This window comes from Coregonus lavaretus (genome assembly GCF_964263955.1).
Source record: "Coregonus lavaretus genome assembly, chromosome: 13".
NCBI classification, from domain to species: Eukaryota; Metazoa; Chordata; class Actinopteri; order Salmoniformes; family Salmonidae; genus Coregonus; species Coregonus lavaretus.
Window position 1 is genome coordinate 48,321,428 of NC_140000.1, and position 126,572 is coordinate 48,447,999.

The 126,572-nt window shown below is 44.6% G+C and overlaps 1 protein-coding gene across 1 annotated transcript; it reads left to right on the forward strand.

The window, feature by feature from the left end:
* The first annotated feature begins 54,308 nt into the window (after nucleotides 1-54,308).
* On the forward strand, nucleotides 54,309-120,502 carry LOC311139673 (muscarinic acetylcholine receptor M2-like). Its single transcript, XM_084174594.1, has 2 exons — nucleotides 54,309-54,364; nucleotides 118,723-120,502. Exon 2 carries the CDS (start codon nucleotides 118,787-118,789, stop codon nucleotides 120,302-120,304), a length of 1,518 nt encoding a protein of 505 aa, XP_084030720.1. The 5' UTR covers nucleotides 54,309-54,364; nucleotides 118,723-118,786; the 3' UTR covers nucleotides 120,305-120,502.
* The last annotated feature ends 6,070 nt before the right edge of the window (nucleotides 120,503-126,572 follow it).

Genomic DNA, 126,572 nt, shown 5'->3' on the forward strand with positions numbered 1-126,572 from the left:
GTTACCACAGAGATCATACATCCACATAGATAGCATCAGAGTTCTCCTCGGGGGACAAGTTTAAAATAGATACCAAACATGGCTGCAATATATAATTCTATCACACATTCCAGTAGTCAGTCCGCTGGATACGGTGTGAGAGAGAGAGGCATTTTGGCCCCTTGAAGGACTGACTGGTTTTTGAGCATTGTCTTGGGCCATTTGCAATGTGGACCCAGAGGTGACATTAGGGCCTACACTAGAAGGTCAGAGCTGAAACAAGGCTCAAAAGCCTTATTTTTTTCATTCAATGCTTTAAAGCCTTTTCCAATTAATTTGGATACCATCCTTTAACTTTTGATAGATACAATTACCTGAAGGTAAAACTTATGGTATCATACCATCAAACTATCATACCAAAAAAGCATCATTTCTAGACAGGCACTGAGAAAAGACACACTGAGTGGTAAGGCCCCCATCAGTCCCCTGTCCGCTTGACTCGCTAATAAGGCTTGCTCTTGTATGTCCTGTATCGCATTGACTCTATTGCCTCTTGACAACGCATTATTCAAGTTTCTCATCTTTCTTCATCTGTGGTCATTGTAATGCAATTAGAACTTGTGCACAATCCTGTCTGAGAAATGTCACACTGTATTCATAAATATTCCTCTCTCCACAAACACTCCAACGCTTCATAACTCAGGGAACTCACATACAGGGAATAATTTCCCAAAACCATTTAGGATGCACATACCCTGTTATTATTTTCAAGTCATGTCATTGCCTGTTGACGGGACACACTCAGTCGTATGGGAACTGGTCCGTACAGATAACGGAAAATAAATAGTGCATTTCGAGAATGAAGACACTCAAATGGAGAACCAACAATGCATGTTGTGTTTCTATCTAACTTTTCATGTACAGATGGACTACGTGGGATTTTGGAGTACTTCGAACAGTTCAAAGAACAGCGGGCAGGTTTTCCTATTTGTTACTTGTGAAGGGTATTATTGAAACTCCGGCAGAGATAGATAAAGAGGACAGTCGGGGAAACACATTATCAGTATTTATAATAGAAAGTACATTCCCTGCTCGGAGATGAACACACAGATGCATCCATAATTGATCTGGGGAGTAAGCGAGGGGTCCTGTGTAGTCTGAGACGGGCCCTTCTATTCACCACCTCTTGTAATGTGATGATGGATGCTCTGCTGGAGCCAGAGATAACACAAAAGCACCCAAGAGAGGAAAGATGCACAGAGACAGTCTGGGAGAGGAAGAGCAGCTAGACACTGCTTAGAAGCAGAAACAGTGATAAGGAAATAGCTTCATATCTCGGAAAACCCCAAACAATAAGAGGCTTGCAGAGGGAGAGCAGGCCTCACAGCTCTGGTAAGCCGTCCTTCACAGAGTGGGGTGGGCTCGCCATTGTATCAGCAGGGATGGGGTTCCATCAAGGACCCAAAGCTAGAGTTCCACAAATGGAAGGCTTCATGCAAGAGCTCCCCATATGAAGGCCTCAATGATGTTAGATTGATGTTAGATTGACGGTCTGCATCACAGGAGGTTGGTGGCACCTTAATTGGGGAGAACGGGCTCATAGTAATGGCTGGAGCGGAATTAGTGGAATGGTATCAAATACATCAAACACATGGTTTCCATGTGTTTGATTCCATTCCATCTGCTCCGTTCCAGCCATTATTATGAGCCGTCCTCCCCTCAGCAGCCTCCACTGGTCTGCATGTGTGTCATATCTCACACCAGGCCAGCACAAAAGGCTGACTGCAAACAAACAAAACACTCCAAGCCCATCCATGGGATTTCCATAAAAATCCACCTGACAAAGACATCATATAGCTTCCAGTCCCAGCACAGTTCAGAGATCACAGCAGACCATTGATACCACAGCCAGATATTGCACATACCTGTTTGTTCCCAACAGAAAGCTCTACAGATGGTAGAAGGATTTACACACAATCCCTAGTGGGATTTAGGGGAAGGATCAGACTCCAGAAACACAGGGAGCACTGACCTTATCAGTTTGTGCAAAGTCTTAGTGTGTCTGGCAGGTAAACTGCCACCACAAAACGTCTAACACTTTTTGCTCTAACTCCTTGTTAAGACCTGCGTTTCTCTGACATGAATTATTCATCACAGATAGTATTTGGAATCAGAAAAGGGAAAACCAAAATATCTATACAAGTAAAACCATGAGGGAAAAAAGACAGTAGGACCCGTATCTGTTGAAATGCCCAAAGCCGTTTTCTGAGAGAAAGACAGAGGGTGTCTTAAAACAACGCCCTTGGTTTGTGTCCTCTCCTCGAAATGCCCTTTAACCTCTGTGTCTCTTTATAGCTGGCGCGTATATCCACAATTTAAAGAAATTGATTCCTACTCAGAGCGCCTGGGGCTGGGCAGAACAAAAAGCTGGTGTATTACTGCTTAGCAGAAATGAGACATGCAAGCCAGAGAGAAGACCAGAGCCCAGCTGTTCTGTCTGTCACTGCTCTTTAGCCGTTCCAATTAGAAGCCATTCATCAGATAATGCATTCCCCGGACGCACAGCTTTCCAGTAACCTGATCACTCAGGCCCAATCTCTACAGGATGTCACAGCATCCAAAGGTTGGCATGTGGATGTATGATCTCTGTGGTAACTTGTACCTGTACAGGGTAAACTGTAAACTACTTAATGTAAAGGGGTTTTATTGTCTTTAGGAATTCAGTCCCTGTGACTGTGGCTTCATCCCTTGGGGGGCACCGCTAATTGAAATGTCATTATAGCTCCGCACTTACATGGGAAAGGGCACTGTTAAAGGAGCTGGATCATGTATGCAACCAATGTACTGTATAAGACATACTGGAGTGTACCAGTCAAGATGAAGTGAGGACTTGAAATGCAGATGCTGAGGGAATGTGAGGGGCTAGTTGACTTAATATTACCGGAATCTAATTTGGCAGTCCTTGACTCCATTCAAAATGTTAACACGGGCCTGATATGAAACACCGATTTTTATGATCAGTTAGACAAATGAATAGTGCTCAGGGATCGTTCCCTGTGGCATGCTGTTGTTAAAGGGCCCATAAGAGGACAACTTTACAAACAAGCTGCTTCTCCACTTTAGTGGTCATTGCTGTAAAATGTGAATGGCCCTGAAAAGAAGCAAGGCAGAAATAATGACTTTGTGAGTATGAGGATGTGTAAAAAATAAAAGAAACATTCTAATCACAGCTAGGGAAGCAGATGGACCTTGAAGAAATGTAATCCTAACCATGCTAACCACACTTTTGCCTTAAGAGCGACTTAACCGACTTCTCTGGTTAAAAACAGCTAATGTGGCATCAATATGTCAGAAACATTTATTATAGTGTCAAAATTGTCTACAAAGTGTAAATAGGATAATTTTGGTTATAAATTCAGTATATTTTGTGATATTTGTGTAACTGAGGATGCCACAACTTGCATGAGGGTTGGGTATTCATTTCAATCCTGCCCACACAGGGCCACTGCGGCTTCATTCACACAGGCAGCCCAATTCTGATATGTTTTCTACTAATTGGTCTTTTGACCAAACACATACAATCTTTTCACATCAGATCTTTTTCAGAGTTGATCTGATTGGTCAAAAGACCAATTCGTGAAAAAATATCAGAATTGGGCTGCCTGTTTAAGCGCAGCCTGCCTGGCAGTCTAATCACAGTTGCCAATAATCAAATAATCCTGTGCACGCTATCCAATTGCTCACCAGAATCAACCTACCCATTTATTTACAGACAGCCGACTTAACCATTAGCACACTGCGCCTCTAACTTGTTTAGACAACAAACAAGAAGATGTCGTAGCAAATGTTATGTTGAAAGAACAAGAGTTGTTTCTTATAAATGGCTTGTGTTTATTCCATCTCAAACATCCTCACATTTGTGAACTAACATTAGCGTCACAAACACAGCTGTCATCAAAGATAGGCTACTACTCTAGAAACAAGGAAATTCAAAACACTTTGAGTGTGGGATTCATTCACATTCACATTCACGTTGTCATGCTGCTTCGTGTGGTTGGTACGGTGGCTTTTTGGGATATCACACCCACATCAAACCACAACCCCAAAACACCTCTCGCTAAAGGCTTCTTGTATTTCTTAATGAGCAAGCTAAAAAAGCAAGGCCAAATTAGGGAGTTCAGCCCCTCTTTAAGATCATTTCAGTCTCTTAACAGCCAACACAGGATTAATTAATCTAATGTCTGCTGAAGCTATCTAATGCTAAGGGGACTACTATTGGCTTTGCTTTGGTAGAGTGTCATGATAATAACCTTTTTATGAGTGTCGTTGTGATGAAGTGGTGATTGCACCTGTAGCTACTCCATTGAGTTGGTGCTGGAGAGCATTACCCTGTGAAGAGGCTGACCCTGTCATTTAACCCCAGCCACTGCACAACACTCTGTTTGCTTACCTCACATCTCTGTCCCCTTTCTTTTCCATATTCAACATCAATGGTGACTGATAGTTGTCGCCCATTATCTTTGAACGAGATTAATACAATTGGCAGCGTGGCCCGCTTTCATGACGGTAAATCAGAGATGTGAACTGCCGCCAATTTCATTAGGGGCTGAGATGCTTCCTCTCAGTTTTTCCATAATTTTCTTTAGCACTCGTCGTTTGCTTGTCATCATCGCTTTTGACATTTCTCCTGCTTTATATTCATTTGTCTGCACTAAATAGGAACATCTCTCAATGTTCTGCTTCAATTCCAGAGGTGTCTGATTGTATTATGTCATTTGGCATTTCTTTCCCACAAGGCTCTCTTAATACATCCGTGGTCGTTGTTATACACGGTAGCCAGTGGCGCTGATAGACTGTATAATGACATGTACATCCTATATACAATACAAATGAGTGTTTTATTCCAGTGATTAATCTGCTCACTGTTTCATACTCTGGGTAATTACAGAGGTTTATATTGACCTATAGCCAGAAGATGTAATTCTGGTATATTAGGATCCAGCCTTATAAACGTCCAGTTCAGTGGCTGGTCTTCCGGATGGCTGTATGGCTAGCCTTATAAACGTCCAGTTCAGTGGCTGGTCTTCCGGATGGCTGTATGGCTATGCCCGGATTTAATTACTTTTCATGAGAGGGCCATAACAATAACAAATAGCAAGAAAGATAAAAATCTCACCTTTCTGGTAAAAAATAGTTATTTATTGCTGAGATGTACTCACGTTTGAAGACACAAGCTCAAGTAGACAGTACAAACATGATGAAAATATGAAATATCACATCTGATTAACTTCCTATTCTTGAAAAATAGGGCCTGATTTTTGTTGTTGTTGATCATCTACATACATTTACAATCAACTTTACAAATGGCATCATATAAGATTTCAGCTGCCTTATTACTGTAATAATTCATCATATAACTAGTGGGTAGGGAAAATGTGCCTTCTTTTTGGGGCACAGCTTTCATTCATTCGTCTCCCTCCCCTTGTGAAACCCACCGAGAGTTGGCTAGCGACTCTACAAATTCGTTACGATCTCAGCTTTCATCTCCTATAAATGTTATACATCTGTGATGAAGACAAAGTTGTTTTGTTTCACATATACAAATATTGTTTATTTTAAATCAAATTCGATATTTAACCATTTGTGTTTGTCATAGAACAATAAGACTAGTTCCCATCGATGCGGGAGACTCTCAGCTTCCCAATGCTATGCAGCATATGAAGCCACACCTGTGATGTACCCTTCCACCACAGATTGACGGACAGTCGGACCAGTTAATGAAAGTTTAGGCGGAACTTCCCAGCCTCCAATGGCTGTGGATATGTAACCCTATACTTTAGAGTCTTCAGAGGTGAACTCAATTGAAGCTGGGAAGCGAGGCTATCAGCCAAAACTGTCACAGAGCGAATTGGCATTTAGGCTAAGTCCTCAAGGCCTGTTACCTCCTAGGTGGCCCTTCTTAAATGTGTTCAATTAGCTACCAAATAAGACCTGAGGAAAAACTGCTACCTTTCTATAAGTATTATAGTCAAAGTTTATTGAATAGAGGAAGGCACTGAGGAACATAAAGAAACTGCATTAAATATGCACTATATGTACATGGTGGCATACGAGGAGACACCAGCTGAAAACCAGATCAACTGATTGATATGCAGTGAGAACAATATCACTATTTGAAGGCCTAGTTATACAGAAGCAACAATATTGCTATTTATGGCCCTAGCATGTAATAATATTTTCTGATAGTCTGACAGCTGCTGAATTACATGACCCTAGCGCTATTTTTTTGTCATCACAAATTCTAATCATAGGTATTAGGAATCCTGTCAAAGACTATGCCAACTTTACTTCCTGGTGCGAGAGTGACAGAGACAAATAATATATGCTTAAATGATTGAGCTAACCTGGAAGCCTGCCATCCATCTAAATGTAGCCTGTGGGACACCAAGGTTTAGGGTAGCTCTGCTTTGAGCTGATGGAGGTGACTTGTAGTAAGGAATTTCCCTGTATTCATTCAGGCTGCTTGTATACGTCTAGGCCTACAACACTGGAGCCAGGGCAGGCCTCTCAGTCAACCTCCACTCCAATTCACAGTTAAACACAACACAATTATGTCTCCAGCTAATATTCATCAGGACATCTGAGCAGCGCTCCCGTGTTGCCCCCATTGAGTCGGCACTTGTATAATTTCATTGCTCAGCCTGAGTCCCAGACCTATCGAGCGGACCTGGGTGTTCCTGCCGGAGAGATTACAAGTAATCCTGGGGCAGCATTTTCACAGATCAATGTGAGGCGCTTCAGATTCTCATACATAATTTGCCACTGAAATGATCAAGTGAAGTGATCCGAGACATTATCTGGGCTTTTAAAGTCCCGTCGAATGAAATTTGAGATCGATCCCCTGTATAGGACACACACAAGTAGGTGTGGGCGGGTGCGCGCACACACACACACACACACACACACACACACACACACACACACACACGCATAGAGTTGTGTACACACCCTAACATAGTTTACTTCATGAGGACATAATGGAGTATGAAGTGTTAAATTGCCATCAAATATCAACAGGGAAAGATTAGGCCGATAGGTCAAACATTAAAAAGGACATTACCACATGACTCTTACATTAGACGGTCCATTACAACAATGATATTGCATGTATTCCACATACTGTACTGTGCGATAAGCGTAAACAACCAATGCCATCGTTTCCCTCTAAAGCAATCAATAATATTATTGTCTTGCCTTGTGCTCCTTTGTTTTCATTATTCTCAAGTAATAAGACAAGCATATTCTTTGACACAAACATATTATTTGAGACAAGCATATTCTTTGAGACAAGCATATTATTTGAGACCAGCATATTCTTTGAGACAAGCATTTTCTCCCCTGCACGGCACCAAGAGTACACACCATTAATTAACAACTCAAACCATATGCTTTGATCGTGCGGTTGCCGCCTGGGCTCGTGTGTTACTGTGGTAGCGGCTGTCACAATGGAACAATGTGCATGGGTGCCTTTCCATCAACCCAGACCTCAAACCACACAAGGCATGGGGAACAGTGGTGTAGTGGTCCCTGGAGAAGTGGGTATACTCTCAGTATTCACCTTTTTTTTTTTTAAGTAGTCCAGAAAAAAGCCCTGTTTTAGAAACAGTGACATGTAAGACTATGATTTAGTTTACCCAAAAATATGTAATTTCTACTTGCACACTATTATAAAATGATCATGACTTGATTAGGAGCAGTTTGTAGTTACTACTGGTCACAAGAGCAGCCTGGATGAATGTAAAATGTATTTATCATGAGGCAAACAGGAAATGGTGTTTCGATTATTTTTTGCACATTTATTTAAATAAAATACTTCAAATCTGAAGGTGACAATGCATCCTTGTTCATATTGCTATATGCTTTGTTTTGAACATGTTCATTTACCGGTAAATCATTCAACAAAATATGTTACAACAATATTTAGTTAACAATTAACAAAAATATATGCATTAACAACACATCAACAGTGATATACTCTCTCAACCCAGCACTGGGTTTCTGACCTTTGCTCATACTACAGTATATTCCAGACAAATTTGCTTTCTGCAGGAGCTTTCACACTGCACTGTCTAGAACGCACCGAAGAGGCAGCACGATGGCTCTTCAACCAGGTCCTTGTATATTTTCTAGGATCAAACTTGGAAGTTGGTGGGCCGTTGATATTAATCATCATCAAGTTTGATATGTTTGAGATCAGAAGGACAGCCCTCTTGTCTGAGCTTATATTGTTCATAAGGCTAAAATTCCTCTCACACTCTGCTGTACCGACAGGGAATGTTTTCATACAGTTCATAAGTGGTTTTAGGTCCTTGGGCTCACTACTGGGCTCTTCCAGTAGGTCCCGCATCCCATTCAGTGCTTGGTCTGTGCACAAGTTAAATCGCTTGCACAGTCGCTTAACTTGTTCTTCACCATGGCGGATGCTGGGCTTTGATGGCCACTTACTCTGATCAAGGATGCTGAGGTCCATGATGGTCTCATCTTCAAAAGACAAGCGTTTCTCCAGATTGTTCACAAGGCTTTGTAAGAACTGGCCTGGATTGATAGACTTCAGCTTTGCATTTGTTTTCAGGGCTATAGACCGATACTCCCCAGTCTGTTTTGCTTCTAAAGCCTCACTATATTTCTCACCTGGACTCTCTTTGAATGACTGGATCACTCTGATTGAGCGTTTCAGCAGATGCTCTGCTCTGAGGAGCGTTATAGAACGAGACTGAAGCTCCTGTGACAGGAGACTTAGTTCATGGAGAGTGTCGTACATGAGGCCAAGGTCACAAATGAATTCTGGACTTTGAACACGGTCTAACAAACCTCTGTACATCTGCCTCTCTTTGGTGGACCTCATCTCATCACTGCAAGCATTTTTAAAGTGCTGCACAAGAGCTCCCAGGGATGTCCAAACAGCACGAACAGTCCGAAAGCTACTGGCCACCCAGCGTACATCCAAGATTCTGCCAATGCGAAGAAGTTGTGAGCCTACTTCAGCTGCTGCATTAACAAGTTCACGTTCATTTTTGTTTGACACACTATACAGAGAGTATAGCTTCTGGATAAAAGTTTTAAAGTGATTGACAGAGTTTACCTCATCAACTGCATCTGACACAGCAAGTTCAAGTCTATGGTTCATGCAGTGCCATACAAAAAGCTTTGGGAATCTCAAAGTCAGTCTGGTTGCTACTCCTGACTTCTTTCCTAGCATGACACTGGCTCCATCAGATACAAATGTTACCCAGTTTTCATGAAGCCACTCTTCTGTAAAGCCAGCATTAGTTAAACAGGTGAGTAACGCCTGTAATATGCCATCTGCTCTCTGATTTTCCAGTTCAACAAGTTCCAGGAATATGAACTCAGGGCTTTCTTCTTGAATTGATGCTTTAATAGAAACTGTCATGACAGCTTTGTGACTTAAAGAAGATGCCTCGTCAATTAGGACAGCTAACTTACTGGATGATGCTATAATGCTACTGATGATTTTGCTCTGCATCTCACTAGCAACATGTTGTATTATTTGTGTTGCACTGTAACGTGAATGAAGTATTGAGCCCATTTTTACACCATTCAGTTCCTGCAGCTCAATGAGGCTCTCATGGTCAGAAAAGGGTCGGTTCTTTTTGGCCAGATGGTAGGCTGTTCGAAACACAGCTTCAGTTTCCTTCATGTAGGACTCAGTCATAGTCTCCACTGTATTCTCAATGGCAGCTTCTTTCTGTTGCTCTGCCACCTTCACAGCCTGAGTGTGGGCCTTGGACAACGCATGTTTCCTCACCTTATTTCTCAAGATTGACAAACTTGTTGTTCTACTTCCCTGGCCAGACACTTGAATTTCAAAGTTCATCCATTCTCTTGAGAGCGATACACCTTGCTCCTTGTCGATCCCAATGGAGTTCACACTGCTACAGACCAGACATCCTGCGAAGCATAAACAAACAATGTAACTACTCCTGTATCCACAGCTGTACGTGTGCATGGTCCTTTACACACACACACACACACACACACACACACACACAAAGTTATCTGTGCCCACTGTTTCAGAAGTTACCCAAACTAGCAATCTACCTAAACTTACCCAATTTTTTGTTTTTGGATCCCAACCAGGGGTTCTTGGATTTGAAGTCTTCTGTTTGTTTAGCACTCCACAGGTCTGGCCAGTCATTATTGATGTCTACAGACAACAACAAAACTAATTATGCATCTCCCTGTCTCTCTCTCTCTCACACACTTACACACACACACACACACACACACACACACTACTGTGATCACAATAGTCATCAGCAAGACATGGGTCCCCCTCTTTACATTAACAATCTGCATAACCAAGTGGAAATATTTTCAGCAAGTGAAGCTGAAGCATACAGGAGATTAGTGAGTGAAATACTTGGGAGAGTTTATTTAACAAAAAAACAACAAATTTAACACAAAATGTACAAAATGTTATATAACAGTAGCATTGTAAAAAACAAACATGGATACAGACAAAATAAATAGAAGGGCAATAAAATAAATAACATCACACAGAAATTCAAAATGAGGCTTAATCTGTCAAAATCACCTTTTGTTACAGTGTGAGGCTTCACTTTTCAATAAACTGGAGATGCAATTTACTGCCTGTGTGTTCTGACCTGGTGGTGGTAGACTGGATCCTTCTCTATGCTCACACTGACTTGCCTGGCTAGCTCCCGGTTGAGAGCTGCCAGGGCTGCTGGTTTTAGGGGTGGGGTCTGCCTGGGCCTGATCTGGGCCTGATTTGTGCCTCTTTACAAAAAAGTCTGCAATATCTCCCTTCCTTTTCATGGTTACCTGTCCCTATACAAAATAAGACAGCCTGATTAGACCTCAATATTGTTTTAGGCTGAATCTTAAACTATTTGTCCCCATTCTTGTGTTTTAACTTACTTAAAAATCAACTACCAGCTTAGCTACTATGCAATTAAACTAGATCATATAGGTTAGTTAGGGCTAAGTAACTTGGCTAATGTTATAATTTAGGGCTTAGTAACTTGGCTAACGTTATAATTTAGACCTTTACAATAATAAACAAGCTTCATAAACATTGAGATAATCAGTTTCATCAGTCTGGTATGAAATTCTTATGAACTGGGTTGATTAAACACTTACTGAAAACCAACAATGCCCCGGTTTCCCCACATTATCCCAATCTACGTAGCTAGCTTCATAACGTTAGCCGACTCGCACTAACTATTGGCGGCAACATCTCTTCTCCTCTAAATGTGCAGTCACTGGCAATTTGCCAGTAGTTTAAAATAATGATTCATTTGGAAACCACCTTAAAACTTACCTCAGAATGATGTCTTCCATCAACTGGGGTGGCACACCGCCGCTTGTGTCCTTTCTTCATCCGTTGTTTGGTCTGCTGCCGTTATCGTAGTCAAGTGGCACCGGCACCTGAGTTTTTTTTTTTTTTTTTTTCACTGGCACCTGAGGTATTAGCGATATTTTCCTCGGCATGACCCGCCCTACTCTGCCTCTGATTGGCTCATCAGTCCTCATGCCTAAAGTTAACCAATCTAATCAGTGAAAGCAGCGAGTACCAGCCAATTAGAGGCAGAGGAGGGTGGGTCATGGCTTCACTATCCCCGAGGAAGAAAATAGGCAATCTGACTCACAGATATTACTGAATGATGCGCATCAGGGGGGATTTAGAAGTGGGTATACGCAATGCTGACTGAAAAATAAGTAGGTATACGCCGTATACCAGCGTATACCCTGGACTACACCTCTGATGGGGAAGGACCCCCTCCTACTACAGTATCTTCAATCAGCTTGTTGATGTGGTCAATACAGTGGAGAGTCACGCATTATAAAGGTAGAACGAGGTCAGCGCTTCCCTGAACTCTGTGAGAATAAAGTGGTGCTTAAAAGTCTTAATTGACTACAGTGCTCTGTGTCTACCCACAAGCCCTTGCTTCTGAAACCGCTGCAGGAAGCCGGTTAGGTTGAGCGCGGCAGGGCCACGGGGGACCCAGTCACAGCTGAATGGTATGCACACGTACAGTATGTTCCCTCCGTTCTTTATTGTCCTTCACGGAGAGTTGCCGTGGCACAATAAAGTGAGACTGCATTAATATGCTATTTATTATCCGTCCTCCGACAGGCATCAGAGGAGGGAGAGACACAAACCTGATATTACCATATCGTAATCCAACCGAATGGGCTTAGAGTAATTTAATAATGTATTAAATCGTGTGTACGCTGGGTTGACTTGGACGCTTGTAAAAAATCCCTGTAACACTTTGGAAAAATGTCAATGCATTCAATGCGGGCAGATTGGTGACCCATAAGGTGAAATAGGTGAAATAGTTTAATTATTTTATGAACTGCAGTCAAGCGCTGTAGAGACAAGATTTCAGTAACTCCTCCTAGATGTTTATTATACATTAAATCAATAAGAGCAAATATTTGCCATTTCCTGACTGTGTGACGTGCCTTGTGTTGTCACTTAACCTTTTTGTGGTCACTTCCTCTTGCATAAGAAATACAGTGCCGGCAATCGAAGAATGTGTTGTATTAAAAGTGAGGACCAAAGGATTTTTTATCAGTCCGGGAACATGCTGTCGCTTTCCCATTTTATTCAGCCAAAGCAGCACTATTGATGTGAAACCAGTAACTCTGGGCTGTAATTACTCTGTGCATTCTTATCGCCGGACACTAGGAGGGAGGAAAGGAAGAACGAGGAAAAAAAGGCTTTGGCTGAGGAACTTTTCATCTGTCAATCAGGTGGACTGATGCTTCCGGAACACTGTAGTAAACACATGCTTTACTTCTATTAGATTTTTTTTTACAAGATTAGCTTAAAGAAAAACATATCTCTCTGTTTCTTTTTTCTTTCATGAGTTACAGACAGTTGCTATGCATCATCTCTTGTTAAGTTGCTTCTCTTTTTTGTTTGTTTAAAAATTATCTTCATTCCATATTTAATAGTCTACGTATATATTATTATTATTATCATTATATATTATTGTATACCACCCAGCCACCATCAGAAACAACGTTGGCGGGTTTTGACTAGATGGGATACAGCTTTTGTCATACAGAACTTATGCAGCAGGTTAGGAGAATTAGCATAGTAGGTTAGTAGAATAAGGTTAAGGTTAGGAAAAGGGTTAGGGTTAGGTCAAATGCAGAAAAAGTCAACTTTTGAAGTTAATTTGACAAAAGCTGTATTCCTTCTAGCCATGACCACGTTGATGGGGGCAGACTGGTAGTGGTATTCCAAATTAGTCATCATAGCCCAGCTGTTCTGTAGCTGCATCAAGAGCTACTGTAGTAGTCTACTGTATCTCGTTGATCCCTCTGTCCATTCAATCCCCAAACAAGTATAAAGGCTACCGTTCTGTAGCGCAGGTCAAATACAGATCAGAGTGCAGAGCCAGGAGCCTTGTGCTGTCATGGTGCCTGCTGGTCCCCCTTCCTCTGCGGAAGCACAGTTCCCGCTCAGCCCAGTCAAAACTGTTCGCTGCTCTGGCACCCCAATGGTGGAACAAGCTCCCTCACGATGCCAGGACAGCGGAGTCACTCACCACCTTCCGGAGACACTTGAAACCCCACCTCTTTAAGGAATACCTGGGATAGGATAAAAGTAATCCTTCTACCCTCCCCCTACCCCACCCCCCAAAAAATACAAAAATAAAAATAAAAATAAAAAAGAGATCTATTGTAAAGTGGTTGTCCCACTGGCTATCATAAGGTGAATGCACCAATTTGTAAGTTGCTCTGGATAAGAGCGTCTGCTAAATGACGAAAATGTAAATGTAATGCTAATGGCTCACTGTTGATCATACAGAGATGGGAGAATTAGAGGGAGCATACTTAAGTTCACACAGGACATCAGATAAGACAGGAGAACTTCACCAGATAGGACAGACTGACCCTAGCCCCCCGGCACATAGACTATTTAATCAGAAAAGTTATCCTGCAACAGGGTGATCAAATTATGATCCTGCATCTGTAGCCATTTACTCGTTCTGCATTTACATCTACAGACCGTCTTGTATGAGGGCAGAGGGGGATATGGAGAGTGAGTAGACAGAGAGGGAGTTCAGATAAGACCTGAGGTTGACTCATCATTTTCTTCACATTCTTATTTTAAGCTTCCTGTTGTCTCTCGAGTTACAGATAGACCTGGTGCGAGCCAAACCAAGTATCACCCAGCCATTACCTAAGCATACCACAGAAAGAGATCCATAAGAAATGAAGTCTCCAGACTAACTGGGTTAATCAAGTAATTGCTCAGAGACTTAAGGTAGGAGAATTGATCAATTCACAGTTTTTCACCTGATAAGATGTTTATCTTATCAGAGAAGAGCAGACTGGATATTATCTGCTGTAGCTACAACAACTACGCAAAGTCAACGTGAGTGCCGAAAATACATTAGTTGACTTCAAATATCCAATATTTGCATTCATGCAGCGGCTTGTGAGACTGCAAAAAGCATGATTAGAGCCCACTTCAAGTGCTGCAAAGAACTCTGTGTTCTGTTCAGAGGCCAGAGGGGTATACTACAAAGCAGGATAGCGGAGTTAGCAAGCTAAATTTGGTCAATTCTGAGTTCAACTCGGGATAACCGTTGACACGAAGGTGGCTCAAGTTTTAGCCAGGTACAGTCAATTTCTATGGCAACAAATCCTAAACTCTAACCTGCTTCAGGGAAGGCTAACGCCGCTTCATCCTGAATGAAGAGTCTGAGGTGCAAGTTGACCAATGAAATCATATTCACTCCCTCTCACAAAGACTGAGTCATCATCTCGTTCATTTGATTAAATATTTGATTATTCAAATGTTCTATGTGTTAAAATATCAAATTAAAATACCTATCACACTACACACATTTAGTAATGACGGGATACATTTGCAACTTCACGCGCTGTAACTTTCGTTCGACCTAAAACAATGATTTTATCGATAGGAGTGGAAAAAAAGGGGATCTCTTTCATTGATAAAGCACACCAAAGCACACCAAATACGGCGTTAACGATACGTCTAATAAAAAATAGGCTTCTAGTAGCATATATCCCACCATAGCTTGAATTGCAGGATTATTTCTCTTTCATTTATTTAAGCAAAAATGAAAACGTGGCACTGACTTGCCCATGGATAGCTGTTTCAACAGTGTCTCAATGAAGAGTTCAGCTTTCGACTCGTTGGGCAATCCACGTGTGAAATGCACGTTCGGTTACAATCCTGGCTTGAGTTGGCAGCAGGTGCTGGATCAATATCCACCTTCGTAACATGGATGAAGCCTGAGTTAGAACTGAGACTGGCTAGCTTTAGAAAATCCTGAATAGATCTAGCTAGCGTCGTAGTATACCCCTCCGGAAAGCTCTGAAGTAATACTGAGAGGGTATTTTCCCATAGCAAGCCCATTGACCAACTTGCTCATGACCTTTTAATAACACCCTGACACTCAAGTGGGAGTACTGAGGGCTAACTGAAGTGATGTTATTTAAGAGGCTGAATTAAAATGGAAGGCAGCATAATTCAACACACTGTGGCTGCTGCCGTGAAATACTTTTTTTATTTTACCTTTATTTAACTAGGCAAGTCAGTTAAGAACAAATTCTTATTTACAATGACTGCCTACACCGGCCAAACCCGGACGACACTGGGCCAATTGTGTGCCGCTCTATGGGACTCCCAATCACAGCCGGTTGTAATACAGGAGCCCAATGAGTCCAATAGAGAGGGTAAAATATGGAGGTGGGAGGCGCGGCGCAATGAGACATTTCTTCTAACACAAACAGGGACACACACAATACACACACACAAAATTGCACATCACAGAGTCAGGGTGGGCCATTATTTCTAGGGAGAAATTAAATAGTGTAGACTAAACAACAAAGGTGAATATGGAAATCCATCCATATGATTTATGACAATCCCACCTTCTCACGTCCCATTTTTCATCTTCTTTCTCCATTTTTCTCTACATCCTTTTACAGCATGATGTATACAGTAGGTTTTTCATAGGAGTCAACAAACAGTGGTCTAAGGTGAATTCTGGGTCTGCAGTATACCACAAAAATACCAATATCTCTTGCACAAACTGGTTGATATTCAGCATTGCATAGGGCAGAAATAGTGACCTAAACTGAAGTGCTTCCAGTATCCAACAATTCACTGCCAAACACAATTTGTCAGACTCAAATTGTAGTTCAAATTGTAGACAATAAATATTTTGTCAATGCAGTTGACTTAGATGACAAAACATGTCACTTATGCAGTTAGTGACACGGTCAGTGAATTCAGGAGAGAAACATGGAAACTGGCTTATTTCCTTTGAACCTGTAGGTGAGAAATAGATGTATCAGATTGAGCAGACAGTCCAGTGGTCTACTACTCAGCTACATTATTTACACCTTTCAGAATTGACTAACGTACAATGCTAAACCCGGCCAGGATTCACACTGAGTAATATTGATCCAACAGCTCAACATCCCACAACATTCATTAAAAAACAGTTTCAGATCCTCTCTCTTACCCTTTTCAAAAGACACTTGAATTGCACCTTCTTCTCACCAAGCATTAATGTCACGGTTTCGGCCGAGGCTGCTCCTCCTCCTGGTTCGGGCAGGCTTCGGCGGTCGTCGTCCCCGGAGTACTAGCTGCCACCGATCTATGTTTCATGTTCGTTTGGTTTTGTCTTGATGTTGTACACCTGTGTCTTGTTAGTACTCGTTAGTGTCCTATTTAGTTCTCGTTGTGTGTGTTTGTCTTTGTGTGTGATTGCTCTTCTGTTTTGTGTTGGAGCTACGTACTTCCCTCCAGTGTTTTGGAGAGGTTTTTCGCACATGTTAGTGCCGCCTGTGTGCGCCGTTATTTCGCCTTCGGGCTTATTGTGCTTATTTTCTACGTGAATATTGCACTAAAGTCTTTTGGACTGAGCTCCTGCGTCCTGCGCTTGATTCATGCACCACACCCACCTTCAGCACCCCTTGACAGAATCACACACCACAATGGAATCAGCAGGATCTGCAGTTACGCCTGAGTCGCTCGAGGAGCATGTTCGCGGCCAAGATGACCAGATACGACAACTGGGGACCGCTCTACAGGACGTCATCAACACCCTGCACCGATGGGAGGCCAGCGGGGTACCCACACCTCCACCTACCCTGCCAACCCCATCGGCCGGTCCACCAGTCCCAGGTCCGGAACCCAGGGGGATTCGGCTCTCGCTCCCGAGGGCGTATGACGGATCAGCTGCCGGGTGTCAGGGGTTCCTCCTGCAGGTGGAGCTCTACCTGGCCACTGTACACCCGGTGCCCTCGGGACACGAGAGCGTTTCCGCCCTCATCTCCTGTCTCATGGGCAAGGCGTTGGAGTGGGCTAACGCAGAGTGGAGGAAGATGGACGCCAACACCATCTCCTACGCCGAGTTCTTCCGCCGCTTCAAGGCCGTGTTCGACCATCCACCTGAGGGCAAAGCGGCGGGGGAGCGTCTAGTCCACCTAAGACAGGGGAGGAGGAGCGCACAGGCGTTTGCTCTAGAGTTCCGGACTCTAGCGGCGGACGCAGGGTGGAATGAACGGGCCCTCATCGACCATTTTCGATGTAGCCTACGGGAGGACGTTCAACGTGAGTTGGCCTGCAGGGATACCCATCTCACCTTCGACCAGTTGGTCGATATGTCCATCCGTCTGGACACCCTGCTGGCCACCCGTGGACGTCCCGAGGGGGGTCCGTCCATTCCGCCCTCCGGCACCTCCGAGCCGAGCCCTATGGAGCTCGGGGGTGCCGGCGCTAGAGAAAGGAGGAGGAGGAGCCCGAGGGGGCCTGTCTCCTGCACCAAGTGCGGTCGTGGAGGGCCACTGCGGCCAGGTGCTGGGGAGGGTTCTCCGGGGGAGAATACAACAGGCCACGCACTGGGGGGGCCTCCCAGGTGAGTAGACGTCCCACTTACCCAGAGCTTTCTGTTGCGCACTTTTGTATACCTGTGTGTTTTCCACAGGTTGCACCTCATTCCCAGCATAAGGCGCTAGTAGATTCAGGCGCAGCTGGGAATTTTGTTGATCGGAAGTTTTGTTTAGATTTAGGGATCCCTCTCCTACCTGTTGACAAACCTTTTCCCGTTCATGCCTTAGATAGCCGCCCGTTGGGGTCGGGGTTGATTAGGGAGATCACAGCACCACTTAGGATGTGTGCGCAGGGGGGTCATGAAGAGACTATACAGCTGTATCTGATCGACTCTCCTGCGTACCCAGTGGTGCTGGGAATTCCCTGGTTAAGCACCCCATAACCCTGCTATTTCGTGGCAACAGAGGGCTCTCGATGGGTGGTCTGCTCAGTGCGAGGGGCGATGTCTGGGTGTTTCCGTGGGGGCGACTTCGGTGGAAAGTCCAAACCAAGTGCCCGCACTGCACATTCCGCCTGAATATGGGGATTTAGCTCTCGTGTTTAGTAAAACTAGGGCGACGCAGTTGCCTCCTCATAGACAGGGGGATTGTGCGATTGATCTCCAGGCAGGAGCAGCGCTCCCACGGAGCCACGTGTATCCTTTGTCTCAAGAGGAGAGAAAAGCTATGGAGACTTATATAGCCGAATCTTTGAGACAGGGATACATTCGGCCCTCCATTTCTCCCGCCTCCTCGAGTTTCTTTTTTGTGAAGAAGAAAGATGGAGGGTTACGCCCGTGCATTGATTACCGTGGTCTCAATCAGATTACTGTGAAATACAGTTATCCACTCCCTCTGATTGCGACCATGACAGAGTCATTGCACGGAGCGCGGTTTTTCACAAAATTGGATCTCAGGAGCGCGTATAACTTGGTGCGCATTAGGGAGGGCGACGAATGGAAGACAGCGTTTAGTACCACGTCAGGTCATTTCGAATATCTCGTCATGCCATATGGGTTGATGAATGCTCCATCAGTCTTCCAATCCTTCGTAGATGACATTTTCCGGGATATGCAGGGACAAGGGGTGGTCGTGTACATTGATGACATTCTGGTGTACTCGTCTACCCGAGCCGAGCATATAACCCTGGTGCGTCGTGTATTGAGGAGGCTGTTGGAGCACGACCTATATGTCAAGGCAGAGAAATGTCTGTTTTTCCAGGAGTCGGTCTCCTTTTTGGGTTATCGGTTGTCCGCGTCAGGGGTGAGAATGGAGGTGGATCGTGTGTCCGCTGTGCGTAATTGGCAAACTCCAACCACTGTAAAAGAGGTGCAGCAGTTCTTGGGCTTTGCGAATTACTACCGGAGGTTTATCCGGGGTTTTGGACAGGTGGCAGCTCCCATCACGTCCCTTCTGAAAGGTGGTCCGGTGCGCCTGCAGTGGTCAGCTGATGCGGACAGGGCCTTTAGGAGACTGAAGGACCTGTTTACGTCGGCTCCGGTGCTGGCGCATCCGGATCCCGCATTACCCTTTCAGGTTGAGGTAGACGCGTCTGAGGCTGGTATAGGGGCCGTTCTCTCTCAACGGTCCGGCACGCCACCTAAACTCCGCCCCTGTGCTTTTTACTCAAAAAAGCTCAGCCCGGCGGAGCGGTACTATGACGTTGGGGACAGGGAGCTGTTAGCTGTACTTCAAGCCCTTAAGGTGTGGAGGCATTGGCTTGAGGGGGCTCAACACCCTTTCCTCATTTTGACTGACCATCGGAACCTGGAGTACAACCGGGCAGCGAGGAGACTGAACCCTCGCCAGGCTCGATGGAGTATGTTTCTCACCAGGTTCGTATTTAAAATCACGTACATCCCTGGGTCCCAGAATGGTAAGGCAGATGCGCTGTCCCGGCGGTATGACACGGAGGAGAGGTCCGTTGAGCCTACTCCCATACTACCGGAGTCTTGCCTTGTGGCACCGGTGGTGTGGGAGGTCGATGCCGAAATCGAGCGAGCGTTGCGTACCGACCCCAGCCCTCCACAGTGTCCTGAGGGTCGGAAGTACATTCCGCTCGAGATTCGGGATCGACTCATTTACTGGGCTCACACGTCACCCTCCTCTGGACATCCGGGTATTGGCCGGACAGTGCATTGCCTTAGCACTAAATACTGGTGGCCCACTTTGGCTAGGGATGTGAGGGTTTATGTCTCCTCCTGCTCGGTGTGCGCCCAGTGTAAGGCGCCCCGACATCTGCCCAGGGGTAAGTTACAACCCCTGCCCGTTCCACAACGACCATGGTCCCACCTCTCGGTGGATTTTGTGACAGACCTTCCCCTCTCTCAGGGGAATACCACCATCCTGGTCGTTGTGGACCGGTTCTCTAACGCCTGTCGTCTTCTCCCTATGTCGGGTCTTCCTACTGCCCTACAGACCGCTGAGGCCCTATTTACCCACGTCTTCCGGCATTACGGGGTACCCGAGGATATAGTGTCTGATCGAGGCCCCCAGTTTACCTCCCGTGTTTGGAGATCGTTCATGGAGCGGTTGGGGGTCTCGGTTAGCCTTACCTCAGGGTACCACCCGGAGAGTAACGGGCAGGTAGAACGTGTCAACCAGGATGTGGGTAGGTTTCTGAGGTCGTATTGCCAGGGCCGGCCGGAGGAGTGGGCACGGTACATTCCCTGGGCCGAGATGGCCCAGAACTCTCTCCGCCACTCCTCTACCAACCTAACCCCCTTCCAATGTGTGTTAGGTTACCAGCCGGTTCTGGCACCTTGGCAGCAGAGCCAGATCGAGGCCCCTGCGGTGGATGATTGGATGAGGCGCTCGGAAGAGACGTGGAACGCTGCCCACGTCCACCTGCAGCGGGCCGTCCTTCGTCACAAGGCGAGCGCCGATCTCCACCGCAGTGAGGGGCCGGTGTACGCACCCGGAGATCGAGTCTGGCTCTCTACCAGAAACCTACCCCTCCGCCTGCCCTGCCGGAAGCTGGGTCGGCGGTTTGTGGGGCCCTTTAAAGTCCTGAGAAGATTGAACGAGGTGTGTTATAGGTTATATCTACCTGTTGAGTATAAGAATATTAACCCCCGTTCCATGTGTCTCTTCTCAGGCCGGTGGTAGCTGGTCCACTCCAGGACAATGAGATAGGGGAGACTCCTCCGCCCCCGCTGGACATCGAGGGGGCTCCGGCGTACACCGTTCGGTCCATCTTGGACTCAAGACGCCAGATGGGGGGTGTCCAGTATCTCGTGGAGTGGGAGGGGTACGGCCCGGAGGAGCGGTGCTGGGTGCCGCGGAGGGACATCCTAGACCCATCTCTCCTGTCGGAGTTCCACCGGGACCATCCCGCGCGCCCTGCTCCGCGCCTGGTCGTCCCCGAGGCCGGGGTCGGCGTCAAGGGGGGGGTACTGTCACGGTTTCGGCCGAGGCTGCTCCTCCTCCTTGTTCGGGCAGGCTTCGGCGGTCGCCGTCCCCGGAGTACTAGCTGCCACCGATCTATATTTCATGTTCGTTTGGTTTTGTCTTGATGTTGTACACCTGTGTCTTGTTAGTCCTCGTTAGTGTCCTATTTAGTTCTCGTTGTGTGTGTTTGTCTTTGTGTGTGATTGCTCTTCTGTTTTGTGTTGGAGCTACGTACTTCCCTCCAGTGTTTTGGAGAGGTTTTTCGCACATGTTAGTGCCGCCTGTGTGCGCCGTTATTTCGCCTTCGGGCTTATTGTGCTTATTTTCTACGTGAATATTGCACTAAAGTCTTTTGGACTGAGCTCCTGCGTCCTGCGCTTGATTCATGCACCACACCCAACTTCAGCACCCCTTGACAGAATCACACACCACAATGGAATCAGCAGGATCTGCAGTTACGCCTGAGTCGCTCGAGGAGCATGTTCGCGGCCAAGATGACCAGATACGACAACTGGGGACCGCTCTACAGGACGTCATCAACACCCTGCACCGATGGGAGGCCAGCGGGGTACCCACACCTCCACCTACCCTGCCAACCCCATCGGCCGGTCCACCAGTCCCAGGTCCGGAACCCAGGGGGATTCGGCTCTCGCTCCCGAGGGCGTATGACGGAACAGCTGCCGGGTGTCAGGGGTTCCTCCTGCAGGTGGAGCTCTACCTGGCCACTGTACACCCGGTGCCCTCGGGACACGAGAGCGTTTCCGCCCTCATCTCCTGTCTCACGGGCAAGGCGTTGGAGTGGGCCAACGCCGAATGGAGGAGAATAGACCCCGCGACGATCACCTATGCGGAGTTCTCCCGTCGCTTCAGGGCTGTATTCGACCATCCACCTGAGGGCAAAGCGGCGGGGGAGCGTCTAGTCCACCTAAGACAGGGGAGGAGGAGCGCACAGGCGTTTGCTCTAGAGTTCCGGACTCTAGCGGCGGACGCAGGGTGGAATGAACGGGCCCTCATCGACCATTTTCGATGTAGCCTACGGGAGGACGTTCAACGTGAGTTGGCCTGCAGGGATACCCATCTCACCTTCGACCAGTTGGTCGATATGTCCATCCGTCTTGACACCCTGCTGGCCACCCGTGGACGTCCCGAGGGGGGTCCGTCCATTCCGCCCTCCGGCACCTCCGAGCCGAGCCCTATGGAGCTCGGGGGTGCCGGCGCTAGAGAAAGGAGGAGGAGGAGCCCGAGGGGGCCTGTCTCCTGCACCAAGTGCGGTCGTGGAGGGCACACTGCGGCCAGGTGCTGGGGAGGGTTCTCCGGGGGAGAAGACAACAGGCCACGCACTGGGGGGGCCTCCCAGGTGAGTAGACGTCCCACTTACCCAGAGCTTTCTGTTGCGCACTTTTGTATACCTGTGTGTTTTCCACAGGTTGCACCTCATTCCCAGCATAAGGCGCTAGTAGATTCAGGCGCAGCTGGGAATTTTGTTGATCGGAAGTTTTGTTTAGATTTAGGGATCCCTCTCCTACCTGTTGACAAACCTTTTCCCGTTCATGCCTTAGATAGCCGCCCGTTGGGGTCGGGGTTGATTAGGGAGATCACAGCACCACTTAGGATGTGTGCGCAGGGGGGTCATGAAGAGACTATACAGCTGTATCTGATCGACTCTCCTGCGTACCCAGTGGTGCTGGGAATTCCCTGGTTAAGCACCCATAACCCTGCTATTTCGTGGCAACAGAGGGCTCTCGATGGGTGGTCTGCTCAGTGCGAGGGGCGATGTCTGGGTGTTTCCGTGGGGGCGACTTCGGTGGAAAGTCCAAACCAAGTGCCCGCACTGCACATTCCGCCTGAATATGGGGATTTAGCTCTCGTGTTTAGTAAAACTAGGGCGACGCAGTTGCCTCCTCATAGACAGGGGGATTGTGCGATTGATCTCCAGGCAGGAGCAGCGCTCCCACGGAGCCACGTGTATCCTTTGTCTCAAGAGGAGAGAAAAGCTATGGAGACTTATATAGCCGAATCTTTGAGACAGGGATACATTCGGCCCTCCATTTCTCCCGCCTCCTCAAGTTTATTTTTTGTGAAGAAGAAAGATGGAGGGTTACGCCCGTGCATTGATTACCGTGGTCTCAATCAGATTACTGTGAAATACAGTTATCCACTCCCTCTGATTGCGACCATGACAGAGTCATTGCATGAAGCGCGGTTTTTCACAAAATTGGATCTCAGGAGCGCGTATAACTTGTTGCGCATTAGGGAGGGCGACGAATGGAAGACAGCGTTTAGTACCACGTCAGGTCATTTCGAATATCTCGTCATGCCATATGGGTTGATGAATGCTCCATCAGTCTTCCAATCCTTCGTAGATGACATTTTCCGGGATATGCAGGGACAAGGGGTGGTCGTGTACATTGATGACATTCTGGTGTACTCGTCTACCCGAGCCGAGCATATAACCCTGGTGCGTCGTGTATTGAGGAGGCTGTTGGAGCACGACCTATATGTCAAGGCAGAGAAATGTCTGTTTTTCCAGGAGTCGGTCTCCTTTTTGGGTTATCGGTTGTCCGCGTCAGGGGTGAGAATGGAGGTGGATCGTGTGTCCGCTGTGCGTAATTGGCAAACTCCAACCACTGTAAAAGAGGTGCAGCAGTTCTTGGGCTTTGCGAATTACTACCGGAGGTTTATCCGGGGTTTTGGACAGGTGGCAGCTCCCATCACGTCCCTTCTGAAAGGGGGTCCGGTGCGCTTGCAGTGGTCAGCTGATGCGGACAGGGCCTTTAGGAGACTGAAGGACCTGTTTACGTCGGCTCCGGTGCTGGCGCATCCGGATCCCGCATTACCCTTTCAGGTTGAGGTAGACGCGTCTGAGGCTGGTATAGGGGCCGTTCTCTCTCAACGGTCCGGCACGCCACCTAAACTCCGCCCCTGTGCTTTTTACTCAAAAAAGCTCAGCCCGGCGGAGCGGTACTATGACGTTGGGGACAGGGAGCCGTTAGCTGTAGTTCAAGCCCTTAAGGTGTGGAGGCATTGGCTTGAGGGGGCTCAACACCCTTTCCTCGGTTTGTGGGTCCCTTTAAAGTCCTGAGAAGATTGAACGAGGTGTGTTATAGTTACATCTACCTGTTGAGTATAAGAATATTAACCCCTCGTTCCATGTGTCTATTCTCAGGCCGGTGGTAGCTGGTCCACTCCAGGACAATGAGATAGGGGAGACTCCTCCGCCCCCGCTGGACATCGAGGGGGCTCCGGCGTACACCGTTCGGTCCATCTTGGACTCAAGACGCCGGATGGGGGGTGTCCAGTATCTCGTGGAGTGGGGGGGGGTACTGTCACGGTTTCGGCCGAGGCTGCTCCTCCTCCTGGTTCGGGCAGGCTTCGGCGGTCGCCGTCCCCGGAGTACTAGCTGCCACCGATCTATGTTTCATGTTCGTATGGTTTTGTCTTGATGTTGTACACCTGTGTCTTGTTAGTCCTCGTTAGTGTCCTATTTAGTTCTCGTTGTGTGTGTTTGTCTTTGTGTGTGATTGCTCTTCTGTTTTGTGTTGGAGCTACGTACTTCCCTCCAGTGTTTTGGAGAGGTTTTTCGCACATGTTAGTGCGCCGTTTGTTTGACGCCTGTGTGCGCCGTTATTTCGCCTTCGGGCTTATTGTGCTTATTTTCTATGTGAATATTGCACTAAAGTCTTTTGGACTGAGCTCCTGCGTCCTGCGCTTGATTCATGCACCACACCCACCTTCAGCACCCCTTGACAATTAAATTGATCGACTCATCATAGTTGTTCAACTACTCAAAGAATCTCACTTTTTATTAATTTTTTTTTACTTTAGTTTATTTAGACAATATTTTCTTGACTCTATTTCTTGAATTGCATTGTTGGTTAAGGGCTTGTAAGTAAGCATTTCATGGTAAGGTCTACACCTGTTGTGTTCGGCACATGTGACAAATAACATTTGATTTGATTTGATTTCTATAAAAAACGTTTCCTGGAGTAGGTGGGTTTATTCAAGGCTCTGTCTTGTTTTCTGCTCAGGGCCCGAGAGCAAGCACAAGCCCAGTATAACGTTTACGGCCATCTTAAACATTGATGTTAGGGGTCTCCTCATTTCGGTGACTGTCACTACACAAGGACATTGCAAGGCACTGTTGCTGTTTGCGTTAGTGCAGAGTGATTGTTTTCCCCCATCACTTCACTACTCCTTTCTCTGTATTGTTGTTTCACACATCTACAAGTTATTCTCAAAGTCCCACAGTGAGGTTATACCACTGTCCCAATCTGAAGGGATCCCCTTATCTCTCGAACACTCTGTCTGAATGTCCTGAGTGCTGTCCAAACCAGTGGGGTAGAGAGGATTCCTAAAGATGTTGGACGGGGGGGAACGGTGGTGCAGAGCAGCGTTGAGGCTCCATCTGATCCTGAAGGAGGTGAGTCTCTCCCTGGTCACTGCAGGACTCCCTCCAGACAGCCCAGAGATCCACCCAACTGGCTGCCACTCTGGGAGTGGCGCAGGAGAAGATGGCTGCCGTTTCACAGCCCTCTAACCAATTGTACTATTATGTGTATTTTTTCACGTTATTTGCAATTTATTCTGTACATAATGTTTCTGCCATCGTCTCTTATAACCAAAAAGAGCTTCTGGATATCAGGACAGCGATTACTCACCTCGTATTGGACGAAGATTTTTTCTTCAACGAGTCGGACGCGAAGGATATCCTACAGACACCCGACAAGGCCCAAATCCCTGTCATTCGCAGGAGAAAGAGACAGAGATATCATGGACGTAGGTCGGGGTGCCTCGTAAGGATCCGACGGCGAGCGAGTATACTGCCTCTTCCATCAATCCTATTAGCCAATCTTCAATCATTGGAAAATAAATTAGATGACCTAAGAGTACGGTTATCCTACCAACTGGACATTAAAAACGGTAATATCTTATGTTTCACCGAGTCGTGGCTGAACGACGACATGGACAACATACAGCTAGCGGGCTATACGCTACATCGGCAGGATAGAAAGGCTGACTCCGGTAAGACAAGGGGTGGCGGTCTGTGTATATTTGTAAACAACAGCTGGTGCACAAAATCAAATACTAAGGAAGTCTCAAGGTTTTGCTCACCTGAGGTAGAGTATCTTATGATAAGCTGTAGACCACACTATTTACCAAGAGCGCTCCTAGTGGCTGGGGACTTACAGGGAAACTCAAATCCATTCTACCTAATTTCTACCAGCATGTTAAATGTGCAACCAAAGGAGAAAAAAAAACTCTAGACCACCTTTACTCCACACACAGAGATGCATACAAAGCTCTCCCTCGCCCTCCATTTGGCAAATCTGACCATAAATCTATACTCCTGATTCCTGCTTATAAGCAAAAACTAAAGCAGGAAGCACCAGTGACTCGGTTAATAAAAAAGTGGTCAGATGACGCAGATGCTAAGCTACAGGACTGTTTTGCTAGCACAGACTGGAACATGTTCCGGGATTTTTCAGATAGCATTGAGGAGTACAGCACATCAGTCCCTGGCTTCATCAATAAGTGCATCGATGACGTCGTCCCCACAGTGACCGTACGTACATACCCCAACCAGAAGCCATGGATTACAGGCAACATCCGCACTGAGCTAAAGGGTAGCTTCCGCTTTCAAGGAGCGGGACTCTAAACTGGACGCTTATAAGATATCCCGCTATGCCCTCCGACGAACCATCAAACACGCAAAGAGTCAATACAGGACTAAGATTGAATCGTACTACACCGGCTCTGATGCTCGTCGGATGTGGCAGGGCTTGAAAACTATTACAGACTACAAAGGGAAGCACAGCCGCGAGCTGCCCAGTGACACAAGCCTACCAGACGAGCTAAACCACTTCTATGCTCGCTTCGAAGCAAGCAACACTGAAGCATGCATGAGAGCACCAGCTGTTCCGGATGACTATGTGATCACGCTCTACGTAGCCGATGTGAGTAAGACTTTTAAGCAGGTCAACATTCACAAGGCCGCAGGGCCAGACGGATTACCAGGACGTGTACTCCGAGCATGTGCTGACCAACTGGCAAGTGTCTTCACCGACATTTTCAACATGTCCCTGACTGAGTCTGTAATACCAACATGTTTCAAGCAGACCACCATAGTCCTCGTGCCCAAGGACACTAAGATAATCTGCCTAAATGACTAACGACCCGTAGCACTGACGTCTGTAGCAATGAAGTGCTTTGAAAGGCTGGTCATGGCTCACATCAACACCATTATCTCAGAAACACTAGACCCACTCCAATTTGCATACCAACCCAACAGATCCACAGATGATGCAATCTCTATTGCACTCCACACTGCCCTTTCCCACCTGGACAAGAGGAACACCTATGTGAGAATGCTATTCATTGACTACAGCTCAGTGTTCAACACCATAGTGCCCTCAAAGCTCATCACTAAGCTAAGGATCCTGGGACTAAACACCTCCCTCTGCAACTGGATCCTGGACTTCCTGACGGGCCGCCCCCAGGTGGTAAGGGTAGGTAACAACACATCTGTCACGCTGATCCTCAACACGGGGGCCCGTCAGGGGTGCGTGCTCAGTCCCCTCCTGTACTCCCTGTTCACCCATGACTGCATGGCCAGGCACGACTCCAACACCATCATTAAGTTTGCCGACGACACAACAGTGGTAGGCCTGATCACCGACAACGATGAGACAGCCTATAGGGAGGAGGTCAGAGATCTGGCCGTGTGGTGCCAGGATAACAACCTCTCCCTCAACGTGACAAAGACAAAGGAGATGATTGTGGACTACAGGAAAAAAAAGAGGACTGAGCACGCCCCCATTCTCATCGACGGGGCTGTAGTGGAACAGGTTGAGAGCTTCAAGTTCCTTGGTGTCCACATCACCAGCGAACTATCATTGTCCAAACACACCAAGACAGTCGTGAAGAGGGCACGACAAAGCCCATTCCCCTTCAGGAGACTGAAAAGATTTGGCATGGGTCCTCAGATCCTCAAAAAGTTATATAGCTGCACCATCGAGAGCGTCCTGACTGGTTGCATCACCGCCTGGTATGGCAACTGCTCGGCCTCCGACCGCAAGCACTACAGAGGGTAATGCGTACGGCCCAGTACATCACTGGGGCCAAGCTTCCTGCCATTCAGGACCTCTATACCAGGCGGTGTCAGAGGAAGGCCCTCAAAATTGTTAAAGACTCCAGCCACCCTAGTCATAGACTGTTCTCTCTGCTACCGCACGGCAAGCGGTACCAGAGCGCCAGGTCTAGGTCCAAAAGGCTTCTCAACAGCTTCTACTCCCAAGCCATAAGACTCCTGAACAGCTAATCATGGCTACGCGGACTATTTGCACTGCCCCCACCCCATATTTTTACGCTGCTGCTACTCTGTTAATTATTTATGCATAGTCACTTTAACTCTACCCACATGTACATATTACCTCAACTACCTCAACTAGCCGGTGCCCCCGCACATTGACTCTGCACCGGTACCCCCCTGTACATAGCCTCCCTACTGTTATTTTAATTTTTTTATTACAAAATAAATGCATTGTTGGTTAAGGGCTGTAAGTAAACATTTCACGGTAATGTCTACACCTGTTGTATTCGGTGCATGTGGCAAATAACATTTGATTTGATTTGAACAGAGGGGTCCTGGGAGCTACTCACCATGCCCACTGCCCATCCCAGTACCCAGACTCAGGGACTTTGAGGATTTTAATGGAGAGAGAGAGAGAGAGAGAGAGAGAGAGAGAGAGAGAGAGAGAGAGAGAGAGAGAGAGAGAGAGAGAGAGAGAGAGTTTGAAGGAGAGCGAGAGAAGAAGTGTGAAGGGGAGAGAGTGGAAATGTGAGGGAGAGAGAGGAAGTGTGAAGGGGAGCGAGAGAGAAGAAGTGTGAAGGGGAGCGAGAGAGAAGAAGTGTGAAGGGGAGCGAGAGAGAAGAAGTGTGAAGGGGAGAGAGAGAAGAAGTGTGAAGGGAGGAGAGAGAAGAAGAAGGAGAGAGGGAGAAGAAGTGAAGGAGAGAGAGAAGAAGTGTGAAGGGGAGAGAGAGAGAAGAAATGAAGGAGAGAGGGAGAAGAAGTGAAGGAGAGAGAGAGAAGAAGTGAAGGAGAGAGAGAAGAAATGAAGGAGAGAGGGAGAAGAAGTGAAGGAGAGAGAGAGAAGAAGTGAAGGAGAGAGAGAGAAGAAGTGTGAAGGGGAGAGAGAGAGAAGTGAAGGAGAGAGGGAGAAGAAGTGAAGGAGAGGGAGAGAAGAAGTGTGAAGGGGGAAGAGAGAGAGAGAGAGAGAGAGAGAGAGAGAGAGAGAGAGAGAGAGAGAGAGAGAGAGAGAGAGAGAGAGAGAGGGGGGGGGGGAGTTTGAAGGAGAGCGAGAGAAGAAGTGTGAAGGGGAGAGAGTGGAAATGTGAGGGAGAGAGAGGAAGTGTGAAGGGGAGCGAGAGAGAAGAAGTGTGAAGGGGAGCAAGAGAGAAGAAGTGTGAAGGGGAGCAAGAGAGAAGAAGTGTGAAGGGGAGAGAGAGAAGAAGTGTGAAGGGGAGAGAGAGAAGAAGAAGGAGAGAGGGAGAAGAAGTGAAGGAGAGAGAGAGAAGAAGTGAAGGAGAGAGAGAGAAGAAGTGAAGGAGAGAGAGAGAAGAAGTGTGAAGGGGAGAGAGAGAGAAGTGAAGGAGAGAGGGAGAAGAAGTGAAGGAGAGGGAGAGAAGAAGTGTGAAGGGGGGAGAGAGAGAGAGAGAGAGAGAGAGAGAGAGAGAGAGAGAGAGAGAGAGAGAGAGAGAGAGAGAGAGGGGGAGTTTGAAGGAGAGCGAGAGAAGAAGTGTGAAGGGGAGAGAGTGGAAATGTGAGGGAGAGAGAGGAAGTGTGAAGGGGAGCGAGAGAGAAGAAGTGTGAAGGGGAGCAAGAGAGAAGAAGTGTGAAGGGGAGCAAGAGAGAAGAAGTGTGAAGGGGAGCAAGAGAGAAGAAGTGTGAAGGGGAGAGAGAGAAGAAGTGTGAAGGGGAGAGAGAGAAGAAGAAGGAGAGAGGGAGAAGAAGTGAAGGAGAGAGAGAGAAGAAGTGAAGGAGAGAGAGAGAAGAAGTGAAGGAGAGAGAGAGAAGAAGTGTGAAGGGGTGAGAGAAGAAATGAAGGAGAGAGGGAGAAGAAGTGAAGGAGAGAGAGAGAAGAAGTGAAGGAGAGAGAGAAGAAGTGTGAAGGGGAGAGAGAGAGAGAAGTGAAGGAGAGAGGGAGAAGAAGTGAAGGAGAGAGAGAGAAGAAGTGAAGGAGAGAGAGAGAAGAAGTGAAGGAGAGAGAGAGAAGAAGTGAAGGAGAGAGAGAGAAGAAGTGTGAAGGGGAGAGAGAGAGAAGAAGTGAAGGAGAGAGGGAGGGAAAGAGGATGAAACGGGAGAGAGGATATTGGTGAGGAAGGTTAAGCAGGAAGACTAGAAAGAGCAGTGAAGAAACGGAATCTGGAAATGGGAACTTACATAACTCAAAAGTACATAAATCAGCAGGTCTAATGTCTGTCTGGTGTACTGAAAGCCTGCATGACGTAATAAAAGCCTGCATTGTTTGTCATGTGTCTGGCTATGTCTATGTCTATGTGTGCATTTGTGCAATATACACATCTAGCAGCAACTACAGCACGTTTGTCACTTACAACAACATTAAGATGTCATCAGTGTCTTGAAGGATATTGTATGTTCCAAGAATGTATGCTGTATGATAGGTAATGATGGAATTTGTCAGCCTGTTGCAGAATGGTGGAAGGCATTACCATACTTATGAGGTTCATGTGAGATGTCACCAGAAAATGGTTTGCTAAAATGAGGTGCAGTCTCATTACTTTCTGCTGCACAAACATATGCTACTTTATACCCAAATGTGGCTGTTCTCTGGCTTTGATTTGGAGAAAACAGACCAGGCACAGATCTAACTGCTCCTAACTGCCAAATCAGATACAGTCCAGACCACAGGAGGTTGGTTGCACCTTAATTGGGGAAGACGGGCTCGTGGTAATGGCTGGAGCAGAATAGGTGGAATGGTATCAAATACATCAAACACATGGCCTGATGCCATTCCATTCGCTCCATTCCAGCCATTATTATGAGCCGTCCTCCCCTCAGCAACCTCCGCTTGTCCAGACAGGTAAATACTACTCGGAGCAGCTCAGAGGAGCAGCGCTGATGCCCCAGCCACACCAAATTCTCGCTAAATAACTGCAATTAGCCACAGCATTCAGGGCCAAGACACTCAGGGGTTTCATATAAAGCAAGATAAATATGTGAGGTTTCTCATTAGATCTCCATTCCTCCTCACCCTTGAGATAGCCTGGCCTAGGGCTTATCAGGACTGCCACTACCGTACAGCTAGGAAACTCCTCTGTTCTCCAAGAAGAGGAGAATGGACTGCTAACCTCCATGACCGTTAAACCAAGGGGGTAATCAACGGATACGAACCCCGGAGCTAAAAACATGCCCATAAATAGAAAATGGCGAGCTCGACCAACTCCCTGATTGCCAATTAATTGTGATGCATAATTTCCCTTTAGATTGGCTCGATGATGCTTAATGTTACCACCACTCACATTTACAGTGTAATTAGTGCACTATGAAAGGGCCTGCCATCTCTCTTCCCCTCTCCAGTGGTTTCTTATGGCCCTCATCACGCCAAGTGATTTAGACTCATGTCCAAGCACCATCTCTTTTACACCTCCACTGTCCATATTGCTAAACTTTAACAATGGCCGTAAAAATTCAACACTCTTCCCTGTACACGAGCGGTGACGCATATCATAAAAGGAAATCCGTTTTTTTTCATTGGTGTTGATGTGGTTGTGACAGAAAAAGCATATTACAACAATGATTTTGTTTTTGCTTAAATTATAATGGAACAATGACAAACCACATCATAAATGGAACACATTACGGAATAATTTGTTCTTTCTAAATTGAGAACTGATCTGTATTGAGTTAGTAAGTATAGATTACAGCAATCCATGTTGTTTGTGATGGGAAGCCTCTTCCAGTTCTGACAGAGAGAGAGGCTGGTTTTGTATTTCAAGCCAGAGAAAGGCTGACAACAATTGGTTTCTCAGGAGATGGTTCTATAACGAGGCTATATACAAGGAATACTGGTACCGAGTCAATGTGCATGGGTACAAGGTAGTTGAGGTAATTGAGGTAATATGTACACTACCAGTCAAAAGTTTGGACACACCTATTCATTCAAGGGTTTTTATTTTACTTATTTATTTAAGTTAAAAATGTTTACATTGTGGAATAATAGTGAAGAAATCAAAACTATGAAATAACACATACGGAATCATGTAGTAACCAAAAAAGTGATAAACAAATCAAAATATATGTTATATTTGAGATTCTTCAAATAGCCACCCTTTGCCTTGATGACAGCTTTGCACACTCTTGGCATTCTCTCAACCAGCTTCATGAGGTAGTCACCTGAAACGCATTTCAATTAACAGGTGTGCCTTGCTAAAAGTTAATTTGTGGAATTTCTTTCCTTCTTAATGTGTTTGAGCCAATCAGTTGTGTTGTGACAAGGTAGGGGGGTATACAGAAGATAGCCCTATTTGGTAAAAGACCAAGTCCATATTATGGCAAGAACAACTCAAATAAGCAAAGAGAAACTAAAGTCCATCATTACTTTAAGACATGAAGGTCAATCAATAAGGAACATTTCAAGAACTTTGAAAGTCTCTTCAAGTGCAGTCACAAAAACCATCAAGCGCTATGATGAAACTGGCTCTCATGAGGACCGCCACAGAAATGGAAGACCCAGAGTTACCTCTGCTGCAGAGGATAAGTTCATTAGAGTTACCAGCCTCAGAAATTGCAGCCCAAATAAAGTCACAGACACATCTCAACATCAACTGTTCAGAGGGGACTGTGTGAATCAGGCCTTCATGGTCGAATTGCTGCAAATAAACCACTACTAAAGGACACCAATAAGAAGACGAGACCTGCTTGGTCCAAGAAACACGAGCAATGGACATTAGACCGGTGGAAATATGTCCTTTGGTCTGGAGTCCAAATTGGAGATTTTTGGTTCCAACCGCCGTCTTTGTGAGACGCGGTGTGGGTGAACGGATGATCTCCGCATGTGTAGTTCCCACCGTAAACCATGGAGGAGGAGGTGTGATGGTGCTTTGCTGGTGACACTGTCTGTGATTTATTTAGAATTCAAGGCACACTTAACCAGCATGGCTACCACAGCATTCTGCAGCGATACGCCATCCCATCTGGTTTGACTTAGTGGGACTATCAATTGTTTTTCAATAGGACAATGACCCAACACACCTCCAGGCTGTGTAAGGGCTATTTTACCAAGAAGGACAGTGATGGAATGCTGCATCAGATGACCTGGCCTCCACAATCCCCCGACCTCAACCCAATTGAGATGGTTTGGGATGAGTCGGATGGCAGTGAATGAAAAGCAGCCAACAGGTGCTCAGCATATGTGGGAACTCCTTCAAGACTCCTTCAAGCATTCCAGGTGAAGCTGGTTAAGAGAATGCCAAGAGTGTGCAAAGCGGACATCAAATATAACATATATCTTGATTTGTTTAACACTTTTTTGGATACTACATGATTCCGTATGTGTTATTTCATAGTTTTGATGTCTTCACTATTATTCTACAATGTAAAAAATAGTAAAAATATAGAAAAACCCTTGAATGAATAGGTGTGTCCAAACTTTTGACTGGTACTGTACATGTAGGTAGGGGTAAAAGTGACTATGCAATCAGGATAGATAATCAACAGAGTAGCTGCAGTGTATGTGAAGAGTGTGACAGTGTGTCTCTTTGTGTGACGTCAATATGCATATGTGTGTGTGTGTTTTGTGTGTGTGAGCGTATATAGTGTATGAGTGTTTGTGTGCGTTGGATTGTCAGTGTAATATGTGTGAGCGTGTGGGTAGAGTCTAGTGTGTGCATAGAGCCAGTGCAAGAATGTCAGTGCAAAAGAAGGGGGTCAATGCAAATAGTCTGGGTAGTCATAAAAAAAAAATACACATACACCGGATAGGTGATTAACTGTTCAGCAGTCTTATGGAGTAGGGGTAGAAGCTGTTCAGGAGCCTTTTGGTCCCAGACTTGGCGCTCCGTTACCGCTTGCCGACTTGGGTGGCTGGAGTCTTTTTTTAGGGCCTTCCTCTGACACTGCCTGGTATAGAGGTCCTGGAGGGCAGGGAGCTCGGCGCCAGTGATGTACTGGGCCGTACGCACTACCCTTTGTAGCCCCTTGCGGTCGGATGCCAAGCAGATGCCATAACAATTGGGGATGCAGCCAGTCAAGATGCTCTCAATGGTGCAGCTTTAGAATATTTTGAGGATCTGAGGGCCCATGCCAAATCTTTTCAGCCTCCTGAGGGTGAACGGGCGTTGTCGTGCCCTCTTCACGACTGTGTTGCTGTGTTTGCTCAGTGTGGATGTTGCCTATAATCAATGGCTTCTCGTTGGGATATGTACGATGTCTTCGTCAATGGACTTATTAATGAAGCCGGTGACTGATGTGTTAAATTCTTCAATGCCATTGGATGAATCCCGAAAAATATTCCAGTCTGTGCTAGAGAAACAGTCCTGTAGCTTAGCATCCGCTTCATCAGACCACTTCCGTATTGAGCGCGTTACTGGTACTTCCTGTTTGAGTTTTTGCTTGTAAAAAATTAGGCAAAAATGATTTCAGTTTTCCTGCATTAAAATCACCGGCCACTAGAAGCGCCGGCTCTGGATGAGCATTTCCTTGAGAAAAAAAAAGAGCTGGCCCCGGGCCCCTTCTGGATCCGCCCTTGTCCCACAAACACTGCTCTAGCTCAGCCCCCGTTTATCACACAATGATTGGTGCCAACGGATGCAGAATGAATAGACAAATCCAATGGTACAACCCAGAAGTCTGTAGCTCAACCACACAATGTTTAAAAGTGGTAGACGTCCTAAATCATGCTGGCATGACGGTGGGACTCATTGGGTGAAATAAAGTTTATTATAAAACTTTTTAATAAGGATATACTGTCTTTGGAGTGCATGACATACAGATAGGGTTTTGTATCAATGGACACAGTTTATTTCAAAGATTTTTATTCAAGTCAGCGTGACATTACGATCCTCACAGCTATGCAACTATGCCGCAGAGTGTTTTTAAACTCCTGCTCTAACTAGTAATTAGGGCAGTGTCCTTGTCATGGTTAAGTACACCACAAAAATATATTCTAGAAAAAGGCTCTCTCACCTCCTGAATTATTCACAGATTCTGGGCTTGTAGTAGTTTCTGGCCATCTCCGCAGTCTGCAGTGAAATGGCAGAGCCTTTGGTTGCGGTTGATTTTAAAAGTCAAAGTAAAGAGGACAGGGAGTTTTTACTTTTAAATATCCCCCCGTCTGCATGCACGGAAACACTTTTCATTGTGCACACAAGATGTTATACCACTGCAGCGAATGTTTTTTATTGTTCAGATAATAGGTTAGTCTAAGACACGTAAGCTGCGGCAGATACATCACTAAGCTCGGAGGGGAGCAAAGGCCAAATTGGCCAGTATGTGCAGTTTATCTCGGCAACTGGTGTATTTACCTCTGAGAGTTTCCAGATCATACACATAAGGTGTATTTACCAGACTCAGACTAAATGACCTCAACAATAACACCACGATACAGACTTAAACTCCTCTTCTGTACAGTGCCTTGCAAAATAATTCATCCCCCTTGGCGCTTTTCCTATTTTGTTGCATTACAACCTGTAATTTAAATTGATTTTTATTTGGATTTCATGTAATGGACATACAAAAAATAGTCCAAATTGGTGAAGTGAAATGAAAAAAAATAACTTGTTCCAAAAAATGCCACAAAATAAATAAGGGAAAAGGGGTGCGTGCATATGTATTCACCCCCTTTGCTATGAAGCCTCTAAATAAGATCTAGTGCAACTAATTACCTTCCGAAGTCACATAATTAGTTAAATAAAGTCCACCTGTATGCAATCTAAGTGTCACATGATCTGTCACATGATCTCAGTATATATACACCTGTTCTGAAAGGCCCCAGAGTCTGCAACACCACTAAGCAAGGGGCACCACCAAGCTAGTGGCACCATGAAGACCAAGGAGCTCTCCAAACAGGTCAGGGACAAAGTTGTGGAGAAGTACAGATCAGGGTTGGGTTATAAAAAAAATATCAGAAACTTTGAACATCCCACGGAGCACCATTAAATCCATAATTAAAAAATTGAAAGAATATGGCACCACAACAAACCTGCCAAGAGGGCCACCCACCAAAACTCACGGACCAGGCAAAGAGGGCATTAATCAGACAGGCAACAAAGAGAGCAAAGATAACCCTGAAGGAGCTGCAAAACTCCACAGCGGAGATTGGAGTATCTGTCCATAGGACCACTTTAAGCCGTACACTCCACAGAGCTGGGCTTTACGGAAGAGTGGCCAGAAAAAAGCCATTGCTTAAAGAAAAAAATAAGCAAACACATTTGGTGCTCGCAAAAAGGCATGTGGGAGACTCCCCAAACATATGGAAGAAGGTACTCTGGTCAGATGAGACTAAAATTGTGCTTTTTGGCCATCAAGGAAAACGCTATGTCTGGCGCAAACCCAACACCTCTCATCACCCCGAGAACACCATTCCCACAGTGAAGCATGGTGGTGGCAAGCATCATGCTGTGGGGATGTTTTTCATCGGCAGGGACTGGGAAACTGGTCAGAATTCAAGGAATGATGGATGGTGCTAAATACAGGGAAATTCTTGAGGGAAACCTGTTTCAGTCTTCCAAAGATTTGAGACTGGGACGGAGGTTCACCTTCCAGCAGGACAATGACCCTAAGCATACTGCTAAAGCAACACTTGAGTGGTTTAAGGGGAAACATTTAAATGTCTTGGAATGGCCTAGTCAAAGCCCAGACCTCAATCCAATTGAGAATCTGTGGTATGACTTAAAGATTGCTGTACACCAGCGAAACCCATCCAACTTGAAGGAGCTGGAGCAGTTTTGCCTTGAAGAATGGGCAAAAATCCCAGTGGCTAGATGTGCCAAGCTTATAGAGACATACCCCAAGAGACTTGCAGCTGTAATTTCTGCAAAAGGTGGCTCTACAAAGTATTGACTTTTGGGGGGTGAATAGTTATGCACGCTCAAGTTCTGTTTTTTGTCTTATTTCTTGTTTGTTTCACAATAAAACATATTTTTCATCTTCAAAGTGGTAGGCATGTTGTGTAAATCAAATGATACAAACCCCCCAAAAATGCATTTTAATTCCAGGTTGTAAGGCAACAAAATAGGAAAAATGCCAAGGGGGGTGAATACTTTCGCAAGCCACTGTACCGTAAGATGAAAGCTGCAGAAAATATGATAAGAATATTTATAGAACAGGGATCATCAACTAGATTCAGCCGCGGGACAATTTTTTCCTTGAGCGGATGGTCGGGTGGCCAGTAAAGGCAGGGTCGGCATGTAGCCTAGCGGTTTAGAGTGTTTTGCCAGTAATCAAAAGGTCACTGGTTCGAATCCCCATGCCAGCATTTGACCCTGCTGGTCATCTATGAACGTTTGAACATCTTGGAGAAAAATCTGGCCTTAATGGCCATGTACTGTTATAATCGCCACCCGGCACAGCCAGAAGGGGACTGGCCACCCCTCCGAGCCTGGTTCAGATCTAGGTTTCTTCCTAGATTTCTGCCTTTCTGGGGAGTTTTTCCCAGCCCCGTGCTTCTACATCTGCATTGCTTGCTGTTTGGGGTTTTAGGCTTGGTTTTCTGTATAGCACGTTGTGACATCTGCTGATGTAGAAAGGGCTTTATAAATACATTTGATTGATTGATAGATGTGCCCTTGAGCAAGGGCCCTAATTGCTCATGTAATTCGCTCTGGATAAGAGCATTGACTATAATGTAAACATAATTACAAATAGTTTGTTGACTGCAAGAAGCCCAAACAGATATAATGTTTGACTAAAACATCATCATTTCAAACATTGCTTACATTTGTATACCTTTGAAAAAAAGGTTGACGATATCTGCTACTCACACAGAACTACCCTACGCCCTGACCTCTTCCTCCCCTCTCTCTCCAGATGACATCCTGCGACTAGTGAGGTCTGACCGCCCGACAACCTGCCTGCTCGACCCCATCCCCTCCTCCCTTCTCCAGACCATCTCTGGAGACCTTCTCCCATTCCTCACTTCCCTCATCAACTAATCCCTGACCACTGGCTGCGTCCCCTCTGACTTCAAAATGGCCCGAGTTGCTCCATCACTCGACTCATCTGACGTCAAAAACTATAGACCTGAATCCCTTCTTTCTTTTCTTTCCAAAACACTTGAGCGTGCTGTCTCTGATCAACTTTCTCGTTATCTTTCTCAGAACGATCTTCTTGACCCTAACCAGTCAGGCTTCAAGATGGGTTACTCAACCGAGACTGCTCTTCTCTGTGTCACAGAGGCTCTCCACACTGCCAAAGCTGACTCTCTCTCCTCTGTTCTCATCCTCCTAGATCAATCCGCTGCCTTTGACAACGTGAACCATCAGATCCTCCTCTCCACCCTCTTAGGGCTGGGCGTCTCAGGCTATGCACACTCTTGGATTGCATCCTACCTGGCAGGCCGCTCCTACCAGGTGACGTGGAGAACATCTGTGTCTGCACCACATGCTCTCACTACTGACGTCCCCAGGGCTCAGTTCTAGTTCCTCTCCTCTTCTCTATATACACCAAGTCACTCGGCTCCGTCATATCCTGACATGGTCTCTCCTATGTGTATGACACTGAACTACACCCAGGTGGCGACACGCGTCTCTGCGTACCTGGCAATTATCTCAACTTGGATGTCGGCCCACCACCTCAAGCTCAACCTCGATAAGACGGAACTGCTCTTCCTTCCAGGGAAGGCCTGCCCGCTCAAAGACCTCTCCATCACGGTTGACAACTCCACAGTGTCGCCCTCCCAGAGTGCAAAGAACCTTGGCGTGACCCTGGACAACACCCTGTTGTTCTCTGCAAACGTCAAAGCAGTGACCCGCTCCTGCAGATTCGTGCTCTACAACATCCGTAGAGTACGACCCTACCTCACACAGCAAGCGACGCAGGTCCTAATCCAGAAACCTGTCCTCTCCTGTCTGGACTACTGCAACTCGCTGTTGGCTGGGCTCCCCGCTTGTGCCATCATACCCCTGCAACTTATCCAGAATGCAAAGCCTGCATGGTTTTCAACCTTCCCAAGTTCTCTCATGTCACCCCACTCCTCCGCACACTCCACTGGCTTCAAGTTGAAGCTTGCATCCACTACAAGACCATGGTGCTTACCTACGGAACAGCAAGAGGAACTGCCCCTCCCTACCTTCATGCTATGCTCAAACCCTACACCCCAAACTGAGCACTCCATTCTGCCACCTCAGGTCTCTTGGCCCCCACCTCTACAGTCCAAGCTCTTCTCTGTCCTGGCACCCCAACTGTGGAACTAGCTTCCCCTGAAGCTAGGATAGTAATGAAGGTATGTAATGTGGAGTCCCTGCCCATCTTCCGAAAACATCTGAAACCCTACCTTTTCAAACAGTATTTTAAATAATCCTCCTCCTCACCTCGACCAGCACTTGCACAAAAAGTTAATCCAATATGTATCACTGAGGCGAGGCAGTCATTTAGTCTGCCAATAAGAATGCGGTGGTTGACAGAGTCGAAATCCATGGCCAGGTCGATGAAGACGGCTGCGCAGTACTGTCTTTTATCGATCGCGGTTATAATATCGTTTAGGACCTAGAGCGTGGCTGAGGTGCACCCATGATCAGCTCGGAAACCAGATTGCATAGCGGAGAAGATACGGTGGGATTCGAAATGGTCGGTGATCTGTTTGTTAACTTGGCTTTCAAATACTTTCGAAAGGCAGGGCAGGATGGATATAGGTCTGTAACAGTTTGGATCTAGAGTGTCACCCCCTTTGAAGAGGGGGATGACTGCAGCAGCTTTCCAAACTCTGGGGATCTCAGACGTTACGAAAGAGAGGTTAAAAAGGCTAGTAATAGGGGTTGCGACAATTTTGGTGGCTAATCTTAGAAAGAAAGGGTCCAGATTGTCTAGCCCAGCTGATGTGTAGGGGTCCAGATTTTTCAGAACATCAGCTGTCTGATGGGGGGGGGGGGGGGGGGGGGGTGGCATGGGCAAGTTGCAGCAGAGGGTGCAGAGCTGGTGGCCGGGGTAGTGGTAGCCAGGTGGAAAGCATGGCCAGCCGTAGCAAAATGCTTCAATTTCTCGATTATTGTAGATTTATCGGTGGTGACAGTGTTTCCTAGCCTCAGTGTAGTGGGCAGCTGGGAGGAGGTGCTCTTATTCTCCATGGACTTTACAGTGTCCCAAAACTTTTTGGAGTTAGTGCTACAGGATGCAAATTTCTGTTTGAAAAAGCTAGCCTTTGCTTTCCTAACTGATTGTGTATATTGGTTCCTGAATTCCCTGAAAAGTTGCATATCGCGGGGGCTGTTTGATGCTAATGCAGTACGCCACAGGATGTTTTTGGAGAATCAGGGGCTATATCTGTTCTTAGTTCTGGATTTTTTGAATGGGGCATGCTTATTTAAGATTGAGAGGAAAGCACTTTTAAATAACAACCAGCCATCCTGTACTGACGGAATGTGGTCAATATCCATCCAGGATACCCAGGCCAGGTCAATTAGAAAGGCCTGCTTGCTAAAGTGTTTTAGGGAGCATTTGACAGTGATGGGCGTGGTCTTTTGACCACGGACCCATTACGGACGCAGGCAATAAGGCAGTGATCACTGAGATCCTGGTTGAAGACAGCGGAGGTTTATTTAGAGGGTAAATTTGTCAGGATGATATCTATGAGGGTGCCCATGTTTACAGATTTAGGGTTGTACCTGGTAGGTTCATTGATAATTTGTGTGAGATTGAGGGCATCTAGTTTAGATTGTAGGTTGGCCAGCATATCCCAGTTTAGGTCACCAAGCAGTACCGACTCTAAGGATAGATGGGGGTCAATCAGTTCACATATGGTGTCTGTAGCAAGCAGCAACAGTGAGAGACTTATTTCTGGAAAGGTGGATTTTTAGAAGTAGAAGCTATAACTGTTTGGGCACAGACCTGGATAGTATGATAGAGCTCTGCAGTCTATCTCTACAGTAGATTGCAACCCCACCCCCTTTGGCAGTTCTATCGAGATGGAAAATGTTGTAGTTGGGGATGGACATTTCTGAATTTTTGGTGGCCTTCCTAAGCCAGGATTCAGACACTGCTAGAACATCAGGGTTGGCGGAGTGTGCTAACGCAGTGAATAACTCAAACTTAGGGAGGAGGCTTCAGATGTTAACGTGCAAGAAACAGAGGCTTTTACGGTTACAGAAGTCAACAAATGATAGCGCCTGGGGAGTAGGAGTGATACTGGGGGCTACAGGGCCTGGGTTAACCTTTTACATCACCAGAGGAACAGAGGAGGAGTAGAATAAGGATACGGCTAAAGGCTTTAAGAACTGGTCTTCTAGTGCGTTGGGTACAGAGAAAAAAAAGGGGCAGATTTCCGGGCGTTGTAGAATAGATTCAGGGCATTATGTACAGACAAGGATATGGAAGGATATGAGTACAGTGGAGGTAAACCTAAGCGTTGGGTAACGATGAAAGAGATAGAATCACTGGAGGCACCGATTGAGTCGGTCTCCGTGTGTATGGGGGGTGGGACAAAGGAGCTATCTAAGGCAGGTTGAGCTGGGCTGGGGATATACAGTGAAATATTACAATAAGAAATAACCGAAACAGCAATAAGCAAGGCATATTGACATGGGAGAGAGGCATAAAGCAATCACGGGTGTTATTCGAGAGAGCTAAGACAACAGCTGGTAATGGCGACAAAGTTTGGGCTGAGGCTAAACATAAACAGGATGCGGTACCGTAAAAAGGAACAGTCCAGCAGGCATCAGCTGTATAGCTGAGTTATTTAAATTTTTTACATTTTAGTCATTTAGCAGACGCTCTTATCCAGAGCGACTTACAGTTAGTGCATACATTATTTTATCGAACCCACAACCCTGGCGTTGCAAACGCCATGCTCTACCAACTGAGCTACATCCCCTGCCGGCCATTCCCTCCCCAACCCTGGACGACGCTGGGCCAATTGTGCGCGCCACCCCATGGGTCTCCCGGACGCGGCCGGCAATGACAGAGCCTGGATTCGAACCAGGATCTCTAGTGGCACAGCTAGCACTGCGATGCAGTGCCTTAGACCACTGCGCCACTCGGGAGTATATCATAAGGTCCGGTGAACAGCAATAGGAGAGTTCGGAGGTAGTTCAGGGGCTGCTACAGCACTGGCGAGCAAGAGGCCACGGCTTGCGTGTGCTAGCGGGCCGGGACTACCAGATGAGTCTTCGTGGTCGACATCGTAATGGGAAGCCTGTTGAAACCACATCAGACGATTTTGGCGGCAGACCAGTCGTGTTGGATCGGCGGGGCTCCGTGTCAACACTAGGAGGTCCCGTCCAGTTGACAGAGAGGTAGATAGCCGGGAAATGGGCCTGGCTCGAGGCTAGCTCAAGGCTAACTGGTGCTTGCTAAGGGGCAATGGTAATTAGCCAACAACAACAGCCATTCGGTTGCAGCTAGCTAGTTGCGATGATCCGGCGCTAGGGTCCAGTGATTCCGGCAGAAAATCCGATATGCTCTGGGTTGATAGCACGCGGTGCAGACTGGCCGACAAATTGTCCAGGCTAGAGCTAGAGCTGGCTGCTGGGTAGTGCAGGCCACGGACAATGGTTTAGACCGCTAACGGTGGCTAATAGCAAGTAGCTAGCTAGCTGGCTACAACAGCCATTCGGTTGCAGCTAACTAGTTGCGATGATGCGGCGCTAGGGTTCAATCATTCCGGCAGAAAATCCGATATGCTCTGGGTCGATAGCACGCTGTGCAGACTGGCCGACAAATTGTCCAGGCTAGAACTAGTGCTGGCTGGTGGGTAGTGCAGGCCACGGACAATGGTGAAGACGCTAACGGTGGCTAATAGCAAGTAGCTACCTAGCTGGCTACCACAGCCATTCGGTTGCAACAAGACTAGTTTCAGCTTAAGGTTCTTGATAAAAGTTATAAAGAAATAATAGAATCCTTTCCACGTTGGGTGAGGCGGGTTGCAGGAAAGTATATTTAGTTAAAGAATTAAAAGTAAAATTGAGAAATATATACAAAATAGACAAAAAACTAATAAACTGGCTATTTACACAAGGACACTACAGAAAAACACGACCACACTGCTACGCCACTCTCGTCGCCAAGGTCCCTGGTGGATTGAGAGCAGCCCAATTTGTCATTGACTTGTCAGGCTTGAATAAGACAGACTGCTCCATGCCCATTTATCTGTTATAACACCATACCCTGAGGATTCTGGGTCAGGGGCTCACTGAGGAGATATGTACTTTACAACGTATTGTTGATGTGAGAGGTTCATGTGAAAATATATGATAGTGCCAAAATATCATGTGTACTCCCTAGGATGCAATTCCCAACAGTGGGGTAGTGCTCTTCACCCCTGCTCCCGATGGGCCACAGGGTGTGTAGGGTTTTGTCCCGGCCTACCACTATAACACCTGCTTCCGGATGATCCGTTGACAAGTAGTAATAGGTATTTTAGCACTAGGCTGGGTCAAATGGCTGCATAAACTGCAGCCCTCCAGGATATTTATTGATGCTGGAGCAATGAAAAGGGAAAACATATGTTACTATCCTTCCCCAAATGAATACGAGACTGTCACTCTGACTGAACAGTCCAAGGGCATGGTGTCCAGCGGCCCAAAGAGTTCTACCTGACATCCACATTACAATGCTGTTAAGCAATTGAACTGATATGTATTGCCTCTCATCTCCTTGAGAGAGCATTGCTTTGGGGTCTCCTGTAAGTGCAACTCCCTCCACTCTCTCTGGGGGCATTTATTGACAGCTACAGATACAGGTTCTTAATTTGATCACTCTTTTGTTGCTGAGAGCTTTCCTGCACCACAATGCAGATGAGCTTCCTGATTAACATAAATTAGCTAACACACCATTATATTAACAGTAATGCACTTTTCACGTAGCCTACTTTTGGCCAGCTAATAGCCTAACAGCCGATCAAGCAACATTATAGACTAAAAGTTACAATCATGTTGCTGCGGGATTATTTTGCTATGACAACTTAGGTCAAATTAAGATCCTACACCTGTACACCTGTACCCCCTGATAGCCCCAGGATTAATGAGTGTCCAGTAATCTCCAACACACTGTGTCAACCAGGGGAGCACTTGAACATGAGCGTTTGAAGAGGGCCATAATTATATCCTGATGTCAATCATGACACGGCTGCAGACAGGGCTGTAGGGTTCCATTGGGACTCCCCACTGTACTCCAGCTCCCCAAGGCTCCAGAAGCATTACTGGGTTATTGCACTGGACTGGATTGATAGAAGAAAGTTTTCACTCTCATGTTCCTCTGTATTTCGTAAAACACCTTGCTTGAGAACGTATGGCTCTGAATACATACATATTCGAAGAACAGCCCATTAATTAATCTTTTGGTTCACGTGCGTGTCTTTAACACGTCTTAATTCGATGAAAGACAGTCCATTAACACAAGACACTTTCTCTCCATCTGCCCCCTAATTGAGGCCAACCTTTCAGCTGTCCCTAAAGAGCCACTTCAATATGCTGCTCTTGATCGTCCTCTTCTTTGTAAATCTGTGCACCTGTTTGTGGAGACACTCTTTAAACACGCGTGTAAGACACTTTGTGTGGAGGGAGCATGCATCTGACTGTGTGTGTGTGTGTGTGTCACTTTTCTCTGTGTGTGAACTTGTGTGTGTGCACGCGCATGTGTCTGCGTATGTGTGTGTGTAACCGTGTGTGTGTACGTGTGTGTTGCATTAGTAAGGCATGTGTTTGCAGTATGCATCAGACTGTGGCCCTATGTTTCCTGGTTCTTGTCAGACTCCATTAATAACACTAATAACATTAATGGCTCCTGAGTGGCGCAGTGGTCTAAGGCACTGCATCGCAGTGCTAACTGTGCTACTAGAGATCCTGGTTCGAATCCAGGCTCTGTCGCAGCCGGCCGCGACCAGGAGACTCATGGGCGGCGCACAATTGGCCCAGCGTCGTCCAGGGTAGGGGAGGGAATGGCCGGCAGGGATGTAGCTCAGTTGATAGAGCATGGGTTGCGGGTTCAATTCCCACGGGGGGCCAGTATAAAAAAAGATGTATTCACTAACTGTAAGTCGCTCTGGATAAGAGCGTCTGCTAAATGACTAAAATGTAAAAAAAAAAAAAAAAATGTAACACATCTCCCATTAACAAGAGCTTTCACACCAGCTTTTCTCTTGTCTTCCTAATTCACAGTGTTGGGAGATGCTTAATGCTGACAGTTGCAATTATGATGAACATATAAATTGTCACTTCACATCTACAGAAAACAACTGTTTTATCTGGTTCATGTTTCTTTTCCTCACAGACCCCCTCTACTTTATGTAAAGTATATTATATGCAGGCATTCCATCCACTTACCGCTAGCCAATTTAACAACCGCTACTTTGCTACACAGTAAGACAGCGTTCTTATTTAATGCAGGCGTATATTTTGCGAAAGCCAAAACACCATTACAGTCAACTGTCTTAATTGAGAGCTACAGTTAGAACTTATTCTATGCATACAGTGTCTACTAACCCCTTTCCCAATTTGGCAACTAACAATAGTTTAACAATAATGGCTTAAAATCTGAAAATGGCTTTTCTTGGAGTAATGGCTTTGTCAAGTTGAGGAGAAAGGAGAGACCAAAAGAGACGGGTTTTGGGGCAGGTGGGTCTGCACACACAGCAGGACTCAGAGAGACTTCCCCAGTAGATGTCAGTATAACAATCCTAGCCCAAATGTTTCAACTCCACTGTTTGCTTAGGAATGAACCCAGAATAACCCATGCAAAGCCTTGTGAAAGGAAGTCGATGGGAATAATATTAGCATGAACAATATCATGTGGGGAACAAACAGACAAACACACAGAGCTTGTGAACGATAACATCTCAGTTATACAAGATCTAATTGTAGAAAATAATTATTTTCAGACTTTGCTTAGATCATTGTCTCATAATAAAAAGATCCCATCAGCTTGAATTGGAACAACTATTTTGTTGCATTACAACCTGTAATTTAAATGGATTTTTATGTGGATTTCATGTAATAGACATACACAAAATAGTCCAAATTGGTGAAGTGAAAAGAAAAATAATGTTTAATAAAATTCAAAAAAATAAATGACGGAAAATTGGTGCGTGCATACAGTGAGGGAAAAAAGTATTTGATCCCCTGCTGATTTTGTATGTTTGCCCACTGACAAAGAAATGATAATTCTATAATTTTAATGGTAGGTTTATTTGAACAGTGAGAGACAGAATAACAATAAATAAATCCAGAAAAACACATGTCATAAATGTTATAAATTGATTTGCATTTTAATGAGGGAAATAAGTATTTGACCCCCTCTCAATCAGAAAGATTTCTGTCTCCCAGGTGTCTTTTATACAGATAATGAGCTGAGATTAGGAGCACACTCTTAAAGGGAGTGCTCCTAATCTCAGCTTGTTACCTATATAAAAGACACCTGTCCACAGAAGCAATCAATCAATCAGATTGCAAACTCTCCACCATGGCCAAGACCAAAGAGCTCTCCAAGGATGTAAGGGACAAGATTGTAGACCTACACATGGCTGGAATGGGCTACAAGACCATCGCCAAGCAGCTTGGTGAGAAGGTGACAACAGTTGGTGCGATTATTCGCAAATGGAAGAAACACAAAAGACCTCTCAATCTCCCTTGGCCTGGGGCTCCATGCAACATCTCACCTCGTGGAGTTGCAATGATCATGAGAACGGTGAGGAATCAGCACAGAACTACACGGGAGGATCTTGTCAATGATCTCAAGGCAGCTGGGACCATAGTCACCAAGAAAACAATTGGTAACACACTACGCCGTGAAGGACTGAATTCCTGCAGCGCCCGCAAGGTCCCCCTGCTCAAGAAAGCACATATACAGGCCTGTCTGAAGTTTGCCAATGAACATCTGAATGATTCAGAGGAGAACTGGGTGAAAGTGTTGTGGTCAGATGAGACCAAAATCGAGCTCTTTGGCATCAACTCAACTCGCCGTGTTTGGAGGAGGAGGAATGCTGCCTATGACCCCAAGAACACCATCCCCACCGTCAAACTTGGAGGTGGAAACATTATGCTTTGGGGGTGTTTTTCTGCTAAGGGGACAGGACAACTTCACCGCATCAAAGGGACGATGGACGGCGCCATGTACCGTCAAATATTGGGTGAGAACCTCCTTCCCTCAGCCAGGGCATTGAAAATGGGTCGTGGATGGGTATTCCAGCATGACAATGACCCAAAACACACGGCCAAGGCAACAAAGGAGTGGCTCAAGAAGAAGCACATTAAGGTCCTGGAGTGACCTAGCCAGTCTCCAGACCTTAATCCCATAAAAAATCTGTGGAGGGAGCTGAAGGTTCGAGTTGCCAAACGTCAGCCTCGAAACCTTAATGACTTGGAGAATATCTGCAAAGAGGAGTGGGACAAAATCTCTCCTGAGATGTGTTTACTACACTGAGGGGATATGTACTTTACAACGTATTGTTGATGTGAGAGGTTCATGTAAAAATATATGATAGTGCCATAATATCACATTGCCAAAAAGGGTTTTGCCAGCAAGTACTAAGTCATGTTTTGCAGAGGGGTCAAATACATATTTCCCTCATTAAAATGAAAATCAATTTATAACATTTTTGACATGCGTTTTTCTGGATTTTTTAGTTGTTATTCTGTCTCTCACTGTTCAAATAAACCTATCATTAAAATTATAGACTGATCATGTCTTTGTCAATGGGCAAACGTACAAAATCAGCAGGGGATCAAATACTTTTTTCCCCTCACTGTATATATTCACCCCCTTTGCTATGAAGCCCCGAAATAAGATCTGGTGCAACCAATTACCTTCAGAAGTCACATAATTAGTTAAATAAAGTCCACCTGTGTGCAATCTAAGTGTCACATGATCTGTCACATGATCTCAGTTTATATACACCTGTTCTGAAAGTCCCCAGAGTCTGCAACACCACTAAGCAAGGGGCACCAGCAAGCAAGCGGCACCATTAAGACCAAGGAGCTCTCCAAACAGATTAGGGACAAAGTTGTGCAGATCAGGGTTGGGTTCTAAAAAAATATCCAAACCTTTGAACATCCCACAGAGCACCATTAAATCCATTATTAAAAAATTGAAAGAATATGGCACCACAACAAACCTGCCAAGAGAGGGCCGCCCACCAAAACTCACGGACCAGGCAAGGAGGGCATTAATCAGAGAGGCAACAAAGAGACCAAAGATAATCCTGAAGGAGCTGCAAAGCTCCACAGCAGATATTGGAGTATCTGTCCATAGGACCACTTTCAGTCTTTCAGAGATTTGAGACTGGGATGGAGGTTCACCTTCCAGCAGGACAATGACCCTAAGCATACTGCTAAAGCAACACTCAAGTGGTTTAAGGGGAAACATTTAAATGTCTTGAAATGGCCTAGCCCAGACCTCAATCCAATTAAGAATCTGTGGTATGACTTAAAGATTGCTGTACACCAGCGGAACCCATCAAACTTGAAGGAGCTGGAGCAGTTTTGCCTTGAAGAATGGGCAAAAATCCCAGTGGCTAGATGTGCCAAGCTTATAGAGACATACCCCAAGAGACTTGCAGCTGTAATTGCTGCAAAAGTGGCTCTACTAAGTATTGACTTTGGAGGGGTGAATAGTTATGCACACTCAAGTTCAGTTTTTTGTCTTATTTCTTGTTTGTTTCACACTAACAAATATTTTGCATCTTCAAAGTGGTAGGCATGTTGTATAAATCAAATGATACAAACCCCCCCAAAAAATATTTTTAATTCCAGGTTGTAAGGCAACAAAATAGGAAAAATGCCAAGGGGGGTGAATACTTTCGCAAGCCACTGTAGGAGATAATAATGTAAAGTATGTGTCTGTGTGATGGGCTATACATGTAAACAAAGCCTTGCTGCTGCTCAATAGCAGTTAGCAGTCAGGGTTGTTTGTCATGCATCCCAAAAATCTGAGGGGGCACAAAGTTCGTGAGGATGGCTGGGAGGTGGTTGGAGAATTTAGCATTTTTCAAATACCTGAAACAGATTTGCAAACTAGAGCCATAATCATTATGCTTAATTCTATGTAAAAAAAAATATGTATATTTGTCTGCATATCTAAGCATACCTCTTGAGCTGTCTGTATCCTCCTGACTGTTGGTTCTTGTTTTAAAGAAACTAAATATGCTTATCTGCATCTCTGCTAAAATGTGGGTAAAAGATTGAAAGGAGTGTGAGTCTTATTCAGTACATTTAGTAATTGCTTGCTTTTCTAAAGTCTACCAACCTTGCCAGAAGGCATGCCAGCTAAGATAGACAAGCTATCTACTCTAACTTGATAGATGGCCTGTAAGCCAAGTTCATAAAATTGCTAGGTGGCTAGCAGTATTACAGAGAAACAACAACAAAAAATTACAAATTAAACAGGACAAATCTGAGAGGGCCCCTGTGCTCCCTGTGGGCTTGACGTCTCTGTGCGCAGTCAATGCTGCGCGCATTGAGCATGAGGAGGCATTGTTCTGGGGTAGGTTAAGTCGTTTTATCCAGCGGCAAAACAAATGTCATATCACTGAGAGTGCTGTGCAGTTCAGCACGTACGGTCAAATGGCTAAACTCCTTTTAATCCACCTCTGCAGAGGTGTGTTTTGAAGATGATCAACCGGCAGCTTTACCTTCTTCTTGACTTTCTCCCCCAGCTTTCTTGCTCAGGCGTCGTGTGCGCTCTCCATGGTGCTTGAAAGACATCCACGCAATCCGCTCAAACAAACAGCTTTGGCTACCCAGACGACATTTTACAAGTAATGCATATCAATTTTAGGCACATTCAGAGCACAAACAATGCAATTTGTGTAGCATACAATATAATTATCACGCAGTTTCCAACTCTGCATACAATCAGTGTATAACATCACCGTCGGTTTTGTTCGTCAAAAAGCAAGACAGGTACGGAGGGGATTTCACCGGCAACAAATATCCTAAGAAATTCTGCACTGTGCACCGCCCCCCTCTAACTCTCCCTCTCTCTCTCTCTGTCTCTCGCATACACACTCTCCTCCCTCGCCACTTTCTCCAGCCAAGAAGCTATCTTTGCCTTCCCAGCTTTACTCTACAAGCATGTCCTCAGACGTGCAGCCGTGTGATGAAGCGGACCAACTAACTACCAGAGAGCTCCGGACAAAGGAAACCCGCGGCACGAGTAGCAGAAAAGTCTGAGAGCAGGTAATTAACTCAACAACATATGTCTCGCAAAGCTTAATGATGTTTAGTTAGAGAATAGAGAGAATTGCTAAGTTACGCAAGATAAAAATTCGCTCAGTCAGTGTACCGGCGCGTAAAACTCCTGTTTAATGTAATCGTACAATTTCTTAAGTAGCCTATACATTTGGTTGTTTTAATATACATTTACTTGGGATACATGTATAATGTAACAACATCAGTCGTGGCAGGATACTGACAGAACTTTGTGCGCAACAAGCAAGGTTCGCCTTGACCTATGGTATATGAGGGTATTTCTTGGGCATTCACTAACATTATACTGAATCAACCGATGCTATAAAATAGAACATGTCTTATAGATGACATATTTCCTATCAGAAGATGTAATAAACGTGTTTATCGGTGACATGGGAGTGGAGATGGTTTGCGCTTTAGCCATAGTCATCTGTACATTGTGCCATCGCATGACGCGGAATGGAATTGTCACATTGCGCAAAGAAATTCAGTTTAGCAAATAAATCCATGATCATAGTGCTATGGAGATTGCTTTCTATTACCTGCTGTTGTCGTCGATATTGGAATGATTCTCTTTTATTTTTAAAAAGGAAAACATATTTATTTCTCATATGATCCATATCTTATTTTCAGTGGATTGTTTCTGCATCCAACATAAATGAAACGATATATACAAGGGTGGTATACAATGTTGCGATGATATTCTTTAATTTGTTGTCTTAGTCATTACAATGATAAGGGGAATATTACATTTTCCACCATTTGCATGTCTGTTGACGATCCATCCATGGCACGGTTCCTTTCTCTATGGGAATGCATAACAGTAAGCACTTCGTGAGAGTTGCCAAGGTGTTTTTCAAAGCAAGTTCAACAGCATCGAATTTTACGCTTGGGCTAGTACAACTGTATTGCGTTAGATGGTATTCTATTGTGCGACACGAAGAGGGTAAATCGTTTAAATATGCCATTGAGTTGTGTTTTTAATGTGTTTAAATATTTAAAATAATAAGATAGATTAATCGTAGTCATTTTGCAGTGAAGTATGAAGCATCCGGAAGTTGACGCATGATTGGGACTCGATGTCCTTGATTTGGAGACCTTCACACCTCGTGCAAATACGACTCTGTCCATCCAGTGGGGACAGAATGGTATTGCTGTGTCCCCTACCCCACAAAGGAAGAAAGGGAATGGTTTGTCGATTCGTCGTCAGCCTCCATTAATTTATGCACCCCACCATATAACGATAAATTGGCAGCACGCTGCATGAACATAGGTGCTGGAATATTTTAAGAGAGGGTCTTCAATTCTTTCACCCAATGCATAATGAGTTTACTCGTGGTTGTTTTGCAATGGTGGTGAGATAAAGGGGTCGATTTAGTGACAAACAACAGGGTTTGTTCGACTATGATGAAGTCGCATGGCTCACTGAATGTGCGCGTAAAAGCGCGCTTGGCACTGCGCGGAACCCCGAAGGATGAGTTTGGAATATGGCTGGTGAATGTTGACACAGATTAGCAGATTGTATTATTGTATAACTGACAGCAGTAACAAGATTGAAATCAGTGAGTGATTCCAGATTTCTCAACAGATCAAATAAAGGGGCTGGCCTCATTCTCTAGGTTGCATGACGTGTTCCGAAATTAAGTCAAAATCAAGTTTTGAAATGAGCCACTGCTTTTGTGTTTTGAGGTTGCTGGAAGCTGGTGCAATTCCTCACAATAACCTCACAGTCATGTCAAGCCTTTTGAGGTTGGAAAATAAAAAATATGCTTTGCATCGATTACCATCCCCATGTGATGTATGGTTCCCTGTGATCTTCAATAAAACTATGGTCACACTGCGGTAAAATAAATGTGCCTGGCTATTCATACTGTAAATAGCCCCATACACTCACATAAGGATAATGATATACATTTATCAGACCGGGTTAAAGACACACTGTCTCGACTGTCCAATCTATAACCTGTGAAATATGATTGTTTTTGATAGAGTTGATACATGATTAGAAAAAAATATTATTTAAATTACAGATGAAGAATCTGTGCTTGCATTACTGATTGGTTTCCCAAGTCTAAGTGACGTTGGCCATTTAACAGACTGGAGAGGGGGCGAACCCTTTGAAGACGGATGCAAATGTCCTCTTGCTAATGTGTCTGGTGTGTTTGAAAGATTAATTGGTGCACTCGATGCATTTGAGGTCCAGGTGCAGGTTGAAAAACGTGGTCATCATTTATAACATAAAGGCACAGACTCTGCACTCTCTCTTTTACGTGCGTAAGTGCACTGGTAATTATTAGGAACAATGTGACCCTGAATTCACTGTAGAAATTAATTGTTTTTGTGAGATAAAGACTGGGCAGACTCAACACTAGACCAATTGAATACTGAATAATTGTTGGTTGTGGTTTGGTTCTAGCGCAGTGTATTTGGTACTGGTATAGCTTGGTAGGGTGCATTCAGGTGCTCACAATTAATAGCCTATAACAGAATGGTTATTGGTATTGCCTTTGCGCAATCTCCGCAAAATGACATGCACGAGTAGCCTAGTTCCATTTCCAGAGGGAAATGTGATTGTTTTTTGTGCAGCACTGCCAAATACAGTACAGACCCGGAATACATTTAGTGTATTTCGTTTTTCAATATGACGTGCTTGCCATCAGCTATGGTGCAGATCAGACACACACCATTGCATCAGATTATTTGTATCCTACATTATTATGTGAGCGAGCTTTTGAGAGGGTGCGCATTTTCTACCTCGTATTCCCAGTCCCAAACATCACATTTCTGAAAAAATACAAAGGCCCTTATATAATTTCTGAAAAGCTTACGACTGCTTTTCCTGATTCCCTCCTCTCCCTTAGGTGGGATGAGCACTAGTAAAATGTTATAATCTTTTACAGTTTATGATGTATTAGGCTGCATGCAAGCCATACAATGCGTTGTCGAGGTTGTTTTTAGAAAGGACCCATTTTTTTTGGCAATTTATGGTATTTGCTGGTATTTGCATGTACTGCTTCAGAAAATATTTACTGAGGTTACACATCGAGGAAACAGTCAGTACATTACTGTCAATACATTCCCATCATTATACATGATCAATATCATATTAGAGACGCAACCATTTAAGAGTAAGCATAATTTCCCTGTGCGGTTGTGGTTTATGACCATGATTATCGCATACTGTAGGGTATATATACTAACCCTTAAGGTATAAGCTGTATAGGGCTCATATCCTATATTCTATAGACTTGGAGATCTGTATCGATTTGAATTTGTTATGCTGCATATTGGCTGCTGTGCATGACATGCTGGCTTACTAACAATGTGAGTAAAGAGGATAATGGGATTTGAGTTTGTGTGTAGGGATAAGCTATGGATTTATTCATTTTTACCTATAAGGCTGTTTTTTTATCAGTGTTAATGTTTGTTTTCCACTCATTCTCCAATTTATCTACACCAACCATGAGATGTTGAGTTTGTTAAAAGTCATGCCACTAAAGGTGGGACATATTGACGGGCTATATTGATTTGGCAGAGAGAGTTACCATTCAGTAAGATGCTATTTGTGTGTTTTCTCTATAGGGGCATCTCAAGTTGACCCCATCTGGAGACTTCTACCTGGGCTGAACACAATGGAGACTGTTTGACAGTGGAAGTGGAGGTTTACTGTACAGTAGCTCAGACGGACTTCCTCACTCCTTCATTACATGCAGTGAGCCCATGCCACTAACAGGTATGGTGGACAGTTGTAATTAAGATTAATGACCTATTGTGATTTTTAAGTTGTTGCTGCTCCAGAACATATTAGGTACTTTTCCTAGATGGATTTAATGTTTTGCATATTAGCCATCTATTGAGTTATGGTCTGTTAGGAGAGCAGCACGTCTGCTTGAGAGGGGCCACTTGTGAACAGTTCTACAAGTCACACAGGTTCCCTGCCTCAATTGAAAGAGCATCTGTTTAAGAGCAGAGTAACCCATCGTAGCAGGCGTAAAATAAACACCTGAGTGGGGTCCCAAAATCCAGTTTTCAGGAGGAAAGGAAGCTTGGTTGAAGATACTGTATCCCTGAAAACAGGATGTTTCCCCGCTGAGGGTGGGTGCAGAGCAGACGTGATGATTACTCACATGTTTAATACCATTGCAAAGTTAACACTTAACACATAATGAACTCCTGACTTTGCCTATACAGTGGGGGGAAAAAAGTATTTAGTCAGCCACCAATTGTGCAAGTTCTCCCACTTAAAAAGATGAGAGAGGCCTGTAATTTTCATCATAGGTACACGTCAACTATGACAGACAAATTGAGAAAAAAACATCCAGAAAATCACATTGTAGGATTTTTTATGAATTTATTTGCCAATTATGTTGGAAAATAAGTATTTGGTCACCTACAAACAAGCAAGATTTCTGGCTCTCACAGACCTGTAACTTCTTCTTTAAGAGGCTCCTCTGTCCTCCACTCGTTACATGTATTAATGGCACCTGTTTGAACTTGTTATCAGTATAAAAGACACCTGTCCACAACCTCAAACAGTCACACTCCAAACTCCACTATGGTCAAGACCAAAGAGCTGTCAAAGGACACCAGAAACAAAATTGTAGACCTGCACCAGGCTGGGAAGACTGAATCTGCAATAGGTAAGCAGCTTGGTTTGAAGAAATCAACTGTGGGAGCAATTATTAGGAAATGGAAGACATACAAGACCACTGATAATCTCCCTCGATCTGGGGCTCCACGCAAGATCTCACCCCGTGGGGTCAAAATGATCACAAGAACGGTGAGCAAAAATTCCAGAACCACACGGGGGGACCTAGTGAATGACCTGCAGAGAGCTGGGACCAAAGTAACAAAGCCTACCATCATTAACACACTACGCCGCCAGGGACTCAAATCCTGCAGTGCCAGACGTGTCCCCCTGCTTAAGCCAGTACATGTCCAGGCCCGTCTGAAGTTTGCTAGAGTGCATTTGGATGATCCAGAAGAGGATTGGGAGAATGTCATATGGTCAGATGAAACCAAAATAGAACTTTTTGGTAAAAACTCAACTCGTCGTGTTTGGAGGACAAAGAATGCTGAGTTGCATCCAAAGAACACCATACCTACTGTGAAGCATGGGGGTGGAAACATCATGCTTTGGGGCTGTTTTTCTGCAAAGGGACCAGGACGACTGATCCGTGTAAAGGAAAGAATGAATGGGGCCATGTATCGTGAGATTTTGAGTGAAATCCTCCTTCAATCAGCAAGGGCATTGAAGATGAAACGTGGCTGGGTCTTTCAGCATGACAATGATCCCAAACACACCGCCCGGGCAACGAAGGAGTGGCTTCGTAAGAATCATTTCAAGGTCCTGGAGTGGCCTAGCCAGTCTCCAGATCTCAACCCCATAGAAAATCTTTGGAGGGAGTTGAAAGTCCATGTTGCCCAGCGACAGCCCCAAAACATCACTGCTCTATAGGAGATCTGCATGGAGGAATGGGCCAAAATACCAGCAACAGTGTGTGAAAACCTTGTGAAGACTTACAGAAAACGTTTGACCTGTGTCATTGCCAACAAAGGGTATATAAGATTGAGAAACTTTTGTTATTGACCAAATACTTATTTTCCACCATAATTTGCAAATAAATTCATAAAAATTTGATGTGATGACTACAATGTGATTTTCTGGATTTTTTTTTCTCATTTTGTCTGTCATAGTTGTCTGTCATAGTTGACGTCTATGATGAAAATTACAGGCCTCTCTCATCTTTTTAAGTGGGAGAACTTGCACAATTGGTGGCTGACTAAATACTTTTTTTCCCCACTGTACATTCCCACCATGCGCACATCATGTATGCTTACTTTTAAATAAACCCAGGCTCTAATGGAAAGTTGGAGAGTCTGGCACCATGGGTGCATTTGATATAGCAGTGTGGAGCAAAGGTGTCTTTTTAAAAGTTTACATTTAGTACGTTATGGCGAATAAGATCCAGCTGATTTGTGCTGTCATAACAGCAGTCATTACACCTGGAGGAGCTGGTGGTTTATTTATCTGATGTTGAAGGAGTCAGAGCTTATACAGGATGTACCGTAGTAACTTCACAGCACTGAGTGATGCTTCTTCAGATCTTTATCTAGCACTGTGAAGTATGGATGAAATAAAATAGTGTAATTGCATTTCCTACAAAGACTGTAGGAGGTCGTTGAACTAAGCGTTACGTCTACTGTTTTTTGCTTCTTCTGTGCGTTGTGTCAGCATATTTCATAAAAAATGCTGAAGAGATGTAGTGTCCCTGTAATTGGTTGTAAAATCCAAGCTTGCCGTTTAGTATTTCAAATCTCTCTAGTCTATACGATGGTGCACGACACTACCTCAGATGAACCCAGTGATGATTGTAGTGTAAAAGCTTGATAGAATACTTCAGAAGCCATTACTCTTCAAAATTGGTTCTAGGTAATCTGTTTAGTGTCCCACAGGGGGAGACCTGAATACATTCAATCATGCAGGTTGGCATTTATTGGGATGACTTATGTACTGGAGGAAGCTCTGCAGGGTAGTCACTAGTTGGCACAGCCACAAAGTCATAAAATCAGATTTTAAACTTAACACTAACCCTAACCCTATCCCTAAACCTAACCTTTACTAAACTGTTAACCTTTTGCCTAACCCAAACCTGAAATTCAGACCAAAAAAGCAAGTTTTTGTTTTCATAATTTTTTAACGATATATAGCCAATTTTGACTTTGACGCTGGCCCATCTAGTGGAAATCGCTTAGCTTTGCCTCCAGGACAAGATTCATCCCAATAAACGTCGACATGCTTTAATCATGGCCGGAGAAAATGGAAGATCTGTTGATATCATTGTAATGAATCATCCACGCTGTATCTCTCTCTAAGTCCCTTTCCTGGTCTCCTCCCTCTGAAATGGCCAGGCATCTAAAAGGTTGCAGTGTCTTTGTGGAGACTTACAGAAGTGACGCTGTTCCATTCTAATCAAGAGGGTTCACTGCATTACCCTTGGGCTAGCAGCTAGCCTATCAGCTATTGTTGGGAAACAGCTTAGAGATGGAAGAATGAGCTTCCCCACTGCTGTCTGTAAACAGTGCCGAATCCTTTGTTGTACCATAAGAGACCCAAGACTACTTAGTAATAGTAGTACAAGTAAGTAGTAGTACCATCGATATCACAATATATTTATCTGCCTGTGTTCAGTTCTCAGACACAGCTGAGGAAGCCTCAGGTGTTCCTAAGTCCTACCACTCATCCAGTAATGATGCCGGCTGCCATTCCCGGTGCTTAATTGCACTAAGCCTCGGCACCGGATAAATCTGGCACTGTGCTTCTAGCTTCATTATTATCGGCTCCATAAAACATTCAGCATGCCCCGCTCCCATTGGAACCATGACGGAGCAGTGACATTGTAATTTTGCAGCCAGATCTAATTTCTCCATGATGTGGGATTGGAAGATTGGAAGACAGAAGACACGGAGAGATGGAGAGATGTTTTTCCCTCCCTGCCCTCTGACCTGTCACACACAGGTTGGCTATTGGATGGCGAGGGACACAGAGAATGAGTCCAAGAGGGGAAAGTATTAAGGGGTGATTCTTTTTCCCAATCCACCCCCCCAGTAGGTAGAGAATGGTACAGCCAGCCTGGCTCATCTGTCTGTTATTGTTACCAACTCTGCCTAGACAGAATTTACTGGACTCTAGAGGGACATTTTCCACTACAGTGCTACTACTGCTGCTGCTGACTGTGTGGATGATTGTGAGGGAGCCTTGTGTCAATTTCATGAACTCTAACGAGCAATTAGACAGGAAGAGGGACGATGATATGAGCCTGAAAAATGTCTCCCTACAGTCCTGGTGAGTTTGAGCTCTTTCAGACAGAGTCTGACAGGACTGGGCTTTTAATCATTCACAGCCACTAACAGGACCAGTAAGACTGTCTGAATGGGTTTGTGTGATGTCAGAAAGAAAGATAGCATCTCAAACATTTGACATCTCAAACATTTGACATACACACTCCAGGAAGCGTAAAGATACCCACGTACATGCACTCATGGTCACACAACACACTGGCACACACACACACACACTCCTATGCCTGTCCTTTTCTCTTCATTCACCATTCCCTGGATCACCCTCAACATCTCTCTTTCCTGTTTCTCATCTACACTCTTAGAAAAAAGGTGCTATCTAGAACCTAAAACAGTTATTCGGCTGTCCCCATAGGAGAACCCTTTGAAGAACCCTTTTTGGTTCCAGGTAGAACCTTTTTGGGTTCCATGTAAAACCTTTTCCACAGAGGGCTCTACCTGGAACACAAAAGAGTTCTACCTGGAACCAAAAAGGGTTCTACCTGGAACCAAAAAGGGTTATCCTATGGGGACAGCCAAAGAACCCTTTTGGAACCCTTTTTTCTAAGAGTGTACCTTACAATTATGACCTCTTTCTCCTGGATACTCGGCTCCCCCCAAAGGCTTACATGTCTACCAAGGTGATAGGTTCTTTAATGAATGAAGCATTCTGCCTGTCCTAGTGGATCCGTTGTTTTCCCATACTCAGCCATTCACTTTCAAGAACTAAGTGCTTCGAGCCCCTACTTAAAGGACTAACATTTATTTTAAAGGTAATTCTCACACTAAATTCAACTGTACTCCTAAAAGGCCTAAACATCTTAATTTCTAATCCTATTATTGTAAACCTCTGTGATTCTATGTCACCTATGCCCTGGTCCTGTCCTCCGACCATCAGGGAACTCTAAATGCCCCCACTCCCGTCAAACTAGAATTCTCTGCTCAGTAGATACTGCCAAAACGTACCATTGAAAGGAATTGGAGCCAAATTACAGCATCAATCAATTTTTCCATTTAGTCCTCTTGCAACATAAACACTAGAAATGTTTTGATGGAATGTTCAGAACTGCAGAATGTGTCAAAGAAGCATGTCTGTAAATTTCCCATGCAATTTAGAAATGCAATTGTGCTTCTCCCATCCCAGTGTCAGAGGACAAAAAAGGCAATCTGCGAAATAAAACTTAAATTTGAGTAGTGGAGAGACTACTGCTTGACACAAAAGCTCCATTTTGTACAGGCCCACACGCTCTCACCAGTTAAACACAGGCCCTTAACTGAAGATAATGACGGAATCATAGCAGAGAAAAATGCTCCTGTCCAAGAGAGGAGCAAGACGCTGACTAACTTAAGGAGCAGGAATGGAAAGGGAAAGGGGTAAGGGGGATACCTAGTCAGTTGTACAACTGAATGCTTTCAAATAAAATGTGTCTTCTGTATTTTTTTTTGTCCGCTCTGGGATTTGATCCAGCAACCCTTCGGTTGCTGGCCCACGCTCCTACCCCAATGGTTCTGTCTCATGTTGAACACGTGTTAAAACTGAGCAATACTAATGCAGGCAATGATCATTTGAGGTTATAGGATTCAGCAGTGCCTCAGTTTATTCTTGTGCATTTACGAGTGCAGACCTGTTTATACTGTAGGTTCAGGTATAACTCATCTCACCTTTTGTTTCTTTTTCCACTATGTAAATAATTATAAAATATAAACAGTTATTTTATGTGCTCAGCTGGTTAGATTTACTGCGGCTGTTCATTCTGTCTAACGATACGTAAACGCAAGACAAAGTCCAGATAATGGTTGTAAAAACTGCTGTCTTGTTAGTGCTGGATGGCATTTCGTGGATGATTGTTTTTTTCTTGTTATTTCTCAGAAAGAGCAAAAACTTGTGCCTCGCTGTGCCGGGGGGACAGCGGAGGGAAACCACTGGAGTATGTAGATATATCCCAAGGAGGAAGAGAGACTGGGACAAAGAGGAAACCGGGTCGTGAGATACTTCCACTATCAAAACAAGACCAGGACACTGCAGGCGTTTGAGATTTCATAGACATTTCCATAAGCCATAAGCACAACATGACCGAACCATCCAGTACCTAGATATCTAGCAAACTTTCTCAACCTCAGGCTGTCAGTGAGAGAAACTACCAGCCATTTGGCCTATAGACCTGCTGCACACAGATCCATGGCTAGACATGACATTCATGAAGATACAAAACTCTTTCCAGGTGGCTGAATTGACATTTGGAATAAATGCCAGGGAGAAAGAGTATATTTAAGTTATTTGTGTGCGTTTTAGGGAACTGTGAATGCCTTCCCCTGCTGATTCGATGTGGCATTTATGGGCGAGTTATGTGGGCTTATGAAAGGATTTATAATTTTGTTATTTTCTTCAGACTCCCCGTTGAGTCAGCTAGCCGTGTCAAAGTGAACGGCCCGTCTGATATGCTGTTACTTGAGTTGACAGAGACAGGGTTGCCAAGGGAGCCCAGAGAATACAGTGTGTCAGTGTAACACAAACACACTCGGGAATGGATTCTCAGTGTGAGGAGTTCCTTACCCCTGCATTCACACCCTCTGATAGACCTCGCCAGAAACCATCCAAGACGCTAAAGAAAAACAACAAGAAGTATAACAAGAGAAAAACTCTCGGCTTGTCAGGCCAGGTGGAACAAAGAAGTGTAGAGAAAAGCGAACAGGCAAGCGAGCGATAAAAAAACCAAATAGGGCTATCTTCTGTTTACCCCCCCCCCCCCCCCCTACCTTGTCACAACACAACTGATTGGCTCAAACGCATTAAGAAGGAACGAAATTCCACAAATTAACTTTTAACAAGGCACACCTGTTAATTGAAATGTATTTCAGGTGACTACGTCATGAAGCTGGTTGAGAGAATGCCAAGAGTTTGCAAAGCGGTCATCAAGGCCAATGCAAATAGTCCAGGTAACCATGATTAGCTGTTCAGGAGTCTTATGGTCCTGGATGGCAGGAAGCTTGGCCCCAGTGATGTACTGGGCGGTACGCACTACCCTCTGTAGTGCCTTGCGGTCGGAGTCCGAGCAGTTGCCATACCAGGCGGTGATGCAACCAGTCAAGATGCTCTCGATGGTGCAGCTGTAGAACTTTGAGAGGATCTGAGGACCCATGCCAAATCTTTTCAGTCTCCTGAGGAGGAATAAGCTTTGTCGTGCCCTCTGTCTTGGTGTGTTTGGACCATGATAGTTTGTTGGTGATGTGGACACCAAGGAACTTGAAGCTCTCAACCTGTTCCACTACAGTCCCGTCGATGAGAATGGGGGTGTGCTCAGTCCTCTTTTTTTTCCCTGTAGTCCACAATCCTCTCCTTTGTCTTGATCACGTTGAGGGAGAGGTTGTTATCCTGGCACCACATGGCCAGGTCTCTGACCTCCTCCCTATAGGCTGTCTCATCATTGTCGGTGAGCAGGCCTACCACTGTTGTGTCGTCTGCAAACTTAATGATTGTGTTGGAGTCGTGCCTGGCCATGCAGTCATGGGTGAACAGAGAGTACAGGAGGGGACTGAGCACGCACCCCTGAGGGGCCCCCATGTTGAGGATCAGCGTGGCAGATGTGTTGTTACCTACCCCTACCACCTGGGGGTGGCCCAACAGGAAGTCCAGGATCCAGTTGCAGAGGGAGGTGTTTAGTCCCAGGGTCCTTAGCTTAGTGATGAGCTTTGAGGGCACTATGGTGTTGAATGCTGAGCTGTAGTCAATGAATATCATTCTCATGTAGGTGTTCCTCTTGTCCAGGTGGGAAAGGGCAGTGTGGAGTGCAATAGAGATTGCATCATCTGTGGGGGCGGTATGCAAATTGGAGTGGGTCTAGGGTTTCTGGGATAATGGTGTTGATGTGAGCCATGACCAGCCTTTCAAAGCAATTCATGGCTACAGACGTGAGTGCTATGGGTCGGTAGTCATTTAGGCAGGTTATCTTAGAGTTCTTGGGCACAGGGACTATGGTGGTCTGCTTGAAACATGTTGGTATTACAGACTCAGTCAGGAACATGTTGAAAATGTCAGTGAAGACACTTGCCAGTTGGTCAGCGCATGCTCGGAGTACACGTCCTAGTAATCCGTCTGGCCCTGCGGCCTTGTGAATGTTGACCTGCTTAAAAGTGTTACTCACGTCGGCTACGTAGAGCGTGATCACATAGTCATCCGGAACAGCTGATGCTCTCATGCATGCTTCAGTGTTGCTTGCCTCGAAGCGAGCATAGAAGTGATTTAGCTCGTCTGGTAGGCTTGTGTCACTGGGCAGCTCGCGGCTGTGCTTCCCTTTGTAGTCTGTAATAGTTTTCAAGCCCTGCCACATCCGACGAGCATCAGAGCCGGTGTAGTACGATTCAATCTTAGTCCTGTATTGACTCTTTGCCTGTTTGATGGTTCGTCGGAGGGCATAGCGGGATTTCTTATAAGCGTCCAGTTTAGAGTCCCGCTCCTTGAAAGCGGCAGCTCTACTCTTTAGCTCAGTGTGGATGTTGCCTGTAATCCATGGCTTCTGGTTGGGGTATGTACGTACGGTCACTGTGGGGACGACGTCATCGATTAACTTATTGATGAAGCCAGTGACTGATGTGGTGTACTCCTCAATGCTATCGGCAGAATCCCGGAACATATTCCAGTCTGTGCTAGCAAAACAGTCCTGTAGCTTAGCATCTGCATCATCTGACCACTTCCTTATTAACCGAGTAACTGGTGCTTCCTGCATTAGTTTTTGCTTATAAGCAGGAATCAGGAGGATAGAGTTATGGTCAGATTTGCCAAATGGAGGGCGAGGGAGAGCTTTGTACGCGTCTCTGTGTGTGGAGTAAAGGTTGTCCACGATATCTCCGTCTCTCAAACCTGTTGTGAGTATAGACAGCAGGCTGCAATGCTGTCTTTGTAGCAGTTAAACAGCACTACAGGGAAAGGGGAAGGATTGGTTGCCAAAGAGTCTAACTACTTTCTTCTGTAAATAACAGAATGTCCTTGGATATATAACAATAGGCTTGTATAAAGACGAATACATGCAGAAAAAGTTTCATGAGAAATCTGCTCCACTTTATTCTATCAAGTAAACACTGTGTAGATGTAGTAGGCTAAACGTATGTGCATTCAATAGAATTAAGGTCTTTACTCCACAGACGTTAGTTCTGAGTTGGCTGGTGTTGGCTGAGTGGTGCTGTCAACCCAACTGACTCATTTAGCCTTTAAGGTCACTCAGATCCTTCTCATTATTATTTGCATGGTGAGAGAACATTTCTGCGATCCAGTGGTGACTCACCATGGTCTCGCTTACTGACTAAAGTCTGGAGGCGTGTGACAGCTTTCACATTTTTGGGCAGTGGAATGATGAACTGCACTCAAACTCCCTAGCAGCGATAATGTCAGGAGAGAGCATTAAGCCTGAATGGTGACATTTTAACCTGTGTGAGCAGGATGACAGTGGCTTAAACTTTGAGGATCAAACTCAAACACTTATTGGCTATAATGGAAAGAACTCCAGAGTAGTACCACTACTACTCTGCATCAGCCTTCCTAGTTGATTTATACCTGAGCAATTTGGAATACGTCTCCATAGATCAAAACCAATATGGCCTCTAGTCTCCCAGTGTGTTGACAGTGAGCGGTATCAACCTGTGAGCAAAATTATGTTAAACAGGCTGGATAGAATCATTATGTCTGCCATCACATCAGGCATTACATACCTTGGAATTAATCCAGAGGGAACCGGATTCTTATACCTAGTTAATTGAGAATTGTGGGGTATTCATGGCTCTGGAAAGGGATCCCTAGGGGGCGTCTATCCAATTATCTATCAACTTGTGATTTATTGGTTCAGTTGTTCTCCTTTCCATCCAAACCTGACCTCCTTCATCCTCTGCTTCACTTCATTAGTCTCCCTCTCCTCCATCCTCTCCTCTCCCCCCAGTCGCCTCATATTTCCTGTCTGTCTCCATCCCTCCCCTCGTGTGTTCTCTCTAGCTCTGCTTATCACCTTAGAGCAGTAACTGGCTTTTCCCATGCAGCTGGTTCATAATGGATACCCTGCTCCAGAAAGCTGATGTTAATGTTGACTGGGATCACAGACTCTCCTCCTAGGCACAGAGCAGTGAGAAATGACTGCTCTACCTCCGTCCGGCCTGGCCCAATAACTTCTCATATATGGATCCAGAGGCCTGAACGGGGGGGAAAGCGTACTGTTTGGGTTCAGAGGAAGGGGGAGGGGGGAGTGTGTCTTATGATAGGATGTGTATGGGTGTATACTGATGTCTTAATAAATGAAGGTGGATGATAGCAGGTCATGACATGAAGGATGATGAAGGTGAGTTAGTGTGCATTTGGGAGACATCCATGCCTGACAGGACGGTGTGTTAATAAAACAGAGAAAGTGGGCCTGTTGCTCCCTCAAGTATTGGTTTGTCCGTCTTGCTGTAAACAGCATTGACAGGCAGCCTACTCTGCCGCGCCAACCTCCCTTAACCTCACAACCCTGTCTGACAGCCCTGGAGATGTGCTCTGTTCTTAGAAAGAGAGGTGTGTGTCTGTGTCTCCTGACTATGTGCAGTTAGCCTCATTTACATCAGAGGATTGGTCATGACAGTGACCATCGCTGACGAACGTAAGCAGACAGAGATCCCCCCGTCTGTTTTCTTCACGTTCTGCCATCAGTCCCTGGCTCAGAGCCTGTAAAGCAGCCATCCATGCTACAGCCTCGGTGACCGCACAGGGAAAATCCCACTTCATCCCTCCACCACTGAGCTACCGTCCCCTCACATTCCCAGGGACGCGTATCCTGCCAGCCTTGCTACGATCTCCACAAACCAGACCAGGCATCCATTTTAGATTGAAAGGGGGTGGGGGCTGGTTCCATCCTGATTGGGTGACATTCTAGTGTCTGTGTTGTTTGTGACTGTTGGAAGGCCATGGTGTGCGAGACCCAGATACGCATAGCAACTCATTCCCCAGTGCTTAGAGTCAGGAAAGCCCCATCCGTCATGCAAAGATCACCCTTGTCCTGTCTCTTTGAAGTGATGGCTTGGATTTGGTGAGGCAGGACACAGTGCCTCCAGTGTGAATAGGTTCTACAACCGTGGGGTGACTCGTTCAAAAACGCATCAACGTTCCATATGTATGTATGAGACCAGGTGTGTAGCCAGGAGCCCAGCCAAGTCAATCCACTTCCAATTAATCTGTGGTTGGGAGTAATCCAGTATGTAAGTGGCTTTTTAATATTTTCTTACGAAGGTGTGGTAACCCTTGCTCTCATATTAACCCACAGGGGAGCAACATTAATCAAAAGAGCACAGAATGTGTTTGATGGATAGGGTTGATGATTTGAATTTCCCCTTAAAAATTAAGTTTTTATTAATTTCATCTATGGGTTTAAATTAGTGGGGACGTCCGTTCCAACGATGCCCAGCCCTCTAAATTGCATGCAGGGCTCAAAAACTGGAGATTTATGGTCATCCTCCACTGGCCTGCATGAATTATTTATTACTCAATGTGTCTCACACATACCCCAGCAGCTCTTTAATCCACACTGACATTAGCCTCTCTCTCTCTTTTTTTGAGACGCTGGCAGACTGGGGGGATTAGGAGGGGCTGATTCCCAGAGTAAAGGCTGTCAATTTGTTCACTTTGAGGAGACGTGATTGAGCATGTCTATTGGCTGCTTGGACCACAGCCCCGCGTCTCCCCAGTACAGGGATTGATTGAGTCATACCTGCCTAGGGTTCCGTTGGCCCTGCGCCCGTCCACGGGCCTCGTTCCCTCTCCAGGCCCAGTCTGTCAGCCCCTGAAGTTATGACATCATGAGCCCCCTCATAAGGCATCTCCATTGTTTTGAAATGAAGGGACATCAATTTCCCAGGCGCCACTGCCCAGCGGATGATTTGTGAGTGCTATTATCCTCAGAAATCGCTCTGGAAAATGGCTGCGGATTGGAGAGAGTTTGAGAGGGGTGACTTGCTGCATGGAAATGGTGTCAAAGCCACCTGTTTTGTCCAGCTCCAATAGTAGTATTTAATACTTTTGGGGGTGAAAACCCACGTACCCATAGGCCTACTCAGATTACAGAGTTCATGATTATGAAGCTACTATTTCAGCCCTGAAAGTGGCATTTGGAGAAAAATATGACTTTGCAGATAGGACTGCCAGCTAAGAGAGTGAGAGATGGAAATAAATAGTGAGATAGAGGCAAAATATGACCAATCACCTGGATGTCAATGGAGCATTTCCAGATAACTTTCTCTCTGGCCGTTTATAGAAGCAGTTAGAGCAGACCTGGGTGCCATCGAGCTGACAGCCAAGGTTTTCATGTCGAGGCTTGACTAATTCATTATAAAGCCATTTGAGTCCCAGAACGTTCCGTTGTTAGAGAAATAAACTGCTGACTATTCAAAACACGCCTTCCAAACTTGATCACAATGGATAGGTAATGCATTATGCATTCCGATTTCATTATGATTTTAAAAAATGTACGGAAAGCATATGTGAACTTGTTTTTATTTCCTTGAAGTGTACCTAAACATGACAACAAAATATGAACATATAAAGATAAAGTCGCATTCATATTTCACGTCTATTTCCTTTTCAAAACATTTGTTCGCATTTCAACTCTAAACTGTAATGGAAGTAAGAGTGTGAATCTATTTAGTGTCCTTTCGGGAAAAAGCAACTTACAGTACTTTTGCTTTCAGGAGCCACTCGGCTCGACACAATACGTGGTCAAATGCAGAAAGTTATCAGTGAGGTGCAGGAGCGAAAAGGTCTCTTCACCACTCTCTGAAGAATTCAATTCTCCTGCATGGACCCATCTGACAGAGGGCTATTCTGCACGGGCAAGATAAACATTACAGTGGAAAACAGTGAAATAATACATTCTGAAGGAATATGTTAGATATTTATCTGAAGGGCCTGAAGATAGGGCCGAGGTGGGGAAAGGACTGAGGACAAATTTGTTTTTGCCATTGGTGAATTGTGACCTTCTGAATACTAAACATACTACTGCCTTTTGTTTTCTAATAATCCATCCCAGTGCATTGTTCACTGTAGATGAACAACACAATGTCCTGGTTTTAGCCCGTGGGAGTGTCAGTGATCTTGGGGATGGGATGTCCTGAGCTCATTAACAAGGGAAATACATTTACTAGGTTCGGCAGTAATTCCCATCTTTTATCACATAGACAATAGCATTTGCATTTACTATGGCCCTTGTTATGGCAAGAAATTAGAAAACAAAAAGCCAATTTTAACATACAGTAAGCATTGTGTCCATTAAACACAAACCAATTCTCGATGGAAATGTAACCGAACAACGCAAAATACCAATATCTGATAAGAGCCAATGAGATGCCATCGGTATTGCAGCAATTGCTGTCAAACAAAAACTGTACAAGTTCTCACAGAGTTCAAATTGACAGCATAAACAATGCATTCATTCATACAAAAAAGCTGTATATTCCTATATATTCCTCCCAGGAGATAACAGGAACGCTATGAGAATTGCATCATGTAAACTACAAAGGGAACAGAATAGCCTAAATCTCTGTCACTGTAGTAACCTCTGACAGCAGATAGTGTTACATCAGAGTTGAGTGAGAAGATGTCCTCTTCATCCTGTAACCTTTGTTTAACCCAGATTTCCTCGCCTGCTTTTCCCAGGAATACCCCCTGCTATTCCTCTTGTAGAGGGAAATTTAATTTTAAAAGGACTCCTCCCCGGAAATCTTTCTAGTTGTGAATGTAATTCTATTATCTCAGAGAAAACCCCTCCTCCGTTCTTTTCCCATCAGCTACTAAACCTCTGGGAGTGCCACCGTTGATTCACTCAGCTGCCTGGCGATGAGTTTATACAACGCTACATTTTTACATTTACATTTTAGTCATTTAGCAGACGCTCTTATCCAGAGCGACTTACAGTTAGTGAATACATATATATATTTTTTTATACTGCCCCCCCGTGGGAATCAAACCCACAACCCTGGCGTTGCAAACGCCATGCTCTATCAACTGAGCTACATCCCTGCCGGCCATTCCCTCCCCTACCCTGGACGACGCTGGGCCAATTGTGCGCCGCCCATGAGTCTCCCGGTCGCGGCCGGCTGCGACAGAGCCTGGATTCGAACCAGGATCTCTAGTGGCACAGTTAGCACTGCGATGCAGTGCCTTAGACCACTGCACCACTCATGCACCTTTCCTATTTCTCACAGCCTTCAGATGTTTAGGTCTGATTTACATAGATTTAATACTGGTAGGTTTGAAAGGAAAGTCCAGTATTGCCATCAAGATTAGCCTGATCAAAGAGGGGTTGTAATTCAATCAAATCTCATTGCCTGGTAGGCCATAATGTGTGAGCTAACCTTTATGAAACAGATTGAATGTTTATTCACTTCGTATCAGACATGTGGCTGGCTAACCCTCACACCATTCTCTCCCCTGAACTTTAGGCAGAAATCTTTTTATCCCAGTGTAAAGTCAGAGCTCAGCAGAAAAGAAACCTTTCCACTAAAGGATGATGAACACTGTAAAAGCCCACTTTTCAATAGCAGGGATTTCTAGGGTGATGGGATGAGGTTGAATAAATATGCAGAGGCTGCATGGTTTTGTTTAAGAGTACAGAGTGAACAGAACTGCTTATCAGGTTTGAGATTATATGTTAAATAAATATGAATCCCCTGACCTCCGAATGTCATTATCGGGCCAGTTTACTAGCCTGTAGTATTCACTGCCAGCATCCTTTAGCCATTAAAATTGGGGGTCCATTCTCCAACAGCCTTTTTTAGTAGTCAGACAGCAGCAAGAGGGAGGGCAACAGATTCTCTTTGGTAGTTATCTCACATTGAGCTAATTGTGCAGTTGTTGGGCTGTTTAGGCACAAATCTGAAATTGCCTCATAAATAGATTACATGGGAAACGTACAAGAGGGAAAGTGTTTGATTGACAAGTCGCAATTGAAGACTGGTTGAGTGGAGGTTTCATGACCATGTACAATTATATATGCTAGTTCTGGGAGAAAGATTTAGAAAGCAATCCCCCCTCTTTTCAATGTCTTCCCTATTAACATAAATTAATACTTCAGTCCAATTTGCTAGTTTCTGTATGGATGTCATGCTTGATGATTGCCAATCATCTCCAGTGTTATGTACAGAGCCGAATTCATTGTTGTTCAGTTGATGAGAGAAGAGCCTCTAAATCATATCAAGAATATTAGAAGTCCCCTATAGAACACAATGCATTTTCCAAACAGCACTATGCAAGACAGCTGTTTCAACATAATCCTCCTCCCACATACTAAATTAATAACACAAAAAAAAGAGTTGATGTAGTCAGTCAGGAAAACATGGAATACCATTACATTATTCATGGTATCAGTGTAGGGAATGCTCACTTGGCCAGCTTCAACTGAATCTGTATTAGTCATAGGTATGACAACACTCTGAGTGACAAGGACAACAAGTGCCAGCCACGGGCTCTACCTGCGCCAGGGTAAACTACTAGCATGTTAGCATTGGCATTCTCTAAATCACCTCGCCCTCCGCCCCCTCCTTCTCCTTAATTAGCGTAGTTAGCACAAAGCAGGAATATACTGGGACATACAGAGTGGGAGAGAAAAACAGAAAGCAACACTAATAGCTAAGTAAACAAACTAATAACCGGAGCGCTCGGCCCTGGGGTTAAACAACAGACCCCTCCAATCACTCTCTTTGATTCAGTTGCATTGGTATTCATGCAGGGAGCAGCCGAGGAGATGTGTTGTCTGAGACTCATACCGGTACGTCAGAATAAACAAGCTGCTGCTGACATATTCACCCATGGAGAAAAACACCAAACATGGTATGTGCCTGTAAAATGTGTACGGTATGTGCCTGTAAAATAGCATGCACCACTTTCTTAGACAACTGCAAGCAACTCATCCATGACTGATGAAAGGCTGCTGAGAGCATTTGAGGTTGATCAATATCTAGGGAAGGCAGTCAGAGAATTACCATTCAAGTAAATACAAAGATATCCATCATTTTAACAAATATACAGAGATATGGAATAGAGGGCAGTGAGAGCTCTGCATTGTAGAGATGTAGCCTATCGTCACACACCAGCAGAGGCTGGTTGACGAACAGCTTTTCAAAATGGTTTAATCAAGACTTTATAGAAGGCAGCCAGCAGAGACAAGCACTCCAGCTGGGAGGAAGGCATGAAGTAGACAACAGGGAGAGCTGGTTAAGACGTCAGCTAAGAGGCTATTCTCATTGACGAACATTTAAGAATAGACCCTAAGATCTATAACAGCCCCAGAACCCTGAGAGGCAAGCCTCGTCATAATCCTGAACCGTGATAGTGTGACAGGTTGAAGGAAATACTCATAGCCTGTTATACACTAAACAGTATCAGTAAGTTCATTGCATGTGAGGATCTTAAAATATCTAAGGTTAAATATATCATGCATTCAGTACTAGTTCATAGAGATAGATACAATTCATATAATTGTGTTAAAAAGTTAAAATCCCTCAAGCGTACAAAGGGTAAAAATTGTAAGAGGAATGTGTAAACGTTATATTGATTACTTTATTTTGTGGTGCCTAATTTAAGGGTAAAAGTGTTAATCTGTGATCTACTAAATGCTCTTAATCTATGAGCCTGAGATCGATTGCTCTGGTCTCCACCCAAGTTCCCGGGGAAATTGCGGTATTTTCCTCATTACACTAAAGTTCTCAGTGAGGAAACATAACCGTATCACTCTCGTGATTATTTCTCCCCTTTTTCAGGTACGTTATTGATATAAAACAGAGTTAATTTAAATGTAATAACTTGCTAACATGTCAAGAGTGTTTAAGGTGTGTTTTAGTAACATCTTGAGTAAGTTAGAGTTAAGTTTGCGGAGCGTAATATGTGCGTGTGTGAGCGGAGCCCCGCTCGGTTACAGCGAAGAATAGCTTCATACTGAGAGTAGCTGCCATTTTATGTTAATTGTGAATGAACATGTACGCTGTTAATAATATATTTTGCGGTGTTATTTGTATAATGTGTTTCAAACACTTTATTGACATTGTTGATCAATTTAGTTATGGTTTACTGAGCTAAAGCTACTTTGTGCTTGACAGTTATGTTGAAAAATTAGTATATGTTTCAGTGAATTACATTGTATGCTGTTGTGTCTTGAATAAGCCTTGTACCCTACAAAACTATATATTTCCTGTAGATCTGTTGTTCTGTAAAATGTGGTACTTTTGTAAAATGATTACACTAAAGTTCTCAGTGAGGAAACATAACCGTATCACTCTCGTGATTATTTCTCCCCTTTTTCAGGGGCGTAACAAGAGCAGCAGCCAATAGTTGGAGCCGGGCCCTGGCAATTGGCGCTGAGGGACACCGAATACTAGAACATTGCATTATGGGCGCTCCCTACCGAGTATTTCAAAATGGAAACACTGGCAGGCCTGTTTAATGGGTTATGCTTTCTATGAGGTATTTTCAAAGCACTTAACACAGTTCATAGCGGTGCGAACATGTTTTTCTGTAAAAGGCGAATTATACTAGTCTCTAAGGGGGATCAAATGGAACTGCTACAGTCTTTAGATATAAAACAGACATTTCACCAAGGACTGCGTGAGGGGAAATTGCGATGACTGTAAAAACATAAGATAAATGAGTTCAATCCCCCATAGTTCATGATGCAAACTATGCTACCCAGGGGGTGTCCAAGGCCTCTAAACATGAGCGATGAAACCATTTGCATGGTTATACCAGAGACAATTTGAAGTATAACTTCATGTTTCCTATTTGCCGCATATAAACATCTCTCTTGAGTTTATCGTTCTCTGCACAATGTCATAATAAGCTGTTGCGCAACGTTAACTCACAGTAAGCCAATGCATATAGAAACATCCTATTTAGACACCCATGGAGGTCCCCTATACTGTATGAGCATGCTATGCACCTACCTGCAGTCTGCACCCCTCTCTTCAGGGAGGGCTGAGCTGAGAGATTTCCCAGAGAAATGGTGCTGTCACCCAGTCAGGACGCAGTAGATGCATGTCAGAGAGACAGAGGGCCTCATTAAGACGTCTTATAGCCAGCGCAGCACCGCTGCTCCCCTGGCCCTTCTGGAGCAGTACTGACCCAGGAGGGGTGATGATGGCAGGCATCATCTCAGTACAGAGAGCGCTCTGGGCCTTTCTGCCTCACCACCTGTACTCTGCCCAAGGAGTAGGGTATAGTTTATCCATTATATGTGCTACTTGAAAGCAGCTTTATTACAATGTTGAATTGGGTTACTTAAACTTACAGCAGAAATGTACACACTAGATTTCAGGCCTTGATAGTAGAAATAGCATATGCTTACTTTTATGTAATATCTTAAATCTGCCTAATCAGAAGTTAATTTCGAAGGCTTCTGTTTACCACTGAAATCACAGGGGGGTAAAGTCTAGATTCTAATTAGTTTCAGATGTTCTGCTGCTAAATCCTAATAGATTCAATTCAATCTTGAGTTTCATATTCTCAGCTACAAACTGTACAAGTGATAGGCTATAATCTAAACCTTTCCTCAACCTCCAGATGACCTCTAACCTACTACAGTAGTTCAGATCACTATGTTCCAGACCCAACACAAGGACACCAGCTCTGACCTCACAAACCCACTCACATAATCGTACACACACTTTCATTTTTACACATGACCCTCCTGTACACACACACACACACACACAGAGCGATGCTCCAGCCAGACCCAGAGTAAATCAGCGATGACAGTCTGTTGGGACAGGCAGGCACCTTTATTAAATAAAAGCCCCCTCCCCAAAGGGCAGGGTAATTTATGAGGGAAGATTAAGGTGATGGAGTATGGACAAAGACAGAAGCCACAGCCAGACAGGATCCAGGGAGAACCACAGACCACACTTTACAGCCCTGATGGGCATTCTCACTGACACACAAATAACTCTCCAACCACGACAGGTGCAGCTTGCTCCACAGACAGAGAGGAAAAAACTTCACTTTATTCGAACTCAGCAGACGCTGCCACTTTGTCTTTTATCGCCCATATCTCTACTTTACAAGCTGCCTCACTTGTATGTTTAGTCAGCAAACAATCTGCGTCAGGAACTAACCAGATGTTAAGAAATATAGCTTATGTTCAAAATAGCAAGGATGTGCAAAACACTAATGTAAGACCTTGAATGGTTTCTAATATTACCATCAGCAAAATGGCCGCCGGCAATGTTGTGATCTTTCAACATTTCTATTATCATCACCATGTGACTGTTACTGTCAGGATGGGGTGTTCCCTGAAGAGCCCCAAATACCTTAAACAACGGAATAAGAACTTCTCACAGTGATGACGCAAAATCCTTCAACACGTTCCACATGATCAGCTCACACCAGATGGGTACTTACGTTTATGTGTGTCTGATCGAACTAACGACTTCTCCTATTAGCCTAATGAATGAATTATAGCCCCAGAGACAAAGATCATTAAGCACATTTTCACCAGGGGACAAATCATTTGGACAATGTGAAGTGAAACAATATGAATGTGTCATCTTGTAGCCCACCAGTTCTACATATGGACTCTACATGATATGCACTAAAGAGAAAATGGCCTCCATCACTCCTGTCGCACCTCAAGGGTGCCATTTCATCTCTGAGGGGCTTTGTGAGTTCTTCACTGCCTTCTTGTTTCAGTGTGATTACTCATAACAGGCAGAGTAGGGTATTGCCCAGCAGAATGTGTCGTAATGCGCACACCTGCTTACCATAAACAGAACACGATATCGTATTTGAATCTGGACCTGCTCTGGGATGACAGAGTGTACAAAACACGACCGTAGCCACAGGGCTTACGTCTCATCTGATAGCCTGTTGTCTTTTTCCTTCCTTCTGTTAATACCTCATGTTCTTTAGCAGCCTGCGGTTCGGTTCATAAGCAGGTGTTACATTTACTTTCCACTTAAGGTAGAGTCCCAGGAGTGGTTTTAATAGGCGTGCAGCGGCTGGTAAAGAGCTTTCAAAAGTCTTTTGATTTCTGCAAGGTGCTGTGACACAAAATTAGCATTTGAACATGAAGCTGCCTGTTAACGCCACATAGGGAACTATGGTTAACGGAGTGTTCAGAGAAAATGGTCTCAAAGTGGCAAGGCTTTTATAGAGGTGGCATGTGAGGTTGAACTTAGACCATGCTCATTTACATGTGAGGCGGCCAAAGCCACTTTTGCATATCATAATTAGCTTACTCTAGTGGAGTGTATGTATTATGTAAATCAGGGTTACAGGTGCTTTAGGGTTGGAGGAGGAGACTGTAATTCAAGCAGTAGGGCTGAGAGAGCAAATCCCATGGCGGTACCATATGGCCTGTTCCACTCTTGAACAGTCACTGGCCTTCATACACAACCTTAATTATCAGTTCTACTCTTGAGAGTATTCAATCAACAAACAACCTCCCTTTCACCTCTCCTTCTCTTTTAAAATATCTTTAAACTCTTCACAACTAATGTTTGGTATGTGAAGGTGGCTCTACTTTTAGTATTGGCTCCTGCTCCATTAATCTCACTAGTGCTATATCTAACAAGGACACCCAGAATGTAACGATAAACAGAGTGCTGGATCATGACTGCACTTTAATGGCTCCTCACTCGAAATGGACTTTCACATCTGACCCAAGAAAACCTGTTCCATTTTGTCTTCGAATGAGAAAGACATTTGGTCAAATATATTGGAAATGGAGCTTCGAAAGTGTACATGCTCGCATTTGAAATTCTTTGTCGAGAAAAGTTACATATTGCCTTTGATCCAGTTTTTATTCATCGCAAATAGAGAGGATTCTCTGTTTGCCAAAGCTCACACCCTCAAGCTTGGGCCATTAACATCCGTCCTGTATCTGAGCTAAGTAGATATTTAATGCATGAGCTCTGTGTATTTTCATGTGTGAAATTTTGCTGCCTTAGGTCGGCTTAAAAATGTGCACAGTCCACGGCCCGTGTGTAAATCTTAACCAATGAGTTACAGCAACATATGGGAGACCCTAAATCCTTTATTTGGCTACACAGAACCAATTAACTTCTAACTGACAGTGATGTATAGAACCTGCTGTGTCGTTATGGAGAAAAAATGTACATACCTTAATGTTTATTTGAAAAGTCGTATGTCTGCCCTGGTATAATGTGTGTCGTATGCTTCGATCGCCTTTATGAATTTCAATCTGAAATCAAATCTTATAGACTTTATATTCGGGAGATCATTATCGTCCTCCTCAGCACGCTGGCACGTTGTATTTCATTATCTGAAATATGTGTGTGATATATGGGAAATTATTTATTCACGCAAACTCCTGACCTTCTACACATAACCTCTTGGGAACGTAAAGACAACTTGAGGGCAGCTAGAGGTTGGTTCATTTATTTAGAGTACAGAGGTATAGGACTGTCTTATTTTGCTAGATGTCCTTGTAAAATAAATTGCTAATCTCAATGAGACTAACCTGGTAAAATAAATATTAATCATTCCACATCCAATCTTCTGCCATTCCTCTGTATAATTCCTTGAGGGGAATCTTCATGAGTGCCTGGGGCATGGGCCAGTCAGTCACTGCAGTACAGTTGTGAGGTGTGTGTGACATTCTGAAGGTTGATATGGACATTATCCCTGTTCATATTGTCACTGCTCATTAGAGTGGTAATGTGGAATTTCAGCAGCTTGTTCAAGCTCTCAGGAGACTGAGAAAAGCATCTATTTTTTTTGGAGAAAACTGACTTGTCGCTGAACTCTATCAATGGCTGTCTAAATGAATTTGTCTAGCAAAGCATAGTAAAAGTGTCTACCATTTAAACACCTATTTCCCCAGTTCCCACAACATTCCTACACACTGCCTGAAACATAAAAATGTCAACTGATATCTCCTGGTGTGACTTGAATGGATGCTCTCCAATTTTCAGAGAGCAGTTCTAATAACACTGTAAAAACCCCTTGAGACAAAAGAGTGATGTGTGAAGCAATTAGTTAGCCTAGTGCTCCATATCAACAACAGCAATGTGTTAGCCTAGTGCTCCATATCAACAACAGCAATGTGTTAGCCTAGTGCTCCATATCAACAACAGCAATGTGTTAGCATAGTGCTCCATATCAACAACAGCAATGTGTTAGCATAGTGCTCCATATCAACAACAGCAATGTGTTAGCATAGTGCTCCAAATCAACAACAGCCTCACTGCTAATGCTGAGAAAATGGAGGACAGTATCAGTCCACCCTGCCAGCCACACATTCCCTCTTAGTTCAAAGCTCTTCTGCATCTCGGATGGAGATCGAGGGCTGTGTGTGAATGGTGCTGCAGTGCTGCAGTGGCAGTGCCTGCCTCTCAACAGTAGTGTTGTCGGTGGAGCTGCAGCATCAAAGCGGTGGTTTGTTTGCCGTGTGAGAGGGAGCACTTCCCAGAGGACTGTCAGGTCAGTGTGGTGCCGTGCTCGTCGGCTCCCTGGCAGGGATTGACAGGAGAGGGCAGCGCCAGTGCTGACTGAGAGCTCAGTGGGAGTGCCCTTCCAATTAGCAACCAGTAACCTTCCAACCCTGCCCTGCTTTCAGCCCAGCTCCAAGGCCAGACAGGGATGCAGACGTTGACTTGGGCACAAACACACACACAGATCTATTCACATTGTTGAGGAAAACTCGCTCCAAGGATCAGGCAGAGCTCAATATCCAGTTAATAAGAGTTTATTCAAGCAATTGCAAGGTAGATCACACTCAGGATAAACCGGAGAGGAGCTGAAAAGTTACAGAATCACACAGTCATGATATACTTCTTCTACACAAAGAGCTGCTTGCCTCTCCTAGGGGGAGGCAAGTTTACATGAGAGATAAGGGGGACTTGGCTCCACTTACTTATAGCATTGTACAAACAAAAACAGGTTCTAACCAGCTCTCACAGCCTACGTGTCTAAGAGAGAGGAGTGATGAGTTCTGTAAAGCCTATTCAGTTAGAAGAAGAATTCTGCCTTTTGCTGGGTCTCTAGCGCCCTAAGCGATAAGGAGCCAGCAGCAAATCACTCCATTGTGCAGTGTGTAAAGAGGGTACTGGACAGTTATGGAAAATTACCAGTTGATACAGTACATATAGTACTATTCAACTCAAGTGTTTACATAGCATTAGGCTGTAACGGAACCATTTTGCCCCAACCGCATCCACCTACGCACACTCACACATATCAATGTTGCGGTTCAATGTTCAATGGAATCCTTAAGGCAAACAACTATCAATAATCTGTAGGGTCAAACACCATGCACCTTTACCTCTCCCAACCAACAGGAGGCTGAATTGTTCATGTAGATTCATCTCCATTGCCTGAGGGTTGTGATCTTAGACTCACTTCATTCCATCTCAATGGAGTTGAACACTCTGCAACCAACTGACAGCTCATTAATCATCACCATGACCACATGTCATATGACCATTCACCTATTAGGAAGAGGGGTGACCCGTAAAACAAATTGTTAAAATTCTGTCCCCCATAAAACAAAACACTGATGTCCCAAAAAAAAAGTAGTAGTTTCCCACTCTATATAAAACTGTATAGCCATTTTGTGTTTTTCTTAAGGCAGTGTTTTGTAGGGTTATGTGAATTATGCAATATGCTGCGCTTTTCAGATGGTCACACTTGTATGTCGTTTCTATGCGGAAAGAGATACTTTTTTTACACAAAGGCTTTGACAATGAAAAATTCAACCTTTTCAAGACTTGCAAATATGCTATTTATAGTTATTTACTGAATTAATTTCATTACATTCTACATTTACATTTACGTCATTTAACAGACGCTCTTATCCAGAGCGACTTACAAATTCTACTGCTGACGAGGAACCTCTGCGGTGTCTAAAGGCTTGTTGGCAAATGCCAGCATTTTCTTTTTATCAAGCTCAACCTTCATGAAGCATTAAATTCAGCCTGGGCATTCTTAGTTGTTGTTTTTGCTGTGATTCTCCCTCAGCAGTCTGTATTGATCGTTATGTTGCATCCAGTGTGAGAGAAGCAGAAGGGGGCTGGTATCCAATTGCATTCAGTCGGAGGGAAAGTCGCATTGATCGCGCTTAAAGTGACAAGATTGAGGAGGCCCATATTGACACGTTATCCTTATTGTTCCTGTAGAAATAGAGTGTTGGACAAAGGGACACAGTGCGGATTGTGCCCTGAATGTGAATAGGTTGAAAGCAATGAATCAATCCTGGTGTGACTTATAATACATCTAGTAATACATCACACCTTCATACTACTGGAGCAGTGTATCGAATGACAGGCAGGCTTGGTGATTTAAAGAGACAAGGAAACACCATGGAAATAAATAAGGCCTGTGCACAGGCAGGGTGAGAGGTCCTCAGTGCTGCCTGTAATAACCTACTGTTGAGCACATGCACTGACTGAAAGGGTAGATCTTCTCAAAGGCAGGTGTTGGAGAGGCTGGGTTTTCATGGGATTTGCTCCGCATAATTCAACACTGAGGAATTTGGGTGATTCAGCCTCTTCTCCTCCTATGATCATCCATCAGGTGAAATTGCTTTCTCCCAACATTAAGCTGTCAGGGAGGAAATAAAAGATGTAGGCTGGCAGAGCAACACATGATTACTGGGTAAAATGCTCTGCAGTGCAGGGGCCTGTGACCTCTTTCAGAGGGGCTCAGTGGAGGGAGAGAGTATTCCAGGAGTAGCCCAGGGTCAAAGGTCATACAGGGATGGCTGTGTGAATGACCAGTTATCTTTGGCCCTGCCACATTGTGCACGGTTATACGGCAATGTCGTCTTTGGATTACTCCTCATAAGTGTGTTTTTAAAATGGATTCCAGTGTCATTTGGCCCTGGTAATCTTAAATGGGCACACTTTGCTGAAATGAGCAAGCCTACTCAGTGAAGGTCCAAGGCTGTGGGTGCATGATTGAAGCTGCTTGTTGCTGCATAATCCAGGTCTCTGGAAGTCTCCTTGAGAGGCATCCAATGCCTTTCCCTCCTAGCTACCTCCTCATGTTCAGCTGATGGCTAGGCTGGCTGACCATCGCTGGAATCGTAATGACATAGTGAGAACATTCTCGGCTGGCTAATTGTGCTATGATATATAAAGGTTGAGTATGGGGTCTGGAATCTGAGACAGAATCAGGGTGAGGGGGGCAGATGTGGATACAAGTCTCAAGAGGGATATTTTGAGTTATATGAAATAGAAAGATGGAGGGGCAGAATGAAGATGTGAGGTGAGAGAAAGATGGAGAGCTGAGAGTGTTTCGAGGTAGAATAAACAGGGGGAGGAAAAGAGAGCAGCACACCACCTTTAAATAACTGTCTGCCAGGAGCCGGAAGTCCACGCTTCAGTGATCTCTGTTTAGTTTAAACCCTGCTTTACCCTTTCGTTTACAGTGACCACAGGTTTCTGCTTCTGTCAAGGTGTGCGCCGCATAACCAATTAGGCATGGAAATGGGAGAATTAAAGCAGGTGCATACTTAAAAGATGATGTGATTAACACAGTGAGCAGATTTTGCATATTTCAATGTGCAAGGTTAGAATGCTGTGGGATTGTACGCCACTGTACATCTCAGCAGCATGAGATAACAATAGCTGGAATTCATTTTGGATTCCGGACCTGGCAACGTCTGTACGTCACCACCAGTTCTGTCAATGGAAAAAAGGGAAGGCTTTCAGAATTGCGGCTTTTCAATATGAGGACAACAGAAGCATGCTAGCTGAGCTCATTTCTGCGAGTGGTTATTGCTTAATTTATAGATACAGCCACTTTTGACTTATCTATTGTTTGTCTACTACTTTGTGAAGCATTTCAACTGTATCTTCCTGAAGAAAATGTCTTCATTCAAACCGGCTCCCTTTTCTAAATAGAGATGGTGCAGTAATATATACCAAGAAAATATTCTACTGAACCCTGGCTTTTGTTATGCTTGATGTACTGTATATTGAAAATGTCACAACAGCAGTCTCTACATGCGCAAATATGACATGGCGGTGTATCATTAGAGGAGTGTGGGGGCGGCAAATGGAAATGTTTGGTGCTGTCCTCAATCTTGTTCTTTTTATAGGAGCACTGTACTTACAGAGAACATTTTAATGAATGGAACACAGGGAAGAAACTGCATTGGCAGTCACTATGGGATGACAAACAATGTTTCTGATGTCATCTTATTTGATAGGTCTTGAATGGAATGCCATAACACACAGCGCTCTGACAATATTCTGAGAAACAGTGGGTGGGTGGGTGGGTGGTCCTCTGTAGCTCAATGTGGTCCTCTGTAGATCAATTGGTAGAGCATGGCGCTTGTAACGCCAGGGTAGTGGGTTCGATCCCCGGGACCACCCATACGTAAAAATGTATGCACACATGACTAAGTCGCTTTGGATAAAAGCGTCTGCTAAATGGCATATTATGTAAGGTACTGAAGATTAGTTATGTGAATGGTAACAATTTCCTGATTATACTGTAAATCTCTACTCCAGGCCACAGAGCATTAGGACTTGTTTCCATAGTTTATTATTACCTTCTCATATCAATATCAGCTGACAGAGTTCTTTACAGAACACCCTACCATGAGAAAATGGAAATCAATATCAAACTATTATTTCTCTACAACTAGCTCTGTGTGGCCTTATCAGGTCTGTTGCATAAAGGGCCAGCCACCACTCTGGTGATGGGTTTATGTCCAGTGTAGCCTGCTTGTTTGTGATTGAAACAAGTGGCTGTGAGGCATTCTCTCACTAGATAAATCCGATGTGACAACAGAATATCTGCGTGCCAGTGTGTGTGCCTGTGTGTGTGTGTGTGTCTGTGCGTGCCTGTGTTTGTGTGTGTGTCTGTGGGTGCCTGTGTGTGTCTGTGCGTTCCTGTGTGTGTGTGCGTGCGTGTGTGTCTGTGCGTGCCTGTGCGTGTGTGTGTGCGTGTCTGTGTGTGACCCTGCTTGGGTCATTTCCCTCCTCGGTTTTAATGAGGTTCTAAATGTCAAGATATGAATCCCTCTGCACTGCTGTTGAACCGCTATGTGTGAGCAATTTGCTGTGGATCAGTCTGCCAAAGAACTGTTGTTCATCTTTTGTTTCTGGTCGACCCGGTGGACAATTACAGAGAGATTCTAAATGGACACAAAGGCAAAGAGAGAAGGGAGAGGACGGATGTGTGGGTGGGTGATTGAAAAGCTTCAGCCTTAGGCGGCTTTGCTCTCTGACCCCTATTCCTTCAGTGTACAATACAACCGTTGCAGGATATATGTGCCATTGCAACTACCAATTAAGGTCACATTTCCTCCACATGAAGACTATTGTATGGTTTAATTAAAGCTGGGAGAATAATGAGCGAAGGTAAACAGCAACTACAGGAACCAAGTCATTGATTACAGTCAGGTATGTGAGTGGCACGATGGGGATTTCTTCACAGGGGAATGTCTCGGAATATCTGCTTGATTGGGCTATGCCGCTAAACACATTTACAGGCTCACACGAATGCTAATTTGTCATGCGGAATTCAGTATCACCATTAAAGTGAACAGTGTATCATATACTGCTATCAACACATGATATGGGTTAATATTATACATAATATTTATATACAGTATATTTAATGAATGTCTCCCACCTCCACTGGACTGTTTTTGAGGCATAGGATTTATGGGAGTTCCTATCCACTCAACATGTGACCAACCAAACGTTGCCATCTATTCCCTTTGTGGTGATGAATCTATTTCCAGAGTCCAGATACGCTCAGTGAATTATGCATGTTCTATGGATTTGGCCTCCACACGGTGAGGAGGTGAAGCCATGACTGGACCAGTCTCTAACACATTAAGGAGGTTTCCACATTGTCATATAAACAGCCAAACAGCCCAACAGTGACACTTATAAAAGCCCACTTCCATTAATGAAAAAGGTTATTACATCATCAGTTGATTGATCGGGGTCACTGATGGGCAATGAGAGGCTAGTTGCTGTGGAAACAGTGATAGCAGTCCAATCAAAAGTTAGATCAGGTACGAGATTGGGTCATCCCAGCAACACCTGAGGTGTACAGTCAGACAGCAAACATCAGGTTCAGAGTGCTCCACAGCACTGGTACAGAGTATCCCAACAGGAGTGTCCAAAAAGATGCATCTGTAACCCCCAAAGATAGTGACTGGATGTGCTACGTCTACTATTCCTCCAGCTATTTCTTATTCAAGTTTAGTGTAGAAAAGAAGTCGAAAATCCACCTTGGAAAGACATTAGTTTGCGTCAATCTAAATGGGCCCCCAGCTGTACATTAATAAGAAAATGTATTGAATTATCTATCCAGGCTGTTTGTCTTCTGAGACAGGAGTGTGCAGCCATAAAGAGACTCCAACAAGAGTCTGTTAGCAAGAGCATTATCAGGGGGACCACGATAAGGACACACACTTGTGAGTCATCACCATTCATCACCACTATTATAATGACACTGCCACAGTCATAATGGCCCAAGACCAAATATTGCGTCTGTGTTCAACACCAATTGCATGTATACATAATCTTCCATTACAAGCCTTTAGCTTTCCTTCCGAGCGAGTTAAGAAATGTAAAGGAGTCATGCACACTAGAATTTGCATGTGACATGTAAAAATGTAATTTTCTGGGTGACTTCCCCGCTCAGAGATGGTGAAGCTGATGCTGACAGACCAGCCAGGAGGTTTATTTGAGACACTTGGCCCTCAGAGTGGGGTGCTCATGTCTGATCTAGGAAGAGTCTAATCTTGGCGAAGTGCAACTCAGACATTTTGGGTTATAGTGAAAATGTACGAGGTGAACCCAAGTGACATGCAGCCTCGGAGGCCCTGCAGCGCTAGACTAGATTCACCCACTCTCTCTGCCACTTCATAATAGAAAGACTTTCAGTTGAACAAATGGGGAATCCAAAACATCTACTCTCTGGCACTGTGGGACAGTCTGACTGCTTTGAGAGAGAGAGAGAGAACAGAGGAATGTGTGGCAGGGTGGGTCACAGCTGGCTCCCTGCCTTGCATTCCCAGAGAACTCTCCATTTTAAATAATTAACTTCCTCCAGTATTAAAGGGGTCAAAAAAATGTTGAGTCCAAATAACTATCTAAGCCAGATTCTCTTTACGTGTGTGCTTTGCTCATTTAGAAAGAGCTACAAAAAAGTACAACATTGGGTTGATGTTAAATTAATGACAACCTTTCCTGTCATAAATGATCCAGTTAATCATATCAATGGAACAACTGTCGTGGTAATTGATAGATGACAGAAAGTGAGTGATCAGCAGGGAGTCTAAAAATAAGCGACTCTGTCATCTCCCTGTTCCACTGCATTCTGAATGAAAGGGGATTATTCCAGGCAGGGTACAGTGCATGCAGCAGTCCTTTAGATGTGCAGGTTGTTACGTTAAAGCAGGCGGAACAACAACATGCTTTTTTTCCAGCTCATTCATAATCACTGGCAACAACTGGAAATCAAAGAGAAGCTACGCACTTTGGTATTTCAGGAAAACATGGCAGTTTTGGTGACTTCTGTTTTTTACTAATGAATTGGGGATTCGAAATGTTTACCTTCAGTACAGGTTTAATACTACAGAGTTCAGTATGAAATCACAAGAAACTGAGTGGTGAGTGTGCCTCAACTTTCTCTCATCTGATTGAATTCATTTAAACCAAGGTTAGATTAAGGTCATCATGTTCTATGTGTTAATGGTGATGAAACATACAAATTGTATTTACATTAATAAGTAAAACAACAAAGATGTTATAGGGCAAAAATGACTGCCAATGCAATTATTAACTACATACAGTGACCTCTCTAGTGACAGAACCCAACTCACAACTCACAAGACTACATGTCCTTCAACATGCTCCAACATACTTCAACATGCTTTGACATGCTTCAACATGCTCAAACATGCTTCAACATGCTTCAACATGCTTCAACATGTTCCAACATGCTCCAACATGCTTCAACATGCTCCAACATGCTTCAACATGTTCCAATATCCTTCAACATGCGTCAACATTATTCAACATGCTCCAACATGCTTTGACATGCTTCAACATGCTCCAACATGCTCCAACATGCTTCAACATGCTGCAACATGCTCCAACATGCTCCGACATGCTTTGACATGCTTCAACATGCTTCATTATTCTTCAACATGCTTTGACATGTTCCAACATGCTTCAACATGCTCCAACATGATCCAACCTGCTTCAACCTTCTTCAACATGCTTCAACATGCTCCAACATACTTCAACATGCAAGGTCCTCAGATTCATAGGGTTATCAGAGACACCGCAGCGGCCATTTCTGGGGAATGGAGAAAGGGCACCCGTCTAAGTCCTGAATGTGAGGTGTCATCATTTGATTCATGCCTGACATCATTGTGTGTGTTTCGACTTGGGCAGCCTGATAAACTGAGAGAAATCGCTGATGGATGGCCGACCGTTTAAGCGATAAGCCTCATTTCTCTCCTTGGTATAGGTGATATATAGAAAGACGGGATTCTTCTTCTTTTTTGTAAATCAGAGACCTTGTGGGTGTCACTTTGGACACGATTTCCTGTTACTCCCTTATACTCTCATTGGTTGCCTTCCTTCTCACCCTCCCCCAAGAAATGATTTTGGTAGTGTTTGGATGAGGGTAAAGACGTAGGCTACAGTCACATAGAGATAGATATAATGCATTTCTTGCAGGTAAGCCAAATTATATAGTGCCAGATGACATGGTGGCATAGTCTTCTGAGAGCCGCATTGTGAGCCACTATCCCTGTGGTGCCATATGTAGACATAAAAGTTTAATTTACTCGGATGTACCCGGACATAATATGTGAGAACAATGTGGCCCTGTATACATGCCACATTGTGTGACTGTTAGTCCCCCTGGTATGGGTTTGAGATTGTTCAAATGTACTGTCATTTATAACCAAAGAGATGAGGCCAATAGGATACAAACAAAATGTCATTTCAACCTCCGACTGATACGTTGATGTTTAATTTAATTTCTCTGTTATTCTTATAAAGCACGCCACCAACACACACTTTCTAACTCAAGACTACTAAGCCATTCACAGCCTCCTCTGTACCAAACCAAAGAAAACAACTACTATAGCTGCCTGGACATGTAGTTCCTTTATTGCAAAGTGAAGTAACTGAAGCAATGCTACTTCACACAAATTGCAAGCGATGTCTCCCAATTCAAATGAGCTGCCAACCGCTTGACTGTGTTAAAGGGAGGAAAGAACAAACTAAAAGACAAGGTGTTGAATGTTTCTCTACATCTACCAGTCTTGTACGTGCTAAACATACACATGTGCCACATAGACTCCCTGTAGTGTTACGCTAATGGCACCTTAACAGGCAGTCATCAGTGCTTATTTAGAAAAGCGATAGTGTATTGATATCCTGCTCAATACTTTAACGGAGGGTGCAGGGCAGTTTAGCTGCTGGCCTTATGATAGATTGCTTAGATATGGAGTTCAAATGGTTAAACAATCTCAGAGACAGGCAAGCACTTAATTACTTCTCACGTCCAATCCATTTAGTGGAGAAGCAACATGATAGCGCTCATATCGCCAAGCAAGTTCAGTCTGCGTAATGGCAAATCAAATGTTCATCCATGTATCATTAAGATGGTCTCAATCTCCCAGAGTTCATTTTCATAAATAAAAGTCAAGACATGTAAATGTGTCCACAGAAGGGCCTTCGGTAGCAAATGAAATGTCAGTGCCCAAATGACAGGTGAGAGAATGAATACCATTCCTCATATGAAAGACATCTAGCCAGGGAGTAACAGGGTGAATGGGGTGGTTGACTAACTGCCATGGTTTGTCAAGGCCTAACTCATTGATGATGCAAACCTACTGTCATACTTCCCTTCAGGTAAACTAATCTGGTCATGTCAGTTCTGGGTCAAACCAGCTATAACCTACTATGATTACCATCATCAATCATTTCAGCATTATGTTGAAGACTGTAGACTATCAATGGTAGTTAAACATTCAAGAGCAGCACAGGACACAGTGTGACCTTCACAACGAGAATAAACGTCTACCTGTCGAGAAGCTCTTTGTTTCTATAAACACACTCTTCCTGAACTTTTAATGAAACTGTTTAGTATAAAAGTATTGTGTCCCTGTCGGACACTGCAGTTCGCCTTTCCTAATCTCTGTCAAACACCTTCCTCATCTCGCGGCTGTAATTACGTGGCTCTGTTCACCACGGCTGATTTGGCGGCCCTGGTAATCGCATTAAGTAATCCCTGCCTCTGAATGGATGCAACGGCAGGGACATTGTTAGGGAACTTTTCCCCAACACTTAGAGGGTGGAAGAGTGCCAGAGACAACTATTCCCCTTCTCTAATTGTCTCTTCTCGTTTTGTTGTTATATTGGAGCTGGTTAACCTTCAGCTGACAGGGGTTTGTTATCCTGCATTGGCCATCTTGCTTTGTCCGGTACTTTGCAGTGTGATGAAGTAGTGGTTCCTTCCAGTGGCACGACCTTTTGAACTACCATAGCACATCAGTAATGGAAAATAGTAGAAAGGATGGATCTTTATATGGTCTTGGTGCCTCCGGGGAGTCTTCAGGGGCTGATCATCAATCTGTGTATTTAATCAATAAACCAACCTGTCGTAAACAACAACCAAATAGACAGAATCACCAAATAAATGAATGTGTGGACAGATGAGTGACGATGAGGTAGAGGGAAACAGAGGCGTAGTCTTAACGAGATTAAGACGAGCTGGGTAGCCTCCGAGGCCTCTGTCTATCCAGGGCAGGCAGGCCAGGCAGGCAGTCTAGAATGGGGGAGTGGAGAGGCCGACTTAATTGGATGTGATCAACTTTGCACATGTGTGGTCATTTCTCAGATGCCCTCTCTTTGACTTAGGCATAATGGAAAATCGCTATCCTCTCACTAGCCATTACCCTGGGCCCCCATTCATCTCAGCCAATCAGTGGTTCTGATGAGAGAAAAACCCACTGTCCGATCAATGCATTAAGAGCAGTGCAATTAAGAATAAAATATATAGGCCCAGCTCAAGGCGTATGAAAATTAGTCATCTGGATTTTTTAAAACAATATTGTGGTTGATTTAGTATTTGAATTCTAGGCACATTTGATTTCTCTAAAATGGTTCACGCTATGAAACCATATACGATTTTAGTTTATCAAAAGATATTATAGGCTATATTGAAATGACGATGGGCGAGGCACATCAAGCCATTTAGGGATTCAATATCAGTGGCCAAATGTTCTCTAAGCATATTCAACCCCATTAGCTTTACAACACCTATTCACATTCAGGCTAATAAACTGTGTTAGTGTTCTGACACGACGCCACCGAGAGGGACAGTATGTATTTTTATCTATCCACATCTACGGCAGTTCAAGAACAATATTCCCTGGTGTCATCCAATAGGGCTGTCTGAATAGACAAGCAGGCCTTTAAATCTCCCTCTTTGTGGTTTTGGCATTCAAAAGACAAGCTTGATGGTCTGAGTAATTGTTCTCTGACCTCACTGGCTGCCCAACAGAAGGCTGTAGGCACCAACTGAATCATAACATCGTAATCCACCAGATAATTAACACATCGCAGTACGGAATGTGATCTTGTTGATGCCTTTTCTCTGTAACCAAATAGGTGCCAAAGGAAAAAGGCATTAGACCTAGTTCTTTGGTATTTCATCACTTTAAATGTGTTTCTGACAGGTAGGTAGAAATGCAACGCGCTTTGGTTAGCGCTGGGAACATTGGGTGCTCATGAATCTGATGTATATTACTGTCACGTCTACTCCCGCTGCCCCGCTCTGGCACTCGACGTCACCGGTTTGCTAACCATCGGTCCTGTCAACCCTCATTACGCACACCTGGACTCCATCACTACCCTGATTAATCCCCCTTTATCTAGCACTCCCTAGCATCATTCTTCAGACAGTATTGGTTTTGTGTTCATGTCCAGACACTGCTCTTGTTTTGAGTCGCTCTATGTTCATTTTTTTTTATTTTTATTATTCCACCTTTATTTAACCAGGTAAGCCAGTTGAGAACAAGTTCTCATTTACAACTGCGACCTGGCCAAGATAAAGCAAAGCAGTGCGATAAAAACAACAACACAGAGTTACATATGGGGTAAAACAAAACAAAGTCAAAAATACACCACTTGCTTCCTGACTCCCAGCGTCATCGTTACAATTACAGCTGCCTTGTATGCAAAAGATAAGCTGGAGGCGCTCCTATCTGGTCACCAGCTTTCATTCGTACATTAATAAAAAAAGAAATATGCTTGGAAAATCAATCTCTCATCTGTATGGCAAGAGATCTGCTGAATGCATCTAGATTCATGTGTGACCTACGTCTACGTTAACAGAGAACATCGGTAGACAACCTATCTCAGGTATCAATGTTAAACTGGTATCTTATCAGTACAGGGCAGGTCAGTACCAGGAGCCAACTGTCAATCAGATTATCTGTGTAGAGTCTCCCATCTACACAAGCATGAAGAACACACTATCATATGTCCACACAGAGATTCCAGATGTCAACATTCATTGAATCATGACCACCACGCACCTCATTGTTACACACACACACATTCACACACACACGTGTCATTCCATTTTCTGATTGCTTGAATTATTAGGCTGAGAGATAAGTATTTCAAAGTTATAACCCTAGGGTCTATGCCAGCCATCAATAGGCATTTCTAAAGCTTTTAAAACATTTTATCACCTAACCCAGATGTTTATTTTTTGTTGGGAAAAACTAAGTTAAGAAATATAAATTACCCCGCAACCTGCTCTTCTCAAAACTTTTTGTAACTTGACAGATTTTCACTTTTAAACTTTTTGTAATTACTCCAGTGAAAATTGCGGTGAGAGAAAGCTGTCCCCGTGTGAAGGCAGCGTGAGGGGAAAAAAGCTTTGAAAAGCACTGTGCTAAGAGCGTGCAGTGACCCATCACTGAATCCTGGCCTCTTTGCCTGTAGTGACCCATCACTGAATCCTGGCCTCTTTGCCTGTTCGCTGAAGCCTCCCCAGTCCTGTCATGCACAAAGCCAGTGCTTTTATTACTGCAGGGGTCACTGATAATGATCCTTTCATGACTCTGTCTCAGAATAGAGAGGGCTGTCCACAAACCCTGCTACTCAGCTATACACAGGCAGACATTGCATAGAAGAGAGAGTGAGAGCGAGAGAGAGTGAGAAAAAGAGCGGATCATTTTCTGTACACTGCAGATTTGGGCTTGTGACCCGATACAATACTCCAATCTAAATGTAAAACATCCATATTGAAACCTTGGGTAATACGTTTGACCTTTTCCTTTTAGATAACACAACGGTTGCTGCAGAGGGATGATTGTAAAATGCAACACCCCCCTAAGGAGTCTGTGAAACAAAAACTATCATAGTTTCATGTAAAACTTGTATACGTGCTTGATGTCCATTCTTTTTCCCTTTCCAACCCAGTCACATATGATAAGGAAGCAGTGTACCAATGCCAAACTTGGGGCAGGGAATTGTCCAGCTGGACGGTTGCCTGGGAGTGGCCTACTCCCTCTCTCCCTCTTTCCCCACGCACAGCACAGAGCCAATAGCACCAGTTTATCAAACCCACCACAGCATGAAAGTGTGACAGCGGGACGCTGGCAGATTAAAATCACACTCCGCTCCATCACTGCCAGAATAAATGCATAACTGAGTATAATAATATATATGATAATAATCATAACACCGGGTCACAGCCAGATGGAATGATCTAATTTCCTTCCCTCGCCCAAACAAACAATATTTCTTCCCCCGACAGTCTTTCTAAATGTCCTGCATTTGTCCCAGCCTAGATGCGCCTAGTGTGTTAAGTCATGATTTTATCAATTTGTAACACTAACATTTTGCCAGATCTGAAAGACTGCACTCACCCTGATTACTGACACTTGATAAGTATCTGTATTGGCTGGCTCCTGTAACCAATTTACTATTAAACGTTTCTCATCCCTCTGCCATAAATGCCTGATGAGCCTAAACTCACCTCCCTTCATGGCCAAAACACACCCCACAATTACTGTTTGCTGTCAAGCCAATGCAGTAATTGGTTTCATCCTGAGATAAGGGGGAAAGGTATTAATCAAAAGCAGCCAAGATGAAACCCCACCTTTAACTTACGCGTTGTTGGCTTTCTCCAGTTAGCCGTCTTCATTTGGAAATAATCAGATCAATAGGACCACCTAAGAGTTGGCTGCTCAGCCCTCCTCATCACACTGGCACTGAGCAGATTCAACACAGCCAGTCTCTACGCTAGGCCCAATACTACAGTTACAGCCTGATGCTAATCTCCTAATTGGGATGAAGGCTCAGAGAGAGAGAGCCCTTATTAGGCTGATTAATCAGACCTCAAATGGGATGTCCTAATCAGATTCTGAGAATGCTACAGCTAGCCTAACCGTGGGAGATGGGACAGCTAAGAGAGAGTGTAGGGTTTTTACCAGGGTTTATCATACATAGATGTTACGGTTTTTACCAGGATTTATCATACAAATGAGAGGTTAGGGTTTTTACCAGGACTTATCATACATAGGAGATCTTAGGGTTTTTACCAGGACTTATCCTACATAGGACATGTTTAATTGCTGAGTTTAAGCACTGTGCTCATGAGCAAGAACTTGCTGGCTGGAGAGCCTCCTCATATGTACAGTGCATTAAGAAAAATATTCAGCCCCCTTGACTTTTTCCACATTTTGTTACGTTACAGCCTTATTCTACAATGGATTAAATGGTTTTTCTCCCTCATCAATCTACACACAATACCCAATAAAGACAACGCAAAAATAGGTTTTTAGAAATGTTTGCAAATGGGTATGACACTACAAGCTTGGCACCCAAGCTCTGAGAGACCCTCTTGGTACCCTTCCCCAGATCTGTGCCTTGATACAATCCTGTCTCAGAGCTCTACGGACAATTCCTTCAACCTCATGGCTTGGTTTTTGCTCTGACATGCACTGTCAACTGTTGGACCTTATATAGACAGGTGTGTGCCTTTCCAAATCATGTCCAATCAATTGCATTTACAACAGGTGGACTCTAATGAAGTTGTAGAAACATTTCAAGGATGATCAATGGAAACAGGATGCACCTGAGCTCAATTTCGAGTCTCATAGCAAAGGGTCTGAATGCTTATGTAAATAAGGTATTTCTGTTTTTATTTTTAATGCATTTGCAAACATTTCTAGAAACCTATTGTGTGATTTTTTATTTAATTAATCCATTTTTGAATAAGGCTGTAACGTAACAAAATGTGGAAAAAGTCAAGGGGTCTGAATACGTTCCGAATGCACATGGGGAAATCAGGTCATTTTTCACAGGCAATGCTGACAGTGCCAGTGTCTAACTAGACTTAATTCTATTATCAGCATGTTTTTACACCTCACAGTCCCTCAGGGGGCTAGGATGGCTTGGGACCGGACCGGAGTCATACATGTAGATATACATGACTATCAACACCATACACTGTATATGTGCATAGTTAAACTTACCTCATAGCTTCAAATTGAGTATAACACATTACAAGAGAATAGTTTGAGGCCTGACTCCTAAAATGTTGCAACTGCCAAGCATTCATAATGCATAAACAAACAGAAATCCATCTTTTCCTCTGCGAGGGGATCTTTATTGAGTAAAACCCAAACTTCCAGGAAGTAGCTGGTGGCAGCCTCCGAGAGAGAAGCTATACTTCATTTGGCACAGCTCAGCGGGGGACAAGGAGAAATCACACTGAGACATGATGAGATAATAAATAAACAAATGGAGTCCCCTGTAGCTCAGTTGGTAGAGCATGGCGCTTGCAACGCCAGGGTTGTGGGTTCGTTTCCCATAGGGGCCAGTATGAAAATGTATGCACTCACTAACTGTAAGTCGCTCTGGATAAGAGCGTCTGCTAAATGACTAAAAATGTAAATCAAAAGCACTACATCAAACCAACTGTCACGGTGCTGTGTATGGGTGTGGTGTAGAATCAGGCGCAGGCAGCAGAGGGTAAGTCCAACAAGACTTTACTGAGCACGAAAAATCCAAAAACAGCCCGGAGGCAAAAGACGCACACAGGCGTAAAATACAAGCGCACACACAGGTGCGTAAATCTCTCCTCACACAACGAGGAGGAAGCTCAGGAGAAATAGCGTACCGACACGGGTAGCGCAACCACGACACGAACAATCACACACAACACAAACCTAACAACAAGGAAACTAAATAGGGTGCTAAATGAGACCTAACACAAAACAGGTGTGACTAACAGACAAAACCAAACAAACAAGAAACATCGAGCGGTGGCAGCTAGAACTCCGGAGACGACGACCGGCGAAACCTGCCCGAACAAGGAGGAGGAGCCGCCTCGGCCGAAACCGTGACAGTACCCCCCCCTTGACGCGCGGCTCCAGCCGCGCGCCGCCTCCGGCCTCGGGGACGACCAGGGGGACGCGGAGCAGGGCGCGTAGGATGACCACGATGGAATTCGGTCATCAGGGACGGATCCAGAATGTCCCTCCTTGGCACCCAGCACCGCTCCTCCGGACCGTACCCCTCCCACTCCACGAGATATTGGAGACCCCCCATCCGGCGTCTCGAATCCAGGATGGTCCGAACCGTGTACGCCGGAGCCCCCTCGATGTCCAACGGGGGCGGAGGAGTCTCCTCAATCTCAAAGTCCTGGAGTGGACCAGCTACCACCGGCCTGAGGAGAGACACATGGAACGAGGGGTTAATATTCTTGTAAACAATAGGTAGTTCTAACCTGTAACTCACCTCGTTCAATCTCCTCAGGACTTTAAAAGGCCCCACAAACCGCCGACCCAGCTTCCGGCAGGGCAGGCGGAGGGGCAGGTTTCTGGTTGAGAGCCAGACTCGATCTCCAGGTGCGTACACTGGCCCCTCACTGCGGTGTAGGTCGGCGCTCGTCTTCTGTCGACGTATGGCACGCTGCAGATGGACGTGTGCAGCGTCCCACGTCTCCTCCGAGCGCTGCACCCACTCATCCACAGCGGGGGCCTCGATCTGGCTCTCATGCCATGGTGCCAGAACCGGCTGGTACCCTAACACACACTGAAAAGGGGTTAGTTGGGTGGAGGAGTGGCGGAGAGTTCTGTGCCATCTCGGCCCAGGGCACATATCTCGCCCACTCCTCCGGCCGGCCCTGACAATATGACCTCAGAAACCTACCCACATCCTGGTTGACTCGTTCAACCTGCCCATTACTCTCCGGGTGGTAACCCGAGGTAAGGCTCACCGAGACCCCCAAACGTTCCATAAATGCTCTCCAGACTCTGGAGGTAAACTGGGGGCCTCGATCGGACACTATATCCTCGGGCACCCCGTAATGCCGGAAGACGTGAGTAAATAGAGCCTCAGCGGTCTGTAGGGCCGTAGGAAGACCCGGCATGGGAAGGAGACGACAGGCCTTCGAGAACCGATCCACAACGACCAGGATGGTGGTATTCCCCTGTGAGGAGGGAAGATCGGTAACAAAATCCACCGAGAGGTGAGACCAGGGTCGTTGTGGAACGGGCAGGGGCTGTAATTTACCCCTGGGCAAGTGTCTGGGCGCCTTACACTGGGCACATACTGAGCAGGAGGAGACATAAACCCTCACATCCCTGGCTAACGTTGGCCACCAGTACTTCGTACTAAGGCAGTGCACCGTCCGGCCAATACCCGGATGTCCAGAGGAGGGGGACGTGTGAGCCCAATAAATCAGCCGATCCCGGACCTCGAGCGGGACGTACACCCGACCCACCGGACACTGTGGAGGACTAGGCTCGGTGCGTAACGCCCGCTCGATCTCCGCATCGACCTCCCACACCACCGGTGCCACCAGACAAGACTCCGGTAGTATGGGAATGGACTCCACGCACCTCTCCTCCGTGTCATACCGACGGGACAGAGCATCTGCCTTCCCGTTCTGGGACCCAGGGATGTAAGTGATCTTGAACACAAACCGGGCGAGAAACATAGTCCATCGAGCCTGGCGAGGATTCAGTCTCCTAGCTGCCCGAATGTACTCCAGGTTACGATGGTCGGTCAGAATGAGGAAAGGGTGCTGAGCCCCCTCAAGCCAATGCCTCCACACCTTTAGGACCTGTACTACGGCTAACAGCTCCCTGTCCCCTACGTCATAATTCCGCTCCGCCGGACTGAGCTTCTTAGAATAAAAAGCACAGGGGCGGAGCTTAGGTGGTGTACCGGATCGTTGAGAAAGAACTGCCCCGATACCGGCCTCAGACGCGTCCACCTCAACTTGGAAGGGTAAAGTGGGATCCGGGTGCGCCAACACCGGGGCCGAGGTAAACAGGTCCTTCAGTCTCCCAAAGGCCCTGTCCGCCTCAGCTGACCACTGCAAGCGCACCGGACCCCCCTTCAGAAGGGACGTTATGGGAGCTGCCACCTGTCCAAAACCCCGGATAAACCTCCGGTAGTAATTCGCAAAACCCAAGAACCGCTGCACCTCTTTAACCGTAGTTGGGGTTTGCCAATTACGCACGGCGGACACTCGGTCCACCTCCATTCTCACCCCTGACGCAGACAACTGGTAACCCAAAAAGGACACTGACTCCTGGAAGAACAGACATTTCTCAGCTTTGACATACAGGTCATGCTCCAACAGTCTCCTCAATACCCTGCGCACCAGGGCTACATGCTCGGCCCGAGTAGCACTGTACACAAGAATATCATCTATGTACACCACTACTCTCTGCGCCTGCATGTCCCGGAAAAGTTCGTCTACAAACGATTGGAAGACTGATGGAGCATTCATTAACCCATATGGCATGACGAGATACTCGTAATGGCCGGATGTAGTACTAAATGCTGTCTTCCACTCATCGCCCTCCCTAATGCGCACCAAGTTATATGCGCTCCTGAGATCCAATTTTGTGAAGAACCTTGCCCCGTGTAAGGACTCCGTCATGGTCCCAATCAGAGGAAGTGGATAGCTGTACTTCACCGTCACCTGATTGAGACCGCGGTAATCAATACACGGACGCAAACCTCCATCCTTTTTCTTCACAAAAAGAAGCTCGAGGACGCGGGAGAAGTGGAGGTCCGTATGTATCCCTGTCTCAGAGACTCGGCAATGTAAGTCTCCATTGCCCTTTTCTCCTCCTGTGACAAAGGATACACATGGCTCCGCGAAAGCGCTGCTCCTGTCTGGAGGTCTATCGCACAATCCCCTTGTCTATGAGGTGGCAACTGTGCCGCTCTGGTCTTACTGAACACGAGCGCCAAATCCTCATACTCAGGAGGAATGTGCAGTGCTGGCATCTGGTTCGGACTCTCCACCGAGGTCGCACCTACGGAAACACCCAGACATAACCCCTCACACTGAGCAGACCACCCTTTAAGAGCTTTCTCTCGCCACGAAATAGTAGGATCATGGGTCATCAACCAGGGAAGCCCCAGTACCACCGGATACGCAGGAGAGTGGATAAGATAGAGTTGAATCGTCTCCTCATGACCCCCCTGCGTCATCATCCTAAGTGGCGCCGTGACCTCCCCAATCAACCCAGATCCTAACGGACGACTATCTAGGGCATTTACAGGAAAGGGTTTTTCGACTGGAAGGAGGGGAATCCCTAACTTAACACAGAATCTCCGGTCTACAAAATTCCCAGCTGCGCCTGAATCGACTAGCGCCTTATGCTGGGACCGAGGTGCAACCTGTGGGAAACAAACAGGTAAGGTAAAGTGAACGACAGAAAGCTCTGGGTAAGTAGGGCGCCTACTCACCTGGGTGGACTCCCCACTGTATGACCTGCTCTCTCCCTCACCAGGGGACCCTCCCCAGCACCTAGCCGCGGTGTGCCCTCCGCGCCCACACTTGGTGCAGGAGACTGCCCCCCTCGGGCTCCTACCTCTTCTCCCTCTAGCGCCAGCACCTCCAAGCTCCATCGGACACTGCTCGGAGGCGCTGGAGGGTGGAATGGGGGGCCCCCACCTGGGACGTCCGCGGGTCGCCAGCAGGTTGTCCAGTCTAATGGCCATGTCCACCAGCTGGTCAAAGGTTAGTGTAGTGTCCCTGCAGGCTAACTCCCTGCGGACGTCCTCCCGAAGGCTGCATCTGAAGTGGTCTATGAGGGCCCTCTCATTCCACCCCGCATCAGCCGCTAGAGTCCGGAACTCCAGTGCAAACGCCTGAGCGCTCCTCATCCCCTGTCGGAGGTGGAATAGACGTTCCCCCGCCGCTCTCCCCTCTGGTGGATGGTCGAAGACCGCACGGAAGCGACGGGAGAACTCCGCATAGGTGACTGTGGCGGCGTCTATTCCCCTCCACTCGGCGTTGGCCCACTCCAACGCCTTGCCGGTGAGACAGGAGATGAGGGCGGACACGCTCTCGTATCCCGAGGGCGCCGGGTGTATGGTGGCAATGTAGAGCTCCACTTGTAGGAGGAACCCCTGACACCCGGCAGCGGTGCCGTCGTACGCCCTCGGGAGCGAGAGCCGAATCCCACTGGGTTCCGGTCGATGGACGGGCTGGTTGTCCGGTGGTGAAGGTGATGGTGCGATAGGTGGGGCTATGGGAACCCCGCTGGTCTCCCATCGACGAAGGGTGTCCATGACGCCCTCCAAGGCGTGCCCGATACGGTTGATCCGGTGCTCGTGTCCAAGGAGACGCTCCTCCATGGGGTCGACGGGTGCTCCTGCTGATTCCATTAAAAGGTGTGTGATTCTGTCACGGTGCTGTGTATGGGTGTGGTGTAGAATCAGGCGCAGGCAGCAGAGGGTAAGTCCAACAAGACTTTACTGAGCACGAAAAATCCAAAAACAGCCCGGAGGCAAAAGACGCACACAGGCGTAAAATACAAGCGCACACACAGGTCCGTAAATCTCTCCTCACACAACGAGGAGGAAGCTCAGGAGAAATAGCGTACCGACACGGGTAGCACAACCACGACACGAACAATCACACACAACACAAACCTAACAACAAAGAAACTAAATAGGGTGCTAAATGAGACCTAACACAAAACAGGTGTGACTAACAGACAAAACCAAACAAACAAGAAACATCGAGCGGTGGCAGCTAGAACTCCGGAGACGACGACCGGCGAAACCTGCCCGAACAAGGAGGAGGAGCCGCCTCGGCCGAAACCGTGACACCAACACAACCTAGGAAGCATTTTAAAGAACGCTAAATGTCCATTATTCACCTCAAATGAAATATCTATGCTTAGTTAATCTCCTCTTTTTATTGGGGAGATGCTTAATTCTCAAGCACCGGTTGTTGTGGGAGGATAAGTAGGAAAACCTGGAGTGCTGTGGTTGAAACCAGTGAATCTAAAGGTTGAAGGATTTCAACAGATGCCTTGGTTTAGCCTTTAGGTAAACAGGAAGCAGTGCATCTCATAATTGCCCAGAATAGAGCGCATTGTTTCACCTTTGGCCTATTAAGGTTCTCAGCAGGAGCCATCCCTAGTGTAATGTATGACCTTTAGCTTAAACAATGAACATGCAGAGCCTAGAGTATCCCTGCACATTGTTGAAATGGTACTGGAACTGACCCTGTATATAGTATGTTTACTTATTTTATTATGTTTGTTCTACCTTTTTATTTTTAGTATTACATTGTTATTGATTACTGCATTGTTGAGTTTAGAGCTGTGGTCACCAACCTTTTCTGAGTCAAGATCACTTTCTGAGTCAAAATGCAAGCCGAGATCTACCACTCAGATTTTTTTAAAACATGACTTTAAAAAATGTAAGCCTATGCAACATTAACTAATTAAAAGCAGTTATGTAGCAATGAGGTTTTTGCAGTTGGCTATAGACCCAATACATTATCACTGCATATTGGCTACGCTTGAATTGCCCTGCCAATGTTGTTCTTCTCAGACCATTTTGAAACTATATTTCAAATTTGTAGGTAAATGATCACACTGGTAATATATTATTTGTTTTATTGCTTGTGAGGCACAGCTGAGTGAGCATAACACATTGCTTCTTTTTTTTTTACTGGACTGATGGCCTGCATCTGATAGTCAGTCTGAGGGGAGGGAGGGAGCAGCGGTGAGGCTGCCTCTCACGCGACATACCGTCCCTCCTTCCTCGATATTAAAAAAGACACAAGCCGCTAATAATAACAACGCAAGCTTATCGAAGCACTGATTCATTGCAGCTGCAGTGCTGGTTGTAGCGTGAATGGAAGTAAGGAGAATGCACATTTTATGGCTTCTAAAAGTGCTGAACGAAGTATTGACAGTGCTGAATAACAACTCAAACATGAACTAACTTATAAAAACAGCCGCTCTTTGCTGTATTCATTGAGTCTCTCTCTAGTCATGGTTTTAACAGTTTTGAAGTCTCACATTATCAACTTTGCTGGCTTCCAGGCTTCTTTTTACAGTCTATGGCATGAGGAAACTGTGCAGACACGGTGATCTGAGCTATCTGATTGGCCAGCAGTAGGCCTATAGGTGCACTTGATTTGCTCAATGGGCCTGCCGGGTAGGTGGAGTTCTACCTTCAGACACATAAAATGGTTCGAAATGGGAACACTTTGCCTTCCCGGCACTAGGGCTGTTGAATCAAGTGCACATTTCGTCAACAGGGCTTTATCGTTGGGTTTTTTACAGAAATGTTTGGCGTTCGACTAGGAATGCCTTGGAGATCGACCAGTCGATTGCAATCGACCGGTTGGTGACCACTGGGTTAAAGCTTGCAAGAAAGGCATTTCACTGTACTTGTTCATGTGATATTAAAACTTGAAACTCATTACCAGAGCTATACAGTGTACAGTTTATATGCTGCTTCGCCTCAGAACACACAGCTATAGCATATCAAATCACCTACACTAAAAGTTTCCTCATTTACCTGCGCATAGTTCCGGTATTTTTTACTCCTTCCCTTTTCAAACTAGTCTGACCTGGCGAATGGTGGTGCCCTATAGGAGCATTGCAGAGCTATCTTTAGGTATACCAGCAAACACAGCTACTTCTGTTTGGATGACATTTCAACTTGATAGAAGTGAAAAGGTTACTTACTTGGAAATTAAGGTTGCAGACTTCTTTCAGGCAAATGCAGAGTTGGAACATTTTCTTTACTCCGTCGATGGTCTAAGAAAGAGAGAACTATTAGTTGGGATATATTTAAGCACAAAAGCGCAAAATTGTGCTCCAAGAAGTACAGTGAGTAGGCGAGCACTTCGAAATGCTTACAAAGCGCCTTTGAATTGCCCAGACAGTCTGACTGAAAAATAAGATATGTATTGCATTGCTTTGTTCCTTTTGAAGCTTTCCCGGTAAACACTGGAACATGTTGCATTGCTTTGTTACTTTTGAAGCTTTCCCGGTAAACACTGGAACATCTAACAGCTAGCGTTCCTGGGGAGAGCGCATGTTATTAAAATAAAGGAAACAAGATTACAAGAATGACTCATTTTTGAAAGCTTAATTTTCATATTTTTTGCGTTTGAAAGAAATGTTGCTATACTGTAAACACTTATCCCGAAAATACATTACCGAATGTATTGTGCAATAATAGATCATCTACCATCACACTCTGTGAGAAAACTACTAAAATCATGTTTGTTCAAACAGAACTATTAGGGACGTTAGACTACAGATAAATTGGGCTACTGTTAATCCACAGTGTTGCAGTTCAAGGCTCCTCATAGTTCAGCTTGTCAACTTTTCTCTGTGTTTGACTGATTCACTATCATTACACTGGTGGGTCAGCCTTGCCACCGAGGGCTGAAACAGAAGTGAATTTAATCTCAAGAGACAAGGACTTTTTCATTCTGGTCAATTATCATTTTTCAGTTACCCTCATCTGAATCGCATTACAAAGAGGGGGATCATAATCACAGTAATTTCTCTGTGAATAATAAAGCCTCATCTGGCTTTTGCAGAAAGGGCTGCATGCATTTGAATTAATCGGAATCTATCATCTCCCCCACCGGAGTAATAGGTCAATTGTGCTCAAAGCTTAAAAGTTTGTAGAGAAAGAGAATTCTGCCCCTTTCATTTTTAATCACTTGAGTTACCATATTTAAAAGGGGCTACTGGCCTTTGTGAGGCTATGAGGTACTTCCATTGTCACATAAAACAGATCTTAACATCTATCATTTATAGGTCTCTGCCGTTCACATACTGTAGCCGCAGATGGGACTGACTAATACTGCAATGCAGCCTCCGTTTTCCTCAGAGCTCAGACAGCTTGGATAATGTCACATCATTTACACAGCCCCATCTCAGAAAACAAGATAGGGTACTGATCTGTAGTCTCTCCATCCAGCTCTTCTGGATTGACCACTTCTCTTAATGTCCAGCCTTTTGCTTGCACTGTCTCGTTTCTTAGAATTTGATCAGTATCAGTTTGTAATGTTGGTTGTTTATCGTATCTTGACTGGATGTCTGCCAATGAACCACCCCCGTTTTATGCTCATCCTATCGCTCTCTCAAAACTCATGCAAAGAGAAATTGTCGGAAGCATTACAGACTAACACTGAAAGATAGGCTACTCCATCTAAAAACCTCTACTCTAAATGTTAATGTTAAAAGTTGCAAGAGGTCCACAATTGGGACCTCACAGCTAATGTAATGGCATTGATATCAATGCCAACACTGTCATGAGAGGAAGCAATTACATTGTGTTCAGATCAGAGTTTCTGAAGTTATAGATTTTTAAACTGCAACTATTGCTATTAACCAAATGTATCAGAAAACGACCCTTAGTTCTAGTCTTTCTAGTCTTTCAGATGGCTTCCTCAGACACTCTTAGAACCTCTTGACTTTGGCAGCGATTGTGAATAACATCATTCATATGTTTGAGAATGAAATGAGTCAATGATCTCCATTAGTAAAGACATCAGATTTCCCCCGAGTAGTCTGCTGATGTTTGTTTAGATTCGCAGCAAGAAATATCTTCCAGCAGGCTCTGATACATTTGAGGAACCAATCGTGCAGAAACATGCTTTGTCACAATTAACTTCTGTAGAAGAGAGACATTTAATGCAGGCATTTCCTGAGGCCCCCTAAAACGTAATGTCTGATTGCTGCTCTTTCTTAGTTAATTTGACAAAACATAAAAGTCCTAGTAGGACTCTAATCAGCTTTCGATTTCTGCTGTTGCAATGTATGCTTTGTTCTGCATAAACTCAAAAAGCAAGACTGGTAATTCACACAGCAGTCATTGGCTCAGAGTAAGCTAAAACATTATTTTTTAAACAAATCAATTATCAATGCGCAAACCTTCAATGAGTCTGCAGTTAGCTTTTTGTAACTGTTAATGAACCATGAATAACGTTCAGTATCCTGCTTAGCAACAGCTATGTTCTGCATTTGTCATCATCTATTGGGTCAAGTCATCTCTCCACAACCATGTTTAGCACAAACCAATACTTTATACTGTATGTCAACCCGCTAAATGTCAAGCATGTTGACTGGGGATGGAAAGCCCAGAACCATGGAACTACCGGTAGCTGGTACATACATCTACACATGAATGAATGTGGACAGGTTGACATGATGTGTAGCAACAAGACTTGTGTTTCCTCACTGAAGTGTCACCTGTATGTCTTAGCTTCCTGTCTCTAACCTTCATGGTGAAACCTCAGGCTGTTGGCATATTAGGTAGTGAAAGGATCACACGTGAATTGTCATGGAGATTACATGCCATGCCTGCTGTACACACGCAAGACTGGCAGGGCATTCAGGAAAGGGGCTGCTAGTACACCCCAGAGCAAAATGCAAACCAGGACGAAGTTAGTACGAATCAACTGAAGTAGAGCAAACAGCTAGGAGCTGAATATGTCTGTTCAAAAGGAGAAACAGTAACGTTTAGCTAATTTTGGTTCTGTTGAATAACTCACTAGGTTTGCAAGCAGCAATCCTGTTGCCTGCTGTGTGCAAATTGGAAGTTAGATGTGCTCTTTCAGAGCTGGGTTCTTCTCTATTCTGAAGAAATGGTGTCGATGAAACAGGGTTGCAGTCAGAAGTGCAGAACTATCCAGGTCAAAGAACTAGCCTTTTCAAGGCATTTCTGACCAGAGGCCACATTAGCTCAGAACCGACATCACCAATTAACAAAATCAGATTTGACAGCAAGTTTCCTTCAGGCCGAGTCCCCTGACAAAGTCAGCACGTTGACAAACAAAAATAACCTTCATCAGAGTCAGTGCTGTAATGAATGCGTTAGCTGCTGGGCCTTGATTTTTGATTGGCTCTGGGCTAGAGTTTTGACGAGATGCTGTGTTGGGCGCACTGTCTTGGCTCCTACCAATCCGCAAGCCCAATTAGCCGTGTCTCGAGGGGCATGAGAGTGGGGTTTTTATGTGCCAAAGTCCGGCAGCCTGGTGTCCCTTGAGATTCTGAGTTGTGCTGTCCATCAGAACACTGGGGAATGCAATTCTGCAGGCGACGAGAGAGAGAGTGAGAGAGCTGAGGGGGGTAATTGTGCAGCTGAGACCTTGTGTCTTCAAATTGCCATTGCGCCGCATCATAAGTTCTTGTTGCATCCACATTCCTAATTAATAAGGCTGATTTTGTTCTGGCTTCACGGCTTATTGGTTTGTCCGTCCCTGTTGAAGAACTGTTTGCTTGTGGTCCCATGAAAATCTAAGACAAGACTATATCGACTTCATGAATACTGAGGCTGAGATTCCTCAGTGTAAAACCCCTTGATCGTACTGCTTACCTGGCTCAATTATAGAATTTGCTCATACGTCTCTGTTGCACTTCTTCCCCTGTGGCCGTTCATGTTTGAAAAGTAAACTCTGTGATCATTGTCTAACAAATCAGTCACTATTAGTAAACTCTGCGAACATCATTTAACGAAGCAGTAACCGTTTTGGACAGCTATTCCTGCCGGGACGTCCCCTCGCAGTAATGCAAATGAGTTGAGAGAAAAGTGGGAAGCTGAAGTGTTTAATATACAGCATGTTTAATTAATGACAGTGCCTGGGAAATATATAGCGGGGCTTTCGAGACTGACAGCTAATTGAAGGAGTTTGTTTTTATGCCATTTTAGGAGGGCTTGTTCTGACAATGTCAATGGGTAGAGTATTAGGACATTTATAAGCATATTTTTTTAGAAGACTTGATCAAGAATACCTGGTATTGGTGAAAATATGTAACCGTTGTCTAAAGGGTCATAATGTTGGGTCCAACACAGCAAAAGTAATAAACAGTAAGCGATGTTGATGGACTGATTAAACACACTATGTAAGCGTGTTTAAGGTCAGGAGAGCAGACAATGTGAGAAATCCTATTAACGGGCCCTGAGGTACTGTGTGAATTCCATCTTCTTTTTGACTATGTACTAATAGCAGCATGCATGATCGGGTTATATACAACCTGTCATGTATTAATCTATACTGAGGCTTTTACATTAGTAGGAGAATGAGAGGTAATGACAGTAAAATGAAGCAGAGATAAGACCTAAGTGGTTTCTGTCACGATCACCCTCTCTGCTCCAACCTGGCCTGACATGACATCGCCTCTCAAAGTCTCAGTGTCTGTGATTGCTGTGCATTGTGAATCTGATGCTTGGATCAAGGTTGTATTCCATGGATTAGCATCCGTCAGCCTGTTTCATTTCCAGTCACACATCACACCCCACAGGGCTTTGGGCTGGAGATTACTGCCAGGGAATGTTGTCGCCCACTTGTCTGGCATGTGGCACATTTTAGTTCTTCCCTTATCTGACACAGTTGAAGTTGTCTCTTTACAAGTGTTAGACAGATTCAACTGCAGGTGAATGACCACAGAGAACCTCCATACATCAATGATTCCCACAACCCACTGTGAGGAAGCTAGACAGGTTGCAAGCGTGTCGTTGATTGTACCTGGTGGTAAGAAAATGAGTCACGCTACACTAAAAGGTGCGGTTCAGAGACAGCTTGACCCTGTTGAAAAACTGCCAAGTAATGTGAAGAGGGTAGTTTGGTTTTAGGTATTTCCTTTCACTATAGAACATTTTTCCTAGATCTATTCCTATGTGTTATACATCTATTCTATCTGACCTGTGCAAACACAGCAGCCAGGAAAGCAAGCAAGATCGTACAGGTGAATGGAACAACCTGCTCAAGGACGATATAGCCTGGCTTTGTCGTCAAGCTCTGTGTTAAAGGGGAAAAGGAGAGGAAGAGGCTGAAAATACGAAACAACGAAGTGGAACAAATCCAACAGGCACATGTTTTATCTCCTTCCTTTTCTTCTGCCGTTCCTTCCATTCCTGCTATCTTTCTCCATCTTAATGAGCAGCAGAGCTTTCCATCTACGGAGAGTGCAGGAGCAATACATCACAAGCAGGACACAGTGGGGGGACGAGGAGAGGACAGGAGCGTGGTGACGGCGATGCTGGCAGAACACTATACAGGGCAATTAAGATTGAGTAGACAGCCACGCTGATTCACAGAGAGGAGAGAGAGAAACATCATAGCTAAGAGTATGACACAGGTCCTGTGTCCTCTTTAAAGAGGCAGTCTATATTTGAAGAAGAAAAAGTATTCATGCTTTATTATATCTATGGTGTGAATTTAAATGATTGTTGTTACTCTATTCAGTTTAAGGTTAAGATTCCATTTGTGATTGAAGTAGGATAAACTCCATTATACTGCTTATGTATGTGTGGAGTGAGAGGACGCAGCGTGTGCTGTATGACAATTAAAGCATAGTACCTACCAGCAACTGAACATCTAATGACACATTTTAGGAAAGAATGTCCCCTGAGTACCATGCTGAATCCGGTGTGCAATTCACTGTGCATTCTCAAATAACACTTGACACATCCAATCACCGAGATGTCCTGGCTGTTCATATTGGCATAAAACCTAAAGTACTCCATGAGTCATGACTTTGGTACTTTGGTGCTGAGAGTAAAACCGCTCAGACGAGGCGTTTCGAATGGCCTAAATCTATTAAAGAAAACATTCTATCTTGACCTGAATGCATATCTCTTGTCCTTTTCTCGCCCATAAAGTGGGTAGTGCATTGAGTCCTCCACATCCCACACATTATAAGACTGAACCATGCACTGTACAACATCTGACTGCACTCGTACAATAAGGGCTCATTGCCCAAAGTTGATTGATGTCCTCAATGTAACACATTCAAACAGAGAGAACAAGAGATGGTCTCTTTTAATGCAGTGAAAAGGCAATGCATAGAATGATCTAGAGTTGTTATAAATCCTCAAAACTACCATACTAATGATATCATACCAGTATTATCAACAATCAGCGAGCAATATAAATCAAATGTTTGTTCACACTTCCATTTCGCCAAATCATCACATTCCAAAGTCCTTACATACACTACATGACCAAAAGTAGGTGGACACCTGCTCGTCCAACATCTCATTCCAAAATCATGGACATTAATATGTAGTTGGTCCCCCCTTTGAAACTATAACAACCTCCACTCTTCTGGGAAGGCTTTCCACTAGATGTTGGAACATTGCTGCGGGGACCTGCTTTCATTCAGCCACAAGAGCATTAGTGAGGTCGGGCACTGATGTTGGGCGATTAGGCCTGGATCACAGTTAGCATTCCAATTCATCCCAAAGGTGTTCGAGGGGGGTTGAGGTTAGTCAAGTTCTCCCACACCAATCTCGACAAACCATTTCTTTATGGACCTTGCTTTATGCACAGGGGGACATTGTCATGCTGAAACGAGAAAGGGCCTTCCCCAAACTGTTGCCACAAAGTTGGAAGTACAGAATCATCTAGAATGCCATTGTATGCTGTAGCGTTAAGATTTCCCTTCACTGGAACAGAGCACAAATTTGACGAACTGACTTGTTGGAAAGGTGGCATCTTATGACGGTGCCACGTTGAAAGTCACTGAGCTCTTCAGTAAGGGCCATTCTACTGCCAATGTTTGTCTGTGGAGATTACATGACTGTGTGCTCGATTTTATACACCTGTCAGCAATGGGTGTGGCTGAAATAGCCAAATCCCCTAATTTGAAGGGGTGTCCACATGCTTTTTTATATATAGTGTACTGTAGATTGCTCTATTCATAAGCACTGAAGCCTTTGTTCATCAGATTGGAGGACGTGCTCCTTCACACCAGGTGTGCTTCATTTCCATAATGAAATTACTGGACCCAATTATTTCCATTCATTCCCTAATTCCATGTTGCTCCAAGTTTTTCCCAGCATATGTAAAAGATCCAGACACCTGTTCCTCTCCCTGTACCCGTGAGACAGCTCGTTCTGGACCTTCACAGTAGAACGGGGCGTAATGGAACCAAGCTTTAGAGAGGAGGCCTCAGCGCAGGGCAGGGCCAATAGGTTCTTTCTGCAACGTGATAAGACTACTGAGCCACAACACCTGTGAGACAGAGAGTGGAGCGGCGGTGCGGCACCGTGTGAAAACCACAATGAGCCAGCGGCAGGCCTCCTTATTGCCATGCACAGTACGGAGGGCTGTGGACAGCAGGGGAGTCCCCCAGCAGTATAAAAAAGGAAACAGGATATATTGTCATTCTCTACGGGAGCGCATTACCTGGGAGATACGCTCAGCTGATGACAGTGGCCATGTAGAGCGTCACATTACCAAGTGTAATGGGTTTCATGACCGTAGCCTCAGCCAAGCACAACACTGTAGAGATTCTATTTTCCAGGATACCTCGGTCTTCTCTGATGATGCTGAACCCAGCGTTGTATCTTGCTACACGCCGCAGCAGGATTTGCTTATCTTTCGATTCAAAAACGCATATTTGTATATTTGCTAGTCATTAGGACTGCTGGGAAGAATACTGCACATATCGTGACAAGGTTACAGCTGATGGGAATCTGAATAACTGAAGGGGAAGTGTCTGTTTTTAGAGTGTTAGCCCATCAAGGTGTACCAGTGACAGTTACCATTGTGCACATTCTTTCTGTGCCATTACCCCCTCCCAAACATGATGCCTGTCCTGGCAGTTGTCGCCTACGGCACTCAGCCAGAGAGATGATCTGGCTGCCAGATGTTGGCGTTAATATGTCTGCCTGTCGATAATGGGCTATTTCAGGGGTGCCGCTATTGTCCTTGTAGCCCAGTGAAAAACAAGGCACATCCGTCTGCCATCAATGACACCTGGGACACTTTCCACAGAGGATGAGCCAAAACAAGATTTAACTAGAGATAATAACTGGTACTTTCTGCCGTGTCAGCCTTGTTGTGTTATGAAGTCTAAAGATAGGCCTAATTTTACTTGGTGCTTTCAGTACATAAACAATGGTTGTCCTAACCCCAACAACCTGGTATTTAGTTGAGATTTTATATGATCCCAAGAGTACTGAAAATGTACCGAACTTCACCAATAAACAATGAATGGAAAGACTGCTAATTGAAACATATTTCCAGTGTTTTTCAGTCGCAGGTAAATTATGAACGCAGTATTGTGTAGTGAAAGGCAATATTGGTAGCATTTGGGTAAGCAGTGTGACTGTGTTTGTCAAGTGGCGGCAGCCACGCAGGGACACTCAATGTGACAGGAGGAAATTGACTCGTCTGCTTGAGGACTTTTTTGTCATTATAATTTGGGCTGTGTGCATCTTGGTTTTCCATAGCAATTTTGCCAAACACTGTGCGATATTTGACCTGCCCATATGGCTCAGAAACTGTCACCAAGTGAAAGTAGGCTAAGGGAATTGGTTATATTTCCCTTGCTCTTCATCTGACAATAACTACTTAGCATATTCATACTGTCATACTGTGGTGATTTGCATAACTGGGTTAGGAAGGACTACATTTTTTTGAGAAACATTGTAGAGAGCACAACAGTTAGTCCTATAGTTGTCTAATGCTTCATCTTTAGGAATGATCTCTGAGTTGAACCTTTGCATTACATTGTGTAAGGTCTATTTTGTGGCATTTGCTTAGTTGTTCCTGCATAAAGAGCTCCTTCTCTAGTGCTGTGAATCAGCACAGCCCTATTGGTGGTGTGGTCTGACAGGACGCCAGAGGTCGTACATGGCGCTGTCATTTATCACAGATGGCGTTGGAGACTGCTGTAGAAAACTAACCAGAATATCAATAGGCACATCTATGTGCATTCTCAGAGAGCAGTGCAGAGGGGGGAGAGGAATAGAGGGCACCTTAAACTGACAGACCTGGTATAGGGGAAGTATCATTTGTGGTAAATCAGGATGAATGTCATTTCTAGGAAGTGGCATGTAAAGGTTAGGAGAGGAGAGTTGTGGGCTCTTCGTCTTCTAAGGAGTAGAGTGGGTTCATCTAAAGCAGGGGAATCAAACTCCATGGGGAGCCTCTGTCTGCTGGTTAGGGTTAGGGTTAGGGTTAGGGTCCATCAATCAAGTACAAGGGAGGAGCGAAAACCCGCAGACACTCGGCCCTCCGTGGAATGAGTTTGACACGTGATCTAAAGCAATGGAAGCAATAGAGGGAGGCAGAGGTGTTTTTATGATTTGGTTAACCCTCACAGTGGGGACTGACCCAAGCTGATGGGGAGGTGTCACACATTATCTGAGAGGATCAAGGTTACTGTGCTCTTCATTTACATTTAAATTTTAGTCATTTAGCAGACGCTCTTATCCAGAGCGACTTACAGTTAGTGAGTGTATACATTTTCATACTGGCCCCCCGTGGGAAACGAACCCACAACCCTGGCGTTGCAAGCGCCATGCTCTACCTACTGAGCTACATGGCGCATTTTAATAATGTACAACACACACACACAAACACAGACACAGACACACACACACACAAGCAAACACACACACACACACACACACAGACAGACAAACACACACACACTTTTCCATCTTCTTCTACACACGTACATTGCCACATGGCCCATCAGCGTTCTCTGGGGAGGACAGCAGACAGTGTTTGCACACCCCAGAGTGTTTTTCCACAGGCTTGAATGTCATTTACTGCTTGTCAACTCTCCATTAACCCCTCTCGCTTTGTGTCCACTCTGCCACTTTAGCGGCACCTTTGAACTGCATGCTTTGTCACACCTGCTCAGACATTTCCGTGCTGAGGAAACGTGACTGCTTACCTGCCTCCCAAGCTGTTTGCCATATCAGAGAGACATCTTTCTATGGGAGGTATATAAAGGTCAAAACATCCCATGAGAAGCGGATCACGCTCTGGGTTCAAATCTACATGGGTTTCTCCAGGCTGCTGTCAAGAAACAAGGGACAGGTCCTGTGGCTCACATTCTGATCCCATTGGGTTTGACTGCTACAAGGAAAACTTAAAGGAAATGAACGCACACTGTATCGAATAGACTACATGCAGTAGACGTAATCCAGTGATGGAAGATTAGAATCTTCATGAACGTATTCACCACCATATAGCCTAATGGGAATGGAAGATCGTTGAAATGGCCTTTTTAATTTCCACCATCATTTTCTACAATGGCATCCAGCGACTCGACAAGATCACAAGCATTAAACTTCCAACGACTAACACCGCAATGCTCCAGTAGCCTATAGGAATCACAAACATAACATACTGACATTTTATTGATGTGTGGGTGTGTGGGTGTATTCAAAACCATCTCCCGTTTTGCATGCACTTAACACACACTTGCGATGAAACGAGCCAATATTTACCTAACCGGGTTGTCAACCTCACAGCGGCAGCTGAAAATCCACAGGAGCTCAGCTGAGATGAAAGATCGCCATTTCATCTGTAAACAATTCCAAAACACTTCATACAAATAGTTTTGTACAGACAATAGGGCACAGACACAACACCTACTACTACTGTTTAAATGCCGTTCTACCTGATGTTCACATAGTAACATTTTCAGGTGCGTGTGTACACCTTGGTGACTTGAGTAAAATTTAGTCTGATTCTGCCATTCTTCCCACTAAAAGACAACTAAGACTGCACACATTCAATATAAGCATTTATTTCCCCACGACTAACTGCACTGGAATCAGCCTGCCCTTAAGCTCAGAAGCATTAGAAACTAACCTGATATGTTCTGCCTGGAACAGACCCATGTAATACCACTGAGAGGAGTGTTGAGCGTAAGTTATCGTGGGGGGGGGGCGTGGTAGTGGGCGTGACCAATGGTGATGTCTCTGACCTAAACATTTTTAGGCTGTCCTCTTGGCCGCAGAGACGTGTTTTAAAGCGTATTTCCTGAAACTCTACACATTTTGCCATGGGGCTGATAGAACAAAATTGCATTTTTAAAGTTAGTTTCCTGCAATTCTATATATTTTGCCATGGCTTATGTCATGTTCTTATGCTGTCTGAGTGACTCAAACATTATAACAAAATCAATGCGGCGACCCCATGCCATGACATTTTTGGAATTTTAGATTCTTTCTGACTTTTATTTAGGAGATTGTTAGTTCTCAGTTTTTCTACATACTTTATATCTGGTTTTAGTCGTTTAAGCGTGCACTGAAAACGTTTTACTATTATTTTCCGCTGTGGTGCAGCGATGAAAGCTTGTGTATTCCAGAAACGCCTCGCCACAAACAGCGCAGTAAATAAAGGACTTAACCCTGTGTGTTCCCATGGAGGGCAGGCAATAAAAATGCATCTAATCATCTGAAACAGGGGGTAACTGCCCTGGGCTTTACCTTGGATCAGTGCTTGGAGATGGGAAAGAGAATCTGTACCCTGGGGAGTCAGCGTAATGCACCACTTTAAGTGCAGCTAAATAACCCGTTCCCCTGTAATCACATTCCCTTGCATGTTTTGTACAGAATCAAGATGAAATTATGTTTGTGTATCTCACAGGACATACAGTACCAGTCAAAAGTTTGGACACACCTACTCATTCAAGGGTTTTTCTTTATTTTTACTATTTTCTACATTGTAGAATAATAGTGACGACATCAAAACCATGAAATAACACATGGAATCACGTAGTAACCAAAAAAGTGTTAAACAAATCAAAATATATTTTATATTTGAGATTATTCAAATAGCCACGCTTTGCCTTGATGACAGCTTTGCACACTCTTGGCATTCTCTCAACCAGCTTCATGAGTAGTCACCTGGAATGCATTTCAATTAACAGGTGTGCCTTCTTAAAAGTTAATTTGTGGAATTTATTTCCTTCTTAATGTGTTTGAGCCAATCAGTTGTGGTGTGACAAGGTAGGGGGGTATACAGAAGATAGCCCTATTTGGTAAAAGACCAAGTCCATATTATGGAAAGAACAGCTCAAATAAGAAACGACAGTCCATCATTACTTTAAGACATGAAGGTCAGTCAATACGGAAAATGTCAAGAACATTGAAAGTTTAAAATGTGCAGTCGCAAAAACCATCAAGCGCTATGATGAAACTGCCTCTCATGAGGACCGCCACAGGAATGGAAGACCCAGAGTTACCTCTGCTGCAGAGGATAAGTTCATTAGAGTTACCAGCCTCAGAAATTGCAGCCCAAATAAATGCTTCACACAGTTCAAGTAACATACACATCTCAACATCAACTGTTCAGAGGAGACTGTGTGAATCAGGCCTTCATTGTCGAATTTCTGCAAAGAAACCACTACTAAAGGACACCAATAAGAAGAAGAGACTTGCTTGGGCCAAGAAACATGAGCAATGGACATTAGACCGGTGGAAATCTGTCCTTTGGTCTGATTAGTCCAAATCAGAGATTTTTGGTTCCAACCGCCTTGTCTTTGTTAGTTTTTTTGTTTTTTGTTTTTTTCACCTTTATTTAACCAGGTAAGCCAGTTGAGAACAAGTTCTCATTTACAACTGCGACCTGACCAAGATAAAGCAAAGCAGTGCGATAAAAACAACAACACAGAGTTACATATGGGGTAAAAAAACATAGAGTCAAAAAATACAACAGAAAATATATATACAGTGTGTGCAAATGTAGCAAGTTATGGAGGTAAGGCAATAAATAGGTTATAGTGAAAAATAATTACAATTAGTATTAACACTGGAATGCTAGATGTGCAAGAGATTATGTGCAAATAGAGATACTGGGGTGCAAAATAGCAAAATAAATAACAATATAGGGATGAGGTATTTGGGTGGGCTAATTTCAGATGGGCTGTGTACAGGTGCAGTGATCGGTAAGGTGCTCTGACAACTGATGCTTAAAGTTAGTGAGACGCAGAGTAGGTGAACAGATGATCTCTGCATGTGTGGTTCCCACCATGAAGCATGGAGGAGGAGGTGTGATGGTGTGGGGATGCTTTGCTGGTGACACTGTAAGTGATTTATTTAGAATTCAAGGCACTCTTAACCAGCATGGCTACCACAGCATTCTGCAGCGATAAGCCATCCCATCTGGTTTGCGCTTAGTGGGACTATCATTTGTTTTTCAACAGGACAATAACCCAACACACCTCCAGGCTGTGTAAGGGCTATTTCACCAAGAAGGAGAGTGTTGGAGTGCTGCATCAGATAACCTGGCCTCCACAATCACTCGACCTCAACCCAATTGAGATGGTGTGGGATGAGTTGGACCGCAGAGTGAAGGAAAAGCAGCCAACAAGTGCTCAGCATATGTGGGAACTCCATCAAGACTGTTGGAAAAGCATTCCAGGTGAAGCTGGTTGAGAGAATGCCAAGAGTGTGCAAAGCTGTCATCAAGGCAAATGGTGGCTACTTTGAATAATCTCAAATATAAAATCTATTTTGATTTGTTTAACACTTTTTTGGTTACTACATGATTCCATGTGTTATTTCATGGTTTTGATGTCTTCACTATTATTCTACAATGTAGAAAATAGTAAAAATAAAGAAAAACCCTTGAATGAGTAGGTGTGTCCAAACTTTTGACTGGTAGTGTAGGTGAAGTCAGAATATCGCTTGTGAATCTAAAAAATGTGACCTGGAAAGCGTACCTAAAATGACACAGGCAAACATTTTGGTCAAAACTATCAGTTTGATTTATTGGATTTCGGAAGAAAACTTTTCTCTACGTTTTGCATACTGCCAATCTGACTTGTCTGGCGTTGGACGGTAAAGAGAAAGTGAAGGATACCCACACAAATGCAGAAAAGGAAGAAGTTGGCCTTACCTGCCTCCCAAAGGGCACAGGCAATTTTCAGCTCTAGTGATCCATCTCCAGAAGCAGCTAAGTCCAAATGTGGAACAATACTCAACTCATTTATTCACATCCACCCCACAGCAGCAACTGACTCTCTTTGGCATTTAAAAAAAAAAACATACTAAACGGGGGGAAATGGGGACAGTGGAAATCAATGACATGGGAGATGGGACCATACCACAAATCACAGGATGACAATACAAATGTAGATATATTCATAAAATAATATAACATTTTAAAAATGCTGTATTAGCCAAGGAGAAAACAGTGTACATGACAGGGCAATAGCAAACAAAGATTTAAAAAAAAATCCCCATCTTTAAGAGCGTGAGATGTGTGCTTTTGTGTATGAGTGCAGTCTATGGTGTATGTTAGCCAGGTGCACTGGAGCTCAGTGGTGACTGATGACTGATGTCTGATGAGAGGCAACCTCAATGATTGATGGCCATGCTTGAGCCTCCAGGCCTCGCCTCAGGTGATGTGAACTGTACACACGCACAGCAGGGTTGCTGTACAGCTGGAAGCCTACACCTGTAAGTCAACGACTTCAGGGGAGATGTCATTATTCACCACACAGGCTGTAATGGCACCATTATCTCCCTGTCACGTTTTGTGTCTCAGCACCAATCACTGGGGGGATATAGAGTGAGTTCAGAAATGATTGACACCGTTGATAAAGATGAGCCATAATGACTGTATAAAACAAATAATTAAAATGCTGAGAGAAAGAGATATTGTTTAACAGGTTACTTTTTTTGTGGTAGCATCCATGTAGCTTCCAGGTAGCATACATGTGGATGCTACCATGATTATGGATAATCCTGAATTAATTGTGAATAATGATGAGTGAGAAAGTTACACAAGGTCAAAGATCATACCCCCAAGACATACTAACCTCCCCTGTTATTGGTAATGGTGAGAGGTGAGCATGTGTCGTGACCCGGAAGTTGGATGTAACTCTCACTCCCGCTGAGCTCCAGCTAATTCTGGGTCGGAGGGAGCAGAAAGCCATAAAGTGGGAATTTGTTGTGAAAATAAGAAAAACAGGAAGCAGAGGGACAAGCAGCTCCGCCCGCGGTCAACCTAGGATTGCAGCATCAGCAGGATTACTTCCATCGTCAGCACATTCAACTTCAACCAAAAGTAGAGCCGGGGGAATTACCAGAATGGGAGAGATGAAGGTGAAACTTGAACTTCCACTAACCCACTTCTTTGACATCCTTCTGGAAGATGACAATAACAGCGAGGACTGGGGTTTGGGGAGGGGGAGTCTATTATGGACCAGATGTAACCAGTTTTAAGGGAGTGATTGAATGAGGGGAAATTACAGTATTGTATGAATCTGATGTAACCGGTTTGTGGGGAGGAGTGTGTAAGGGAGGATTGACAGTTTATAAGTCTTTGCAGGTTAGAAGGGGTCTGCTTTTTTGTTTCAGAGAGCCTATTTGTTGGACCTCTCTCTTTTTGGGGATTTCTTTGCTATATTATTTACTGTTGTTTTTGTAGTTCCACTCTTCATAACACTGTTATTGATGCTTTTTCTGAATTCTTCAAAGACATCAGTTAGAGGTAAGCCTCTGTTCTTTTACCCACACGGTCAGGGTCATATCATTTGCATTTTTCTTTAGGAGGAACAGGATTGGGTTTCTTCGAGGTTGGGAGCTAGGGTATTCATTGGACAAGTAGACTCATTGTAAAGGGCTTTGCTTGAATAAGAACAGGGAGTGGTTTTTCTCTTGCGGGGCCACTGACCGAAATAGAACAGAGGTCTTCCTCTTTTTCTTACCGTGTGGTTCCATGCTTGGGGTGTATATAGCAGTGTTTTAGGATGTTAGACTAAGGCATGACACGGTGACTCTACCTTTTCGTCTCGTGGGACACTAGGTCCCATTACGGTGAGTAACTCCAGGTCCACAGGCGAAGGGTTGGTGACGCGCACAAGTGGGTGTAAAACTATATATGTATTTAATAATAACAGTTCCCCTGGTCTTATAGTTCCCCTGGTCTTATAGTTCCCCTGGTCTTATAGTTTCCCTGGTCTTATAGTTCCCCTGGTCTTATAGTTCCCCTGGTCTTATAGTTTCCCTGGTCATATAGTTCCCCTGGTCTTATAGTTCCCCTGTGGTCCTCTGTAGCTCAGCTGGTAGAGCACGGTGCTTGTAACGCCAAGGTAGTGGGTTCGATCCCCGGGACCACCCATACACAAAAAAAAAAATGTATGCACGCATGACTGTAAGTTGCTTTGGATAAAAGCGTCTGCTAAATGGCATATTATATTATTATTATAGTCCTGGGAGAGCCTGATGAACTACGGGTCACCCTACCCCTGAGCTGGACCCCCTTGCTGAGTGGTTTTTAATAAAAAGGTTTCTTCCACTCCAGCTGTCGGCCGCCGATCGCTACACCGGTGGTATCAGCGGGTTGCTGGGATCGGGACTGGGCTGGAAGGGCAACACCAGTGGGTAATAGGTCTGAAGCAGAGATAACCTAGGCCAGCTCATTAAGCTCAAGGGGGAGGCGTGAGTTGGGCAAGACACATGTCTTAGGGGTATGATCTTTGACCCTCTATAACTTTCTCACTCATCATTATTCAGGATTCATTCAGGATTATCCGTAATAATGGTAGCATCCACATTCATGTAGAAGTGACTATGAAAGTGACTGTCACACCCTGGCTCTGGGACTCTATATGTTGAGCCAGGGTGTGTTCATTCTATGTGTTAGATTTCTATGTTGGTAGTTCTAGTTGTGTTTATTTCTATGTTGGCTAGAGTGACTCCCAATCAGAGGCAACGAGTGTCAGCTGTCGTTGGTTGTCTCTGATTGGGAGCCATATTTAAACTGTCTGTTTTCCCTTTGTGTTTGTGGTTTCTTGTTCCGTGTTGGTCATTGTTACCGTGGACTTCACGAGTCGTTTCTTGTTTTGTTGATTGTTGTCTATTATCACTAAAGATAATAAAGTTAACCATGTTCGTTCATCACGCTGCGCCTTGGTCTATTCAATACGACGATCGTGACAGTGACTCCAAAATGACACAATACATTATTTACCATTCATTTCTATTGGGCACAAAATCATCTGAAACACAACTAAAACAAACTGCAAAGGCATCCAACAACGTTGTAGTCACAAGCTTCATGTAGTCATTGTGTGCTATGAATATGGGAACAAATACTTAACTTTTGACTACTTTATTTATAAGAATCTTTAGGGGTGTCAATTTTGACACCTACCTTTTTGAGAAAAAAAGATAGGACTTGTTGAACACTATATCGATCACACTTTATTTGGATAGTCCAGATGCTTTACAGATGGTCATACTATCAACAAATGATCTGTTGATTAATAACTGCTTGCTAAGGTTAGTGTTAGGGTTAGGATTAGAATAAGGCTCAGGGAAAGGCTTAAGTTTAGGGTTAAGATAAGGTTTAAGGTTAGGGTTAGGGCTAGGGTTAGGGTTAGTTGAAATGTTACTGATAGTCTGTAGAGCATCTACAGATGGACTATCCAAATAAAGTGTTACCCATTTAGTAAAATGAGCAGCCGGACTGCAGCCCTGGGCCAGCATGAGGCATCTGCTTCCCATCCTCTCTATGGAAATGTCAAACACTGACTGGCTGGGCTCCCTAGAGTGTGAATGAAATGTCTTCAGCAGGGTGATGTCACCATGACAAGGTGAGGAGACATGTAGAAGAAGGCTTTCTCTAGAGGCCCTTAAGCAACATTTATGTGCCATGGTTCTACAGAGAGTGGATTTGTGACTGTCTCTGTTTGATTCCGGAAGGGCAAAGACTTGACCGTTACAGCAGAGATTTCAGGTGTGGGACGAGACTTATGTTAGCTGGAGGTGGACAAAGATGTGCCGAGGGACTTACTGCCTCTCCCCATCCTCAGTCCATCCTCACCGAATCATCCATTTCCTTTCTTTAATCCACTTCTCTATAGTGAGCCACAAGTGTGTCCTGTTTGTATTGTTGGATGTTTTAACATATACATTGGTGGACTTAAACATTTGATGGGGATTAGTCCAGCTTAGCTCTGTGCTTAATGCAATGATTAGGGATTTCTGGCAGAGAAGATAAGTCAATTACTGTATCTCTAGTTATTCAGAGGCTGTGTTCAACTGTTAAGGGGCATACGCCTAAAAGCAGGACCTAAGAAAGAAGGAGCTGTTCAGTGTCAGCCAATACCTCCTCATTTAGGCCCATTCAGATCAACCAATTGTGCATGGTGACAGTCAAACAGGTCGCTGAACGATCCAGTATCACAAAACGACTACTCAAAGTGACAAATTACACAGAGACAATCTGTGTTACTCAGTCAGATGCTGTACACCAAATGAGATTGCCCTGCCCATCAGTTGAACCATTATTAAACTGTCAGAGATGTAGCAAACGTGCATAGTCTCCCTCTGAGAGCACGTTCCCTCAAAAACACTTTACTGTGTGACTGGTAGCTTCGTCTGAGGCAGGCTAACAGTATAGACTACATGCCAGGAAACAAGGTAAAATACTAGGGGTCTGGAAATTTGTCAATTTGTCTTTTCTTTGAGCTGCAGAGCCCATCCCCAAACACAGCTGGATATAATCCTACCAGCTCTCACCTGCCAGAAACACACACAGCTCATCAGGTGCAGGGTGAAAACATCAAGTGAAATAGTGGAAGGAAGAACATAGTAAGAGAGTGTATTGCTACTGTAGATGATGGGAGCTCCTGCTAATGTCTGCACGGCCCTGTTAGGCCTACACTGAATCATAGCCTACCTGTCGTTGCATGTAGGATAGCCTAACACACCACAAGATAAAAATGTCTTGGTCTGTCAATTCAATTGCTTTTTTGTAAACAATAGGAGGTAATACATCTCACTTGCGGTGTTGTTTTCTTTTGTTGAGACAAAAAGGGTATTCTCTTGTAACTGTTGTCAGTATGTGGCTTCCTCTCCAAGTTCTGGTTGTCTTGTTGTCCTGTTGAAAGTATCTCCTCCCATGTAAGCTACAATAGTTTTTGTTTACCAGGCCTGCTTTGAGCAGCAATACACCACCAGCAAGTTGACAAATGTCATGTTTTAACTTGACAATCTCATTAGTCCTTGTCGTTGTTTGTAAATACGTTTGTTTTTCGTAGCACATCTCCGCTAATCACCTTGTCGCACGCAGTAATTATTATAAAATAATGTTCATGATATTATACGTGTGGAAGTATCCCTAGTTTACAGTAGTTCCCCGAATTAGAATGATGATGCATGCATGTAGGCTACTTAATTATCTAATCCATTGTTTTCCTCTGTTTCCCTCCATAGTTGCAAACGTGATTCAAAGCTTAAATTCCAACTGAATAGAAGAACATCCCCAAGACCAGATGCAATGGAGATGTTCAATTTCACCAACTTCACCTACTGGAATGCCTCTGAAGGCAATGACGCAGGGCCTGTCATTGAACCTGAAAGCCCATACAAGACTGTGGAGGTGGTGTTCATTGTATTGGTGGCTGGGTCCCTCAGCCTCGTCACCGTTATTGGAAATATCCTGGTCATGCTTTCCATTAAAGTTAATAGGAACCTACAGACTGTCAACAACTACTTTTTATTCAGCCTTGCATGTGCTGACCTAATCATCGGGCTGTGTTCCATGAACTTGTACACAGTTTACATAGTGATTGGCTACTGGCCCTTAGGGCCTGTGGTGTGTGATCTGTGGCTAGCCTTGGACTATGTGGTGAGTAACGCATCTGTCATGAACCTACTCATCATCAGTTTTGATAGATACTTCTGCGTCACAAAGCCCCTCAGCTATCCTGTCAAAAGGACCACCAAGATGGCAGGGATGATGATTGCTGCTGCCTGGGTCCTCTCCTTCATTCTGTGGGCCCCGGCCATCCTTTTCTGGCAGTTCATCGTGGGCGGGCGGACAGTGCCTGAGAGGGAGTGTTACATTCAGTTCTTCTCTAATGCAGCAGTCACCTTCGGCACGGCCATCGCAGCCTTCTACCTGCCCGTTATCATCATGGTCATTCTCTACATACAGATCTCTATAGCCAGTAAAAGCCGGGTGAAGAAGGAGACCAGGAAGCCGTCAGGTCCCAACCCAGAGGCCCTGTCCACTGAGCAGGCAAGGGGCAGTAATGCTGTTAAGCCCATCAACAACAACGTGACAGCAGTAGACACAGAGCAGGGCAGGACCCAGGCCACAGATGACGTGGCCAACCAGCATGACGGCAAACTGCAGAACGGCAAGGGCCCGTCCACCACGGGTGGAGAGGGGGAGATGGAGGGCAAGGATGGGGGCAGGGAGAACTGTGCCCACGGAGAGGAGAAAGAGAGCTCCAACGACTCGACATCTGGCAGTGCAGCTGCGTCCAACCACAAAGACGAGGAAGTGGTGCCATCCAGAGCAAACTGTAACGCCGAGCTTGTTCAGCATCCAACCCGCCACCGGGCCAAGGCAGGCGGCTCCAAACTCACATGCATCAAGATTAAGACCAATTCTCCCAAGGGGGACTGCTACACGCCCTCCAACACCACGGTGGAGATCGTCCCCGCCACGGAGAAGCAGAACCACGTGGCGCGGAAAATCGTGAAGATGACCAAGCAGCCGCCCAAAAAGAAGAAAGCGCCACCGTCTCGGGAGAAGAAGGTGACCCGTACCATCATGGCCATCCTAGTGGCCTTCGTGGCCACCTGGACCCCTTACAATGTCATGGTCCTCATCAACACCTTCTGCTCCAGCTGCATCCCCAGCACGGTCTGGACTATCGGCTACTGGCTGTGCTATATCAACAGCACCATCAATCCCGCCTGCTATGCCCTCTGCAATGTCACTTTCAAAAAGACGTTCAAACATCTCCTCCTCTGCCAATACAAAAACATTAGGTCAGCTAGATGAATACGGCTGTGAGTGTATGTGTGCGTGTGCATGTGTGTGCGTGTGTATGTGCGTGCGTGTGCGTGTGTGTGTGTGAGAGAGAGGTTTATGATGCGGTTCCTTTTCTTTGTTTCAACTCTACGGCTCATAAGACAACACGTATCCTGCAGCCATGTTGGGTTTGACTCTGATGTATGAGATTTGTGATGCAACTGTTGAGACATAAGACTTAGAAAGAAGCACACAGCCAGGATAACAAATAGACAGAACATGAAAAGGATAGAGAGCTCTGCACTGCACAAGACCAATTCTAAGGGAAAATAGGGCTGATTGAATTCACAACCTCCCGTTTGAAATTCAGTGTAAAAAAAAAAAAGAAACCTGTACATATCAATGTATACGCAAAATGTAAATGTGTGTGTGTGTGTGGGTGTGTGCATCTGTCTGAGCGTGACAGAATGATCCATCACACAATTTCAGTGGAGATGTCCGCCAGAAACAACAGCACAAGGACATACAGTACATACTACAAGCTGTTTCTGTATGCCAGTGGCACTCTGTGTTGGAGGCATATGAAGCGGAGCAGCTTGTCTAAATTGCCTCTCTGGCATGTTCATATACGATTGAGTAACATGGCTGGGAGCCCTCCTATCTCCAGCAATGGACCATAAGAGGCCCCTGAAGGGCATAGCAGGACAGAGACCAGGGCTGACCAGGGTCACCAGCCACCACAATGTAGGACGGAGGTTAGGGAACTTGCTGTGAAAAAGTATATTCTTCCCACCAAAGAAAAAGGTGAGTAAACAAATAAATAGATCATGTAAAAATACATCCAAAAAGGCATTGTTCAAGTACGTTATTTTGCTTGTCATTTGTTTTCTACACCATTTTAGATGATAGCGATTTTATCTCTTACATTTCATGACATGAATAGTTTTATGTTTATTTGATCATATATTAAGATATTTTTTCTGTCAGATTGTCTACAGTCTTAGAAAAAAAGGTGCTATCTAGAACCAAAAAGGGTTATTTGGTTGTCCCCATAGGAGAACCCTTTGAAGAACCCCTTTTGCGTTCCATGTAGAACCCTTTCCACAGAGAGTTCTACCTATAACCAAAAAGGGTTTTACCTGGACCTAAAAAGGGTTATTCTATAGGGACAGCCGCAGAACCCTTTTGGAACCCTTTTTTCTAAAAGTGTATTGACGCTTGGAGCTTGTAAATTCATTCAGAGGGTGGCAGTTGGCAGGGGCTTGGAGCCAAACTCCTATTAGATTCTACAGGAAGGGATCTTGTGCTTTTCCAGTGATGAGTTGGGACATTCCTCTGAGATTGGTTTCTGTGACACAGGCATGGGGATTCTCAACATAATTTGATCCCGCAATGTTGCAGATGTTACAGCAAGAGCCACCCACCTGTTGTATGTCAGTCCTGACCAATAATGAAGCGAATGATTGAAGAGGATTGTATTTTTGTCTTGCTGTCGTCAGAGGTGGTTTGGCATTCGTTTGGTAGGGGTTACCAAGGTTGTAGAGTGATTGATAGAGTGTCATATCGTGGAGATTTAGATGTTATTTCAGTGTATGTTTCTATTGTTATATACTAATAATCACAGGCCATGGCCTTGTGAATTATAAGGGCTACTTGATGTTAGATATAGTAATTCATCTACATTTGTGTGTTTGTGTGTGTGTGTGTGTGTGTGTGTGTGTGTGTGTGTGTGTGTGTGTGTGTGTGTGTGTGTGTGTGTGTGTGTGTGTGTGTGTGTGTGTGTGTGTGTGTGTGTGTGTGTGCGTGCGTGCGTGCGTGCGTGCGTGTGTGTGTGTGTATTTCATCACATGAATATAGATTAAGTTGTATGTATTGTTTATGTATGTTAGTTTTACTGTGATCACGGTCTAATGACTTTAGAAATAATACGATACTAGAATTCCCATGTTTATGTGCCATACTGTTCGTGTCCATGCATTTCGTCCACACTGAATGCTAATCTCCAACACAGTCCATTTATCTCTAACATGCTAATGTATTCCAATTTAATTAATGAATATAAAGCAGCCATGGGATGGTCGCCACGTTGGTTGCTAGGGGGGCTTAACAGAAAATTACACCCGCATTGAGCAGCCCTTAAAAGGCAGTCTCCTAAAAGAGAGATATGGGACAGGCCTATAATGGAAACTCACCATGAGCCTGATCAGATTATAAAATGATGTGGAACACCTACTGGAGATTAAAGATTGGCCATTACACGCTGGGTTTACACAGCCCCTCCCCTCCCGTACCACTTAGTGTCCCACTCGCTCCTGATCCCGTTATGTGTGACTGTGACGTCCCCTATATCAGGGCATTGTTTAAAGGCATTTACTATCTCTCTCTCTCTCTCTCTCTCTCTCTCTCTCTCTCTCTCTCTCTCTCTCTCTCTCTCTCTCTCTCTCTCTCTCTCTCTCTCTCTCTCTCTCTCTCTCTCTCTCTCTCTCTCTCTCTCTCTCTCTCGGTCTCTCTCTCTCTCTCTGACATTGTCCCCCAGTGTCTCCTCCCCCTTAATGACTCTGTTATGACTAACATCGCCCCCAATATTATAAAGATAAAAGACAACGCAACCTACTGCAAATTCACTAGAGGCATCAAAATAACACAAAATTGAGGTCATGAGTAATTATTAATACATTCTGCTTTTAATGGAAATAGTGATGGCAAAGGAAGTGCAAGAGGATGATGCAATCTTCCTTATTTAAATGCAGGTTATCCTCTGGAAGCCTGGCACGTATAATTCAGTCAATCTGTTTGACTGCACGAGCCCAGCAGTGTGCGCGAGGCATCCATCCAAGTTCACAATCCAGCCATCCGTCAGGTTGATAAGTGGACCCATGTCTGGGTGTCATCTGTCACACGTCTCAGTGGTTGGTGTTGCTAAGAGCCTCCTAACTTCCCAGAACGGAATGTCTGATTCATCTCAGGCTAAACTGTTGTTTGAGTGAAACCAGCAGGATAGTAAGTGCTCGCCAACACAACTGGTGGTCTGGGTCTTTTTTGAGAACAGTTATCAGGGTGTATGATGAAAAGTGACAGCCAATTATCACCTATGGATGGACGGGGTTCACCGCCCCCAGACAAGATTGCTGTCAAACACTGCGTCTCAGCGGAATGCTCTTTCAGCTACTTTCAGACACAGTGGAAAAGCTCACACCCTTTAGCACTCCTCACCCGTCAACTGCATATTGTTTGACTAATAGGACAAAATAAATCCTGCGGTGTCCACTTTGTACGGCCCGATAAACCAGCCTTTGTAGTCACAGTTGCAGAAAGGTGGCCTGTCGTCCACAGGATACACAACACGCTCTCGCATCTTAGGTACCATGTTTGGATACTGTCAGCCATTTCAGACAGGGTCAGCCAAAGGTTTCCACAAAATAAATGACCCATCCTTCAGGAATCATACACCTCTGTATAGTCTAGAGAATGATGGAAACAAAATGATGGAGAACAGTAACTCTCAGATGGATTTTGGCTAGACTTTTTATTACCATAATGTAACAACAGGACATAGCTCTCTGTCCATGTGGTGGGGTGTATTTTTCATCGAGTGGATTCACTTGTCGGCGTACAAAGAGCCTCATTCCACTGTTATAATTCCCTCTCATCACATAAACATTGTCTCCATGGCGTCAACAGATCATCATGTGCCGTCTGAGCTAGTTGGGCTCCTCTTCACACGGCTTGTTTCAAAGGGCTAAACCTTTTTAGGGAGATTTATTTCTCCCTAAATGTATGATTGTGGTTGATTTTTTTGGTTTATTAGTTAGTTAGTTAGTTAGTTAGTTAGTTAGTTAGTTAGTTAGTTAGTTAGTTAGTTAGTTAGCTAGAGTTGTATTGTTTTTATAGTGTACTTGACAAAAGTGTGAAAGAGTATTTATTTAGATTGTGGTCTGTTCTTGAGCAGAGGGTAGTTACCCATTGAGATGGGAGCATCCTGAGTCTCTGTTTCCAGTTGAGATAGTTGGGCTACTTCTGCCACTTACAGCCATGTTTCCAAGGCGATGTGGTATGTGAAGTGTATCTGAAACAGACAATATATCGGCACATTGTATACTGAGCAATTTCAAGTGCCTTATTACTTATTACCCATTCTTATAATTGCTCATTGATATTTAAATTGATGTCTTATATTTTCAGTTGATGAAATCTTTGTTAGATGGTGGTGCAATTTAAGGTGACAGTCATGGATGTAGAAAAGCACAAGATCTTCTAAAGCCTAATAGATTTATCTTCTCCTTCTTCATTGTGGTCATGGAAGGCACAGGTTCAGTAAAAGGGGGAAAACATTTATCTATTTCATCCCCGGAGGTTTGGAGGGTTCTTTAGCGTGTGTGTGTGTGTGTGTGTGTGTGTGTGTGTGTGTGTGTGTGTGTGTGTGTGTGTGTGTGTGTGTGTGTGTGTGTGTGTAGAATCTGATGGAGCACAAAGTATGTCAGGTTGGCTGGTGGGTGGTCCTGAGGGGGGCTATGCCTCCCGTCCAGAAGTTGGAGAATTTTGCATTTTTCAAACACCTGAAACAGTTTTATTCTGCAATCTAGAGCCATAATCATTATGCTTAATTCTATGTCAAAATGTGTGTGTGTGTGTGTGTGTGTGTGGACGTGTTTAACTATACTTTTGGGGACCAGAAGTCCCCACAAGAATAGTAAACCAAGAAAAATTTGACCAACTGGGGACATTTTGTTGGTCCCCACAAGGTCAAATGCTATTTCTAGGGGGTTTAGGGTTAAGGTTAGAATTAGTGTTAGGGTTAGAATTAGGTTTAGGGTTAGGAGATAGGGTTAGTTTTAGGGTTAGGGTTAGGAGCTAGGGTTAGGTTTAGGGTTAGGGTTAAGGTTAGGTTTTTGGGTTAAGGTTAGGGTTAAGGTTAGGGTACGGGTTAGGGTTAGGGTTAGGGTTAGGGTAAATAGGATTTTGAATGGGACTGAATTGTATGTCCCCACAAGGTTAGCTGCGCAAGACTGTGTGTGTGTGTGTGTGTGTGTGTGTGTGTGTGTGTGTGTGTGTGCGTTTGTCTGCATGTGTCGGTGTACAATAGAATGTGTGGGTGGGTACAATGTTTTGATTTATAAGAGAACCTTAGCATGTCAAAGCACCAAGTGGAATCTGTAAATAAAGACAACCCCATAGAAACACAAGCCACACATTGCATTCAGGGGGGCAGGAAACACTAAAGGATCAATGTTGTTTCTGTCCTCACATTCCCCGAATGAAAAGTGTCTCAAAAGCAAGTGGCTTCCGAAGACACACACTGAAAGATAAAGATACAAGACAAACATTTATTTTTGCCTAAACACATGTAAACACAATATGTTCATCATACTGTACATTTTGTATCACATTTTATAAAGCTATATCTATTATATTGTTGTACAAAATATAGAATTGAACAGTGTAACAGTATGTGTTAGATGAGTACTGCATCCAGACTGAACATGTGTTCAATGAGTGACAATAATATGGTGGTGGGAAAGAAAGAAACAAAGTTCAGTGGATGAGAAAAACAAACGCAATTCTGAGAGAAAGATTTCTAGAGAACGGATCACTGCCTTTTGACATTTGAAACTGAACTAAAGTAGACTCAACTGTCCCACTTGTTTTTGTTCTAGCTCTGTCCCATGTTTGGGCTTTGTGAGACTGGCGATCAGTCGAAGAGGAGAATCAATTGGTAACCTGCTGTATCTGTAGAGAAAAAAATCTATTACTGACAAACAATGAAGTGCTGATGATCAGCCAAGAGGGATTTGTGTTCGGCATCCATTTTGTCTCAACTTGTAAATGAGTGATGAGCGAAAAGGGACACAGACTGACCGTAGGGAGAAACTGTGAGACCAGCTGCTACAACATGCAGTGTAGTATTGGAAACGTCTGGACATCTTCCAGATATCTGGGGGAATTGTTATTGAAACATATTCAAAGTCTTGTCTCGAGGGAATTAACCATTTTGAACCATTGTAGGTGTGACTTCACTGGAATGTCTCTTCAAACGGACAAACGGAATACAAATGATAACAACCTGCAGTGTGGGAAATGTATATACAGTGTACTCTCTTCCAAAAGGGTTATTCAGCTGTCCCCATAGGATAACCCTTTTTGGTTCCTGGGAGAACCCTTTTTGGTTCCACGTACAACCCTCTGTGGAAAGGGTCTTACATGGAACCCAAAAGGGTTCTACATGGAACCAAAAATAGTTCTTAAAATGGTTATCCTATGGGGACAGCCGAAGAACCCTTTTAGGTTCTAGATAGCTCCT

Coding starts and splice junctions, on each gene's coding strand:
- LOC311139673 (XM_084174594.1), top strand. CDS start 118,787: ATGGAGATGTTCAATTTCACCAACTTCACCTACTGGAATGCCTCTGAA.